The 144,179-nt window shown below is 45.3% G+C and overlaps 1 protein-coding gene across 1 annotated transcript; it reads left to right on the top strand.

Annotated features, from left to right (window-relative positions):
• Window positions 1–69,640: 69,640 nt before the first annotated feature.
• samd13 (sterile alpha motif domain containing 13) lies at window positions 69,641–141,528 on the top strand. The gene is made up of 8 exons (XM_072273290.1): window positions 69,641–70,003; window positions 70,140–70,597; window positions 104,068–104,200; window positions 113,938–114,032; window positions 118,227–118,308; window positions 126,652–126,745; window positions 130,909–131,017; window positions 136,058–141,528. The coding sequence occupies exons 2-8, from the start codon at window positions 70,142–70,144 to the stop codon at window positions 136,205–136,207; spliced, it is 1,119 nt and encodes a 372-aa protein (XP_072129391.1). The 5' UTR covers window positions 69,641–70,003; window positions 70,140–70,141; the 3' UTR covers window positions 136,208–141,528.
• Window positions 141,529–144,179: the final 2,651 nt, after the last annotated feature.

Genomic DNA, 144,179 nt, shown 5'->3' with positions numbered 1-144,179 from the left:
GTGAAGTGCTGTGGAGGTGGCGTCCTCTGTTGACCTGTTGGTGCGATAGGCAAATTGATGGGGGTCCAGGGTAGTAGGCAGACAGGATTTCAGGTGTGACAGAACCAGTCTCTCAAAGCACTTTGCAATGATGGGGGTGAGTGCAACTGGCCAATGTGCAAAAAGCTTTCTTTACGACTCTGTCTACCCGTGACGCATGAATTAAGGACCTATATTCTCAGATTCCTCCATTCTACTGCATTCCTCCGTGCCCTACTCTTCACTGTGTAAGACTTACCCTCATTGGTCCTACACCTCGCACTTGTCTGCATTAATTTCCATTGTCAGCCTGTTTTTCCAGCTGGCCCTATCCTGCTGCAAGCCAAGATAACTTTCCTTGCTGTGCACAACACCACCAATCTTGGTGTCATCTGCAAATTTGCTGATCCAGTTAACCACATTATCATCCAGATCATTGATATAGATGACAAACAATGGACCTAGCACAGATCCCTCTGGCACTCCACTAGTCACAGTCCTCCAGTCAGTAGACAAAGATTCTTCAATACAGTCATCGAGTCCTACAGCACAGAAATGGATCCTTCCAAGACACTGAGGCACTCCATTGGCCAAATTTGACCATGGGTGTTGCGTTCTCGCTGTCTACTTTGTCACTGTCATCAATATGCAAGCCAGTGTACAAGTTATTGCAGTATGACATGGAGAGCAGGCTGTTGCCCAAGTAGCAGGCTCCCCCTCTCCGTGCAAAGACCAATACAGTCCGGCACAGCAGCATCGCAGGAGACTCCAGTCAGTGTTGACCTCAAAATTGGACTGCCACAGGGACTCCAGCTCTGATTTGCTCCCGAAGTCTTCCCCATGAGTGGGTGTGTCTGCAAAGCAACTATCTGCCATCTCCAACGGGATCCCACCACCAAGCACATCTTCCCCCGCCCGCACCCCCCACTTCTGCTTTCCACAGGGATTGCTCCCTATGTGTCTCCCTTGTCCATTTGTCCCTCCCCACTGATCTCCCTCCTGGCACTTATCCTTGCAAGCAGAACAAGTGCTACACCTGCCCCTACACCTCCTCCCTCGCTACCGTTCAGGGCCCCAAACAGTCCTTCCAGGTGAGGTGACAGTTCACCTGTGAGTCTGTTGGGGTCATGTATTCTATCTGGTGTTCCTGGTGTGGCCTCTTGTACATCGATGAGATCCAACGTAGATTGGGAGACTGCTTTGCCGAGCACTTACACTCTGTCCCCCAGAAAAAAATGGGATCTCCTAATGACCACCCATTTTAATTCCACTTCTCATTCCCATTCCAACATGTCCATCCATGGCCTCCACTACTGTCATGATGTGGCAATACTCAGGTTGGAGGAACAACACCTTATATTCCATCTGGGTAGCCTCCAACCTGATGGCATGAACATCGATTTCTCAAACTTCTGGTAATGCCTCCCTCCCCCCGTCCCCACTTTGCCGTTCCTCATCCCCTTTTACCTCCCTCACCTTATCTGCTCATCACTCTCCTCTGGTGCTCCTCCCCACTTTTCTTTCTCCCATGGCCTCTATCCTCTCCTATTAGATTTCTCCTTCTCCAGCCCTGTACCTCTTTCACCCATCAACTTCCCAGCTCCTCACCCCTCCACTCTCACGGTTTCACTTATCATCTTGTATTTCTCCTTCCCCTACACCCCCACCTTTTAAATCTACTCCTCATCTTGTTCTCTCCAGTCCTGCTGAAGGGCCTTGGCCTGAAACATGGATTGCACTTTTTTCCACGGACGCTGCCTGGCCTGCTGAGCTCCTCGAGCGTTTTGAGCGTGCTACTTGGACTTCCAGCATCTGCAGATTCACTCTTGTTTGTGGGAGGTTTCAGATCAGAGCGTTTTTTTTTTCTTTTCCACCCTTCCCTGATGGTTCTATAGATACTTGGCGCAGTCTTGCGGTTCGCTCACAGAACTTTGAACTTTGAACTTGGAACATATCCATGCCAGCCAAGATGCATGGAGATGTTGGTTGAAGGGCCTGTTCTTGTGCTGTAGATAGAGTCACAGAGTCATAGGCTCCCAAAGCAACAACACCATTACTTCTTTATCATTTCCTGTCAGTCACCTTGTGGACAGCATCCGCAGAATCTCTTGTGTCCAGTATCTTTTGTTTGTATCCCATTCAGGCAGGTCATCTCATACAGAAATACATTGACGTAGCACAAGAGGGAAAAAGAACATTGCAAAGTATCATAAACGCGAAAAATCTGCAGACGCTGGAAATCCAGAGTAACACATAAAACGCTGGAGGAACTCAGCAGGTCAGGCAGCACCTATGGAGAGAAATAAACATTTCCAATTGGCGTTTTGGAGAAAGGGAAGGAGGAGGGGACCCATTGCAGAGTAGAGTGTTACAGAACATCAAACAGTAGAGCCACTACAGGCCATTTGGCCCACAATGTTCTGCCGACATTTCAACCTAGTGCAAGATCAATCTAACCCTTCCCTCCCACGTAGCCCTTCTTTCATCCATCTGCCTGTTTAAGGATCTCTTAAATGTCTCTAATGTGTCTGCCTCTACCTTCACCTCTGGACTGCCCTAGCTGGGGACAAGACTGATACTGTTCACTCTTAAATGTCTCTTGTAATTTTAATCATTTCTAAAAGGTCACCCATCATTCTTTGACACTCCAAAGAATAAAGAGGGAGCATGGCCAACCACTCCCTATAGCTCAAGCCCCCTGGTGCAGGCAGCATTTTCATTGATCTTCTCTGCACTCATTCCAGTTTAACCACATCTTTCATAAACCATAAAATGTAGGACAGAACAGCACTTCACACACCCTTCATCTACCTTCTAATTTACTCCAAGATCAAGCAAACCCTTACCTCCTCTTCAGTAATTCAAAAAGTTCCAAATAAATTTATTATCAATATGCATATCTGTCACTATGTGAGAGTCGTTTTCCTTGGGTGTTCACAGTAAATACAAAGACAGAGAGAAAGTAAAGTCTGACATAGCAGTATTTCAGTGGAGTAAGGGAAATTACAGTGGTATGAGAGAGGAGTTGGCCAAAGTAAATTAGAAGGAGCTGCTGGCAGGGATGACAGCAGAGCAGCAATGGTGTGAGTTTCTGGGAAAAATGAGGAAGTTGCAGGATAGATGTATTCCAAAAATGAAGAAATACTCAAATGGCAAAATTGTACACCCGTGGCTGACAACGGAAGTCAAAGCTATTGTAAAAGCAAAAGAAAGGGCATATAACAAAGCAAAGATTAGTGGGAAGATAGAGGATTGGGACGTTTTTAAAAACCTACAGAGAGCAACTAAAAAAATCATTAGAAGGGAAAAGATGAAAAATGAAAGCAAGCTAGCAAATAATATCAAAGTGGATAGTGAATTTTTTTTTTCAAGTATGTTAAAAATAAAGGAGAAACGATAGTGGGTATAGGACCGTTAGAAAATGAGGCAGGAGAAATAATAACGGAGGCAAGGAGATGGCTGATGAACTAAAGGAGTATTTTTCATCAGCCTTCACTGTGGAAGACACCAGCAGTATGCCTGATGATGTAGTGTGTGAAGGAAGAGAAGTGGGTGCAGTTACTGTTACAAGAGAGAAGGTGCTCAAAAAGCTGAAAGACCAAAGGTACATAAGTCACCTGGACCAGAGGAACTGCACCCTAGGGTTCTGAAAGAGGTAGCGATAGAAATAATGGAGGCATTAGAAATAATCTTTCAAAACTCACTGGACTCTGACATGGTGCCAGAGAACTCGAAAATTGCAGAATGTTACTCCACTCTTTAAGAAAGGAGGAAGGCAGCAGAAAGGAAATTATAGACCAGTTAGCCTGACATCAGTGGTTGGGAAGATGTTGGACTCAATTGTTAAGGATGAGATAATGGAGTACTTGGTGACACAGGACAAGATAGTACAAAGTCAGCATGGTTTCCTTCAGGGAAAATCCTGCCTGACGAACCTGTTGGAATTCTTTGAGGGGATTGCAAGTAGGATAGAAAAAGAATATTGTATATTTGGACTTTCAGAAGACCTTTGACAAGCTGCCACACATGAGGTTGCTTACCAAGATAAGAGCCCCTGGTATTACAGGAAAGTTACTAAGGTGGTTAGAGCATTGGCTGATTGGTAGGAGGCAGCGAGTAGGAATAAAAGGATCCTTTCCTGGTGGGCTGACAGTGACTAGTGGTGGTCCACAGGGGTCGGTGTTGGGACCACTTCTTTTTATGCTGTAAATAAATGATTTAGATAATGGAATAGATGGCTTTGTCACCAAGTTTTAGAGTGATATGAAGATTGGTGGAGGGGTGGGTAGTGTTGAGGAAACAAGTAGGCTGCAGAAGGACTTAGACAGGTTAGGAGAATGGGCAAGAAAGTGGCAAATGAAATACAATGTTGGAAAATGCATGGTCATGCAGTTTGGTAGTAGAAGTAAATGTGCAGACTATTTTCTAAATGAGGAGAAAATCCAGGAATCTGAGATGCAGAGGGACTGGGGAGTCCTTGTGCAGAACACTCTGAAGGTTAACTTGCAGGTTGAGTCGGTGGTGAGGAAGGCAAATGCCATGTTAGCATTCATTTCAAGAGGTCCAGAATACAAGTACAAGGATGTGATGCTGGGGCTTTATAAGGCACTGGTGAGGCCTCACCTTGAGTATTGTGAACAGTTTTGGATCCCTCATCTTAGAAAAGATGTGCTGGCATTGGAGAGGGTCCAGAGGAGGTTCACAAGGATGATTCCAGGAATGAAAGGATTATCATACGAGGAACATTTGATGGCTCTGGGTCTGTACTTGCAGAAATTTAGAAGGATGAGGGGGGATCTCATTGAAACCTTTTGAATTATGAAAGACCTCGACAGAGTAGATGTGGAAAGGATATTTCCCATGGTGGAAGAGTCTAGGACAAGAGGGCACAGCCTCAGGATAGAGGGGCGTCCATTCAAAACAGAGATGCGGAGACATTTCTTTAGCCAAAGGGTGGTGAATTTGTGGAATTTGTTGCCACGAGCAGCTGTGGAGGCCAGGTCGTTGGGTGTATTTAAGGCAGAGATTGATAGGTTCTTGACTGGGCACGACATCAAAGGTTACGGAGAGAAGGCCGGGAACTGGGGTTGAGGAGGGGATAGAAAAAAAGGATCAGCCATGATTGAACGGCGGAGTAGACTCGATGGGCCAGATGGCCTGATTCTGCTCCTAAGTCTTATGTCTTATGGCCTAAACACAATAGAATCAACGAAAGGCCACACACAACAAGCCAAGACAAACAACCAATGTGTTAAAGACAATGAACTGCAAATACAAAAAAGGAAACAAGAAGAAAATAATGATAGGAATATATATATAGGCAATAAATATCGAAAACGTAAGACAAAGAGGTTGAGTTGGTGGTGAGGAAGACAACTGCAATGTTAGCATTCATTTCAAGATGACTAGAATATAAAAGCGAGGCATTGGTCAGGCTGCATTTGGAATACTGAGAGCAGTTTTGGGCGCCTCATCTAAGCAAAGGTGTGCTGGCATTGAAAGGGTCCAGAGGAGATTGACTAAAATAATTTGGGAATGAAAGGGTTAATGTATTAGTCCTTACTCAATAATTTTTCCTTTGGCTCCTCCCACTTCCTCCAAACTAAAGGTGTAGCCATGGGCACTCGTATGGGTCCCAACTATGCCTGCCTTTTTGTTGGCTTTGTGGAACAATCTATATTCCAAACCTATTCTGGTATCTGTCCCCCACTTTTCCTTCGACGACTGCATTGGCGCTGCTTCCTGCACGCATGCTGAGCTTGTTGACTTCATTAACTTTGCCTTCAACTTTCACCCTGCCCTCAAGTTTACCTGGTCCATTTCTGACACCTCCCTTCCCTTTCTAGATCTTTCTGTCTCTATCCCTGGAGACAGCTTACCTACTGATGTCTACTATAAGCCTACTGACTCTCACAGCTATCTGGACTATTCCTCTTCTCACCCTGTCTCTTGCAAAAACGCCTTCCCCTTCTCGCAATTCCTCCATCTCCGCCGCATCTGCTCTCAGGATGAGGCTTTTCATTCCAAGACGAAGGAGTTGTCCTCCTTTTTTAAAGAAAGGGGCTTCCCTTCCTCCACCATCAGCTCTGCTCTCAAACGCATCTCCCCCATTTCACGTACATCTGCTCTCACTCCATCCTCCTGCCACCCCACTCGGAATAGGGTTCCCCTTGTCCTCACCTACCACCCCACCAGCCTCCGGGTCCAACATATAATTCTCCGTAACTTCGGCCACCCCCAACGGGATCCCACCCCTAAGCACATCTTTCCCTCCTCGCCTCTGCTTTCCACAGGGATTGCTCCCTACGCGACTCCCTTGTCTATTCGTTCCCCCCCCATCCCTCCCCACTGATCTCCCTCCTGGCACTTATCCTTGTAAGCAGAACAAGTGCTACACATGCCCTTACACTTCCTCCCTCACCGCCATTCAGGGCCCCAGACAGTCCTTCCAGGTGAGGCGACACTTCACCTGTGAGTCGACTGGGGTGATATACTGCGTCCGGTGCTCCTGATGCGGCCTTCTATATATTGGCGAGACCCGACGCAGGCTGGGAGATCGTTTCACTGAACACCTATGCTCTGTCCGCCAGAGAAAGCAGGATCTTCCAGTGGCCACACATTTTAATTCCACATCCCATTCCCATTCTGATGTGTCTATCCACGGCCTCCTCTACTGTAAAGATGAAGCCACACTCAGGTTGGAGGAACAACACCTTATATTTCGTCTGGGTTGCCTCCAATCTGATGGAATGAACATAGGTTTCTCAAACTTCCGCTAATGCCCCACCTCCCCTTCATACCCCATCTGTTATTTATTTATATACACACATTCTTTTTCTCTCTCTCCTTTTTCTCCCTCTGTCCCTCTGACTATACCCCTTGCCCATCCTCTGGGTTTCCCCCCCTCCCCGGGCCTCCTGTCCCATGATCTTCTCATATCCCTTTTGCCAATCACCTGTCCAGCTCTTGGCTCCATCCCTCCCCCTCCTGTCTTCTCCTATCATTTTGGATCTCCCCCTCCCCCTCCCACTTTCAAATCTCTTACTATCACTTCTTTCAGTTAGTCCTGACGAAGGGTCTCGGCCCGAAACGTCGACTGTACCTCTTCCTAGAGATGCTGCCTGGCCTGCTGCGTTCCACCAGCAACTTTGATGTGTGTTGCTTGTAATAAAACATAATTCAAAACGCATCTGGTGCACAGCAGAGGTAAGCAGTAAACAGCTCGCTGTCCCAGTGACGAGACCCCAGTGGTGGCAGAGTATTCTCCTTCCCCATGGTCATGGGATGGGTGGTAAGGATCCTCAACAATGCTTTTGACCCTTCATCTACAACAATCCTGGTAAATGTCACAAATAGAGGGGAGGGAGACCCCAGGGGTCCTCCTGACAGTATTTACTGTCCTAGACCCCAAAGATCGTTTCAGCAATCTTAGATGGAAGGCAATAAGTGCAATAATTTTAGTTACTGAAATGCAAATATCAACTCCTGACGGTTAGCCTGTCAGTTTCCAGTCAGTGAAAAAGACAAGATAAAGCAATCGTTCAGTGACTTGCAAAGGAGGTTTCATTCAGAAGGGAGACCTGTCGGGACATTTATAAATCCCAGAGTGGCCCCTATCAACAAAGGAAAATGGTTACCATAGTTGGGCCCAGCCATGAAGAAAAACCAGCCATGATCGAATGCGAAGCTGACTAACTGAGCCAAAAGGCCTTATTCTGCTCCGACATCTAATACAGCTCAGTCTACCCACAGCCTCTTGTTGCAGGGGCGCACAAGAGCCATGACGTAGTGTTGTAGCTCACTAAAACCCTGGTGAGACCACACTTGGAATATTGTGTTCTGTTCTGATCGTCTCATTATGGAAGCTTCAGAGAGGATGTAGAGGAGATTCACCAGGATGCTGCCTGGATTAAAGAACATGTCTTATGAGGACAAGTTGGGCAAGCTAAGGATTTTCTGTTTAGAGCAAAGGAGGATGGGAAATGACTTCAGAATCAGAGTATGGTTTACTGTCACTGGCATATGTTGTTTTGTGTCAGCAGTACACGGCAATTGTTCATTCGTTTGTTATGTGCAGTGTCGTATGACGTGGGATGTCTTGGTCTTTCCATGACTATGATTGTTCTTGCCACATTTTTCTACAGAAGTGCTTTGCCATTGTCTTCTTCTGGGCAGTGTCTTTATAAGATGGGTGACCCCAGCCATTATCAATGCTCTTCAGGGATTGTCAGCCCGGTGTCAGTGGTTGAATATCCAGGACTTGAGATACGCACCAGCTGCTCATACAACCATCCACCTGTCTTATAAAGATGCTGCTGAGAAGAAGGCAATTGCAAACCGGTTCAGTAGACAAATTTGCCAAGAACAATCATGGTCATGGAAAGACTGTGATCGACCACGGAACAGAATGAATGAAATCCAAGTGCCACTTCCCTTAAGATGGTGGCACAGTTTTCGTTTCAGATTGTGAAGACACGTAGTCCTCTTTTATTGTCATTTAGTAATGCATGCATTAAGAAATGATACAATATTTACTCCGGTGTGATATCGCAAAACACAGGACAGACCGAGACTGAAAAAACTAACAAAACCACATAATTATAACATATAGTTACAACAATGCAACAATACCATAACTTGATGAAGAAGTCCATGAGCACAGTAAAAGTTCAAAGTTTCTCAAATGTCCCACATCTCACACAATCGGGAGAGGGAAGAAAAACTCTCCCTGCCATGCCAACCACAGTCCAACTCTGAGTCATCCGAAAACTTCGAGCTCTGATCAGCTCTCTGACACCGAGTACTGAGCGCCATCTCTGTCCGAACGATTCGACCTCAACCTCGGTCGCCAACAGCAGGTAAAGCCAGGGATTTTGAGGCCTTCCCTCCAAAAGATTCCCGACCACGCAGTAACGACAGCAGCGAATGAGCGCTTCAGAAATTTCTCCAGGTGTTCCTCTGTGCTTTCACGTCCATTCTCCATCAAATCAGAATTGCCCATGGCCCCTATTTAACAGATACGATATCATTTTTCACGGAGGGCTGCGCAGGCGCAGGCGCGCTGCTCTCTCTCCTCTCGCAGTTGGATGCAACAGCCACTTTGAGTCCCTCCGAAAGTGCAGTTGTTTGTCCTTTACCTCTTTTTCACGATTGCAAGACACAGCTTGATATCAAGAACATCGAGTGCTGCAGGTTGAGCCCATCAGCGAGTTGCTGGATAGCGAAGGGGCTGGACTTATTGCGCACCATATTGCAGCCTGCTTCAGCCAACTTGGGAAGAAGGCGTCATTCGCAGTGCGTGATCCAACGGATGGAGTGGAACATTTTTGTTGTGAACACAAGGCCCAGTTGGACAGAGAACATTGCAAGACCGATTCACTGTCCATTAGCATTACCAACAGAGGGGAGCTAGCTGCGAGGCCTCTATTATGGCACAGACTAGCCCTTCATTCATGCCTTTGGGTTTCCTGTTGAGACCGCCGAGGAAGGAGATGCCAGAGCTGCTGTGTGCCGCTAGATTCCAAACTGTGTTGAGGGCTAGCTCCTCCCGTCAGTACTCTTTTCCATAGGCGCTGCCTGGCCTGCTGAGCTCCTCCAGCATTTTGTGTGTGTTCCTCCAGTCAGTGCTGCCCTCTAGTGTTCATTCTGTGAAAGACAAGCTGGATTGTATTTGGATGTGGCTGCACACTGCAATATGGTAAACTGCAGTGGGGTTGTTCTTGGAGAAACGTGGCCTCCAGGGCAACATCCTTTTCACCATCAATCTACAGACCATGACATGTCGAAGGCATTCAACAATTCCCTCTCTTGCGATCCAACACCAACCTAATTTTCCCCATCCCCTTGCATATTGAAGTACCTCATTATAATTGTGTCATTAACCTTATTACATGCCTTTCCCAGCTCCCTTTGCAATCTCAACCCCACGTCTTGGCTACTATTTGGAGGTCTATATATGATTTATATAATTTTCTTTTAACCTTTCAGTTTCTTAAATCCACCCGCATAGATTCAACATTCTCTGACCCTCTGTCTCCTCTTTCTAAAGATGTAATTCCATCTCTTACTAACAGACCCACACCAGTGCCTATGTCTTCCTGCTTGTGCTTTTGATACAGAATATATCCTTTGATGTTAAGCTCTCAACTATGGCCTCTTTCAGCCACGACTCAGTAATCCCCACAACATCAGAGCAATTAATTTCTAATTGTGCTATGAGTTTGTCCACCTTATTCCGCATTCTATGAGTATTTTAATACAACACCTTCAGTCCTGCATTCTTCACCCTTCTGAGTTTTGCCTCTGTGATACCATTTAACTCTTTGGTCTGTCTGCACTTATACCCAATCATTGGCTTGTCCTGCCTTCCGTTCATGTTACACCCCATCATCTACTTGTAAACATGCTGGCTCATCCTCAGCTCTATTATTCTGGCTCCCATCCCCCTACCATATTAGTTTAAGACACTCCCAACAGCTCAAATAAACCTGCCCTCAAGAATATTGGTCCCCCTCGGATTCAAGAGCAACCCATCCCTTTTGTACCGGTCCCACCTGCCCCAGAAGATGTCCCAATTATCCAGAAATCTGAATCCCTGCTCCCTGCTCCAATTCTTCAGCCATACATTTATCTGCCACCTCATTCTGTTCCCATACTCTCTGTCGCATGGCACAGGCAGCAGTCCCGAGGTTACTACCCTTGAGGTCCAGCTTCTCAGCTTCCTTTCTAACTCCCTATATTCTGTTTTTAGGACCTCCTCCCTTTTTCTGCCTATGTCGTTGGGACCAATATGTACCACAACTTCTGGCTGCTCACCCTCCCTTTTCAGGATATTGTGGACACATTCAGAAACATTGCAGAGGGAAAATGGATCAGCCATGATGAAATGGCAGAGTAGATTCAATGGGCCAAATGACCCTTTTCTGCTCCTATATCTTATCTTATCAACTTCATGAACCCTGTGCAGATTACAGAGGAGAAGATGTTTGCTGCCCTGAGGCAAATCAGGGTGGACAAATCCCCAGGACTTGACAAGGTGTTCCTTCAGAGTCTGCGGGAGACAATTGCAGAAATTGCTGGGGTCATAGTGGAGATATTTAAATCATTCTCAGTGACAGGAGAGATACCAGAAAACTGGATAGCCAAATTTGTTCTGCTATTAAAGAAAGGATCTAAATGTAAGCCAAGAAATTATAGGCTGGTGTGCCTGACATCAGTGGTGGGAAAATTATTGGAGGGTAGTCTAAGGGACTGTATGTATACTGCAAGTACTTGGATAGACGTGGACTGATTAAGGATAGTCAGCATGGTACTGTGTGTGATAGGTCATGTCTAACCAATCTTTAGAGCTTTTTGAGGAAGATACTAGGAAAGAGGATGAAGACAAGCCAGTGTATGTTGTCTACATGGACTTTAGTTAGGCATTTGACCAGGTCCTCCATGGGCGGTTGGTCAAGAAGGTTCAGTCTTTCGGCATTCAAGATGAAGTAGTAAATTGGATTAGACATTGGCGTTGTGGGAGAAGTCAGAGTGACAGTAGATGGTTGCCTCTCTGACTGGTAGCCTGTGACTAGCGGTGTGCTGCAGGGATCAGTGCTGGGTCTGTTGTTGTTTGTCATCTTTATCAATGATCTGGATGATAACGTGGTTAAACTGGATCAGCAGATTTGAGGATGATACCAACACTGGTGGTGTAGTGGACAATGAGGAAAGCTATCATGGCTTGGAGAGTGAATTGGATCAGCTGGAAAAATAGGACATTGGCCTTCATAAATCAAAGTATTGAGTGCAGGAGATGAGAAGTTATGTTGAAGTTGTATAGGTCATCAACAAGGCCTAATTTGGAGTATCATTTGCAGTTTTGGTCACCTAACTACAGAAAAGATGTAAATAAGGTTGAAAGAGTACAGAGAAAACTTACAAGGATGTTGCCGGGTCAGGAGCAGCTGAGTTACAAGGAAAGATTGAATAAGTTAGGACTTTATTCCTTAGAATGTAAAAGATTGAGGGGAGATTTGATAGGGGTATTCAAAATGATGAGGGGTATAGAAAGCAAACAGGCTTTATCTACAGAGGTTGGGTGGAACCTCCAAAGATCATGGGTTAAGGTGAAAGGATTGAGGGGAAATGAGGGGAAACTTATTCACTCAGAGGGTTGTGTGAGTGTGGAACGAGCTGCCAGCAGATGTGGTCCATGCAAGCTCAATTTCAACATATAGGAGAAGTTTGGATAGGGACATGGATGGTAGGGGTGTGGAGGCTATGGTCCCGGTGCAGGTCAATCGGAGCAGGCAGCTTAAAAGGTTTCAGCCTGGACTAGATGGGTCAAAAGTCCTGCTTCTGTGCTGTACGTTTCTATGGTGGGAGGGCTTTACCCGTGATGGGCTAGGTCGTATCCACTATTTGTTGGGAGTAGGCTAATGGTGAGAGTAGGAGTGTCAGGCTCTGGCTCAGAAGAGGCTTTGGCTCTGGGTAAGTTTCTGTTAAGGTTTCCTTTTTCTCTCTCTTGCCGTACGCGTGTGGTAAATGGCTGTTGTGTGTTCTTCATGCCGGATGTTAGAGTCCTGGGAGACCCGGAGTCTCCAAGGGAACAACATCTGTGTGAGGTGCATCCGGCAGCAGCTCCTTGAAGACCGTGTTAGAGATCTGGAGCAGCAGCTGGATGACCTTCAGCTTGTACAGGAGAGTGAGGAGAAAATTGATCAGAGTTACAGGGAAAAGACTCCTAGATGGGTACATGGAGCTTAGAAAAACAAAGAGCTGTGGATAAGCCTAGGTAGTTCTGAGGTAAGGACATGTCCAGCATAGCTTTGTGGGCCAAAGGGCCTGTATTGTGCTGTAGGTTTTCTATGTTTCTGCGTAGTCACCCCAAGGTTGCAGGAGGCGAGTTGCTGGGTGACTGTCAGGAGAAATGGAAATATGAATAGGCAAACAACAGGAATTCTGCAGATGCTGGAAATTCAAGCAACACACATCAAAGTTGCTGGTGAAAGCAGCAGGCCAGGCAGCATCTCTAGGAAGAGGTACAGTCGACGTTTCAGGCCGAGACCCTTCGTCAGGACTAACTGAAGGAAGAGTGAGTAAGAGATTTGAAATATGAATAAGCAGTTAGTTTTGGGCTCCTTACTTAAGAAAGGATGTGCTGACGTTGCAGCGGGTTCAGAGAAGATTCACTAGAATGATTCCGGGAGTGAGAGGGTTAACATACGAGGAACGTTTTATCACAATGGGGAGCGTTGACGGCGGACCCAAATGCAAGAGACAGACACTGAAGTACTAGGAACAGGACAAGGATGCAGGACCTGGGATAGGACATGGACAAGAAACAGGGAAACCCGACAAGGAACTATGAACTAGGAGCCTGGGCTTGAACCCTGAGCCAGAGACTGGACAAGGACCCAGAACCTGGGTCTTGCCTCGGGCTCGGGCCCCAGAACTAGGCAAGGACATGACATGACTGCAGGACTAGAGGCTGGGGTCTAGAGGCTTGAGGCTTGCAGACAGGATGGAGGTCTAGAGGCTTGAGGCTTGCAGACAGGCTTGCGGTCTAGAGGCTTAAGGCTTGGAGACAGGCTTGGGGTCTAGAGGCTTGGGTCTAGGGTACTTTGAGGCTTGGGTATGGACTCTGAGCCAGAGACTGGGCAAGGACCCAGAACCTGGGACTTGACTCGGGCTCGGACTCCAGAACTAGGCGAGGACAAGACGAGGCTACAGGACTGGACGTGGCTTGGGTGAGGAACTCCTGGGTAGGGCGAGACACAAGGTCCGGTAAAGGCACATGGACAGGACTCAGATAGGACTGGACTAGTCATGGACTGGACGAGGGCCTTCAGGAGCACGGAGCCTTGGACTAGAAGAGACAGGAGCATGGAACACAGAGCCAGGACACCTCCTTGGGAACAGGACGTAGGGCCAGACTCATACACAGAATGCTGAACATGAACAAACTGATCCCAACACAAGGTGGCGGCAAACAGCCAGACCCACCCAGCGAAGGCGAGGACACAGAGAGACAAATCCACACAACGAAAGACAGTTCCTTACCTTGACCTAACAAGGCTCCAGTCTTGCTCCAGCAGTAAAACTTCGGCGATACAGGTGGTGTATCCAGGCTAGGTGAGCAGGCAGAGAGTCAGGCGAGGGGGGAAAGACAAGGAGGGGAACAGAACAGTCCAGCAGGGAATCCCTGGTTTGCAGAGGTATTTATGTCTCAGCCCCAAAACGAGAATCATATAGGAGTTGGGATGTAATTTTGAAATTGTACAGGGCATTGGTGAGGCCAAATTTGGAGTATTGTGTACAGTTTTGGTCACCGAATTATAGGAAAGATGTCAACAAAATAGAGAGAGTACAGAGAAGGTTTACTAGAATGTTACCTAGGTTTCATCACCTAAGTTACAGAGAAAGGTTGAACAAGTTGGGTCTTTATTCTTTGGAACGTAGAAGGTTGAGGGGGAACTTGATAGAGGTATTTAAAATTATGAGAGGGATAGATAGAGTTGGCGTGGATAGGCTTTTTCCATTGAGAGTGGGGGAGATTCAAACAAGAGGACATGAGTTGAGAGTTAAAGGGCAAAAGTTTAGGGGTAACATGAGGGGGGAGTTTCTTTACTCAGAGAGTGGTAGCTGTGTGGAACGAGCTTCCAGCAGAAGTGGTTGAGGCAGGTTTGATGTTGTCGTTTAAAGTTAAACTGGACAGCTATATGCACAGGAAAGGAATGGAGGGTTATGGGCTGAGTGCAGGTTGGTGGGACTAGGATAGGGTAAGAGTTCGGCATGGACTAGAAGGGCTGAGATGGCCTGTTTCTGTGCTGTAGTTGTTATATGGTTATATGGTTATGTGCCTACAACAGAGACTGGGGAAAACCAGAAACCCTGGAATAACGAACTATGGACCGGACAGTGAACCAGAATACGGACTTCACGGACACGTTTGACCGCTCCTGGACTGTACTCCTTGTAGTTTAGAAGAATGAGGGGGCACCTCATAGAAACATTTTGAATGTTAAAAGGCATGGACAGAGTGGATGTGGCAAAGTTGTTTCCCATAATGGGAGAGTCTAGTACGAGAGGGCATGACTTAAGGATTGAAGGGCATCCATTCAGAACAGAAATACGAAGAAATTTTTTCAGCCAGAGGGTGGTGAATCTGTGGAATTTGTTGCCACGGGCAGCAGTGGAGGCCAAGTCATTGTGTGTATTTAAGGCAGAGATTGATAGGTATCTGAGTAGCCAGGGCATCAAAGGTTATGGTGAGAAGGCGGGGGAGTGGGACTAAATGGGAGAATGGATCAGCTCATGATAAAATGGTGGAGCAGACTTGATGGGCTGAATGGCCGACTTCTGCTCCTTTGTCTTATGGTCTTGTGGTCTCAGTGCAGAACACCCTTGTGGAAATTCCCCTCAATAATAAGTATATATTTTTGGATATTGTTGTGGGGAATGACCTCCCAGGAACGCCATGGAGACCGGGTTACTTGCAGTGAGCATGGGTCCATGGTGCAGAAGGTAAAGTGGGAGAACAGAGGACTTAATAGATAAAGGAACAGACAGGAAATTCTGTGGACAGACAGGAAATTCTGTGGACATGAACAGGACATCCGGATACAACAGGAATTCTGCAGATGCTGGAAATTGTACCTCTTCCTAGAGATGCTGCCTGGCCTGCTGCGTTCACCAGCAACTTTGATGAGGACATCCGGATGGTCTGTTGCCTCCCAGGTGCCAGGGTCAGGGATATCTCAGATCACATTTACAGCATTTTGGAGGGGGAAGGAGAGCAGCCAGATGTCTTACTACATATTGGTACCAATGACATAGGAAGGACATATGATGACATGTGAAGAGAGAATTTAGAGAGCATGCAGAAAGCTGATAAGCAGGATCTCCAGGGTAGTGATTTCTGGATTGCTATTTGTGCCAGTGAGGGTAGAAACAAGATGATTTGGCAGATAAACGCGTGGCTGAGAAACTGGTGCAGGGGCAGGGCTTCAGGTTCTTGGATCATTGGGATCTCTTCTGGCGGAGGGATGACCTGTTCCTGAACCCGAGGGGGACCAATATTCTTGTGGGCAGGTTTGTTAGAGCTGTTGGGGAGGGTTTAAACTAATTTGCTAGGGGGATGGGAACCAGAGAGAAGGAACTCAGGATAGGACGGATGGTATAAAAGCAAAGATAGTGTGCAGTCAGATTGTCAGGAAGGGCAGGCAGATGATAGGACAAAATTGCAGCCAGCAGGGTGACTATGAATGTATTAGGAATGCAAAGTCAAAAAAGGGAGCAAATACAGTACTCAAAGTGTTATATCTCAATGCTTGGAGTGTAAGAAATAAGGTGGATGATCTTGTTGCACTTTTACAGATGGTCAGGTATGATGTTGTGGCCATCACTGAATCGTGGCTGAAGGATGGTTGAAGTTGGGAGCTGAATGTCCAAGGTTACACGTTGTATCAGAGGGATAGGAAAGTAGGCAGAGGGGTTGGTGTGGCTCAGCTGGAAAAAAATGACAACAAATCAATGGAAAGGATTGGAAGATGTTGAATCCTTGTGGGTAGAGCTAAGAAACTGCAAGGGTAAAAACGGACCCTGATAGCAGTTATATACAGGACTCCCAACAGCAGCTGGGATGTGGACCACAGATTACTACAATAAATAGGAAAGGTGTGTCAAAAGGGCAATGTTATGATAGTCATGGCAGATTTTAACATGCAGGTCAATTGGGAAAACCAAGTTCAGGTTGGTAATAGATCTCAAGAGAGTGAGTTTGTTGAATGCCTACCAGATGGCTTTTTAGAGCAATTTTTCACTGACCCTACTGGGGGATCAGCTATACTGGAATGAGTGTTATGTAATGAACTGGAGGCAATTAGAGAGCTTAAAGTGACTCGATGGGCCAATTGGCCTAATCCTGCTCGTATGTCTTATGGTCTTATGGAATCATTCTCATGAACTTCCTTTGAATCCTCTCCAGTTTCAGCACATCCTTTCTAAGACAAGGGGTTCAAACCTGCTCACAATACTCCAAATGGATGATATTCCCAAACTGAACGTGCACATCTGTGGTGAGGAGTGTTGTTAGACCTGAGGAACATCTTCGTGTGCACAGCAAACGGTACCACCAGGGGGAGCAATGGAGGCAGATTCACAAACAGGGCCTCAGAGAGGGCAGGACCAGAGGGAGAGGATAATGGGGAGAAAGAGCCCGTATGTTCTTGACCCCTCCTGTATTAATATGTGATACAGGGGAGGGGGCACAAACTTCATGTTAGCTCCAGTATTCAGCAAAAAACAAGAGACTCTGGTCAAAGAACACTGAGGCTGTCTACAAGAAGGGTCAGAGCCGTCTCTATTTCCTGAGGAGACTGAGGTCCTTTAACATCTGCCAGACGATGCTGAGGATGTTCTACGAGTCTGTGGTGGCCAGTGCTATCATGTTTGCTGTTGTGTGCTGGGGCAGCAGGCTGAGGGTAGCAGACACCAACAGAATCAACAAACTCATTCGTAAGGCCAGTGATGTTGTGGGGATGGAACTGGACTCTCTGACGGTGGTGTCTGAAAAGAGGATACTGTCCAAGTTGCATGCTATCTTAGACAATGTCTCCCATCCACTACATAATGTACTGTGTGGGCACAGGAGTACATTCAGCCAGAGACTCATTCCACCGAGATGCAGCACTGAGCGTCATAGGAAGTCATTCCTGCCTGTGGCCATCAAACTTTACAACCCCTCCCTTGGAGGGTCAGACACCCTGAGCCAATAGGCTGGTCCTGGACTTACTTCCTGACATAATTTATATATTATTATTTAATTATTTATGGTTTTTGTATTGCTACATTTATACTCAATTCCTGGTTGGTGCAACTGTAACGAAACCCAGTTTCCCTCGGGATCAATAAAGTATGACTATGACTATGAAATGCTGGAAATCCAGAGCAACACACACAAAATGCTGGAGGAACTCAGCAGATCAGGCAGCATCTACGGAGAGGAATAAACAGTTTGCGTTTCAGGCAGAGACATTTTGTCAGGACTGGAAAGGAAGGAGGAAGAAGAGCATACAATACTATGCAAATAACATTTTTATTTTCTGTATTTTCACCAAATTCAAGTAGTTCTTCAGGAGTTGGTGCATTTGGTTGATCCATAATTCCTGGTAGGACAGAGGGATCTGGGAATACAGATCCATAATTCCTTGAAAGGAGCGTCACAGGTGGATAAAGCTTTTGGCACATTGGCCTTCGTAAGTCAACAGTTGGAATGTTATGTTGGAATTCTATTGGATGTTGGTGAAGCACCTTCAATAACTCCAAAAGACTGAGGTTTGGTAAAATACTGAAAGGCTTTTATTCGCTGTACAATACGACCTCCACAGTGAGTGTCTGCCCCCGGACTGAGGGGCAGGGGCAAGGCGAAACACCTTTATACAGGATTCTGTGGGAGGAGCCACAGGGGCAGTCAGCAGAGGGGCATGTCCAGACAGTTAACCCAGTTACAACATATATATATGGTTTACTACAGTTGGTGAGGCCCAATTTGGAGTATTGTGTGCAGTTTTAGTCACCTACCTACAGGAAGGCTGTAAATAAGATTGAAGGTTACCAGGACTTGAGGACCTGAGGTGTAGGGGAAGGTTGATTGGGTTCGGTCTTATCGTTTTGTGGTAACGTGTTCTGGTTGCCTCATTCTAGAAAGGATGTGGAAGTGTTCGAGGGGACGCAGAGCATACTGCCTGGATTAGAGAGCACGTCCTTTGAGGAAAGGTTGAACGAGCTGGGGATTTTCTCTTTGGAGAAAGGAGGATGAGAGGTGAGTTGAAGGAGGTGTAGAAGATGATAGATCGAGAGGACAACCAGAGACTTTCCCCGGGTTAATATGAGGGGGCATCATTTTAAGGTAATTGGAAGAAAGCTTGGGGTGAATGTTCTTTACACAGAGAGTGGTGAGTGGTGGGACATGCTGCTGGGGGCGGTGGGAAAGGCAGATACATTAAAGAAACTCTTAGATAGGCATATTGATGACAGAAAATGGAGGACCGTGTGGGAGGGAAGGGTTAGATTGATGTTGGAATAGGCTAAAAGTTCTCCACAACACCGTGGCAATAGGTGAGGACTTGATTCCCTGGAGCGTAGGAGAACGAGAAGAGATTTGATAAAGGTATACAAAATTATGAGGAGTATAGGTAGGGAAAATGCAAGCTGGCATTTTCCACTGAGGTTGAGTGAGATTAGAGTTCATAGGTTAAGGGTGAAAGGTGAATCTAAGGGGAACATGAGGGGGTTCTTCACGCAGAGAGTGGTGAGAGTGTGGAACAAGCTGCCAGTGGAAGTGGTGGGTGTGGGTTTGATTGCAACATTTAAGAGAAATTTGTCTAAGTTCAGTGAATGGATGGAGGGGTAGGGAGAGCTATGGTTCAGATGCAGGTTAATGGGATCAGGCAGAATAATATTTTGGCACAGACTAGATGGGCTGAAGCTGTAAGAATAGGGGAACAAAACTCTCTTACCTGGCTCAGCCTACATCATTCCTCATCTAAGAGCCACGAAACAGGGGGCCCGAGAAGTGTCAAACAACCATTCCAATCAACTTTAAATTATTCACTCTCATATCAGTCATTGTCATCCTAAGAAAGTGTCTGTAGTTGTCCACTCGATCTCTGCCTCTTATCATCTCGTACAGCTCTATCAAGTCACCACTCCTCCTCCTCCACTCGAAAGAGAAAATCCTGAGCTCACTTAACCTATCCGCATAAGACATGCAATCGAGTCCAGGCAGCATCTTGGTACGTCTCCTCTGCACCTTTCTAAAGTTCCCACATCCGACCAGAACTAAACATGTGTGGGCTGACCAGCTGCAATGTTACCTCAGGGCTCCTGAGTTCAATCTCCCAACTAATAAAGGCATCATATGCTTTATTAATCACCATATCAACTTGTGTGGCAACTTTGTTAGATCTACAAACATTGACCCTATGGTGTCTCTGTTCCTCCATGCTGCTAAGAATCCTGTTATTAACCCTGTATTCTGCCTTCAAGTTCGAAGCTTCTGGGTTGAACTCTATCTGCCACTTGGCAGCCCTGCTCTGCATCCTGTCAATATTCCATTGTAACCTATGACAACCATTTCAAAGTTCAAAGTTCGAAGTATGTATAAATTATACATCCTGGAGATTTGTCTGCTGACAGGCAGTCACAAAGCAAGAAACCTGAAAGAACGCAATTTAAAAAAAGATCAACTCCTGATGCGCAGGGAAAGAGAAAAAACACAAATCATGCAGACAATAGAAGTGAGTAACAGCATCCCGAACCAAACTGAGCCCATAGACCCAAGTCCCAGAGCAGCAGGAGTTGAACCCAAAGCCTCGGTCTCAGTTCATCACGTAGCAAATGTCATGAAGCTCATAGACATGGAGCCAGCAAAATCAACCTGACACCCTGCTTTTCCAGTCAATCTGGGCTGGCGCTTAAATTGTCCAAACACTGGGTCATGCCAAGCACTGGGAACCAGACCCTGCCACAGCGATATACTGAGGGCCGTTCTCGACCTTTCCAAGTTGGCTCGGCACTCAGAGTGACCCAATCTCACACCTTGTTTAGGTGGACGGGCATTGAAGCTCCTCTGCCTTGGTTCCCCTTCAAATCACTTGCTCGAACTCTGACACCAACACCATCTCCGTCTCTGACACCATCTCAAACATGTTACGCTCTGATCTTGCAATGCACCAGCACAGCTGAACCCTCGAGTCAGCCTCACCTTCACGTGCCTCTTCATTATTTGCGGTGACAGTTTACCACAACTTACCTCAGCAAAGGTGTTATTAATAATATTTTCAGTCATATTTCTTGCCTTTTGAGCTACCGGTAAGCTGTTGCACAGGAGGAAGTTTTGCTGGCGACTCTGTCTTCACTGATCACATGACCCTGCCTTCCAAGAGTCAAATCCGGCTGGAATCCAGACGAGGTTCACCAAGATGCTGCCTGGCTTACAGAGTAGGTACTATAGTTAGATTATGAGGACAAGCAGTCCTCTTTTATTGTCATTTAGTAATGCATGCATTAAGAAATGATACAATGTTCCTCCAGTGTGATATCACAGAAACACAAGACAAACCAAGACTGAAAAACTGACAAAAACCACATAATTATAACATATAGTTACAACAGTGCAAGCAATACCGTAACTTGATAGAAGAACAGACCATGGGCACAGTAAAAAGTCTCAAAGTCTCTTGAAAGTCCCAACATCTCACGCAGACAGTACAAGGAAGAAAACTCTCCCTGCCATGAGCTTCCAGCGCCGCAAACTTGCCGATGCAGCTTCCTGGAAGCACCCGACCACAGTCCGATCCTCAGTCTGTCCGAAAACTGAGCCTCCGACCAGCCCTCCGACACCGAGCACCGAGCACCATCTCTGCTGAGCGCTTTGACCCCAGCTCTAGCCGCCAGCAACAGGCAAAGCTGAGGATTTGGGGCCTTCCCCTCCAGAGATTCCTGATCGCACAGTAGCAGCGGCAGCGAACCGGGCATTTCAGAAGATTCTCCAGATGTTCCTCCGTGCTTCTCACGTCCATCTCCATCAAATCAGGATTGTGCACGGCCCCCTATTTAACAAATACCATTTCATTTCACTAGAGAGGCCGCGCACGCTGCATCGCGTTGCCATCTTCTCCTCCCTCCTGAGAGGTTGGAGAGACTTGGGTTGTTTTCTCTGGAGTGGAGGAGGCTGAGGGAAAATCTGACAGAGGTTTATAAGATTATGAGAGGCATAGACAGAGTAGACAGGCAGTATCTTTTTCCCAGGGTTGAAATGTATAATACCTGAGGGCATGCAATGAATGTGAAAGGGGATAATTTCAAATGAAACGTGAGCAACAAGTTTTTTTACACAGGGCTCCTAGAATGCACTACTTGGGGTGGTGGTAGAGGCAGATACATTAGAGACTTTTCAGAAACATTTAGATGGACACATGAGTGTGAGGAAAATGGGGGGATATGGACATTGTGTAGGCAGAAGGGATTAGTTTAGTTGGCCATTTGATTACTAATTTAATTGGTTCAGCACAACATTGTGGGCTGAAGGGCCTGTTCCTGTAATGTACTGTTCTATGTTCTATGCTCTAATTATTCCCTGTGCTTAAACTGCAGATAGTGTTATCTGGCAGTATTTTACCACAGAAGCGTGTCGAATTAAAAGACTGAGCCTTGAGACTTATACCTCATTTAGAGATCAAATTGCTGAAAGTGATGGCTCTATTTTTAAGACTTTTATTTTAAAACACCAAGTGCTAATAGCCTTATTTGAGAAGATGTTACAGTATTCTGCCAGATGATATGAGGAGTGTTTGAAGGCTGTGGGCCTATACTCTGGTGTGGAGAGGATGCTTCATTTGGTGGGGGAGTCCAGCACCAGAAGACACAGCCTCAGAATAGAGAGATGTCCCTTTAGAACAGAGATGAGGAGGAACTTCTTTAGCCAGAGAGTGCTGAATCTACAGACCTCATTGCCTCAGACAACTGTGGAGGCCAATTAATTGGGAATATTTAAAGTGAGGGTCGATAGGTTCTTGATTAGTCAGGGCGTCAAAGGTTATGGGGAGAAGGCAGGAGAATAGAGTTGAGAGGGATAACAAATCAGACACGATGAATTGACTCAATTGGCCAAATGGCCTAATCCTTCTATGTCTTATGGTCTGCGGAGAGTGATACTCAGAATTTGGTTTGTTTACACTGGCTAAGATGTCATGAAATCTGTTGTTTTTGCAGTGGTATTACATTGCAAAGACATAACATTATGATGAACTACATACATAAATAAATAAACAGTACAAGTAAAAGACATTACAAGGATTCACTGACTATTCAGAAATCTGATGGTGGAGGGGAAGGAGCTGTTCCTGATGTGTTGAGTGTGTGTCTTCAGGCTCCTGTTCCTCCTCCTCGTTGCTGGAAATGAGAAGAGGGGATGTCCTCGATGGTGAGGGCCCTTCATGATGGACATTGCCTTCTTGACACATTGCCTTTTGAAGGTGTCCTTGATGTTGGAGAGGCTGGTGCCTATGAAGGAGCTGCTTGAGATTACAACACTCTGCAGCTCTTTCCATCCTGTTCTGTGGCCCCTTGTACCAGATGATGATGCAACCAGTTAGAACGCTCTCCATGATAAATCCATAGAAATTTGCCAGAATCTTTGATAGTATCACCTTTAGCCCAGTGGTTTCTTTCTGATGAATATTGTGGGTTCAAGTCCCGCCGCAGAGACTGCAGTGTAAGATTCAGACAGATTCTTCATTGCATTATGATTGACCACTGGGTCTGGCTGCGCCCATGATGGGCTGCTTGGCGAGAGTCCTTAGTGAGGAAGGAAACACGTTGGTGTGCTTTTTGCTTGAACCATCTCGCTTCAGAATTCATAAACACAAGAGATTCTGCAGATGCTGGAAATCCAGAGCAACACACCCAAAATACTGGAGGAACTCAAGAGCATCTGTGGAAATGAATAAACAGTCGACATTTTGGGCTGAGGTTCTTCTGTCAGGATGAAAGGAAAGGGGGAAGATGTCCTTGTTCTTTCTTTAGAAAGGAAGAGTTCTGAAGATTAGTTTTGAACTCACCAATTCTGACGCAAACTGGAACAGCTGTCTATCTGAAAGTGCTGAATCCTATACTGAGTTATGAGGGCTGCCGACACGTGTGGATGGAAGTGAAAAAGTTGCTCCTTCTCTGCAATAAATGCGGAGTCTGGGGACTGAAAGGCGAGAGTGGGTATGGAGCAGAGAGTTACAAGATTCAAGCTTCAAGATTGTTTTATGTCATTTCCAGTACACCGTGTAATGGAGAGTGAAATAATTGTTACTCTGGATCTGATGCAGCACAAAAAACACAATAAGATAAATAACACAATAATAAAAAAAAGCCAATATAAATATAAATGCACAGGATAGCTTCTGTACATAGATTGATTGCATGTCCATAAAGTGACGCTAGGCACAGGAGTGTCTGTACATAAGGTGACGTTGACAGGAAATGATAAAGTAGTGGTGGTCGGGGGTGTGGAGGGGTGGGTTAGTGGGTGGAGGTGTTGATCAGCCTCACTGCTTGGAGAGAGTAACTGTTTTTGAGTTTGGTGCTCCCGGTGAGGATGAAAACAGTCGGCAACTGTTTCAGAGACCGCCTACGGGAACTGAATTTAGGGGCTGTGCAATAGTGATTACCCAAGCTACATTTGGTTTCTCATATGTAGGGACCACATCCCAAACATGGAAGGGAGGAGCAATAGAACATTACGGCACAGCAGAGCTGTCGGCTGGCATGGACCAATTGCGCTGAATGTTCTGTTTCTGTGCTGCGTGGCTACGTCCTTCTGTCAACTCTAACTTACCATGGAGGTGGACCGGATGGAAGGGAGTGACAAGCGCGAGAAGGGAGGTAAATGTTCTTGAACCTGGTAGTGTGGGACTCCTGGTGTCTGTACTTTCTGAATGAGTGACAGTGCAAGAAAATGGCATGGCCCAGATGATGGGGATCTTTGAGGGTGGATGTTGCCTTCTTGAGGTTGTGAGGGATGTATGGGGCAGGGTCCACTACACTGCAGCGTCCTATGTTTCTGTGCATTCGACTTGCCACACCAGACCGTAATACAACCAGTCAGGATACTTTCTTTTTTTTTTTTTAATTTTATTTTTATTTGGATAAGGAATTCACAAATATCATGTACTTTTTTCACACATATAACCTTTTCCATTTTTTTATATGTATAAAACTACAATTATTTATACATTCTTAAGTACACATTGAGCTGATATAAAAGGAAAATAAACATTTAAATAGATAATTATGTACTGTGGTAAATCTAACCTATTAGGCTAAGTAATGGAATTAGTTGTTAAGAAAAATGGTAATAATAGTTTCCATATAACCCTTCTGGACCATTTCCACTGGTCCAAAATGTTGTATATAAGCCTATGTATCAACCATTGTAGGTGTTTATATCCTAATTTGTTCATGCTTGCTCCTGCCCGCAGACATAATTATCCAATCCCTATGTACTTATTTACTTAATTTTTTCATTTTTTTATCCCTTTCCCAAATCTTTCCCTTTACTTGTGTTAATTCTCTATTTTCCAAAAGAAAACAAAAAAAACATTTAGACTAGGGATGCTTACGTTAGCAATATTACTGTGTTGATGAGAAGAGCAGTATAAATCATTAGGAGAGTCATCTAAAGTCTGCTCGCATTGGGGTTATATATTCAATCCATTTATTCCAGATTTGATAAAATTTTTCTTTTTGAGTTCTCAGGGAGTAAGTCAACTTTTCCATTTTAAATATTTCCAAGATAATTTCGTACCAATCTTCTAATGTAGGTGGTATTGGATTTAGCCATTTTCTAGTGATTGATTTCTTACTTGCCGCTAAGAGGGCCTGCAGCAACTTTATATTTTCCTTCTGTTCAAGAAACAATACATGCCCCAAATAGAGCGTCTCAAAGTTCAGAGGTATCTGGGACCTAAGTACCTTAACTAATGTTCTATGAATACCTTCCCAAAATAGACTTAATTTAGGGCAATCCCAAAAAATATGAAAATGATTTGCCTCCTTGGAGCCGCACCTTCTCCAACACATCACATTTGTATCTTTATATTTTTCCTGATATGGGGTCTTGAAGTATCTTATAATGTTTTTCCAACAATGTTCTCTCCAAGTCAAAGAATTAGTCGAGGACCATTGAAAGCCGCAGATTTTCTCCCAAGCCTCCTCTGAAAGTACCAACCCCGCTTCTTTCTCCCACTTCTCTTTAATATACAGTGTATTTACATTTTTAGCATGGGAGAGTGCATTATATAATCGAGAAACTGATTTGCTAGGTATTGAACTGCAAGCTGAATTCAGAATCTTGAAAAATTCTAGTTCTATTGTTGATAGGTCTGTATATCTACAACTCTGGTTAACATAGTTTCGTACTTGAAGGTACCTAAAAAAGTCATTATGTTCTAGGCCATGTTTGTCCTGTAGGATTTGGAAACTTTGTAATACTCTTTTATCTATAAATGCGAGGTAGGTTGTAAGACCTTTCTTTATCCATAGCTCAAATATTTTATCTCCTCTGTTGGGAAGGAATTCGGTATCATATGCACACCATCTAAAGAGTTTAACATGTTATTAATTCCACATGAATTAACCACCTTCTGCCATACTTTTAATGTAAGATTTATCCAAGCGTTTTAAAATTTTTCCAACTGGACCATCAATCCTTTGTCAGCTATTGAGGCCTGAAGAGGAAAACTGTCAACTAATCCAAATTCTATTTCCTTCCATCTAGCCTTATATTCCCTGTTACACCAATATAACAGAGGGGTTATCTGTGAGGCATAAAAATAATTTCTCAGGCAAGGAAGAACCATACCTCCTCCTTCCTTCCCTAACTGTAAGGTGTTATATCGAATTCTAGGTTTCTTTCCCTGCCAAATGAAGCGGGAAATCCATTTGTCCCATTCCCTGAATTGATTATCATCCACCTCCACCGGTAAAGTACGGAAAAGATACAACAACCGAGGAAGAATATTCATTTTTATAGTATTTATCCTTGAATTTAAACTTAAAAAGGGGATAAGATTCCATCTATGCATATCTGCTTTTATCTCTGAGATTAATGGCCCATAATTTACCTGCGACAGTGTTGAAAGATCCTTCGGCAGGGTTATTCCTAAATATTTTAATGATTTAGCTTCCCACTTAAGATCATATGTATCCTGCAATTTTTTGGATGGTGTATAACTTAGGGACATAACCTCCGTTTTCTTTACATTTATTTTATAACCTGATATTTTCCCAAAGTCATCCAACAGTGTAAACAATCCTATAAATGATTTTTCTGGTTCACTCAGATAGACCAAAACATCATCTGCGAATAATGCCACTTTCTGTTCCATCTCTGCCACCTTGATACCTTTTACGATTTCGCTCTGTCTTATTAGTTGGGCAAGCGGTTCAATATATAGCGCAAAAAGGAGAGGAGAAATTGGGCATCCCTGTCTAGTGCCTCTCTCTAAGATGAAGGAGTCAGAGAGGTCCCCATTTATCTTAATTCGGGCTGTAGGGCTGTCATATAGAGTCTGAATTACTTTAATAAACTTTTCTTGAAAGCCGAATCTTCCTAACACTCTGTATAGGAATGCCCAACTAACCGAATCAAAAGCTTTCTCAGCGTCCAATCCTACTACCATTGTCTCTGTCTCATTCTTATTAACCTGTTCTAATATGTGCAGAGTTCTCCTGTGTTTGTCTTTGTTGAATAAATCCAGTCTGGTCTAAGTGGATTAGGCCAGGTAAAAGCTTTTCCAATCTGCGCGCTAATATAGATGTAAATAGTTTGTAATCTAAATTAAGAACATTAATTGGCCGATAATTGCCACATTCTAGTTTATCTTTACCCTCTTTAGGAATAACTGAAATAATTGCTTCTCTCCAGGAAGGTGGAGTTTCTCCTCTCTGCAAGATCCAATTAAAGGTGTTAAGTAGTAATGGGGCTAACTGTGTCTTCAGGGACTTGTACCACTCTGAGGTAAACCCATCAGAACCCGGGGACTTTCCAGCCTTTAACCTAGAGATGGCCACGTTCAGTTCTTTGACAGTTACTGGTTCTAATAAACTTTCATTTTGTAAATCTGTAAGTTTAGGTAGATCTAAAAAATTCAATACACTGTTTATATGGGGCTCATTGGGGGCCCGGGGTTGGGACTACAGCTCTCGATAATATGTTTCAAAACTCTCTTGAATTTTCCCTATTGTACTCTCCACAAGCTTTGTCTTTGGATTCTTTATTTTATGAATTGTATTGTCTGCTTGTTGTTTTCGTAATTTATATGCTAATAATCTAGCTGATTTACCTCCTACTTCATAATTCTTTTGTCTCAGGTAAAGAAAATTTCTTTGAGTCTCCAACGTATAAATATCATCAATTTCACTTTGCAATTTCCTAATTTCCTGTTTTCCATTTGAATTACTTTTGTTGCTATCTACAACTTGAAGTTGTTTTAATTTTCCTTGAAGGTCTGCTAATTTTTGTGCATTGATTTTTTTCATGTGAGTGGTAATGGAAATAATTTTCCCTCTCAGTACAGCTTTCAATGTATCCCATAAGATCACTGGTGATGTTTCTCCCGTGTCATTAAGGTCTAGATATTCTTTGATTTCTCCCCTTAATCTCTCCATTACTTTCGGGTTATTGAGTATATGTGAGTTTAGCCTCCATAGTGTTTTCCTCATTTTCCTTTCCAGGATTAGAGACATAGAGACTGGGCTATGATCCGACAGATCAATTGTTGCAATATTACAGTTTTTTATCCTGAGTCTATCCGTATTAAAGATAAAGAAATAGTCTATCCTTGAATAGGCTGAATGAGGGAAAGAGTAATATGTATAATCTTTACTAGTAGGGTGTAATTCCCTCCAGACATCTATAATTCCCAACTCCTCCATCAATGAATTCACTTTCCGAGTCAGAGGTTTATTCTGAGTAACTATTCTTGAAGAATCTAATATAGGATTTAATCTACTATTAAAATCCCCTCCACAAATTACTACCCCTTGAGAACTGACCATTAGGTCAAAAATGTGTCTATAAAATGACCATTCACAACCTGGAGGAGCATAAACATTCAGCAATGTTATTTCTGTACCTTCTATTCTTCCTGTGATTTTTACGAACCGTCCTTCTTTGTCTCTAGTCTCTGAAATATGTTCATAATTAAGAGTACTTGATATTAAAGTAGCTACCCCTCTTTTGTGACTCAATTTATATGATGAATAAAATACATGCTTAAAGCCCATTCTTTTTAATTTTCCATGTTCAGATTGGCTCATATGTGTTTTCTGGAGGAAAGCTATTTGTGCCCTCTCTTTTTTCAATTTAGACATAATCTTATTTCTTTTAATTGGATTCAAAACCCCATTAACATTATAGGAAATTATTTTTACCAATTCAGTTTGCATTTTTCTCTAGTAGAAAAAAAAACACTCTCCTTTTCTAACCAAACAGTAAGCAATCCCTTCTCAACAGTAAACCAAGACATATAACCACACCCTAGACATTTTTGAACGTGCAACATTTGAAAATTTTTCCCGACTTCCCACAGTGAGGCCTGAGCACCGACCCGCCTCAGTTCGGAGGGATAACCTCTATCTTCACCCTGTGTTAGAGGGCCCTCAGCAGTTTGAATAATCATAGAGAATTTTCTCCTATTTATGTCTCAACCATATTGCTATCATTCAAGTTATTCCGTCTAGTTTATTTTCCGTTACCAGTTTTCATTTTACCTTTAAGTCCGATTTACTCTTTTCAGTCATTTCTCTTAATTAATCTGTGTTCTCTGTACATTCGCGTCTGAATATTTGCAGCTTTTCCTTGTAGTTTGACACTCTGGTTCGTGTGGAGCGTCCTCGCCCCACTATCTGCCACGACTTCTGCTGAATCCTCTCCAGTAGCGACTCCGGTTGGGTGATAACTTTAATAGGTAGTCCCCGGTCCGCCAGGTCCAATGTTGCCTCCTCCACCGTAGCGTAAGTTTTTGTCCCCTTGTCGTAAAAGACTCTCAGCCGAGCTGGATACAGGGTCTGGAATCGGATGTTGTTTTCCTTCAGGACTCTCTGTGTTTCCGTATATTCCTTCTGTCTGGCAAGAATCCCTGGTGCGTAGTCGTGGTCTAAACTGATTTTACAGTTGTTCCACATGAAACCTTTCTTTTGCCATGCCCTTTTAAGCACCTCTTCCTTCGTTCTGTAACTGAGAAATCTGACCAGAATCGAGCTGGGCTGGGCGCCTGCTGGAGGCTGTGGTGCCAACGCGCGGTGAGCTCTTTCTATCTGTAGGTCTTTTGCGGCCGGTATATCAAGGTTCTCTCTAAGTAGCTTCTCCACGAAGGGAATCATCAATCCGGGTTTACCTTCAGTTCCTTCGGGAACTCTGTAGATTCTCACATTTTCCCTTCTCGAGTGGCCTTCTTGATCTATTAGTTTCCACTGGAGCTGGTCTTTCTGCTATCACCTCCTCTGCGTTTTGTAGCTTCTCTTCAATTCCAACAATCCTCGCTTCAGCTTCATCTATCTGCGAGTTAGTTTTTACTATTTCTCCTTTAATATCTTCCAGCTGTTTGCTGTTATCTTGTCGGAACTCGCGAATCTCTCCGAGAATCAAGGACAGAGTCACCGATTCCCCCTCATTATCTCCATCCTGGCTTGCCGTGGGGGAGCTAGGCCCGTCGCCTTGCTGCGTCTCTTTATGTTTATCAGCCTTCGGAGCGGACTTTTTAATCTTGTTCTTAGACATCATCCTTGCCCCTTTTATTAATATAGTTATGCAATATTAAGTATTTGTCTAAATTTGATTATGGGGCAGCTTACCTTCTTTTTTGTCGAGAGACCTTTTCCTTACGCCGCCATTCCCTTGATGACCCGGAACTCCCCCCCCCCCCAGTCAGGATACCTTCAAAAGTACAACTGCAGAAATTTGTTAGAGCGTTCAGTGACAAGTTGGACCTCCATAATCTCCTAAGGAAGTAAAGATGTTGGTGCACCGTCAAGCGATTGTGTTTGTGAGCTGAACCTTGGGATGGGGATCTTCAGGCCCCTGTACCTTCTCAATTTATCTCTGATAGCTTTCTGAATATTTCTTTGGAAAATGTATATCAATCCCAGATTCCTGGGGTCCTGGGGTTGGGTGAGTGAGAGGTCAATGTGGGCGGGTAGAGAAGACTGAGGTGATTCAGCAGGTCTGGATGTCACATTCCAGTGGATGATAACCAGATCAGCGGGTGCTGGGAATGAAGATCTGTGATTCCTGAGGTGAAGATCTGAAGCCAGCTGGTCCCCAAGGAGGAGGGCAGGTGACCACTGAGGTTGGCAAGCCCCAGTTTCCAACGAGGGGCCAGTGATCCCCAATGGGGTTGGGAAGTAAAAAGAGGTTTGTTTTGCTGTTGCTGTGTCTGTCCTGTTGGCTGTTAGCTGTGCGTTGTTCTGCTCCACCTGGTGGGCATGCTGTGTTGGCTCCAGAATGTGAACTACGCTTGTGGGCTGCCCCCAGCACATCCATGGACTGCATGGACTGTGTTGGTTATTAATGCAAGCGGCACTCCTTCCCTTCACCCTTCGCAAGGTGTAGCATCTGCTTAGCCCTCAATCAGGGTCACATGAAGCCAAGGGAACAGGTGGTGGATAGTCGTATGAGCAGTTGGTCCATATCACAAGTCCTGGTTATGCAACCACTGATGCCAGGCAGACAATCTCTGAAGAATATTGATGATGGCTGAGGATCACCAGTCTTGTAAACACCGTAGACACTGCCCAGAAGAAGGCAATGGAAAAACACTTCTGTAGAAAAAATTACCAAGAGCAATGATGGTCATGCATAGAATAAGAACAACAGCATGAAGGGGCTCGTCCCCACAGGCAATAAAGACAGATGGAAGAGTATGATCGCCCACATCACACGACACAGCACATGATGATGATGATGATGATGGTGATGATGATGATGATGGTGGTGGTGGGGATGATGATGATGGTGATGATGATGGTGATGATGGTGATGGTGACACCAGCAGTCACTGATCTCCTGGCATCACATCACCTTCGGAAGGAGGAACAGCCAGCACTGTCTCCACTGTGTTCCTTTGAGAACAACCAGCTGTAGATGTGAAATGAAGTCTGAACCAAGTCATTCAGATGCAGATGGAGAGTATTTGTACAGACCAGGGAGTCGTGGATGACACTTCTTGCTGCCTCAGTGGAACAGCCATCATAATCAAAGAACCCTGCCCCTCAACCCACCCTGGGCATCCTCTCCTCTCCCTTCTCCTATCAGGCGGAGACACAAAAACTTGAAAACGCATACCACCAGACTCTAGGATAGTTTCTATCCAACTGTTATCAGACTCTTGAACAGAGCTCTTGTATGATAAGATGGACTCTTGGCCTCACAGTCTACCTTGTTATGATCTTCTACTTTATTGTTTACCTGCACTGCTCCTTCATTGTACCTGTAGCACTTGATTCTGCACACTGTTATTGTTTTACCTTGGTCTACCTCAATACACTGTGTAATGAATTGATCTGTACGTATAGTGTGCAAGGCAACTTTTTCACTGTATCTTGGTACATGTGACAATAATTAACCAATTCCAACTGGAGTCTCTGGGTCTGAAAAGCAACTTGAAGAAACACTTGAAGAAACACTTTCCTAAGCAGTTAAGGTGGTAGAATTCTTCTCTTCACAGAGAATTTTTTTACCAGGGTCCATGTGAACCGTAAGTTTGAGCCTGAGAGACTTTTACTAAACAATGATGTTTCTAGAGTCAAGGGTTTGCAGGACAGAAGGAGACTAGTTGGTCCATCATATCAGGTTTAATATCACTGACATTTATGATGAAATCTGTTCTATTTATTTATTTATTTATTTATTTATTGGGCTCGAATGTGGAGTAAGGTTGTTTTGTGACAGCAGTATGTTACAATACTATAAATTGCAATGAGAAATACATGAAATGAATAAAGCATAAGAGGAATAACAAGGTGGTGTTCATGGGTTCATGGACCATTTAGAAACGTGATTGTGGAGGTGAAGAAGCTGTTCCTAAAACGCTGAGTGTGTGCCTTCAGGCTCCTGTACCTCCTCCCCGGTGGTAACAATGAGAAGAGAGCGTGTCCTGGATGGTAACGGTGCTGCTTGAGGTATCGCCTTTGGAAGATGTCTTCGATGGCGGGGAGGGACGTGTCCATGGTGGAGATGGTGGGGAGGGATGTGTCAATGGTGGAGATGGTGGGGAGGGATGTGTCCGTGGTGGAGATGGTGGGGAGGGACGTGTCCATGGTGGAGATGGTGGGGAGGGACGCGTCCATGGTGGAGATGGCTGACTCTCTCTCTGCAGCCTCTCGTGATCCTGTGCATTGGAGCCTCCATACCAGACGGTGACGCAACCAGTCACAATGCTCTCCACCGTATACCTGTAGAAATTTGCTGAAGTCTTTGGTGACAGACCAAATCTCCTTAAACTCCTAATGAAATTGAGCCTTCTTAGACCTGGGATAGATTTTAAGAGATGTTGACATCCAGGAACTTGAGGATGCTCATCCTTTCCACTGCCGACCCCTCGATGAGGACAGGTGTGTGTTCCCTCGACTTCCCCTCCTGAAGTGCACAATCAATTCCCTGGTCTTATTGACATTGAGTACAAGGTTTTTGTTGTGGCACCATTCAAGCAGCCATTTTATTTCACTCCTATATACCTCCTCGTCATCATCTGACATTCTGCCAAGAATAGCGAATTTATAGATGGTGCTTGGAGAGTTTATAGCTGGTGTTTGAGCTGTGCCGAGCCACACAATGATGAGTGTAGAGAGGAGAACACTGGGCTAAGCATGAATCCTTGAGGTGAGGCAGTGTTGACTGTCAGCGAAGAGGATCTCTCCATTCCCTACATATTTATGTGTCCGTCTAACAGTTTCTATTGCCACTATTGTATCTGCTTCTAACACAGTCCGTTCCAGGAACCTACCACTCTCCCTGTAAAAACCTATCCCACACATCTTGCCCCTCTCACCTTATATGGATGTCCTCTGGTGTTTGACATTTTTTACCCTGTGAAAAGCACTCTCTGTTGCAAGGAACGGGGCGAACCCAAACGCAGGACACTGGCTCGAAGATTGAGTTAGGATGCAGACGAGGGTATGAGAGTGGCTGGAGCTGAACAGCAAACAGGAGGGAGTGCAGGAAAGCAGGAGGCAGGCTGAACTTATCTTAACATGGAGCGTAGAAAGGCAAACGGCAGACAATACTTTTCTTCACACGGAGAGACGGAGTTACACGGGTAAACCTCGGTACTGAAGTAAAACTTAGAATCCTTATCTTGACATGGAGAGACAGAGCTTCACAGGTAAACCTCGGTATTGAAATAAACTTAGAATTCACAATGCTAAGCGGTCGGGAACATTAATCACCACACTGGCTAAAACAACGATCTGGCAACGAGTGGATGCAAAGCCGGGGTTTTTATGCTGCAGGTCTTGATGAGAACCAGGTGTGCTGCCATCAAAGGGAATTAGGAGAAAATGGGGAATTAACGGTCGGGACCGTGACACTATCTCTGCCTCTCACAATTTTATAACACCTCTATCAGATCTCCAGAGAAAACAACCCAAGTTTGTCCAATCTCTCCTTATAGCTCCTGCCCTCTAATCCAGGCAGTATGAACTCATTGGGCCAAAGGACCTGTTTAAGACCATAAGATCATAAGATATAGGAGCAGAATTAGGCCCTTTGACCCATTGAGTCTACTCTGCCATTTCATCATGGCTGGTCCATTTCCCCCTCAACCCCACTCTCCTGCCTTCTCCTCAAAACGTTTCATGCCCTGACTAATCAAGAATCTATCAACTTCTGCCTTAAATATACCCAGTGACTTGGCCTCCACAGCTGTCTGTGGCAATGAATTCTACAGGTTCACCACCCTTGGGATAAAGAAATTCCTCCTCATCTCCCTTCTAAATAGATGTCCCTCTATTCTGAGGGTGTGCCCTCTGGCCCTAGACTCCCCCACTATAGTAAGCATCCTCTACCTTTCAAAATATTATAGGTTTCAATGAAAAACCTATCTGAATTTTGAATTCTAGTGACTAGAGGACCTCAAACGCTCCTCATAAGATAAGCTTTTCAGTCTGGAATCACCGATGTGAACCTCCTTTTAAGAGTTGTATGACTCATGATTCCATCCTCAGTCCTGGCTGCTCCCTCTCTCGTTGATTTGGATGTTGATTTGGCCATGGTCTCAATGAACGCTGGAAGAAACTTGATGGACTGATTGGCCTCTTCCCCTGTCACTAGAAAGTGAAATTTCAGGTTAATATTGAATAATGAACAATATAGTCTGTGTGTACCTCAACAGAATCCTGTCCTCTGATAGTAAGGTTACAATTTTTGATTAATGATTATAAGGACACACCTTAGAATATAGAACAAAGAGACAATACAGACCCTTTGGCTCATAATGTTGTGCTGACATTTTGACCTACTCTAAGATCGATCTAACCCTTCCTGTTCACGTTTTTTTTATTATACATCAAGCTCAAGTTCAATTATGTCATTCAAACATACACATGATTACCCATCAATACAGCCAAACTAAACAGTGTTACTCTGGGGCCAAAGTGCAAAACACAGTACCAACAGTCACACACAGCACAAAGCATGCATGACATATATATATATACAAGCACATCTAAGATATTGTTGAGATAGTCACACAAAAAAATATATAGTCCAAGTCCATAAGTCCACAAACGTTGCAGAAGTCTGTAAAGGAAACAGGAGCACTCGGCTATAATGGAAACGCTGGGTCTCCTAATCACAGGACAATTTACAGTGACCAATTAACCTTTCAACCGGAACGTCTCTGGAATGTGGGAGGAAACTGGAGCACTCAGTGGAAATCCACCTGGTCACAGGGAGAATGTATAATCTCCTTACAGGCAGTGGTAGGAATTGGATCCGGTTCGCGGGTGCTCACCTCTACATTACCATGCCGACTCAGTATAGATAGATAGATAGATAGACAGGCATACTTTATTGATCCTGAGGGAAATTGGATAAATATGCTGCTGTGCTGTCCCTTTTGTTTTTGTTGTGGCTGGCCACCCGTGATTGTATGGCTCAAATGCCATCTATAAATTTGCTGACAGCACAATTATTGTTGGAAGAATTTCAGATGGTGACGAGAGAGCATATAGGAGCGAGATACAGTATATCAGCTAGCTGAATGGTGTCACAGCAACATTTCATAGAACATAGAACATAAAACATAGGCATTTATTTTAGATTATGAGGACACGCAGTTCTCTTTTATTGTCATTTAGAAATGCATGCATTAAGAAATGATACAATGTTTTTCCAGAATGGTATCACAGAAACACATGACAAACCGACTTAAAAACTAACAAAAACCACATAATTACAATGTATACTTACAACAGTGCAAAGCAATACTGTAATTTGATAAGAACAGAATGGCACGGTAAAAGTCTCAAAGTCTCTCGAAAGTCCCATCATCTCACGCAGGCAGTGAACCTCCAGCGCCGCAAACTTGCCGATGCAGCATCCTGGAAGCATTCGACCACAGTCCGGCTCTGAGTCTGTCCGAAAACTCCAAGCCTCCGACCAGCTCTCCGACACCGAGCACCATCTCTGCCGAGCGCTTCGACCCTGGCCCCGGCAACAAGCAATAGGCAAAGCCGAGGATTTGGGGCCTTCCCCTCTGGAGATTCTCGATCACACAGTAGCAGCGGCAGCGAAGCGGGCATTTCAGAAGTTTCTCCAGGTGTTCCTCCGTGCTTCTCACGTCCGTCTCCATCAAATCTGGATTGTGCACGGCCCCCTAGTTAACACATACGATATTCATTCGGAACGGCCACGCACACTGCATCGCACCACCATCTTCTCCTCCCTCCTTTAATTTACAGCACATTACAGGCCCTTCGGCCCACAATATTGTGCCGACCACGCAACCTACTCTAGAAACTGTCTACCGCATAGCCCTCTATTTTTCCAAGCTCCATGTACCTATCTAAGAGGCTCTTAAAAGACCACATTGTACCTGCTTTCACCACTTCCGTCGACAGTGCATTCCACTCACCCACCACTCTCTGTGTGAAAAACTTACCCCTGACATCTCCTCGGTACCCATTTCCAAGCACCTTAAAACTATGCCCCCTTGTGTTAGCCATTTCAGCCCTGGGAAAAAACCTCTGACTATCCACATGATCAATGCCTCTCATCATCTTTTACACCTCTATCAGGTCAGTTCTCATCCTCCATCACTCCAAGGAGAAAAAGCCAAGTCCACTCAACCTATTCTCATAAGGTATGGCCTCCAATCCAGCCAACATCCTTGTAAATCTCCCCTGCACTCTCTCTATAGCATCCACATCCTTCCACTAGTGAGATGACCAGAACTGAGCACAGTACTCCAAGTGGGGTCTGACCAAGGTCTTAAGTAACCGTAACATTACCTCACGGCTCTCGAACTCATTCCCAGGGTTGATGAAGGCCAACAGACCATATGCCTTCTTAACCACACTGTCAACCTGCACAGCAGCTTTGAGTGTCCTATGGACACGGACCCCAAGATGCCTCTGATCCTTCACACTGCCAAGAGTCTTACCATTAATATTATACTCTGTCGTCAAATTTGACCTATCAAAATGAACCACTTCACACCTATCTGGATTTAACTCCATCTGCCACTTCTCAGCCCAGTTCTGCATCCTATCGATGTCCCACTGTAACCTCTGACAGCCCTCCAGACCATCCACAACACTCCCAACTTTTGTGATATCAGCAGACTTACTAAACCACCCTTCAACTTCCTCATCCAAGTCATTTATAAAAAAAATCACAAAGAGGAGGGGTCCCAGAACAGATCCCTGTGGAACATCACCGGTCACCATCCTCCATGTAAAATAAGAACCACAAATTCTGGATGCACAATGCAAGATCTCCTTGGATCCCAAGCCTCATTACTTTCTGAATGATCTTCCCATGGGGAACCTTACCAAATTCTTTACTGAAATCCATATACACTACATCCACTTCTCTACCTTCATCAATGTGTTTTGTTACATCCTCAGGGAATTCAATCAGGATCGTAAGGCATGACCTGCCCTTGACAAAGCCATGCTGACTATCCCTAATCAGATTGTCTCTCCAAATGCTTATAAATCCTGCCTCTCAGGATCTTCTCCAACAACTTGCCCACCACTGAAGTCAGACTCACTGGTCTATAATTTCCTGGGTTATCTCTACTCCCTTTCTTGAACAAGGGAACAACATCTGCAGCAATTCAATCCTCTGGTACTTCTCCCATCCCTATTGATGATGGAAAAATCATTGCCAGAGGCTCAGTAATCTCCTCCCTCACTTACACTTTATGCTTTATTGTCGCCAAACAATTGATACTAGAACATACAATCATCACAGCAATATTTAATTCTGCACTTCCCACTCCCTGGATTACAAATATTAAATATTTAAAATAGTAAAAATTAGTAAATATTAAAATTTTAAATTATAAATCATAAATAGAAAATAGAAAAAATGGAAAGTAAGGTAGTGCAAAAAAAACCGAGAGGCAGGTCCGGATATTTGGAGGGTACGGCCCAGATCCGGGTCAGGATCCGTTCAGCAGTCTTATCACAGTTGGAAAGAAGCTGTTCCCAAATTTGGCCGTACGCGTCTTCAAGCTCCTGAACCTTCTCCCGGAGGGAAGAGAGATGAAAAGTGTGTTGGCTGGGTGGGTCGTGTCCTTGATTATCCTGGCAGCACTGCTCTGACAGTGTGCGGTGTAAAGAGAGTCCAAGGACAGAAGATTGGTTTGTGTGATGTGCAGTGCTGTGTTCATGATCTTCTGCAGCTTCTTTCGGTCTTGGACAGGACAACTTCCGTACCAGGTTGTGATACACCCTAGAAGAATGCTTTCTATGCTGCATCTACGAAAATTAGCGAGGGTTTTAGGGGACAGGCCAAATTTCTTTAGTTTTCTCAGGAAGTAAAGGTGCTGGTGGGCCTTCTTGGCAGTGAACTCTTCCCAAAGTAGCTTGGTGTATACTTTATCCAGTCCCAGTGACTTACCTGACTTAATGCTTTTCAAAACTCCAGCACATCCTCTTTCTTAATGTCTATATGCTCAAGCATTTCAGTCTGCTGTAAGTCATCCCCGCAATTCCCAAGGTCCTTTTCCCCTCATGAATACTGAAGCAAAGCACTCATTGAGTACCTCTGCTACCTCCTTTGGCTCCATGCACACATTTCCACAATCACTCCTGATTGGTCCTATTCTCACACGGCTCATCTTCTTGTTTTTCACGTAGAATGCCTTGGGGTTTTCCTTAATCCTGCTCACCAAGACCTTCTCATGGCCCCTTCTGGCCTTGCTAATTCCATTCTTAAGCTCCTTCCTGGCAACCCTGTAATTTCCTAGAGCTCTAACAGTACCTAGTTTCTCAAACCTTTTATAAGCTTTTCTTTTCTTCTTAACTAGATTTTCTACATCCTCAATTTCACTCAATGTCAGTGAGATGAAAGAACTGATTGTGTACTTCAGGAAGTTTCCAATATATCGATGCAGCTACAAAGAAGTTGTGACAGTGGCTATATTTCATTCAGAGTTTGAGGAGATTTGGTATGTCACCAAAGACACTCGCAAATTTTTACAGGTGTACCGTGGAGAGCATTCTAACTGGTATCATGGTGGGGGGAGTCTACTGCACAGGATTGGAAGAAGCTGCAAAGAGCTGTAAACTTAGTCAGCTCCCTTCTGGGCACCAGCCTCCGTAGTATCAGGGCATCTTCAAAGGGAGGTGTCTCAAACAGGCAGCATCCATCATTAAGGACCCTCATCATCCAGAACATGCACCCTTCTCATTGCTAACATTAGGAAGGAGCTGCTGGAGCCTGAAGGCACACACACAACGTAGGTAAGCTATGTTATGCATTTAGTGCATATTTATTGTGTTCATTTTATTATTGTTGTACTCTTTATCTTAGTTTGTTTTTGTGCTGGATCGGATCTGGAGTGACAGTTATTTCATTCTCCTTACACCTGTGTACCGGAAGTGAATCACACAGGGTTGAACAACAGAACGGTACAGACTACAAACACAAGTGCTGAGGTGACAATAATGGAAGGGGTGGAATTAAGGGTCCAAGAACATGTCCGCCCCACCGGGAGAGATGATTGGTTCAGCAATCTGACAGCAGTGGGGAAGAAGCTGCTCTTGAGGTTGGTCACCTGGGCTTTCAATCTCCCGTATCTTCTCCCAGAAGGTGAAAGAGAGAAGAGGGAATGGTCAGGGGGGCACACAATAGACAATAGGTGCAGGAGTAGGCCATTCGGCCCTTCGAGCCAGCACCGCCATTCACTGTGATCATGGCTGATCGTCTGCAATCAGTACCCCCTTCCTGCCTTCTCCCCATATCCCTTGATTCCACTACCTTTAAGAGCTCTATCTAACTCTTTCCTGAAAGCATCCAGAGAATTGGCCTCTACTGCCTTCTGAGGCAGAGCATTCCACAGAACCACAACCCTCTGTCTGAAAAAGTTTTTCCTCAACTCCGTTCTAAATGGTCTACCCCTTATTCTTAAACTGTGGCCTCTGGCTCTGGACCCCCCCAACATCGGGAACATATTTCCTGCCTCTAGCCTGCCCAATCCCTTAATAATCTTATATGTTCCAATCAGATCCCCTCTCATCCTTCAAAATTCCAGTACATACAAGCCCAGTCACGCCAATCTTTCAACATATGACAGTCCTGCCATCCCGGGAATTAACCTCGCTGCACTCCCTCAATAGCAAGAATGTCCTTCCTCAAATTTGGAGACCAAAACTGCACACAATACTCCAAGTGTGGTCTCACCAGGGCCCTGTACAGCTGCAGAAGGACCTCTTTGCTCCTATACTGAACTCCCCTTGTTATGAAGGCCAACATGCCATTAGCTTTCTTCACTGCCTGCTGTACCTGCATGCTTACTTTCAGTGACTGATGAACATGGACACCAAGATCTCGTTGTACTTCCCCTTTTCCGAACTTGACACCATTCAGATAGTAATCTGCCTTCCTGTTCTTGCCACCAAAGTGGATAACCTCACATTTATCCACATTAAACTGCATCTGCCATGCATCTGCCCACTCACCCAACCTGTCCAAGTCACCCTGCATTCTCATAACACCCTCCTCACACTTCACACGGCCACCCCAGCTTTGTGTCATCTGCAAATTTGCTAATGTTACTTTTAATCCCTTCACCTAAATCATTAATATATATTGTAAATAGCTGCGGTCCCAGCACCGAGCCTTGCGGTACCCCACTAGTCACTGCCTGCCATTCTGAAAGGGACCCGTTAATCCCTACTCTTTGTTGCCTGTCTGCCAACCAATTTTCTATCCATGTCAGTACCCTACCCCCAATACAATGTGCTCTAATTTGCCCACTAATCTCCTATGTGGGGCCTTATCAAAGGCTTTCTGAAAGTCCGGGTACACTACATCCACTGGCTCTCCCTTGTCCATTTTCATAGTTACATCCTCAAAAAATTCCAGATTAGTCAAGCATGCTTTCCCCTTCATAAAACCACGCTGACTTGGACCGATCCTGTTACTGTTATCCAAATGTGCTGCTATTTCATCTTTTCTAATTGACTCCAGCTTCTTCCCCACCACTGATGTCAGACTAAATGGTCTATAATTCCCTGGGGCGGTTATTAGCTTTAGGTAGAAACAGTTCCCATGACTGGATGTCTCTGTACCTCATATGTTCTCCTGTCACTGCACTCTCCTCTGCTCTGTCTGAGGGCACCACGGTAATGTAGTGGTTAGCGTGACACTATTACAGCTCGGGCCGTCGGAGTTCGGAGATGAGTTCCGGCATCGTCTGTAAGAAAGTCTGTACAGCCTTCCCATGTGTGGCGACTTTCCTCCGGGTGCTCTGGTTTCCTCCCACAGTCCAAAGATGTACCGGTTAGTAGGTTAATTGTCCTGTGATTAGGCTAGGGTTAAATCGGTGGGTTGCTGGGCAACATGGTTCGTTAGGCTGAAATGGCCTGTTCCGCACTGTTTCCCTAAATAAATAGATAGATAGATAGATAGACAGATAGATAGATAGATAAATGAATAAAGTTGCCTGTACTGATCCGGGTTCCCACACTTCCTTCAACATTTTCACTGTTCTCATATTTCCAACTCACTTGCCAGGGATTCCTTCCAGAGGAGGCAGGGACTGACGGGAAAAAGATCAGAAGATGCCAAACAGTTTTGTAATCATAAACACAAGGATTCTGCAGATGCTGGAAATCCAGAACAACACACACAAAATACTGGAGGAACTCAGCAGGTCAGGCAGCATATGGAGAGGAATAAACAGTTGATGTTTCGGGCATTTCTCAAGCCTCCTATTGTGGGTTTTCTAAGATGGGAGTTCAGTGAGACCTTCCCTTGCTGCTGCCCCTCTGTGATCTCCAACTCTTCGACCATGTGCTCATCCAGAATTGCTCCTTCCTTTCCAGTCCTGATGCAGGGACTCGGCCCAAAATATCAGCTGATACACTCCGCGCTCTGAAATGATGAAATGGTCTGTATAGATCGACTTACCTCAGTCAATGTGACAATAATAGTGCAAATTACCAATTTAACAATTCCCTGTAGAGGCCCAACTTCCATTCATCTACCCCCAAATCTTACACTGGTCCATTCTTCTCCATGTGTTGACGGAAGTTCAAAGAACCGGTCAGTCACTTGCCTCACACATAAACGTTTTGTTGACTCATATGGCACAGAAACAGCTCACCGAGTCCATGATGATGACCAACCACTCATCCACTCTAATCCCATTCCATTGTCCTCTCTTTCCCATCACCTCCCCTAGTTCCCACCATCCACCAAACAGAGTACAATGTAAAACAACAGAAGAATGCAGAATGAAGTGTTACAGCTACAGAGAGAGAGCAGGACAATATGGCGGAAGGCTGTAACAAAGTAGATTGTGAGGTCAAGGGTCTATCTTATCGTACTAGGGGTTGTTAAAACAGTGGGATAGAAGCTCTCCTTGAGCCTGGTTGTAGGTGCTTTCAAGGTTTTACGTCTTCTACCTGATGGGAAAGGGCGGGGGGAGAGAATGTCCAGGGTGGGAGGGGTTTTTGATTATGTTGGCTGCTTTATTAAGTGTAGGCACAGAGGGGAGACTGGTTTTCATGATGTGCTGAGCTGTGTCCACGATTTTCTGCAGTTTCTTGTGCAGAGCAGTTACTGTACCAGGCCGTGATATACCTGATAGAATGCTTTCTGTGGTGCATTGATAAAACTGGGGAGGGTCAAAGGGGACATGCCAAATTTCTTTGGCCTCTAGGAAGTAGAGGCTTTGGTGAGTTTTCCTGGCCGTGACGTCTACGTGATTGGACCAGGACAGTCTATTGGTGGTATTCACTCCAAGGAACTTGAAGCTCCCAACCCTCCCAACCTCAGTGTCGTTGATGTAGACAGGAGCATGTGTCCCTCCCATCTTTCCGAGGTGAATGTCCAGCTCTTTTGTTGACACTGATGGAAAGGTTGTTGTCATGACAACATGTCACTGGGCTCTCTATCTCCTTCCTGTACTCTGACTCATCATCTGAGATGTGGCCTGGTACAGTGGCATTATCCACAAGCTTGGAGATAGAGACATAGAGCAGAATCTGGCCACACAGTCATGACTCTAGCGGGGTTTCCCAAACTGGGGTCCACGCACCCTTTGGTCCATGGCATAAAAAAGGCTGGAAACCCCTGCTCTACAGAGAGTAGAGTAGAGGACAATGCAACCTTGACAAGCACCAGTGTTTAGAATAATTTTGCAAGAGGTGTTGCTGCTGATTGTGGTCCATTGGTTAGGAGGTCAAGGATCCATTTGAAAAGGAAGGTGTTAGGTCCCAGATCTAGGAGTCTGGAGATGAGTTTGCTTGGCTGTATGATATTGAAGGCTCCAATAAAGAATCTGATTCAGATCAAGATATTTATGACTAACATGGGTTGTGAAATTTGGTGCCTTGTGCTAGCAGTACAGTGCAATGCAAAAAACATGACTCCACACTCAGTTGTCACTTTATTGTGAACCTTCTGTACCTAATAAAGTGGCCAGCCACTGAGTCTATGTTCATGGTTGGCTGTTGCTGCAGCCCATCCACTTCAAGTTTCAACATGTTGTGCGTTTGGAGATGCTTTTTCGAGATTCAAGTTTATTTAATGTTATTTCCAGTGCACAAGTGTAAAGGAAAACAAAATCATTGTTACTCTGGATCCTAAGCAGCATAAAAAGAACACAATAAGATAAAGAACACACATCAAATATAAATACATAAGATAGCTTATGTACATAGATTGCCATAAAACGTCAGGAAGACTAAAGAGCTGATTATGGATTTCAGGAAGGATAAGACAAGAGAGTACAAACCAATCCTCATAGAGGGATCAGAAGTGGAGAAAGAGAGCAAGTTCAAGTTCCTGGGTGTCAAGATCTCTGAGGACCTGACCTGGTCCCAACATATTGATAGAAAGGCAGTGGCTATATTTCATTAGGAGTTCGAGCAGATTTGGTTTGTCAACTAAAACACTAGAAAACTTCTACAAATGTACTGTGAAGAGCGTTATGACTGGCTGCATCACTGTCTGCTATGTGGCAGCTACTGAACAAGATCGAAGCAAGTTGCAGAAACTCGAAAAAATTCGTCGGCCCTATCATGAGTCCTAGCTTGCGTAGTATCCAAGACACCTTCAAGGAGTGGTGCCTTAGGAAGGTAGCGTTCATTATTAAATACCCCCATCAGCCAGGACATACCCTCTTCTCATTGTTACCATTAGGAAGGAGGTACAGAAGCCTGAAGGCACACACTCAGTGATTTTTTTTATTAAATGCAATTGTGAACAATAGCCAGATCAGAAATGCTGATCAAGTCAACTAGTTCCCAAAGAGACTCTGATAGGCCAATCAGATAGTTCACTGCTGCTCAGCGATAGAACACAAAAAAATCCTATGTACAATTAAAAAATAGTAGAAATACTGGGGTCACGATGATCATGATGAAGTCTGCTGGAGAGAGACATTTATACACATGCTGTCCTCCATAATTCAAAGAGATTGAAGGATAAAGTTGCAGGGTGACAACCCGTGGCAGGAGCACTTGAAACTAAAAACTAATCCCTACCGGGAGAAAACAGCTTCAGGAACAGCTTCTTCCCCTTTGCCATCCAACTTCTAAATGAAGACCACCTCAATACATTTTTATTTGGGTTTTTTTGCATGACTTATTCTAACTTAACTAGTTAATAGACATATGTATATATATTTACTGTAATTCAATTTTTTCCTTGTATTTATTTATCACATATTTTATTGTACTGCTACGTAAAGATAACAAGTTTCACGATATATGCCAATGATATTAGACCTGATCCTGATTTTGATTGTCTGTCCATAAACTGACGCTAGACACAGGAGTGTCTGTACATAAGGTGACCCTGACAGGAAATGATAAAGTAGTGGTGTTGGGGGTGTGGAGGGGTGAGTTAGTGATGAAGGTGTTAATCAGCCTTATTGCTTGGGGAAAGTAACTGTTTTTGTACCTGGTGGTCCTGGTGTGGATGCTCTGTAGCCTGCTCCCTGATGGGAGTGGGACAAACAGTCCATGAGCGGGGTGGGTGGGATCCTTCATGATGTAACTGGCACATTACCGGCATAGAAACATTGAAATCTACAGCACATTACAGGCCCTTCGGCCCACAATGTTGTGCCGACCATGTAACCCACTCTAGAAACTGCCTAGAATTTCCCTACCACATAGCCCTCAATTTTTCTAAGCTCCATGTATCTATCTAAGAGTCTCTTAAAAGACCCTATTGTATCCACTTTTTGAATACACTGTATGTCCCTGATGGAAGGTCGGCTGGTTCTGGTGATCTGTTGGGCAGCCTTGACTACCCGTCAGCCATAGTGCAGTTTCTGAATGATGCAGCCTGTGAGGGTTCTCTGTACTGCGCATCTGTAGAATGACGTGAGTATAGACGTGGCTAGTCCAACTGTTCTCAGCCTCCTCAGAAGGTAGAGGTGTTGGTGAACTTTCCTGATGTGTAGGATGTATGAGACGTGCACTCGCAGGAGTTTGAAATGGCCCACGGTTGCCGCTGCTGTGCTGCTGATGTAACGTGGGGTCTGAGTGGTGGGAGTTCTCCTGAAGTCGATAACCATCTCCTTTATCTTGATTGAGGAAGAGGTTAGTTGCCTGGCACCAGGGCTTGAGCTCTTCCACCTCCTCACTGTAGGCTGTCAGATTGCAGTTGAAGAGCCCCACCAGTGTTGTGTCATTGGTGAGCCTGACAGCGTGATTTCTCGGGTGTTTGTCCATGCAGTCATGTGTGAGCAAAGTGTACACACAGCCCCGGGGGACACCATGCTGAGGATGATCGGTAGGGAGGAGTGGTCATGCATCCTGACTGTCTGAGATCTGTTGGTTGGAAGACCAACACCCAGTTGCACAGTGACGTATTTGGGCTGAGGAGTGGGTCTGCGAGACAATAGTGTTGAATGCTGAACTAAAATCTAGAAACAGCATTCTGACATAAGTGTCCTTGTTGTCTACGTGTGTCAGGGCCAGGTACATGGCAGATGCTATAGCATCTGTCGTCGAGTGATTCTGTCGGCAAGCGTATTGGCAGGAATGGAGTTTTTGATACGTGCATTACTTCTGCACACCACTGTTGTAACATGTGTTTATTTGTGTTACTGTCACCTTCCTGTCAGCTTGAACCAGTGTGGCCATTCTCCTCTGACCTCTCAGCAACAAGGTGTTTTCACCCACAGTACTGCTGCTCACTAAATGTTTTTTACACCATTTTCTGTAAACTCTAGAGAATATTGTGCATTAAAATCCCAGGAGATTAGCAGTCTCTGAGACACTCAATCCACTGTTTGGCATCAACAATCATTCCACAGGCAAAGTCACTTAGATCACATTTCTTCCTCATTCTGATGTTTGGTCTGAACAACAACTGAACCTCTTGACCATGTCTGCGTGCTTTTATGCATTGAGTTGCTGCCACATGATTGGCTGATTAGATATTTGCATTAATGAGCAGGTGTACAGCTGTACCTAATAAAGTGGCCAGTGTGTATGCTATAATAATTACTGTAAATCAGTAGATAGATAGATAGATAGATAGATAGATAGATAGTTAGAAAGAAAGATAAATAGATAGATAGTTGGATGGATAGATAGACAGATAGATGGATGGATGGATAGAGGGATGGATGGATGGATGGATGGATAGATGCATAGATGGATAGATAGATAGATGGCTGGATAGATAGATAGATAGACAGATAGATAGATGGATAGAAACATAGAAACCTACAGCACAATACAGGCCTTTCAGCCCACAAAGCTGTGCTGTACATGTCCCTACCTTAGAACTACCTAGGCTTTACCCAAAGGCTCCATGTGGCCATCCAGGAGTCTCTTAAAAGACCCTATCGTATCCGCCTCCACCACCACCGGCAGCCCATTCCACGCACTCACCACTCTCTGCGTAAAAAACTTACCCCTGACATCTCCTCTGTACCTGCTTCCAAGCACCTTAAATCTATGCCCTCTCATGTTAGCCATTTCAGCCTTGGGGAAAAGCCTCTGACTATCCACACGATCAATGCCTCTCATTATCTTGTACACCTCTATCAGGTCACCTCTCATCCTCCGTTGCTCCAAGGAGAAAAGGCCGAGTTCGCTCAACCTATTCTCATAAGCCATGCTCCCCAATCCAGGCAACATCCTTGTAAATCTCCTCTGCACCCTTTCCATGGTTTCCACGCCCTTCCTGTAGTGAGGCGACCAGAATTGAGCACAGTATTCCAAGTGGGGTCTGACCAGGATCCTATATAGTTGCAACATTACCTCTCGACTCTTAAACTCAATCCCATGATTGATGAAGGCCAATGCACCGTTTGCCTTCTTAACCACAGAGTCAACCTGTGCAGCTGCTTTGAGTGTCCGATGGACTCGACCCCAAGATCCCTCTGATCCTCCACACTGCCAAGGGTCTTACCATTAATACTATATTCTGCCATCATATTTGACCTACCAAAATGAACCATCTCACACTTACTTGGGTTGAACTCCATCTGCCACTTCTCAGCCCAGTTTTGCATCCTATCAATGTCCCGTTGTAACCTCTGACAGCCCTCCACACTATCCACAACACCCCCAACTTTTGTGTCATCAGCAAATTTACGAACCCATCCCTCCACTTCCTCATCCAGATCATTTATAAAAATCACAAAGACTAGGGGTTCCAGAACAGATCCCTGAGGCACACCACTGGCCACCGGCCTCCATGCAGAATATGACCCGTCTACAACCACTCTTTGCCTTCTGTGGGCAAGCCACTTCTGGATCCACAAAGCAATGTCCCCTTGGATCCCATGCCTCCTTACTTTCTCAATAAGCCTTGCATGGGATACCTTGTCAAATGCCTTGCTGAAATGTATATACACTACATAGATAGATAGATAGAAAGACAAATAAGAAATAGTGCATAAGAGGAATAGTGAGGTACCTTTCATGGGTTCACTGTGTATTCAGAAACCTGATGGCAGAGGGGAAGAAGCTGGCCCTAAACCCCCATTGGGGAAAAGACCATGTGACCATAAGTTATAGGAACAGAAATGGACCATTTGGCCCATTGAGTCTGCTCCGCTATTTCCATCATGACTGATCTATTTTCCGTCTTACCCCCAATTTTATGCTCCCCCCCATCCCTTCATGCCCTGACTAATTAAGGATCTATCAACCTCTGCCTTAAATATACCCAATTACTTGGTCTCCACAACTGCCTGTGGCAATGAATTCCACAGATTCACCATTCTCTTCCTAAAGAAATTCCTTCTCATCTCTATTCTAAAAGGACGCCCCTCTGTTCTGAGGCTGTGTCCTCTGGTCCTAGACTCTCCTACCATAGGAAACCTCCTCTCCACACCTGCTCTATTGAGGCTCTTTGATAGAAGGGAAGGTCTGTGGGAACATGGTCATGTCAATGGGTGTGCCCCCCCTCACCCCCTCCTCTCACTTGCTCTCCTCAGCCCATCCTGCATGTGGCCAATGGGGGAGGGGTACATTTATAGACTGAGGCATTTGGAGCCTCGTCCTTGGTGTTCACTGTGCAGTTGTTTCCCCTTTATTGTTCATCATTGTCTTTGTGCAAGGTAACCGCTGGGTAATTTAGATGACTGAATGGTTAGGCAGTCAACTGTGTCCTGCCTGTAGCTGAGAGCCTGCAAGTTCCCTCTTTCTAGAACAATAAATGTTCCTTTCCTGGGACAGGCAGGACAAGTCAAGGATTCTACATTGCTAGTCTCTCTGGGATCTGATGGACTTTAGTAGGCCCAAGGCTAATAGCAGCTTGTTTCTCCCTGTAACTTTCAAATGACATTGGATGCTGGAAGAACAACAACAGGGAGGAATCAGAAAGGGACTGCTTTAGTTTTAAAATTCAGGTGTTCTGCAACAGAGACTGAGGATTTAAAGGATCTGTCCCAGCCTCCACACCTTGATGCAATCACAAAGAGCCAAGCCATCTGTTTGGAATTTGAGGAGATTCAGTTTATCACCAAAGCCTCTTGCAAATTTCTGTAAGTATTTGGTGGAGAGCATTTGGACTGATTACACCATGGCCTGGTATGGAGACTGGATCCACAGGACTAAAAGGGGCTTCAAAGGGTTGGAACTCAGCCAGCTGATAGCGTGGGCACCACTATCGAGGACATCTTCAAGGGGCGGTGAGTCCATCACTAACTGGGACAAGCCACTTCTCATTATTACCATCGTGGAGGAGGTGCAGGAGCATGAAAAGACATAGTAAGACTATTCTTGACTCCGATAACTACGTGTACAGCAGGTCCTTCGCGTCAGTGAGCTGCTCAATGTTTGGAGTAGCCGGTCGGGGTGTCAAAAGAGGCGGCCGGCGGTTCAGAGAAGGTGAGTTGGGCCGGGGAGGTTGAATCGGGCCGGGGAGGGCAAGTCAGGCTGTCGGACTGCAGGAGATGCCAGACTGGGTTCGGAAGAGCTGAACTGGGTGGAGACCATGCTGCTGCCTTCTACTCGGAGGCACTCGAGTTGGTGCAAAGGCAGTGTGCAGTGAAACCATGAGTCATTTGGATGGTTCTTTTGCGATCATAAGACCCTGTTGGACATTGATTGCCGCAGGCCTGGTGGAAAGACAGGCTGCAAGGTCACAGTGCCACCTCGGTTGTAGCGATGACTAGGCCACAACCCTTGGGCTTGCATTGTTGCATGGCGACCAGGCTCAGTTAGGGGTGGCGGCTCATGTTGGTGCTGCCCTCCAGTGGTTGATCAGTGGAATTACAGGCTGGTCTGCTGGGAACCATCAATTTGTGGGACTTGTCACTCAGGGTTCTGACTAAAAATGTGTTTTCGCATGTGACTATGTTACTTTTTTTTGCCTTTCTCATTATTTCGAATGCGTGTGTATGTTTTTGCATCTTGGCCCCAGAGGAACAGTGTCTCATCTGGCTGTATCCAAGTCTGGTTTGAATGACAATTAAACTTGATTTGACTTGGAACTGATTTGAAAAAATCTACACTGAAAGACTCAGGAACTGCAAATGCTGGAAGTCCAGAGTAGTACACACAAAATACTGGAGGAACTTGGCAGGCCAGGCAGCATCTACGGAGGGAAATAAACAGCTGGCATTTTAGGCCAAGGCTTCTTGTCCTGAAAAATGGACAAGATTGGTACTGGTATTGGAATTGGTTCAGTTTTGTCACATGTACCAAGATACAGTGAAAAGCTTGTCTTACATACAGTTCATACAGACCAAATCATTACACAGTACATTGAGGTAGAAAAAGGTAAAACAATAACAATGTAGAATAAAGTGCAACAGCTACAGGAAACGAGCCTTTGAAGATAGACAATAAGGTGCAAGATCATAACGAGGTAGATAATGTGGTCAAGAGTCCAGCTTATTGTACCAGTGTACATTTAATGGTCCTCTAACAATGAGATAGAAACTGTCCTTCAGCCTGGTGGTGTGTGCTATCAGGCTTTCGTATCTTCTGCCTGATGGGGGGGTGGGGGGAGAAGAGAGAATGTCTGGGGTGGGCGGGATGTCTTTGATTGTGCTGGCTGCTTTACTGAGGCAGTGAGTAGTGTAGACAGAGTCCGTGGAGGGGAGGCTGGGTTCTGTGATGTCCTGAATGTGTCCACAACCCTCTGCAGTTTCTTTTGGTTGCGGGAAGAGCAGTTACCACGCCAAGCTGTCATGCATCTCGACAGGATGCTTTCTGTGGTGCATCGATAAGAACTGGTAAGAGTGAACGGAGGTGTCTCAAATTTCTTTTGTGTCCTGGGGAAGTAGAGGCTTTGGTAAGGTTTCTTATCTATGACATCAATGTGGTTGGACTAGGTCAGGCTACTGGTGAACTTGAAGCTTTGACCCCTCTGAACCTCAACACCGTCGATGTAGACAGGAGCATGAGCACTGTTCCTTCTACCAGAGCTTTTTTGTTGACATTGAAATACTGCCTGTGCTCCTCCAGTATTTTGTGTGCGTTGCTCAAGATTCCCAGCATCTGTAGAATTTCTTGCGTTTGTAGTCAAATACCCAAAATCTTTGGGTCCTGGGTCCTGATGAAGGGTCCCGGCCCGAAACGTCGACCAATCTTTTCCACGGATGCTGCCCGACCTGCTGAGTTCCTCCAGTGTGTTGTGAGTGTTACATTGACCCCAGCACCTGCAGATTATTTTGTGTTCCCAAAATCTTTCCCATTTATTGATAGGGCTGGGTGTTGTTAGCAATACTGGCATTTCTGACCCACCCTCTCATTCTCCTGAGAAGCTGGTGGGAAGCCTCTCAGGGGAATTATGCACGGTGGTTTGCTTGTTGGACTAGTATTTGGACTCAGTCACTCCAACACTGCTGAACTGATTCTACAACCTCTAGTCTCATTTTTATTATTTATTTATTGAGGTGCAGCACAGTACAGTCCCTTCCGGCCACGCAGCAAACCCTGATTTAAACCTGGTCTAATCACAGGGCAATTTACAATGACCAGTCAACCTACCAACCAGTACATCTCTTTGGAATGTGTGAGGAAACCAGAGCACCCGGAGGAAATTTACGCATTCTCAGTGAGAACGTACAAAGTTCTTACGCACAGCAGGGGGAGACTTTAAAGACCCTACAACCCATGTTCTCAATACCGTTATGGGTAATGCCCTCCCCACCATTGAGTACATCTACTCAGACAGCTGTCACAGGACAGCAGTATCCATCATCGGGGAACCCCGCCACCAGGTTCAGGAACAGTTGTTACCCCTCAACCATCAGGCTCTTGAACCAAAGGAGATACTGTAGCTTCACTTGCCCCATCATTGAAATGTTCCCATAACCAATGGACTCACTTTCAAGGACTCTTCGCCTCATGTTCTCAATATTTATTGCTTATTTATTATCATTATTATTTCCCTTTTCTCTTTTGTATTTACACAGTTGGTTGTCTTTTGTGCATTGATTGTCCGTCCTATTTGTATGGTCTTTCATTAGTTCTACTGTGGTTCATGGAGTTACTGTGAATGTCTGTAAGAAAATGAATCTCAGGGCTGTAAATGGTGACATATGTGTACTTTGATAATCAACTTACTTTGAACTTTGTACTTTTTTCTTTTCTTTTTGTATTTGCACAGTTTTTTGTCTTTTGCGTATTTGTTGTTTGTCCGTCTCTGTCGTGACTGGTTTTTCATTGATCCCATAGTGTTTCTTCCTATCTAATCTGAATGCCTGCAAGAAAATCTCAGGGCAGTATACGATGACATATATGCACTTTGATAATAAATTGACTTTGAACTTTGAACTCTGAATTGACCCTATGCCATGAGTTCACTTTGCTGTCGGAGTTCTATGCTTTATGCCTTGCACGAATTTCATGGTGATAATAAACCTGATTCAATCTGTTCCAATTGCTTCCCCACTTGTAATGTAAGGTAAATTGGTACATAGGAAAAATAGTAAATTGGTTTACTATCGTCACGTAGAACATAGAACATTTACAGTACAGGCCCTTCACCCACAATGTTATGCCAACATTTTAAACCACTCAAAGATCAATCTAACTCCTACATAATCCTCCATTTTTCTATCATTCATGTGCCTATCTAAGAGTCTCTAAATGTTCCTAATGTATCTGCCTCCCCTCAGCAACAAGTATACCTCTTTGGATACTGCTGGAGGGGTGACCCATCAGATCACAGCAGCAGCGGCCAGGCTGGTGGCACTGGGGCTCAGCGGGGAAGGGTAAAGTCGGGCAATGCAGTAGTTATAGGGGACTCGATAGTTAGGGGGGGCAGAAAGGAGATTCTGTGGCCACAAAAGAGACTCCACGATAGTGTTTTACCTCCCTGGTGCTAGGGCCCAGGATGTATCAGAGTGGCTGCAAGATAGTACTGGGGCGGTGGTGGCCATTCTGTTAGTAAGAGATGGAATAGCATCTTTAGAAAGAGGTGACATAGGGTCACAGAATGTTGAATCTTTGTGGGTGCAGTTAAGAAACTGCAACGGTACAAAGGGAGCTGGAAAAGGCAAATAACAAGGGTAATGTCACAATTGTAATGGGGACTTCAATATGCAAGTGGATTGGGAAAATTAGGTTGGTGTTGGATCACAAGAGAGGGAAATTGCTGAATGCCAATGAGATGGCTTTTTAGAGCAGCTTGTGCATGAGCCTACTGGAGGAAAGGCTATCTTAGATTGGATGTTGTGTAATAACTTAGACCTTATTAGGGAGCTTAATGTAAAGGAATCCTTAGGAGACAGTGATCATAATATGATTGAATTCATGCTGCAATTTGAGAGGGAGAAGTATAAGTCACATGTATCAGTATCGCAATGGAATAAAGGGAATTACAGAGGCATGAGAGAGGAGCTTGACCAGATGGATTGGAGGAGGATACTGGCAGGGATGACAGCAGAGCAATGATGTCTGAAGTTTCTGGGAATAGTTCACAAGGCGCAGGATAGATATGTTCCACAGAATAAGTTCTCAAATGGCAGGGGGATAGAAAATAAAAACAAGGAGATAATGCTGAGCCTTTATAAGACACTACTCTGGCCACACTTAGAACATAGAAATCTACAGCACCTTACAGGCCCTTCGGTCCACAATGTCGTGCTGCCCATGAAACCTACTTTAGAAACTGTCTAGAATTTCCCTGTCGCATAGCCCTCTATTTTTCTAAGCTCCTTGTACCTATCTAAGAATATCTTAAAAGACCCTGTTGTATCCACCTCTACCATTGTTGGTGGCAGTGCCTTCCACACACTGTCTGTGTGAAAAGTGCACTCTCTGCGCTTAGAGTATTGTCAACAGTTTTGGGCCCCACGTCTCAGAAAGGATGTGTTGTCATTGGAGAGTCCAGAGGAGGTTCACGAGGATGATTCTGGGAATGAAGGGGTTAACATCCAAGGATCCTTTGGCAGCTTTGGGCCTGTACTCACTGGAATTTAGAAGAATGCGGGTGGATCTCACTGAGACCTACCAAATGTTGAAAGGACTAGGTAGCGTGGACGTGGAGAAGATGTTTCCTCTGGTGAGAGTATCCAGAACTAGAGGGCACAGCCTCAAAACTGAGGGGTGACCCATTTAGAACAGAGGTAAGGAGGAATTTTTTTAGCCAGGGAGTAGTGAATCTGTGGAATGCTCTGCCACAGACTGCAGTGGAAGCCAAGTCCGTGGGTATATTTAAGGCAGAAGTTGATAGTTTCCTGATCGGTCAGAGCATCAAAGGATGTGGCGAGAAGGCAGGTGCATGGGGTAGAGTGGGATTCTGGGATCGGTCATGATGGAGCGGACTCGATGGGCTGAATAGCCTAATTCTGCTCCTCTGGCTTATGGTTTTATATTCTCAAGCCGGGGGGGGCGGGGAACAGCCAGAGGTCATGGCGCATATTGGCTCCAAAGATATAGGCAGAAAAGGGGGAGAGATGCCACGAGTGAGTATATGGCGTTAGGAAAGGGGCTGAAGAGAAGGACTTCCAGGGCATTAATCCTGGTGCCATGGGCTACGGCATTAAAAGGCAAAATAAAATCGCAGTTTTGTTGGGTTGGATAGTTTAGTGTGCATATTGTAATGCAAGGATTAATATGAGTAAGGATGGTGAACCGAGAGCACAGATCGGTACATGGAAGTGCGGTGCTGGTGAACAATGAGGTAGATGCTATCCATGATGGTGCACTGGTAATTGGGCTATTTGCCATCACAGGCACTGACACCTGGAAATTCCACCATGCTGCTAGTGTCTTCCACCGTGAAGACTGATGCAAAATACTTATTCAGTTCATCCGCCATTTTGTTGTCCCGCATCACTACCTCTCCAGCATTGTTTCCCAGCGGTCCGATATCCACTCTCACCTCTCTTTTACACTCTATGTATTTGAAGAAACTTTTGGTATCCTCTTTAATATTATTGGCTAGCTTACTTCCATTTTCCATCTTTACCTTCTTAATGACTTTTTTAGTTGCTTTCTGTTGGTTTTTAAAAGCTTCCCAATCCTCCTACTTTCCACTAGTTTTTGCTCTATTATATACCTTCTCTTCGGCTTTTATGTTGGCTTTGACTTCTCTTGTTAGTCATGGTTGTGTCATCTTTCCTTTAGAATACTTCTTCCTCTTTGGGATGTATATATCCTGTGCCTTCCAAATTGCTTCCAGAAATTCCAGCCACTGCTGCTCTGCCATCATCCCTGCCAGTGTTCTTTTCCAATCAATTCTGGCCAACTCCTCTCTCATGCCTCTGTAATTCCCTTTACTCCACTGTAATACTGATACATCTGACTGATAATAAGGTAGACTGCGAGGTCTCGAGTCCATCTTATTGTACAAGAGAGAAACAAACAGAGGGTCGGGTTAGATTGATCTCTGAGTAGGTTAGAAGGTCGACACAATATCATGGGCCAAAAAACCTGTACTGTGTTATTATAGGTTTTCACAAATAACATGATGCGAGGTATTTGAAGTTTAAGAAAACCATAACAACACATTTATTGAACTCCAAAACCAGAACAAAATGCGTGATAGAAGTACTCTAATGTAATTACGTCATCACATCAGATCAGCCTCTTAAAGTGAACCCCAACTCAATGTTGGTGGCTGCAAATTATGTACGTTTCCACCAACTATACTACAGGCCTTCCCCCCACCCCCACCCCCAGAATTTATGAAAACCGGCATTGTGAGCCCGTCTGGCTCAGGTCCTATGTTCCATGAGTGGAGGAACAGCAGGTACTTGACTTGTCCAGAGGTGTGTTGGCAAGCTCATGGTCATGTTTTGATGGCAGGGGCATGGTAGTGGAATCCTCCAAATCTTGGTGAGCAGTTGTAAGGTGATCTACTGAAATACATTCAGGTTTACCTCTCTTATCTATGATAAAGTTCTTTTCTCTTCATTCCAAAATGCAGAACGGGCCATAAGGGGGGCATCATGGTGGACAAGAACAAACGAGGCGGTCTATAGACAGGAACCTAAAAGTGCTGTAGGCCATAATAGAATAGGTGCAGAGGAATTGAATTTACTGAGGAGGGTGGAAAGGTGTTGACAGGCCAACCAGGTGGTTCCGAGCTACGTCTGCGGCTGTCGTCGACGCTAGAGGGGTGACCTCTGGCCACCTGGAGGTGTGTGAAACCGCGAGGGGTGGGGGGAAGAGGACCAACAAGGTCCACATTGACATGGTCAAACTGTCGCTCAGGTAGCCAATGGTGCCCTGACCTTCCTAAGGCTGTGCCACACAAACTTTAGTGCAACCATTTTCCGTGAGGCCTTCCGGCCCGGATGCAAGAGGGCATGTATGGAGTCACAAACAGTCCGCCTCCAGTTTGCGGGCACTGCGGGGCCAGGGCGACCGGTTGAGACATTGCACAGGAGAGAAACTCTAACTTCCCTGTGCTTAATATTCCCCATGGTCATATTACGATCAAGGAATGTGTTTGTAGACCAGATATTGAACTTTTTACTGTTTTACTGTTGGACTTCGGCCATATTCCACCAAGATACAACACTGGGCGGCACGGGAGGTTGTTCCTGCCTGTGGCCATCGAACGTGCAGCTTCTCCCGTGGAGGGTCAGACACCCTGAGCCAATAGACTGGTCCCGGACTTATTTTCCATCTGGCATAGTTTGCATTTTGGTGTTTGATTGTTTGTGGTTTTTGTATTGCTACATTTATGCTCTATTCTTGGTTGATGCAGCTGTAACGAAACCCAATTTCCCTGGGGATCAATAAAGTATATCTATCTATCTATCTATCTAGCTCAATGTCAGCCAACTGCAGGCCAGTGACTGTACAGTGAGCCTGCACCTCTGGGTCAGTAGCTTGGTCGGCTGTCATGCTGGCATAGTCAACCCCTGTGTGTATGGCCTCACTGGCTGGCCGTGAGAGGTAATCAGCCATGGCATTGTTTTTCCCCTTGATACGTTGTATATCAGTTGTGAGCTCCGATATGTAGGCCAGACGGCATTGCTGCTGTGCAGACCAGAGGTCTGATATTTTGGTCATCGCATGCACCTGGGGCTTGTGGTCAACAAACGCTGTGAAATGGCAGCCCTCTAGAATAAAATAAAAATGGTGAGCAGCCAGATAGAAATTGAGAAGCTCATGGACAAATGTGCTGTACTGCCTTTCCGGGGGACGGAGCTGCCTGGTGAAGCAGGTGAGCAGGTGCCACTTGCCTCTGACGTGCATAGCACTCACAGAATAGTCTGAAGTGTCAGGGGTGATGGCTAATAGGTGTACTGGGGAGCGGGTGCACCATTGGGTCATGTTGGAAAGAGCTTGTCTGGTGTCATCAAATGCCCCGGTCATGTACGCTGACCAGTCAAGCCTGTGATTAGGAGTATTGCCTTTAAGCGCTTTATACAAGGGAGCTTAAGCTCAGCTGCTCGTGGAATGAAGCGGTGATAGAAATTCACCATGCCTAAAAGCCCCCTTAGTTTTTTAGTAGTGCGGGGTGGTGGGAAATCCATGACAGCGGCTACTTTTGTTGGGAGGGGTTGCACACCTTCTGCAGAGATGCAATGGCTGAGAAAGTGCACATGGTGGAGGATTACAAATACCTGTGGATATGAATTGACAATAAACTGGACTGGTCAAAGAACACTGAGGCTGTCTACAAGAAGGGTCAGAGCCGTCTCTATTTCCTGAGGAGACTGAGGTCATTTAACATCTGCCGGATGATGCTGAGGATGTTCTACAAGTCTGTGGTGGCCTGTGCGATCATGTTTGCTGTTGCGTGCTGGGGCAGCAGGCTGAGGGCAGCAGACACCAACAGAATCAACAAACTCATTCATAAGGCCAGTGATGTTGTGGGGATGGAACTGGACTCTCTGACAGTGGTGTCTGAAAAGAGGATGCTGTCCAAGTTGCATGTCATCTTGGACAATGTCTCCCATCTACTACACAATGTACTGGGTGGGCACAGGAGTACATTCAGCCAGAGACTCATTCCACCGAGAGCAAACACAGAGCGTCATAGGAAGTCATTCCTGCCTGTGGCCATCAAACTTTACAACTCCTCCCTTAGAGGGTCAGACACCCTGAGCCAATAGGCTGGTCCTGGACTTATTTCCTGGCATAATTTACATATTACTATTTAACTATTTATGGTTTTATTACTATTTATTATTTATGGTGCAACTGTAATGAAAACCAATTTCCGCCCGGGATCAATAAAGTATGACTATGACTATAAGTCAATGGTTGACAACCCAAATTGGCATTTAGCGGGATTAACAATCAACATTTGTTGGCATAAGCGCTCGAAAAGTGTGCAAAGATGAGATACGTGTTCAGATTTAGACACACTGGTGAAAAGTATGTCATCCAGGAAAACAAAAGGAAAATCTAAGTCCTTTAATACAGAGTCCATTAGCCATTGGAAAGTTTGTGCTGCATTTTTCCGCCCAAACAGCATGTGCAAAAACTCAAAGAGGCCAAACGGGGTTATCACAGCTGTTTTGGGAATGTCCTCTGAGCACACAGACACCTGATGGTAGTTCCTAACCAGAACAATTTTGGAAAAAAGAAACTTTCAATCTAAAAGTGCTGGAAAGTCGTGGATGTGTGGGGCCGGGTAATGATTGGGAGCAATGGCCTCGTTGAGGTGTCAGTAATCGCCACATGGGCAGCAATCACCTCGGCCTTAGGGACCATATGGAGGAGTGAAGCCCAGGGGCCACTCGACAGGAGTACAATGCCAAGTCTTTCACGTTGGCAAACTCAGCCTTTGCAGTTTCCAGCTTTTCCCAGTCCAGTCTACGCACACAGGCATGGACCGGTGGGCAAGTTGTAGAAATGTGGTGCTTCACCCCATGTTTTGTGACTGCAGTGGAGAATGTGGGCTTGGAGAGATCTGGGAATTTGTTCAGCAGTCGAGTAGGTGGTGCATGCACTTTGACATCCACAAGCCGGCAGTTCTTACGATTGACCTTTTAGTCTTTGGGCACACAGGAAATCTGCACCAAGCAGAGGTCTAGCCACTTCAGTCGGGACGAAATTCCATGTGTAATGTTGCGCACTGAAGGACAGCATCATTGCCTGGCTGAGTGTAGACTATCAGCCACTTTAGCAAGCTCCCTATAGTCCATTACAGGTGCATTAGTGAGGGCTATGTGAACTTGATCAGGCATTTACTGCACGACCAGCTCTTCAAAAATAAGGCAAGGATGGTGATTTCCCAGGGAGGCAGCATGTGGTCCATTAGCTCTGGTGGTTTAGCCTCGCTAAGGCTTGACAAGAAGAGCAGCTGTTTGGTGTGCTCAGACTCCGATAGTCCAGAAGCCTGTGAAAGGTGAGTTTTCAGCGATTGGTATTTATCGTGTTCAGCCGGGTGCTCTAGTAGACTCACCACTCTCGTAGCCGTGAGGTTTCCGAGTGACACTACCACAGAGTAGAACTTGGTGTCATTGACAGTGATTTCTTGCAGTGGAACTGGGCCTCAGCTTGTACAAGCCGAGCGATGGCATCTTAATCCCAATGCTCCTGCAGTTTCAGAGCCACTGCATTGGCCAACTTGTTCAATAACTCTAGAATTGCCCTAGAGCGTCGGGGTCACCAATGTAGGTTTTCGCAATAACACAGAAGAGGGATTTTAAGCTTAAGAAAACCATAACAACATATACATTGAACTCCAAAACCTGAACACAAAGTGTGCTCAAAGTCCTTTACCTGATTACGTCATGAAGTCAGACCAGCCTCTTAAAGTGAACCCCAACCCAACGTCAGTGGTTGTGAATTCTGTAATGTACCAACTACATCACCCTACACTGTAATGTTGTATGTTGTACATTCATTCAGTAATCTGATAACAGTGGGGTAGAAGCTGTCCTTGAGCCTGGTGGTACGTGCTTTCAGGCTTTTGTAACTTCTGCCCAATGGGAGAGGGGAGAAGAGAGAGACTGTCCGATGTAGGTGGGAAGGGTCTTCATGTTGGCTGCCTTTCCAAAGGTGTGGACAGAGTCTGTGGAGGGGGGGATTGTTTCTGTGCTGTGTTGTGCTGTGTCCACAACTGTCTGCAGTTTCTTGCATTCACCGGCAGAGCAGTTGCTGTACCAAGCTGAGATACATCTGGACGGGATGCTTTCTGTGGTACATTGGTAAAAATTGGTGAGGGTCAACAGGGACATGCTGAATTTCTCCAGCCTCCTGAGAAAGTAAAGGCATTGGTGAGCTTTCTTGGCCATAGCAAATCCTGTGATTTGACCAGGACAGGATATTGGTGATGTTGACTCCAAAGAACTTAAAACTCTCGCCTACCTTGACCTCAGCATCTCTTAAATGTCCTTAATGTCTCTATGGAACCGGAGGAGATAGCAGAGGTACTTAATGAATACTTTGCTTCAGTATTCACTTTGGAAAAGGATCTTGGCAATTGTAGGGATGACTTGCAGCAGACTGAAAAGCTTGAGCATATAGATATTAAGAAAAAGGATGTGCTGGAGCTTTGGGAAAGCATCAAGTTGGATAATTCTCTGGGACCGGATGAGATGTACCCCAGGCTACTGTGGGAGGTGAGGGAGGAGATTGCTGAGCCTCTGGCAATGATCTTCACATCATCAATGGGGATGGGAGAGGTTCCGGAGGATTGGAGGGTTGCAGATATTGTTCCCTTATTCAAGAAAGGGAGTAGAGATAGCCCAAGAAACTAAAGAACAGTGAGTCTTACTTTAGTGGTTGGTAACTTGATGGAAAAGATCCAGAGAGGCAGGATTTATGAACATTTGGAGAGGCATTATATGATTAGGAATAGTCAGCATGGCTTTGTCAAGGGCAGGTCGTGCCTTACGAGCCTGATTGAATTTTTTTGAGGATGTGACTAAACACATTGATGAAGGAAGAGCAGTAGATGTAATGTATATGGATTTCATCATGGCATTTGATAAGGTACCCCATGCAAGGCTTATTGAGAAAGTAAGGAGGCATGGGATCCAAGGGGACATTGCTTTGTGGATCCAGAACTGGCTTGCCCACAGAAGGCAAAGAGTGGTTGTAGATGGGTCATATTCTGCATGGAGGTTGGTGACCAGTGGTGTGCCTCAGGGATCTGTTCTGGGACCCCTTCTCTTCATGATTTTTATAAATAACCTGGATGAGGAAGTGGAGGGATCGGTTAGTAAGTTTGCTGATGACACAAAAGTTGGAGGTGTTGTGGATAGTGTGGAGGGCTGTCAGAGGTTATAGCAGGACATTGATAGGATATAAAACTGGGCTGAAAAGTGGCAGATGCAGTTCAATCCAGATAAGTGTGAGTTGGTTCATTTTGGTAGGTCAAATATGATGGCAGAATATAGTATTAATGGTAAGACTCTTGGCAGTGTGGAGGATCAGAGGGATCTTGGAGTCCAAGTCCATAGGACACTCAAAGCTGCTGCACAGGTTGACTCTGTGGTTAAGAGGCATACGGTGCATTGGCCTTCATCAATCATGGGATTGAGTTTAAGAGTCGAGAGGTAATGTTGCAACTATATAGGACCCTGGTCAGACCCCACTTGGAATACCGTGCTCAATTCTGGTCGCCTCACTACAAGAAGGATGTGGAAACCATAGAAAGGGTGCAGAGGAGACTTGCGAGGATGTTGCCTGGATTGGGGAGCATGCCTTATGAGAATAGGTTGAGTACACTCGGCCATTTCTCCTTGGAGCAACGGAGGATGAGAGATGACCTGATAGAGGTGTACAAGATGATAAGAGGCATTGATCATGTGGATAGTCAGAGGCTTTTTCCCAGGGCTGGAATGGCTAACATGAAAGGGCACAGTTTTAAGGTGCTTGGAAGTAGGTGCAGAGGAGATGTCATGGGTAAGTTTTTTTAAACAGAGAGTGGCGAGTGCATGGAATGGGCTGCTGGCAACGGTGGTGGAGGCGGATACGATAGGGTATAGAGGGCTATGGGTATCCCTAGGTAATTTCTAAAGTAAGTACATGTTCAGCACAGCTTTGTGGGCTGAAAGGCCTGTATTGTGCTGTAGGTTATTCTATGTTTCTAATGTATCTGCCTTTCACAATCACCCCTTGCAGGGTGTTCCACGCACCCACCACTCTCACATATACTAAGTCCTGATGAAGGGCCTCGGCTCGAAACATTGACTCTTCATTCCCCTCCATAGACGCTGCCTGACCTGCTGAGTTCCTCCAATTACATATGTACCACCCCTCTTTCCGAGGTCAATGACCAGCTCTTTTGTTTGGTTGACATAGAGGGAAAGGTTGTTGTCATGACAACACGTCACTGGGCTCTCTATCTCCTTCCTGTACTCCGACTCATTGTTACTTGAGTGTGGCCTGGTACAGTGGTGTCATCTGCCAACTTGTAGACAGAGTCAGGGCAGGATCTGAGCGTGCAGCCATGAGTGTGCAGGGAGTAGAGTAGGGGCTGAGGACACAACCCTGTGGGACACAAGTGGAAGAGTTGTGGCCTGTCCTTACTGATTGTTCATCAGGAAATCTATGATACATCTCTAAAATATTGGTGAGGGTCATCGGGGACATACTGAATTTCCTTTGCTTCTTGAGGACGTAGAGGCACTGTCGTGCTTTGTGTCCCAGGAAACAACAAAAGATTGTGGAGATGGAGGATGAACAGAGAGGATGATGTCGGAGAAACAGGAAGTGGGCCCGTTAACCCCTGCAAACATTAACCAACACAAACAGCTGAATTCACACAGAGTCACAGAATCGTATAGCACGGAAACAGGCTATTCCGCTCACTAAATCTCTACACACCACAATCCTTACCTAAACAAATCCTGCTTCCCTATAGTAATTCGCTTTTCATCTGTGCCCTACTCAGTCAGAATCTAAGCCAGCATCAGATTCATTATCACTGACATATGTTGTGAAATTTGATGTTTGCTGGCAGCAGTAGAGGGCAATATATTAAAAAATATAATTACTATAATTTCAACAAGTAATATAAAATAAGTAGCAAAAAAGAGAACAAATATAGTGAAGTAGTGTTCAAGGGTTCATTGGGCATTTGGTAATCTGATGGTGGAGGGGAAGAAGCTGTTCCTAAAGTGTTGCGTGTGTGTCTTCAGGCTCCTGTACCTCTTCCCGGATGGTAGCAATGAAAAGAGGGCATGTCTTGGGTGATGGAGATCCTCAATGATTGATGCTGCCTTCTTGAGGCAACACCTTTTGAAGATGCGCTTGATGGTGGGGCAGCTGGTGCCCATGGTGGAGCTAGCTGAGTTTACAATCTTCTGCAGTTGTTTCCAATCCTGTGCATTGGCACCTGTATACCGGTCAGAACGTTCCCCGCGGTACCTCAAGTCCAGGTGTCTCTTAAAAGTTGTTACAGTTCCTGCTTCCATCACCTCCTCTGGCAGTTCATTCCAGATGCCAACAGCTCTGTGTGAAAAATTTAGCCCTCTGATCCACTAGGACATGCCTGTCCTCGAAATGAGTAGTCAGCTCTGGTGGGACTGGGTGGATGAGATCTACCATGAGATCCAACCTCCAGGAGGGTGGTTTTTCATCACTCTGCGAAGAGCGAAGAGTGTGATGAAGCACAGAAGTAGTCATGGTGATTCCACAGACAATATGAAGATTGGTGGTGTTGTGGATAGTGTACAGGACTGTCAATGGATACAGCGGGTTATAGGTCATTAGCAGATACGGGCAGAGAAACAGCAAAGGGAGTTTAACCAATGCACATTGGGAATTAAAGCGTAAATGTAAAAATGCAAGAATCGAATGTAAAACAACAGTATATAGCAGGATACTTAAGGTACAAAAAGGTTCAAGGGTTCACTTATTATCAAAGTTGGCAACTTTGAAATTCTTCTTTTCCAGATAGCCATGAAACCAAGAAAGAAAAGAACAGCAGGATGATCATCAGTGCCATTGGTAGCCAATCATTGATAGCAGTATTGATGTAGTAAAGGAGGTGTACGAGGAGTCTAGGGAGGGGTAGCACCTCTGGTGAATGGGCTTGTCATGTCCATTCCAGGGCAGCTCACTCTCCTTTGGTCCCCGACGGACACTCAGCTCTCACCTATGGGTGTCTGCACCCCAGTTCACCACTTTTACAGGGGGGCTAAACCAGGTGAGGGCAGCCGGTGGGTGTCATACTCTGGTGACCTAAGACCATGAGACATAGGAGCAGAATTAGGCCAGTCAACCCATCAAGTCTGCTCTGCCATTCCATCATGGCTGATTCCGGATCCAACTCAACCCCATACACCTGCCTTCTCGCCATATCCTTTGATGCCCTGCCCGATAAAGAAACGATCAACTTCTGCCTTGAGTATAAGCACAGACTTAGCCTCCACCACAGCCTGTGGCAGAGCATTGCACAGGTTTACTACTCTCTGGCTAAAATAATTCCTCCTTGCCTCTGTTCTAAAAGGTCGCCCCTCAAATTTGAGGCTGTGCCCTCTAGTTCTGGATACCCCCCCAATAGGAAACGTATGTATGTATGTTATGTATTTATTTATTTATTGTTATTTATTGCGATGCAGCATGGAATAGGTCTCTGCCCTTTGAGCCACGGCGCCCAGCAATTTTCTGATTTGACCCTCGTCTAACCACAGAACAATTTACAATGACCAATGACCCTACCAACCGGTATGTCTTTGAACTGTGGGAGGAAACCAGAGCACCTGGAGGAAACCTACATGGTCATGGGGAGAACCTACAAACTCCTTTCAGGCAGTGCGGGTCGACTGTACTGTAAAGTGTTGTGCTAACCACTACACTGCCGTTCCGCCCCTCTAGAACACCTAGAAGGTACCTCTAGAGGGTAAATTGATAAATTGAGTTATTGTCACACGTACCAAGGTACATTGCAAAAGCTGCCTTGCATACAGTTTATAGAGATCAATTCAAGTACTGAGAATGCAGAATAAGCTGTTACAGTTACTGAGAAAGTGCAGTGCAGGCAGACGATGAAGTGCAAGGTTGTAGCAAGATAAATCGTGAGGTCAAGAGCCCATCTTCAAGTTCAAATTTAGGGTCACCTGACTGTACATATATACAACCAAATGAAACAATGTTCTTCCAGACTGTGGGGCACCCACAAAACATATACACATACAACATATAAAACATAATATTTCCACAAATAAGTTAATAAAATACAATTCGAATTGCATGTGGGTAAATGGTAAACAGCTCGCTGTCCTAGTGACGAGATCTCAGTGGTGGCAGGGTATTCATTAAGTCTCGTAGTCTGAGGGAAGAAGCTGTTACCCAGTCTGACAGTCCTAGTCCTGGTGCTCCTGTACCTCCTTCCTGACAGTGGTGTGTCAAAGATATTGTGGAATGCCAGGCAGGGATCCTCAACAATGCTTCCGGTCCATTGTCTGCGACACTCCCGGTAAATGTCACAAATAGGGGAAGGGAGACCCCGGTGATCTTCTCACAGTTTTTACTGTCATCTGCAGGGTTTTCCGGTCTGATGCCTTGCAGCTTCTGTACCACACAATGATGCAGACAGATGGGACACTCTCAACGGTGCTCCTTTAGAAAGTTGTTCGAATGGGGGTGGGGAGCCTTGTACCCCTCAGTCTCCTCAGGACTGGAAAGGAAGGAGGTAAAAGCCAAAATAAGGAGGTGGGGAACTATGTACTTGTACCCCAAGTTCTCTGTGTTCCACAAACCCCAGTGCTCCGCAATTCAATATGTTTCTCCTGAGCCTGCTTAACTTTCCAAAATGCATCACTTCATACTTGTATGAGTTAAATTCCCTCCCTGCCGTTCCTTACCCCAATTTCCTCTTGTTTCCACAGATCCTGTTGTAACCTTAGACAACCTCTTTGTTGTCCACCCCCACCAGATCAGTTGTCATCTGCAAACCTTCCAATCGTGACACCAACCTTCTCTTCCAAATCATTAACATCCAATTAACAGAGGATCAGTGCTGATCCCCTATGCACACCACCGATCACAGTTCCCTAATCTTAGACAGCATAGCTCAGAAACAGGCCCTTCAGCCCACAATACCAGTCCCTTTGGTTCAGCACCTTAAAACAACCCTGTACCACCATCCTCTGCTTCAATTTGGCTCACCATGGATCCCATGTGTTCTTACCTGCCAATCCGGCCTACCATATGACCTTGTCAAAGGGTGCCACGGTAGAGCTGCGGTTAGTGTGATGCTAGTACAACTCGGGGCATTGGAGTTTCGAGTACAATTCTGACGTCCTCTGTAAGAAAGTTTGCACGTTCTTCCCATGCGTGCATGGATTTCCTCTGGATGCTCTGGTTTTCTCCCACAGTTCAAAGGTGTACCAGTTAGTAGGTCGTAAATTGTCCTGTGATTAGGCTAGGGTTAAACAGGTAAGTTGCTGTGTGGTGCAGCTTGGTGGGCTGGAAGGGACTATTCCATGCAGTATCTCTAAATAACAAAAAAGTAAAAGTCCATGTAGATAACATCTACCACCCTGCCCTTGTCAATCCTCTTGGTCACGACCGTCCAAAAACCTCGCAATTAAAAATTGGTAGAACTGGTAATTCCACGGTGTTGCATTTTGTGGGATCATGCTCTGTACAAATCCAACATAAGGAAGAGGAACAGGCCTTAGCCAATTGGCCCTGTGAGGCTGTTACGTCACTGAAGAAGAAGATAATCAACACTTCTTACACGACGTGAAAATTGCATGGCAGTTTGATTTTTTTTAATAATATGCAAATAATAAATATTTAGAATAAAATTTGAAAAATCACACATACTTTTGATTTTATTTTTTAATTGAAGGGTATAATGAAATACAGTACAACAAACAAAATCTTTCATGTTTCATAAACTTTTTCTAGCTGTGTCCAATTCCAGCTGCATGGCCATAAAGGCTATGCGCGTGGGGGCATTTCAGTTCCAGCACGGCTGTGCACCTGCACAGCTTAGAGGGAAAAGTAATGATAACTGATCTAATCTTGGCCTAGATCAAAGTTCAAAGTAAATTCATTATCAAAGTACTTATATATCACCACATACAACCCTGAGATTCAATTTCTTGCAGGTAATACAATGAACACAAGAGAATTAGTGAAATACCACAGCCAACAAGACAGACAACAACCAATGCACTAAAGACAACAAATTGCAAATACAAGAAAAAAAGAAATAATGATAATAATAATAAACAATAAATATTGATAACATGAGATGAAGAGTCCTTGAAAGTGAGTCCATAGGTTGTGGGAACAGTTACAACTGGACCCTCGACTTCCTGGCCAAACGACCACAATCAATAAGGATGGGACACAACACCTCTGCCAGAATTATCCCTGACGCTGGTGCCCCACAGGCTGATTCCTCAACCCCCTATCTCTGTACACTTAGGAGTTTATTCCCTGAAATGTAGGAGATTGAGGGGAGATTTGATGGAGGGGTATAGATAGGGTTAATGCAAGCAGGCTTTTTCCACTGAGGTTGGGTGAGACTAGAACTAGAGGTCATGGGTTAAGGGTGAAAGCTGAAAAGTTTAAGGTGAACCTGAGACGGAACTTCTTCAGAGGGTGAGTGTGGTGCGAGTGGGGAATGAGCTGCCAGAGGGAGCAGTGGATGTGGGTGCAATTGAATAATTTCCGAATAGTTTGGATGGGTACATGGGCGGGAGGGATATTGGGGGCTATGGTCTGAGTGCAGGTAGAAGAGAAGAGGCAGAAGGTCAGATCGGCATGGATTAGATAGGCCGAAGGGCCCGTTTCTGTGCTGTAGTGCGGGATGACTCGAGGAAAGGCACATGGAGGGGAGGGACTCTGAGGGTTGTTGGCCGAACGTGGGTTGAGAAATAGCAGGGGCATGGCATAGACCAGAGGGGCCGAGGGGCCTTGCTTCCGTGCTGTTTAACACGATGACTCTGCGGCTAACAGGCAGGTAGAATGATATCCCATCTAAACAGGCAGAGCCGACGCCGAGTGTATTGGCGCTCGCTCTCCACGCCCGGGGTGCCATAGTTCCTCGGTCACACCGTGACCACACGCTGGAACTGTGGAAGGCACACTGCATAAATGCAAGCGGCATTGACAACAATAAAACATCAAGTTCTTTCACATCTTGTCCCAGGGATTTTCTCTTAATGCGGGGACTCGGCCCGTTGTAAATAAAATCGAGGCAGGGGCTATTGTTCGGTGCCCGTGACCCGGTCAGAGTTAATGGTGAGGATTTTTACCCCGTGGGCTATTGTAGGCGATAATGGGGCGCCGTGACTCGGGGATACGCGAGGCGCAGGTCCCTTTCCGGAGGGTGGGGAGAGGCGCTGATTTTTTTTTCGCTCTTGAATGTGGAGCGGGCTGGTGAAGACGGTGTTTTTTTTGTCTATCAGCGGCTGTCCCTCTCTGCACTCCCCCGTGCTTTGCAATCCGCCCGCCGGCACCGAGATAGCAACGGCATTGAGCGTGAAAATAATAAAAAAAAGATTTTGAACAAAAACTAGGCAAAAAAAGGGGGGCAGGTTGTAGGCGACAGGCGGGCTGTTAAAGTCAACAAGCAACAGGAGTATGGAGAGAGGGGTAGGGGGATTCTGTATGTGTGTGAGAGAACGGGGTGTTGCAGAGGTACACAAGAGATGCAAATACCCAGAGGAGGAGAGGGTGGTGGGGCGGGATTTACTGGCTCAGGTGCATCGCTCTCGGGGCCGGGCACTAAACCCCCGCGGGAGTTGGCCCTGGTTCCGCGGCCGAGACTGCCGCTGCCGCACGCTGTCCCGGTGATCGCGCCGCGCTTTGTGCGGGCGCGGAGTGATCGTGTGCGGGCGTGCGTGTGTATATGCAAGTGTGGGGTGTTGGTATGCGGATTATTAAGACACAGGAGTGTGGTGTATCGAGGGCGTGGTGATTGTGTCAGAGTACACGAGTATCAGGGCTGGTGTGTGAGTGTGCAAGATCAGACGTGCGTGTGTGTGAATATAAGTATGAGCGCGCAAGATCAGACGAGCGTTTGAGTGTGGAAAAGCAGATTGTATGGACGCGAGTGTATGAAATGAGCGCGCGCGATTGTGACGACGCGGGAGAGTGTTGATTAAGTGTGCAAGACCGTGTGCGTGGATTTCGGCGTGTGAACGTGTGTGTAGGGAAGTTGGTGTGTGTGAACGCGCGCCTCTGAGTGTGTGTGGGAATGAGAATTGCGAGTGGTACCATTGTGCGAATGTGTGCGTGTAAGTTATGGGTGAGTATGTGTTTAAGTGCGTGTTTGTGTAAGTATGCGCTCGTGTGTTTGTGAGATTATGTGAGTGCACTGATCAATATGTGTGCGCTGGGTTTTGTGAGTGAGTACGCGTGTGTTTGAATGGGCTATGTTTTATGGCTTTGTGTGTAAGTGTGCGCCGGCCTTTGTGTGAGTGTGAGTCTGCGTGTGAGTGTGCACTGGGTTTTGTATGTGCGTGTGAGTGTGCGCGCCGGCTTTGTGTGTGTGTTGGAGCGTGTGCACCGGGCTTTGTGTGCGTGTTTGCACGGGGCTTTGTGTGTCGGTGTGTGCGCGCCGGGCTTTGTGTGTGAGTGTGAGTGCGCGTGAGCACACACCGCTGTCGGGACCCCGCGCCGTCCGATCATTCTCCGCAAACAGACCTTCCTCAGCGAGTCCGTCCGCACCTTATGCGGGGACATTTGTTTCTGCTAAGTTTTATTCTGCGGCCGCATTGCAAAACCCAGGCGCAGTTACCAGCGCCGGGCGCTCTTTTCCCAGACATGGGCGCAGTTGGTTGCAATGAAGGATTCTTTTGCCAGGAGAGCCGGTTTGGAATTTTCTCCGCTTTCGGCCGAAGATTTTGCCTAGTGCGCTAGACGGGGGTCGGATACGCAGGCGTACAACTCATCTTCCGCCTTTCTTTATTTTTTTGAGACAGTTATTTTTGAAGAAGAAGAAAAAAAGGCAAAAATTATAACCCATTCATTTGATTCTTTTTTAATTCGAGAAGCGGCAGATTTATAAATAGATGCCTGCGTGTCTTTTTGTTTAAAGTTGTGTGTAATTACCTTTTTTTTTTGCTTTTCTTCTCTTGCTGTAGGAATGGAGATTAAATACAAAGAGTGGATTCTGGAAACCATCGACTCTTTGCGGTCCCGCAAAGCCCGGCCCGATGTGGAGCGGATTTGCCGGATGATCGAGCGCAGGCACGGGCTCTCGCCGGCCGAGACGGAGCAGCAACTGGACAAGCTAGTGCGGGCCGAGCTGGTGGTCAAAGTGGCGTACAAGGGATCCAACAGTTACCGCAACGCTGCCAAGTGGTACAAGAGCAAAGCGAGGAAGGGGCCGGAGAGCGGCGGCGGGCTCCCGCAGCAACCCCCGGACACGGGTCGACGGGCGCTGGCCAGCCGGAAAGTCGGCAACGGGAGGCTGCAGCTCGCCCTGAAGCGGGAGCTGAGCCGCGGCAGGCTCCCGCACGCCGGCTCCCCGCAGCCGCAAGTCAGGGCGGACGGTACAAAAGTCTCAAGCGCGTCCTGCCGGGCTTTTCCCACGAACAAGGTCGGTGAAATTATTTATTTCCCTTCCCGTGTGCATGCCCCTGCGCGCGTATTGTATTTATTTCCAAAGCCACCCTACACACACATACAGCTGCATTTCTTTCTCCGCCACTCTTCTCTCTCCCCCCTCCTCTCTGTACATTGCAGCCTAGTGACCCATGCCCCCGGCGCTGAGGCGGCAGCCAGATTTTAAGCGGGGGGGGGGGGGGGAACGGCAATTCTGCACTCGCGGGGCTCCGGATCTGTTATTTCTACTAGAAAGAAGGTGCATATTTGCATTGCATTCAGACCAGTTGCAATAATAACATAGGCACCACGGGTACGCAAATTTTCCCGTGTCCGGCGTAGCCTTGGGAAAGGGAGGGAGGGACGGGGTGCGTGTTGGCTCGCAACCTGGACCACACGTTTGTCTTCTTAGCGCCCTATTAGCATGCAGATAAACTATCCATCATATTATAAAACTTTTTTTTGAGGGGTGTTTGGAGGGACAGGTTGACTAAACTTAAATACAATTGTATTAAGAGATAGCAAACGGTGTCCTTGCACAGGAAACACCACCTTCGAAGCACGGTGGTCTCCTTTCACTAGCTTTAAGCCCCCCACCCTCTTACTAATTGAGTTCCATTACTACCTAGAGCTTCGTAACTACATCTCCCAGAAACGCTTGCGTACCGGGTTTCTGATATTGCGGGACCATTGAAGATTCAAATATGCATTGAATTGGGTGCAGCCGGCTAATTTATATAACTCTAGGTTAGCGGTTTGTAGATTTATTTTCAACGGGAATGCCTCGGGGTTGTTGTTCTGTTTTATATTTGCAACCAAACGTCACCCGGGCAGTGGGAATACGTTTGAAGCCGTTGCTGTTGCGGTCTCGCCGCCTGCGGCGCTGGGCAGGCTGGGAGTTGTCGTCCTCGGTGACGCCCGCGCCGTTGCGCCGAACGGGGATTGGACTACAACTCCCACGCTGCAGTGCGCCCGCACAGGTGCTCTTGATTGACGGCTGGCTTGGCGTGAGGAGCGAGAGGAAAGACCGGAGAAAGATCTGTGGCAGTGGGAGAAGGTAGGTATGAGGAGACGGAGGTAGAGGGGCTCCCTGGTAGCGTGGAAGCCGCTACTTCAGTGCAATTCTGTGCATCATAAAAATTGTGCTCGCGTTTTTATAGGTTGCAATTATAGGTCAAAGTTTGTTTAAATCTAATATTTTAACAAGATAACTAACAGTAATTGGGCAGACGCTTCTGCATTGCATCAAATTCTGACATCCAGGTCATGCATAGGTTGCGAAATATTACAGACAGACAAGGCCTAGGAGCGGGAGTTGTATTTTTGCTGTATTTTGTGTTGTGTGTACCTGCTTCTAGCATTAACTGCTGTCAGTCTTGTCTTAAACCCATGTTCCTTCTGTGTTCTTTACCTGTCAAGTTCCAATTGTTTCTTGTTGAATGCCTGTGGACCATCTGAAGTTCTTGGATGCACGATGCAGAACCTGGCACTGCATTTTCCATCCATAATATTGCCCTTAAAGGTTGGATAAGTCAGTGTTTTGTGATGCAGATATATTCTGCACAACCTACGTTTCTAGTGTAGATGTTTGTTTGTTATGTGTGTGTCTCATGATCTGAGCATGGTCTTTCCAGGACCATGATTGTTCTTGGCAAAGGTTTCTACACAAGTGGTTTGCCAGTTGCCTCCTTCTGGGTAGTGACTTTACAAGACGGGTGACCCCAGCCATTATCAATACTCTTCAGAGGTTGTCTGCCTGGTGTCAGTGGTCGCATAACCAGGACTTGTGACGTGTACCAGCCGCTCATACGACCATCCGCCGCCCACTCCCATGGCTTCACATGACCCTGATTGGGGGTGTTGCTAGGCAGGTGCTACACCTTGCCCAAGGGTGACCTGCAGGCTAGCGGAGAGAAGGGGCATTTCAAATCTCTTTGGGTAGAGAGCTACCTCCACCCCGTCACCGCATCTAGTGTTGATGAGCCCCTGTTATTCCAAAATGGAAGAACCACTCTCCCCTGCTTTTTTGTGAATAATTTTTTAATTTTTTAATTTATTTAGAGATACAACGCAGAATAAGTCCTTCTGGCCCTTCGAGCTGCGCCAAGTAGCAACCCCTGATTTAACTGTAATCATGGGGCAATTTATAATGACAAATTAACCTACTCACTGGTCTGTCTTTGGACTGTGAGAGGAAACTGGAGCACCCGGAGGAAACCCACGCATTCCACAGGGAAGACATATAGAGATTCCTTACAGATACCGTGGGGACTGAACTTCAAACTTCACTCTGAGCTGTAAGATTGTGGTAGCTGCCATGCTGCCGTGGGTTGCTGTGGGATGTTGAAATATAGAGAGACTCTTTGCACTTACTGAGACTGACTCATCTCTCCAGTCAGTGTTGTGAAAGAAAGCATGGATAATTTTAAACTTCCCCGTGGTGTGGGAGTTGTCAGACATCCAGGGCATTTTGAAATGATTTCTCTTCACAGTTCTATTTTTCTGGTCCTGGATATCACTGGAAGAGTTCAGCTCTGCTGGTGCATTGTTACAGAGTTGCACGTATGAAGTATGGTAGTGAGGTCACTCAAGTTGAGTGTGATGATCTCCTTAGTGGAAAATGCCTGTGCGTGACTTTGTTCAACACTGGGGGGGGGGTCTGATGCACAGGCAGCCACCACAAGACCCTTGACAGGTCAGGATCAGGGTCCAGTGACATGGAATGCAAGACAACTAGGAACTCTTCATTGCTTCAGCCTTCAGCCACCTTCACTGCCATTGTATTGTGTCTTCATCTTCCACCAGCTTCACCATTGAGGTCTTGGTTAGATCGCTCTTTGTCTGGAATTCCAACCCCCCCCCCCCCAACCTTATTACGATGGATAACCCTACCATGAGTTAAATTCTAGATGGCTAAACTCCAGATGGTATTCCTATCGAGATCTCAGGAACTCACAAGACTCTTCACCTAGACATTTTGAGGGGCCTAGAACAGAAGAGCAAGAATGTAATGCTGAAGCTTTATAAGGCATTGGTCAGATGACGTTTGGAGTATTGTGAGCAGTTTTGGGCCCCTTATTGAAGAAATGATGTGCTGGCATTGGTGAGAGCCCAAAGGAGGTTCACGAGAGTGATTCCGGGGTGAGGAATGTGTGATGGCTCTGGGCCTTTACTTGCTGGAATGTAGAAGAATGATGGGAGATCGTATTGAAAGGCCTAGATGGAGTGGATGTGGAGAGGATGTTTCCTACAGTCGAGAGTCTAGGACCAGAGAGTACAGCCTCAGAATAGAAGGATGTCCACTAAGGTCAGAGATGAGGAGGAATTTCTTTAGCCAGAGGGTGGTGAATCTGTGGAATTTATTGCTATGGGTGGCTGTGGAGGCCAAGTCATTGAATATATTCAGAGTTTGATAGGTTCTTGCTTAGTCAAGGTGTCAAAGGTTACAGGGAGAAGACAGGAGAATGGTGGATCAGACTTGATGGGCTGAATGGCCCAATTCTGCTCCTATGTCTTATGGGCAAGGTGACAATACCTGTAAACTCAGTTATATGGTCGTAGAGGAGTACAGTATGAAAACAGCCCTTTGGCCCAGCTTGCCCATGCCAGCCAACACCCATTTCAGCTAACCTGTTTAGTGAGCTTGGCAAAGTTCGGAAACAGTGTAAACAATATCCATCTTTCCTTGAACCATTCAAGAAATTTCAGAATCAGGTTTATTATCACTGACATACAGTATGTTGTGAAATTTGTTCTGTGGTAGCAGTACAGTGAAATACAAGTTACAATAACTAATACTGTATATAACCATGGATTCCCTTCATTTATTTGGGATATTATGCTGCTCAATTGGGACAGGAGACTGTTGCTGACGTTCCGAGTTAGCTTCAATTGCATGCACTTTGTGTGGCTATTAGACACTACACTGTGCTTTGAGCGAACAATTTTTAGATAGTGTCTGTTGCGTGTATTTGTGTTCAGAAACTATTTGTCACAATAGTTGGCAAGAAATGAGCAGTAAGACAATACAAAACTGTTCTACTCATTGTGATTTCAACTACTGAACCTCGGAGATGCCAGAAATGACCGGGAGTGAAAATGAAACAATTTCACTACTTCAACAGATTAGGACCTATGAAGAATTTGAAGGTTTCGACAATCGCCTTGAATGTTACAATAAAAATGAAGGTTTGAAGGATGCAATTGTTGAAAGCATTGTATGAAGGCAGTCCATCTTCTGCACCAGGTGTCTGTGCTGGTTTTGTTCATTTCCTGTCAAACAAGAGAACGTGGCAGTGTACACGGGATAATTTCCTCTGTTGATAACTATTAGGAACTAATACAGTTCTACAGTAGTAGTATTAATAGTGTTCTAATTTGTTCTGTATTTTATTTAAATACATAATTTATTGCTCAGTTAAACAGTATCTTGCCTTTAACAATTAGAAACATAGAAAACCTACAGCACAATACAGGCCCTTCGGCCCACAGTGCTGTGCTGAACATGTACTTACTTTAGAAAATACCTAGAGTTGCCCATAACCCTCTATTTTTCTGAGCTCCATGTACCTATCCAGGAGCCCCTTAAAAGACCCTATTGTTTCTGTATTCCCATGAAGCTTTGGCTAATTGTGACATTCACTTAATTGGACCAAAATGTACTGGTCCTGAAGTGTCCCAACTAATTGGAATCCACTGTGAATAAAAAATAAATTTAGTGCAAAAAGAGTGAAGGAGTGAGATAGTGTTCATGGTTCAATGTGCATTCAGAAATCTGATGGTGGAAGGGAAGAAGCTGTTCCTGAGACATTGAGTGTGTGTCTTCAGGCTCCTGTACCACCACCTTGATGGTAGCAATGAGAAGAGGACATGTCCTGAGTGATGGGGGTCCTTCATGATAGAGGCCATGTTCTTAAGGCAGTAATTTTTGAAGATGCCCGTGATGTTGGGGAGGTTAATGCCCGTGATGGGGCTGACTCAGTTTACGACTCTCTGCAGCTTTTTCTGGTCCTGGTCAGTGACCCCTCCATACCAGATGGTGATGCATCCAATCAGAATGCTGTCCATGGTACGACTGTAGAAACTTGCTGGTATCTTTGGGACAAACCAAACTGCACAATGTTCTGTTTCATGCAAAGAGCAATGATGCTCTTTCACTTTGGCTTTTTATATTTGCAGTTGCTTACTTGGCCAGTGAAGTACAGTTTCACAGAGCTATACGACATGGAGAAGCCCCTTATCTGCCCTAATCCTACCTGCCTTCATTATTTCCATATCCCTCAGTGTTAGTCAACTACCTATCATAGTCACAGAGCACTACAGCACAGATACAGGCCCTTCAGCCCATCTAGTCCCTACCAGCCTGGTCTTCTCCCCAGACACGTTTACCTACTCTGAGACTGTATCTTTCCAAACCCATCCGTATTTATGTGCTTATCCAGACTTATCTTAAATGTTACAATTGAACCCATATCTACCATTTCTGCTGGCAACTTCTGAATGAAGAAGTGCCTCCTCAGGTACCCCTTAAATATTTCACTTTTCACCTGTGACCTCTAGTTCTGGTCTCACCCACCCGCTGTGGAAAAAGCCTGTTTGCACTAACCCTACCTGTACCCCTCAGAATTTTCTATACCTCTATCAAATCACCCCTCAATCTGTTATGCTCCAAGTCCTAACCGATTTAACCTTTCCTTATATCACAGGTCCTCCACTCCCAGTAACATCCTTGTAAGTTTTCAGTCTTATGGATATCTTTTCCTGTAGTTAAATTCAGAGTAAATTTATTATCGAGGTACATATATGTCACCATGTGCAACCATGAGGTTCATTGGCTTGCTGGCATACTTAGTAAAACAATAGCTGTAGCAGAATCAGTGAGATACCACACTCATCAGGGCTGACAACCAGTGTGCAAACGGCAACAAACTGCAAATACAAAAGGAAAAAAGGAGCAGCAGTAATAATAAATAAGCAATAAATATTGAGAACATGAGACCAAGAGACCTTAAAGGTGAGTCCATAGGTTGTAGGAACAGTTCAGCGATGGAGTGAGTGAAGTTATCCCCTCCTGATTCAAGGGGCTGATGGTTGAGGGATAATAGCTGTTTCTGAACCTGCTGGTGTGAGTCTGGAGACTTTTGTACCTTCTTCCTGATGGCAGCAGTGAGAAGTGAGCATGTCCTGGGTGGCGGGAGGCCCTGATGATGGGTGCTGGTTTCCTATGACAACACTCCACGTAGATGTGCTCAATGTGGGGAGGGCTCTACCCGTGATGAACTGGGCTGTACCCACTACTTTTTAGTAGGATTTTCCATTCAAAGGCATCGTTGTTTCCCGACATGCTGTGATGCAGCCAGTCAGCATGCTGTCCACTGCATCTACAGAAGTTTATAGCAGATCTATAGAATTGCATAAAGAACCAGAATCTCCACAACCCAAACTGCAAACAATACTCCAAACTTTGGCCTCATCAACATCTTGTACAACTTCAACATAATATACCATTCCCTGTACTCAGCTCTTTGATTTGTGGTCAATTAAAAGCTTTCTTTATAACTCCCTCCACCAGTGATGCTGCTTTCAAGAACTCATTTACCTGTATTCCCTATTCCCTTTGTTCTATTGCATTCCTCAGTGCCCTGCCGTTCACCGTGTAAATCCTACCCTGGTTTGTCCTCCCAAAGTGCAACACCTCACACTTGTCTGCATTAAATTCCATCTCCCATTTTCCAGCCCATGTTTCCAGCTGGTCCAGATCCCACTGCCAGCTTTGATAGTCTTCCTCGCTGTCCACTGCACCCCCAATCTTGGTGCCTGTTTGCACAATTTGTCTTTCTTTGTACATCGGTTGTTTGTTAGGTTTTGCATTGTTTTCTTTATTTTCTTCTGAATGCTCACGAGAAAATGAATTTTGGAGCAGTATATGGCAATGTATATGTACTTTGATAATAAATTTACTTTGAACTTTGAAGTATGCTGATGCAGTTTTCACATTATCATTCAAATTATTATGTTCAGTGCCTCTTAAATTGGGTGGTGGGGGGGGAGATGCGTCTCTACCAAAGGAGATGGAAGGTGCTTCTTCCCTCTGCTAGTCTGCAGGTCACCTTTGGGCGAGGTGTAGCACCTGCTTAGCCCCCCTGATCAGGGTCACGTGAAGCCTTGGGAGCAGGTGGTGGATATCTCAGGTCCTGGTTATGTGACCACTGACGCCAGGCAATCTCTGAAGAGTATTGATAATGGCTGTGGTCAATCCACCTTGTAAAGACACTGCCCAGAAGGCAATGGCAAACCCCTTCTGCAGAAAGGTTTGCCAAGACCGATCATGGTCAGGAGACCACAGTCACCTACGTTGTACAACGTGGCCCAGAATGATAATGCCTCTAAAATGTTGTTCCTGTTCCTGCTTCCGCCATCACTTCTGGCAGCTCATTCTAACTATTCCGTGTGGAAATATTTATCCCCGAGATTCCCTTTAAACCTCCTCCCCTTAGAACCACGTCCTTTAGTTTTAGACCACCCTCCCAGGGGAAGCAGGCTGTAACCGTCTCCTCTATTTATGCCTCTAGAGCAGGGGTTCCCAAACTTTTTTTATACCATGGGTACCCCTTCTTTAATAGAATATAGAACGGTACAATACAGGGCCAGTCCCCTCTGTCCACAATGCTGTGCCGAGCCAATTAAATTAGTAATCAAATGGCCAACTTAACTAATCCCTTCTGCCTGCACGATGTCCCCATCCTTCCGTTTTCCTCACATTCATGTGCCCAGCTAAGCATCTCTTAAAAGTCTGTAATGTATCTGTCTCTACCACCACCCCAGGCAGCACATTCCAGGCCCCCACCATATCTGTGTTTTTTTAAAAAAAATTAAACAAACAAACAGGTCCTTCACATCTCCTGAAATTACCTCCTCACCTCAAATGCATGCCCTCCGGTATTAGACATTTCAGCCGTGGGAGAAAGATGCTGCCTGTCTATGCCTCTCATAACCTTCTAAATCTCTACTAGATCTCCCTTAGCCTCTGCTGCTTCAGAGAAGGTCGACCCATTCTATTCCGTCCAGCCTCTCCTGATAACTGAAACCGTCCTGCCCAGTGGGGGAAGTGTCTGATTATTTGAACTGCCGTAAGGTGATGAGCTCTCTCTGGGACGATGCTCCACCCCATCAGGGAGAGAAGGTGCTGTCATAAAACACGGAACAGCACAGTACAGGCCCTTCAGCCCTGTTATTTTGTGCTGACCCTTTACCTGCTGGCTACTGAAACAAAATCTTTACGCTGCCTTAAAAGATTCTTCCCCTGGGCGGTTAATCTGATCAACCATTCTGGTTATCTCCTCCACCCCCTCTATGTAATGCCCCCATCACTGCACTGTAAACAATTTAAACCACTCATTATGATACTGTTTATACTGTAAATACATGCTAGTATTTATTCTCATTTCACTTTCACTTCCAATGTGTTTTTGTATCATTTTTTAATTGTTTTTTGTTGCATGTCTCATCCTGACCAGCACACCACAGCAAGTTCCTAATCTATGTAATTGTGTATGGGGAATGAAGTTGATCCTTGATCTTTAACCTGCTCTGAGGACAAGCTAATCCTTCCTCCCACGTGCGAGGCCTCTGTCAGTCAGGGTCGATAATGGATGCTGCATCCCAGCTGTCTGGATACACAAGCCAGGGCAGTACAATATGGACTGCAAGCTGTTCCCCATGTAGCAAGCTCTCCTTCTCCACGCGTCCGATGAATCCAAGGGAACGACAGTTTGGCACCAGCAGCATTGTTGGGAGTTGCCAGTCTGTGTGTACTCAAAGCAGGATTGGCTTAAGGGACACCAGCTCTGGATTTTTCCCTCGGGGTTTAGTCCCCAAAGCCTTGCCCGTGAGTGGGTATAGCTGCAAGGCAGCAGAGGTTTGAGATCAGAGTTTTCCTTCTCAATGATGAGCTACCAACCACGGCTGACGAGCCCCATCAGCCCCGAGTGACTGGTTTTAAAGCGCCAGTAACCGGCATTTGCCCCTTCTCCTGTCGGTAGAAACGGTTTTGCCAGGCTTAGTAGCTAAACCACACATGAAGGCCAGGAGCTGGACGGGTTGTCAGAGGCTATTTGAGATGCATGCTTTTGGAACCATTTAATAAGTAGTAAGAGCTTGTCTCTTTTACCACCCCTGGCTACAACAGTCTTATGGAGCATCCTCCCACAACCCACTGTTTTTCTATCATGCAAGTGTCTACCTAATAATCACTTATGTGTCCATAATGTGCACAAACCTGGCAGCGCGTTCAATCATAAACCAACTCTGATTTATTTTAAGCTTGCAATCTTTGACATCACATCAAGAGCTGTCTTTATTCCACTGTAGTCGGACTCTTGGATAGGTCGGCATGATAAGATGGACTCTTGACCTCACAATCTACCTTGTTGTGGGGAGAAGGCAGGAGGATGGAGTTGAGAGGGAAACTAAGTCAGCCGTGATTGAATGGCAGTGTGGACTGGGCCAAATTGCCTAAGTCTGCTCCTGATTCTTGATGTCTGGGTGGGAGCTTATCTACTCATCCTAGTCCCAGCGGGTCACAGTAGAGTTGCAATCACCACGTCAGGTTGGCTGCGTACTATGACCGGGCATTGGGGCGCCACAGTAACGACACTATTACAGTGCGGGGTGTTCCAGAACTTGGAGCTCAGTTCTAGTGCTGTCTGTAAGGAGTTTGCACATTCTCCCTGTGACCGCGTGGGTTTCCTCTCAAGGTCCGAAGACGTGCCGGTCAGTAGGTTAATTGGTCAATGTAAATTGTCCTGTGATTAGGCCAGGGTTAAATAGATGGGTTGCTGGTCAGTGTTGCCCGTTGGATGGAAGGGCCTGGTTCACACTTTCGCTAAATAAAAATAAAAAGTCATACAGTCGGCCCTCCTTATCTGCGAGGGATTGGTTCCGAGACCCCTCACGGATACCAAAAAACGTGGATGCTCAAGTCCCTTATTCAACCTGTCTCAATGAAGTGGACCTTAGGACCCAGCGGAATCCCGGACCTTATTTAACCTGTCTCAGTGTGGTGGACATTAGGACCTGGCGGTGGAGCTCTGAATCTGCAGTGTTTCTGTTCACGAAAATAATCATGATCACGATTTAAAATAAAGTGGAAATAATAAAACGATCGGAAAGAGATGAAATGCCATCGGTCACTGGAAAAGCGTTAGGCTACAGTCGGTCAACGATTGGAACAATTTTAAACGATAAAATGAGAAAGGCCCTGCCCCGATTAAAGCTACAATTATCACTAAGCAACACAGTGGTTTAATTATTGGGTTTTGGGGTTTTGGGTTTTTGATCCTTCACATCAACCCGGCACGGATGGAGAGCGCACTCGGGAGCGGTCTGTCACTGGATCGAACTTGGGAATTTCCGTTCCCGAGCCTGGCATTGAAACATACGTTTCTTAAGTGTTTTATATGCATAGAAAGGTATAATATATACTATATACTAAGACAAACGTTTGACTAACTGACACTAAATAATATTGGATGTACCTGTTCCGATTTAGTAAGATAACTGATGTTTTTTTTTGATCCCGATCTACGATAACCTACGCACATCCTCCCCTGTACTTTAAATCATCTCTAGATTACTTATAATACGTAACACAATGTAAATGCCATGTAAAATAGTTGTTATACTGCATTGTTTGGGGAATAATGACAAGAAAAACAGGCCTGTACATGTTTGATCAACAGGTGCTGGAAGAGCGCTTCCGGGTTTTCTCGATTCACGATTGGTTGAATTTGCGCATGCGGAACCCGCGGATAAGGAGAGCCAACTGTATTTAAGGTAGAGAGGAGGGGCTTAAGGTTACAGGGAGAAAGGGGTTAAAAAGAATTCAGCCATGATCGAATGGCAGATCAGATTCTGGGCGGAATGGCCTCGTTCTGCTCCTATCTATTATGTTCTTATCTGATGGGTAACCTGGGGAAAATAAGATTGGTCTGGGTAGAATTAGAGTAAAATTGGAAGCTTCATGGTCAGCATAGACTCTTGGCTGAAGGGCTTGCTTTCTTGTCTGACTTGCCCGTCCTTCAATTGCATGCTTTCTCCATTGGCGCATTTATCCAGAAACACAGACTTGACAGGGTAAGAGAGAGTCGTGCATAATAATTTTGAATAAATCTGATTGATGCACGATTTAGCACTTTGCGGCTTGTCACTTTCTTCAAAACACAACAATTCTGGCTGGAAATTTTAACTATAAACACGGGATTCTGCAGACGCTGGAAATCCCAAGTAGTGCACACAAGATGCTGGAGGACCCCAGCAGGACATGCAGCGTCTATGGAGAGGAATAAATGAAGGGCCTTGGCCCAAAACATCGACTCATTATTCCACACCATGGAGACCGCCTGACCTGCTGAGTTCCTCAGCATTTTTGCATTTATCTACTACCCTTCTGAGATTACCAGTAAAACCTGCTCTCACCAGATATCGGCCTTCATTCCAGATGATAATCTTCCTCACTTCCGACTTAAACATAGATAATGCGACTACAGGTCATGGGTTAAGGGTGAGAGATGAAAAGTTTAAGAGGAACATGAGGGGAAACTTCACTCAGAGGGTGGTGAGAGTGTGGAATGACCTGCCAGCACACGTGGTGTGTGAGAGCTTGATTTCAACATTTAAGAGAAGCTTAGATCAGTACATAGGGGTATGAAGGGCTGTGATCCCAGGACAGGTGGATGGAAATAGGCAGTTAAATTGTTTGGCATAGACTAGATGGGCCAAAGGACCTTTTTCTGTGCTGTACTTTTCTATGACTCGAATTTCCTCAAACCCATAACATCTAGTTAAATGTTTCAGAGCAATCCCTCTTATTTATATGGTTTTGTATTTTCGCCAGGAGTTTCACTTGTGTTCTTGTCTGGAATGTAAAAAAGCAGAGAGATTTCCTTGGTGTCCTGCCAAGCATTACACCTGTGCCAGAGTCTGATATAGATTATGAAGACACGTAGTCCTCTTTTATTGTCATTTAGTAATGCATGCATTAAGAAATGATACATTATTTCCTCCAGTGTGATATCACAAAACACAGGACAAACCAAGGCTGAAAAAACTGGCAAAACCACATAATTATAACATATAGTTACAACAGTGCACAATACCATAACTTGATGAAGAAGTCCGTGAGCACAGTAAAGTTCAAAGTTTCTCAAATGTCCCACATCTCACACAGACGGGAGAAGGAAGAAAGACTCTCCCTGCCATGCCGACCACAATCCGACTCTGAGTCATCCGAAAACTTCAAGCTCTGATCAGCTCTCCGACACCGAGTACTGAGCGCCATCTCTGTCCGAGCGATTCGACCTCTTTCTCGGTCGCCAAAAGCAGGCAAAGCCGGGGATTTTGAGGCCTACCCTCCGAAAGATTCCCGGCCGCACAGTAACGACAGCAGCGAACGAGCATTTCAGAAATTTCTCCAGATGTTCCTCTGTGCTTTCCAGTCCATTCTCCATCAAATCAGAATTGTCCACGGCCCCTATTTAACAGATACAACATCGTTTTTCACCGGACAGCTGCGCATGGTTTCACGGTATGATCAGCCATGATCACAGTGAATGGCGGTGCTGGCTCGAGGGGTCGAATGGCCTACTCCTGCACCTATTGTCTATTGTTTTTTGTTGAATCTTGCTATGTGATATGCTGAGGCTTTATAAGTCATTGGTCAGACTGCCTTTGTAGTATTGTGAGCAGTTTTGGGGGCCTTGTTTAAGAAAGGATGTGCTGGAATTGGAGAGGCCCTAGAAGAGGTTCACGAGGGTAAAAGAGTTAATGTACGAGGAGCATTTGATGGCTTTGGGCCTGTCCTTGCTGGAGTTTAGAATGAAGAGGGATCTCATTGAAACCTATTGAATGTTGAAAGGCCTCGATAGAGTGAACGTGGAGAGGATGTTTCCTGTGGTGGGGGAGTCTCGAAGACCGGATGGCACCTCAGAATACAAGGACATCCCTTTAAAACAGAAATGAGGAGGTATTTCCTTAGCCAGAGGGTGATGAATCTCAAAACTCATTGCCATAGATGACCGTGGAGGCCAAGTCATTGGGTACATTTAAGGTGGAGGTTGATAGGTTCTCGATTAGTAAAGGCATCAAAGGTTACAGGGAGAAGGCAGGAGAATGGGGTTAAGTGGGATAATAAATCAGCCATGATGGAATGGTGGCAGCAAACTCGAAGGGACAAATGGCTGCTTTCTCTTATGATGAATTTATGATGGTGTCCTTGCTTTGCAGCTTGGTGTAACACATGGGCCTGCGAAAAATGAAGGTGTCTGTAACTATGTACTTGGTGCTGAAAAGATGTAATCATTTCAATAAATTTATCAATAGGTCAGTAGGTACATTTAATGTTAGAGAAATGTATACAATATACATCCTGAAATTCTTTTTCTTTGCAGACATCCATGAAAACTGAGGAGTGCCCCAAAGAATGAATGTTAAATGTTAGGACCCCAAAGCCCCCCCCCCCGCTCCCCCTCCCACACACAAGCAGCAGCAAGGCAATGACACGCACCCCCCCACAGCAAAAATGCGTCAGCACCCTCCTTCGAGCACTCAACCGTGCAGCAAAGCATCAATACCCCAAAAACTACTTGTTCACCCGGTAATTCGACACACCACAGGCTCTCTCTCTCCCCCTAATGAGAAAAAGAGATGTCCCCGGGGAAACATCACAAACAGCTCACTGATTTACGACGTTAAAAGCCTGTTGCATCGCTTTTTCCGAGCTCTGCACCCAGAGAGTTGGCACCAGAAAGGCGCATCTCTCCAGCCACACAACCCTCGGCGGCTAGCCTGCTGCTCCCAGTGTTCTGTGTTTTATCATATCTGCAGTATTAGAAAACGTGCAATTAAGGTGAGAAGGGGGTACGTTCAAAGGAGATTTGCGGAACAGGTGTTTTTTTTTAAACGCAGAGATACATAAAGTGTAAAAGAGAGGTGAGAGTGGATATCAGACCACTGGAAAACAATGCTGGAGAGGTAATAATGGGGGATAAGGAAATGGCAGGTGAACTGAATGCAACACACATCAAAGTTGCTGGAGAACGCAGCAGGCCAGGCAGCATCTCTAGGAAGAGGTACAGTCAACATTTCGGGCTGAGACCCTTCGTCAGGACTAACTGAGGTCTTGGCCCGAAACGTCGACTGTACCTCTTCCTAGAGATGCTGCTTGGCCTGCTGCGTTCCACCAGCAACTTTTATGTGTGTTGCTTGAAATTCCAGCATCTGCAGATTTTCTCGTGTTCCAGGTGGACTGGTATTTTGCATCAGTCTTCACTGTGGAAGACACTAGCAGTATGGTGGAAGTTCCAGGAATCAGGGGTCATGAAGTGTGTGAAGTTACCATAACTAGATAGAATGTTCTTGGGAAACTGAAAAGTCTGAAGGTAGATAAGTCACCTGGACCAAATAGTGTACACTCCAGAGTTCTGAAAGAGGTGGCTAAAGAGATTATAGAGGCATCAGTAATGATCTTTCAAGAATCACTAGATTCTGGAATGGTTCCGGAAAACTGGAAAATTGCAAATGTCACTCCACTCTTCAAAGAGGGAGAGAGGCAGAAGAAAGGAAACTATAGGCAGTTAGTCTGTCCTCAATGGTTGGGACAATGTTGGAGTTGATTATTAAGGATGAGGTCTCAGGGTACTTGGGGAGCACATGATAAAATAGGCCATAGTCAGTATGGGTTTCCTCACGGTAAAATCTTGTCTGACAAATCTTTTGGAATTCTTTGAAGAAATAATAAGCAGGATAGACGAAGGGAAACCGGTTGATGTTACGTGCTTGGATTTTCAGAAGGCCTTTGATAAGGTGCCACACATGAAATTGCTTAACGAGCTACAAGCCCATGGTATTACAGAAATATTCTAGCATGGATAAAGCAGTGGCTGATTGGCAGGAGGCGAAGAGTGGGAATAAAGGGAGCCTTTTCTGACTGACTGCCGGTTATTAGTGGTGCTCGACAGGGGTCTGTGTTGGGACCGATTCTTGTTATGTTATACGTCAGTGATTTGGATGATGGAACTGATGTTTTTCTTGCAAGGTTTGCAGATGATATGATAATAGGTGGAGGGGCAGGTAATTTTGGGGAAGTAGAGAGGCCACAGAAGGACTTAAGACAGTTTAGGAGAATGGAAAAAGAAATAGATGGAATACAGTGTTGGGAAGTGTATGGTTATGCACTTTGGCAGAAGAAATAAAAGGGTTGACTATTTTCTAAATGGAGGAAAAAAAAAGCAAAAAAACTGAGGCATAAAAGGTCTTGGGAGTCCTTGTGCAGAATTCCCCAAAGGTTAATTTGCAGGTTGAGTCAGTGATGAGGAAGGCAATGCAATGTTGGCATTAATTTCAAGAGGATGAGAATACAAAAGCAAGGATGTAGTGTTGAGACTTTATAAAGCATTGGTGAGGCCTCGTTTGAAGTATTATGAGCAGATTTGGGTCCCTTGTCTTAGGAAGGATGTGCTGAATCTGCAGAGGGTTCAAAGGAGGTTCACGGAAATGATTTCAGGGTCGAATGGCTTGTCATATGAAGAGCATTTGATGGCTCTGGGCCTGTATTCACTAGAATTCAAAAGAATGAAGGGTGACCGAATTAAAACATTTCAAATGGTGAAAGGCCTTGATAGAGTGGATGTGGAGGGGATGTTTCCTGTGGTGGAAGTTTAAAACCCTAGAACACAACCTCAGAACAGGAGGGAGTTTTTTAAGAATGGAGATGAGGAGGAATTTATTTAGCCAGACAGTGGTGAATCTGTGGAAATCTTTGCTACAGATAGCTGTTGAGGCCAACTTTGTGTTTAAGGCAAAGGTTGGTAGATTTTTGATTGGTCAGGGCATGAAGGGAATGGTCAGATTGGTTCAAACTGACAGGAAGATAACAGAAACTCAAATATCCACGCGTTGACAACAGCGGTGTGCGGAAGAGCTTCTCTGAGCACACAACACATCGAACCTTGAAGTGGATGGGTTCCAGCAGCAGGAGACCACAAACATACGCTGGGTGGTGAGTTTATCAGGTACAGGAGCTACCACACCATGGTTAGTGCGACACTATTACAGCTTGGGGCATCGGAGTTCAGAGTTCGGTTCCAGCGTCCTCTGTCGGCAGGTTTGTATGTTCCTATCCGTGAACACATAGGTTAAAGAGGGGTAACTTTGAAGGTATGAGACGTGAATTAGCTAAGATAGACTGGCAAATGACACTTAAAGGATTGATGGTGGATATGCAATGGCAAGCATTTAAAGGTTGCATGGATGAACTGCAACAAATGTTCATCCCAGTTTGGCAAAAGAATAAATCAAGGAAGGTAGTGCACCCATGGCTGACAAGAGAAATTAGGGATAGTATCAATTCCAAAGAAGAAGCATACAAATTAGCCAGAGAAAGTGGCTCACCTGAGGACTGGGAGAAATTCAGAGTTCAGCAGAGGAGGACAAAGGGCTTAATTAGGAAGGGGAAAAAAGATTATGAGAGAAAACTGGCAGGCAACATAAAAACGGACTGTAAAAGCTTTTATAGATATGTAAAAAGGAAAAGACTGGTAAAGACAAATGTAGGTCCCCTGCAGACAGAAACAGGTGAATTGATTATGGGGAGCAAGGACATGGCAGACCAATTGAATAATTACTTTGGTTCTGTCTTCACTAAGGAGGACATAAATAATCTTCCAGAAATAGTAGGGGACAGAGGGTCCAGTGAGATGGAGGAACTGAGCGAAATACATGTTAGTAGGGAAGTGGTGTTAGGTAAATTAAAGGGATTGAAGGCAGATAAATCCCCAGGGCCAGATGGTCTGCATCCCAGGGTGCTTAAGGAAGTAGCCCAAGAAATAGTGGATGCATTAGTGATAATTTTTCAAAACTCGTTAGATTCTGGACTAGTTCCTGAGGATTGGAGGGTGGCTAATGTAACTCCACTTTTTAAAAAAGGAGGGAGAGAGAAACCGGGGAATTATAGACCGGTTAGCCTAACGTCGGTGGTGGGGAAACTGCTGGAGTCAGTTATCAAGGATGTGATAACAGCACATTTGGAAAGCGGTGAAATGATCGGACAAAGTCAGCATGGATTTGTGAAAGGAAAATCATGTCTGACGAATCTCATAGAATTTTTTAAGGATGTAACTAGTAGAGTGGATAGGGGAGAACCAGTGGATGTGGTATATTTGGATTTTCAGAAGGCTTTTGACAAGGTCCCACACAGGAGATTAGTGTGCAAACTTAAAGCACACGGTATTGCAGGTAAGGTATTGGTGTGGGTGGAGAGTTGGTTAGCAGACAGGAAGCAAAGAGTGGGAATAAACGGGACCTTTTCAGAATGGCAGGCGGTGACTAGTGGGGTACCGCAAGGCTCAGTGCTGGGACCCCAGTTGTTTACAATATATATTAATGACTTGGATGAGGGAATTAAATGCAGCATCTCCAAGTTTGCGGATGACACGAAGCTGGGTGGCAGTGTTAGCTGTGAGGAGGATGCTAAGAGGATGCAGGGTGACTTGGATAGGTTGGGTGAGTGGGCAAATTCATGACAGATGCAATTTAATGTGGATAAATGTGAAGTTATCCACTTTGGTGGCAAAAATAGGAAAACAGATTATTATCTGAATGGTGGCCGATTAGGAAAAGGGGAGGTGCAACGAGACCTGGGTGTCATTATACACCAGTCATTGAAAGTGGGCATGCAGGTACAGCAGGCGGTGAAAAAGGCGAATGGTATGCTGGCATTTATAGCGAGAGGATTTGAGTACAGGAGCAGGGAGGTACTACTGCAGTTGTACAAGGCCTTGGTGAGACCACACCTGGAGTATTGTGTGCAGTTTTGGTCCTCTAATCTGAGGAAAGACACCCTTGCCATAGAGGGAGTACAGAGAAGATTCACCAGATTGATTCCTGGGATGGCAGGACTTTCATATGAAGAAAGATTGGATGAACTGGGCTTGTACTCGTTGGAATTTAGAAGATTGAGGGGGGATCTGATTGAAACGTATAAGATCCTAAAGGGATTGGACAGGCTAGATGCAGGAAGATTGTTCCCAATGTTGGGGAAGTCCAGAACGAGGGGTCACAGTTTGAGGATAGAGGGGAAGCCTTTTAGGACCGAGGTTAGGAAAAACTTCTTCACACAGAGAGTGGTGAATCTGTGGAATTCTCTGCCACAGGAAACAGTTGAGGCCAGTTCATTGGTTATACTTAAGAGGAAGTTAGATATGGCCCTTGTGGCTACGGGGATCAGGGGGTATGGAGGGAAGGCTGGGGCGGTGTTCTGAGTTGGATGATCAGCCATGATCATAATAAATGGCGGTGCAGGCTCGAAGGGCCGAATGGCCTACTCCTACACCTATTTTCTATGTTTCTATGTTTCTGTGTTTCCTCCGGGTGCTCCAGTTTCTTCCCATAGTTCAAAGATGTTGCGATTGATAGGGCAGTTTACAGTGACCAGTGATTGGGCTACGGTTAAATAGGTGCGTTGCCAGTTGGTGCAGTTCGAAGGTCTGGAAGGCCCTGTCGCACACCGTTAGTCTTGTGAGACCATGGATCTGTGCCTGGAAAGTCTTCACTCTCCAGGGCGCAGGCCTAGGCAAGGTTGTATGGAAGACCAGCAGTTGCCCATGCTGCAAGTCTCCCCTCTCCAGGACACCAATGTTGGTGGCTTTGTGGTAAAGTTTGCGATGATACGAAGATAAGTGGAGGGTTAGGTGGTGCTGAGGAAGCAATGCGATTGCAGCAGGACTTTATTGGAAGAATGGGCAGAATAGTGGCAGATGGAATACAGTGTTGGGAAATGTATGATGATGCATTTTGGTAAAAGGAACAATAGTGCAGACTATTATCTAAATGGGGAGAAGGTTCAAACATCAGAGGTGCAGAGGGACTTGGGAGTCCTCATGCAAGGCTCCCAGAAGGTCAATTTACAGGTTGAGTCTGTGGGAAAGAAGGCAAATGCAATGTTGGCATTTATTTCAAGGGGAATAGAATATAAAAGCAAAGAGATAATGCTGAGTCTTTATAAGACAGTAGTCAGACCGCACTTGGAGTATTGTCAACGGTTTTGGACCCTATGTCTGAGAAAGAATGTGTTGTCATTGGAGAGAGTCCAGAAGAGGTTCACAGGATGATTCTGGGAATGAAGGGGTTAACCTATGAGGAGTGTTTGGCAGTTTTGTGAGAATCCAAGAGCAGGCAAACCAAGCTAAGCGCAGTGACTGTCTGCAAATGTACAACTCAATGCTCCACGTATGGATCCTGCAATGCCTGTCTCTGTCCAAGGTCAGCAAGACATTAAAGACAGTGCAGGCCAAGTTCATGGGTATACTTAAAGTGGAAATTAATAGTTTTCTAATTGGTCAGGGCATCAAAGGGTATGGCAAGAAGACAGGTGTATGGAGTTGAGTGGGATCTGGGATCAGCCATGCTGGAATGGTGGAACAGACTTGATGGGCTGGATGGCCTAATTCTGCTCCTGTGTCTTATGGTCTTATGGATCTTCATCAAGAACTCAATGGACCATTGGAGGACAATGCTAGAAGTTAACTCAAAGCCAATAGCACAAGTGGCCATCAGCTGTGGAATACACCAGGGTGATGCACTATCCCCACAGCTGTTCTGCATAGGTGTGAACCCCCTCAGCTAGATCATCTCAAAGAGTGGATATGGGTACAGGTTCAAGAGTGGAGTGACCATCAGGATAGGATGCAAAACTGAGCTGAGAATTGGCAGATGGAGTTCAACCCAGATAATTGTGAGATGGTTCATTTTGGTAGGTCGAATATGATGGCAGGATAAAACTCTTGGCAGTGTGGAGGATCAGAGGGATCTTAGGGTCAGAGTCCATAAGACACCCAAAGCTGCTGTGCAGGTTGACTCTCTGGTTAAGAAGGCATACAGTGTATTGGCCATGGGATTGAGTTTAAGATTCGAGAGGTAATGTTACAGCTTAAAGAACCTTGGTCAGACCCCACTTGGAGTACTGTGCTCTGTTCTGGTCGCCTCACTACAGGAAGGGCGTGGAAACCATAGAAAGGGTGCAGAGGAGATTTACAAGGATGTTGCCTGGATTGGGGAGTATGCCTTATGAGAACAGGTTGAGTGAACTCGGCCATTTCTCCTTGGAGCGACGGAGGATGAAAGGTGACCTGATTAGATGTGTATAAGGCGATGAGAGGCATTGATCGTGTGGATAGTCAGAGGCTTTTTCCCAGGGCTGAAATGGTTGCCACAAGAGAACACAGGTTTAAGGTGCTGGGGAATGATACAGAGGAGATGTCAAGGGTAAGTTTTTTACGCAGAGAGTGGTGAGAGCTTGGAATGGGCTGCCAGTGACGGTGGTGGAGGCAGATACGATAAAGTCTTTTAAGACGGGTCCCCAACCTTTTTTGCACTGCGGACCGGTTTAATATTGACAATATTCTTGCGGACCGGCCGACCGGGGTGGTTGTTCAAATAGGGTGAAACTCACCTCAGCATGTCTTTTACAGTTAGGGGTGCCAACTTTCTCACTTCCAAATAAGGGACAAAAGTAGCAGTCAAATCGTGGGACACTTTACCTGGGAAAAGACTACCATGACCATGAAGCCTTGCGTGGGCGCCTGTGTGCGCATGCATGACGTGCGCATGTGATGTGCACATGTGTGTGCCGATTCCCCCCCCCACACACACACACACACACACAAGAATTGGTTTTGCCTTAATCTTCCGGACTACACTGTACATACATTATTTCTACTTTATATAGGCTGTGTATTTATCACATCATCCCTCCTTTTACTATATATATATGTTAGTGTTATTTATTTTTGGTTTTATGTGTTATTTGGTATGATTTGTTAGATTGTCTTTTGGGTCTGGGAACGCTTAAAAATTTTTCCGGTATAAATTAATGGTAATTGCTTCTTCGCTTTACTCCATTTCGGCACGAAAGGTTTCATAGGAACGCTCTACCTTAGCGGGGGAAATACGGGAGAAGGGCGGTCCTGTATGGGACAAATCAATTTAGCCCAATGTACGGGATGTCCCGGCAAATACGGGACAGTCGGCAACCCTATGTTCAAGTTCAACAGTGCGTGACAGGAAATGAGGAAAGGTGCAGCGGACTCGTATTGTTTCCTCGCGGCCCGGTTGCACATGCTTTGCGGCCTGGTACCGGTCCGTGGCCCGGTGGTTGGGGACCACTTTTTTAAGAGACTCCTGGGTAGGTACGTGGAGCTTAGAAAAATGGAGGGCTATAGGCAACGCTAGGTAATTTCTAAAGTAAGTATGTGTTGGACACAGCATTGTGGGGCGGAAGGTCTATATTGTGCTATAGGGTTTCTGTGTTCTGTGTACGGGACAGCTACAAATACGCGGGGATCCTGAAGGTGCATGGAAGCTGCAGAGGACACAAGGAAAGCTGCAACATCCAGGTATCTCCAAAGAGTGAGACAGGTCCTAAAAAGCAGCTGAATGGGAAGAACAAAATCAGAACCATTCGCTCTATCTGTCATCAGATTACCCAGCCACAGAAGCATGCTGGCCACGGAACGAACTTGAAGCCACTCACATCAAGACCCGGAAACTACCCAAAGTTCAATGTCGAGTGACTGTACACCCGCCGGAATAAAGGAGGACGGGAACTTGGAAGCGTCAAAGCCACAGTCCTGGGAGAAATGTGGAACATCCGTGAGTATGTCAGGAAGATGGCCCCTTAGGGTGACCTCCTAAGAGAATTCCTCAGACACAGGCATGGGACATGGAAATGGAAGTGGGTGAAGCAGAGCCAAACGACCCGAGGCCATGGCAGAACAAGCCACTGCACGGGATGTCCCTTCTTGAGGGATTCGCCAAAGGTTAATTTGCAGGTTGAGTCTGTGGTGAGGAAGGCAAATGCAGTGTTAGCATCCATTTCAAGAGGACTAGAGTGTAAATGCAAGGATGTTATGTTGAGACTTTATAAAGCACTATTGAGGCCTCACTTGGAGTATCGTGAGCAGTTTTGGGTCCTTAGAAGGGATGTGCTGAAACTGGAGGCGATATAAAGGAGGTTCACGAAAATATTCCAGGATTGAAAGGCTTGTCAGATGAAGAGCGCTTGATGGCTCTGGGCCTGTATTCACTAGAATTTGGAGTATGTGGGATGACCTAATTGAAACCTATTGAATGGTGAAAGGCCTTGATAGAGTGGATGTGGAGAGGATGTTTCCTATAGTGGGAGTGTCGAAGACCAGAGGACACAGCCTCAGAATAGAGGGGTATCCTTTTAGAACGGAGTTGAGGAATTTCTTCAGCCAGAGAGTGGTGAATCTGTGGAATTCTTTGCCACAGGCAGCTGTGGAGGCCAAATCTTTCTGTATATTTAAGACAGAGGTTGATAGATTCTTGATTGGTCAGGGCATGAAGGTATCTGGGGAGAAACTAGAAGATTAGGGCTGAGAGGAAAATTGGATCAGACGTGATGAAATGACAGTGCAGACTTGATGGGTGAAATGGCCTAGTTCTGCTTCTATATCTTACGGTCTTAAGTATAGCAACTACGAAGAATTTGATGGTATCCGCAATTATTTTGAAATATGCAACGAAAATGAAGATTTGGAGGGTGCAATCATTGATGGCACTGTATGAAGGCAGTGTATTATCTGTGCTGCACTGGCTTTGCTCATTTACAGTCAATCAAAAGAACACAGCAGGATGAATTCCAATGCCAATAACCGTTAGGAACTAATATAGAGTTTTATAGAACTCTAGTAGTATTTGTAGCATCCTTATTTGTTCTGTACTTCATTTATATAGGTAATTTAACCAATTTCCTCCAGGATCAATAAAGTATGACTATGACTGTGTAATTTGTTACTCAGCTAAACATAGTTGGTCTTTTTTATATTTTTTAAACTATTCTCATGAAACTTTGGGTAGCTGCTTAATTGGGCCAAAATGTACTGGGTCCTGTTGTGTCTCAATTTACTGGAATCCATTGTAATTTATTATGAATAAAGTTTTTTTTTTGAAATTATAAAAGCGTTACCAATTTGCGGAGTAGATGGGTGAGCCAGATACGGAGTCCTTGCCCACCACTGGCTGGTGCCAGGACCAGGTTTTGCAGAGCATCTCCAAGGAGGAACAATGCAGAGAGATGGGCAAGGGAAACCCAGATCTGGATTGTTGCCTTGGAGATGGATGGAGGCAAGGCCATGATGTGGCAGGAAATGGAATGGTTCAGCCTTCCCACTGTTTGGTTAGAGTAGCTTTCTGCGTTATCAGGTCAGCAGTAAAGGTCATTGGCTGCAGCCTACTATGATGCACATGTTCCCCAGCCTGCAAACTACCTTTCCCAACAGCTCCCTTCATGAAAGCACTACTGTTCGTTTATTTGTTCACTGCTGTGTGGTATGATGTGGGTAATCATGGTCTGTCCATGACCATGATTGTTCTTGGCAAATTTTTCTGGGCAGTGCCTTTACAAGATGGGTGACCCCAGCCATGATCAGTACTCCAGAGATTGTCTGCCTGGCGTCAGTGGTCACATAACTGGGACTTGTGATACACACCAGCTGCTCTTACGACCATCCACCACCTGTTCCCATGGCTTCATGTGACCCTGATTGGGGGGGCTAAGTAAATGCTACACCTTGCCCAAGGTGTATCCCTACCCTATCCCCCCCCCACCCAGGAAAGCACTAGATTGCTATTAAAACAGCAGCCACACCATTTTAAAAGTTTCTTCCCCCAGTTAATCTGGTTAATTCTAGTTAGCCCCCCACACCCCTCTGTCTATCGCCCCCATCACTGTACTGCACTGTAGGCACTTTAAACTAGTTTTCATAATGCTGTTTACACTGCAGCGACGGTACTATGCAAAAGTCTTGGGAACATATATATGGCTGGGAATGCCTGAGACATTTGCACAGTAGTGTATTATATCTTTGCAGTTACCAAATAATATTAATACTACTGAGCCAGTACAATGCTAAGTACTCTTATTTCTGTTTCCCAACCACCTTCCTATGTTAACCATTAAGCAGTACTGTGCAAAAGTCTGTGAAATTGCAGCTACCACTGTTGTATCTGCTTCTACCACCACCACCAGCAGTTAATTCCTGGCACCCCACACTTCCTTTGTAATTAAAAAAAAACAACTTGCCCCTCACATTTACTTTGAACTTGCCCTCTCTCACCTTAATCCATGCCCCCTAGTATTAGACATGTCCAATGGGAAATTTTAGCATTTCTTGGGGGAAAAGTAAATACAGTTAAAAAATTACAGTGGATTCCGGTTGGACACTACCGTGTGCTTAGAGCAAACAGTTTTTAAATAGTGTCAGCTGTATGTGCTTGTTTTCAAAAAGCAATGTTTTTTGTCACTGATAGTTGGTGAGAAGTAAGCAGTAGGAAACGTTTTGTTCATGTGGTTTCAAGCGTTCAGTCTTGGAACTGCCAGAAACCGCTGGGAGTGAAAATGAAACTATTTCACTACTACAAGAAGTTAGGAACTATGAAGAATCTGAAGGTATCAACAATCATCTTGAATATTACAATGGACAGTATTAGAAAGCATTGTATGAAGGCAGTCCATTATCTTCTCTAGGTGTCTGCATTGATTTTGTTCTTTTACAGTTAATCAAAAGAGCATGGCAGTGTACACTCGATGAATTGCTCCGTCGTTAACTATTGGGAACTAATTCACAATTTTAAAGAACTGTAATTTGTTCTCTCTTTCATTTAAAGACATAATTTGTTATTCAGCTAATCGGTAATTTGTCTTTTTAATACCTTTTTAACTACTTCCATGACACTTCAGCTAATTTGGTTGTGACTTATTTGGGCCAAAATATATTGATCCCAATGAACCAGATTCCACTGTGTGTAAGAGTCCTTCCTCTCCTATTTAGGGTAGAAATGTTAAATACTGGAAGGCCTAGGTTTAAGGTGAGAGGGGACAAATCTAAAGGAAATTCATAAGGCAGGCATTTCTTTCTAAGTACACAGAGAGTGGTGGATGCCTGGGACATGCTGACTTGGTGGTGGTGGAGGCAGATATATTCATAGCCATAGTCATACTTTATTGATCTTGGGGGAAATTGGTTTTCGTTACAGTTCACCATAAATAATTAAATAGTAATATGTAAATTATGCTAAGAAATAAGTCCAGGACCAGCCTATTGGCTCAGGGTGTCTGACCCTCCAAGGGAGGAGCTGTAAAGTTTGATGGCCACAGGCAGGAATGACTTCCTATGACGCTCTGTGTTGCATCTCGGTGGAATGAGTCTCTGGCTGAATGTACTCCTGTGCCCAACCAGTACGTTATGTAGTGGATGGGAGACATTGACCAAGATGGCATGCAACTTGGACAGCATCCTCTTTTCAGACACCACCGTCAGAGAGTCCAGTTCCATCCCCACAACATCACTGGCCTTACGAATGAGTTTGTTGATTCTGTTAGTGTCTGCTACCCTCTTTTAACATAACATTTAAGAGACCTTTAGACAGGTGCATGAAACATGTAACCAATGGAGGAATATGCATCACATACAGGCTGAAGAGGTTAGTTTAATATGGCATTGTGGTCAGCACAAACATGATGGGTCGAAGGGCCTGTTTCTGTGCTATACTGTTGGGCCTTTCTGGCTCAACAAGTTGCACTGCCCAACACCAGACCAATCCCAGGACAATTTACAATGACTGATTAACCAACTAGTGTGGTGGGCTGGAGATACAAATCTACGAGCTATCTGCACTGATTTTGTTCATTTACAGTCTGTCAAAGGAGCACTGCATTATTTATCTCACGGGAACTAATACACAATTTTAAAGTACTGTAATTTGTTCTCGTTTTCATTTAAATAAATAATTTGGATGTGTAAGGCACTCCTCCCCTCTGCTAGCCTGCAGGTCACCCTTGGGTGAGGTGTGGCACCTGCTTAGCCCCTGGATAAGGATCACGTGAAGCCATGGGAGCCGGTGGTGGATGGTCGTATGAGCAGCCGGTGCATATGACAAGTCCTTGTTTGTGACCACTGACACCAGGCGGACAATCTCTGAAGAGCATTGATAATGGCTGGGGTCACCCATCTTGTAAAGACACTGCCCAGAAGAAGGCAATGGCAGACCCCTTGTGTAGAAAAATTGCCAAGAACAATCATGGTCATGGAAAGACAAGGATTGCCCACTTCATATGACAAGGCATGTAATGAAGTAACAAATTAAGGTCCTGACTGGAACCTCTTTGGGATGTGAGAGGAATCCCGTGCACCCGGAAGAAGCCTAGGCACTGACTGAAAAGATGTACAAACTTCTTGTAGAGGACACGGGACTTGAACTCTGAACTCCATCACCCCAAGCTGTCATGCCAGCCATCGAGCGACTGTGTTCTGTGTTTTACTGAGCTGACATGGTATGCTGTCTGGGTCTGAAACCCATTAAACTTTAATTTAAATATCACAAGTATGGGGAAAAGAAATCTACAGAGTTTGACAGAGAGAAAGCCTTTGCTTTCTGCCTTGTTCTCACTGATCTGCGGAGGGAATGAGTAAGTACAATTACTGCAGAGTGCAGCAGCCAGCCTCACAGGGCAAATCCAAAGCACTCAGGCCAGGGCGAATGCTGCCGCAGTCGGGGCTTGCCTGGATGTTTGCAACGGGCTCTGGAAGTCACAACCTCTGTACGCTGCTTGCTGAATCTCACCGAACCCTCAGAGAAAGCCGGCGATTAATCTGCTGTGTTTGAACAGAACCTGAAGCTCCTGGCGAGACGAGCACTCTGTTTTTAGTCAACTCGCTGCCAGCAACCTCAACCTCAGCTGTTGAGCCAATGGCAATAAATGCTTCTGGGTCAATGTGGCAGGTTTATTGGAATCAGTTTATTATCGGTAAGGAGGGACAGGAGCCTCAGAGTTCACACCACCAGGTTCAAGAACAGTATTTCCCCTCAACCATCAGGCCCCTGCACCGGAGGGGGATAACTTCACTCAACCCATCATTGAAATGTTCCCACAATCTATGGACTCACTTTCAAGGGCTCTTCATCTCATGTTCTTGATGTTTATTGCTTATTTGTTCTTTTTTCTTTTTGTATTTACAGTTTGTTGTCTTGTGCACATTGGTTGCTTGTCCGTATTGTGTGGTCTTTTTGATAACAAATTTACTTTGACTTTATCACATACAGTAGTTTAAAGATTAGATTTATATGGCACAAGTGCATCAAATTATAACCATATAACAATTACAGCACGGAAACAGGCCATCTTGGCCCTTCTAGTCCGTGCTGAATGCTTACTCTCACCTAGTCCAAATTGTCCTAGGACATCCCAAGGATGAGGCAGGAGCCATACCAGTTCAGTTTTGCCACCTTGAATTTGTAAGAAATAGGAAGGGTAAGAGATAAACGACTCGGCCACTCAAACGCTGTCCTCTCACTCAGTAAGGTTGTGGTTTCAGCCTGTCCTTTCCTCTTCTCCAGAACCCTGGGCATTGGTTTAAAGTGAGATTAAAGGTTAGCTTTCTGTGTGTCACATGTACATTGAGACATACAGTGAAATACGTTGTTTGTGTAATCGACTCGCGCAGTCCAAGGATATGCTGGGGCCAGCCCACCAGTGTTGCCATGCCTCTGACGCCAACGTAGCATGCCCACTGCTTATTGATCCTAACCCGTACACCGTTGGACTTTAGGAGGAAACCAGAGCACCTGGAGGAAATACTCGGGGAGAACGGACAGAGGTGGGAATTGGAATGGCAGTCCTTGGCCCTGTAAGGTGTTGTGCCAGCCAATATGCTGCCGTGCCGCCCCAAACAATTGCTAGTACTTAGATACAGTGGAAAGGCTTTGTTTGTGCAAGGGCCACGACCAGTAGGTTGGGAGATCAACCGTATCACCACCCTGCCACCCCTACAGTAAGTATACGTGGATAGAGCCCACGTAAGTATGTAGAGACAGCCCATGGTGGGGAGGTTATAAAAAAGGCAAATCTCACAAACCAGGTACGTCTCACTGCAGTGGTCACCATGGACACGGTGGGCAAATGGCCTCTCTCTCTGCCATAGGAGCCTACTACGATTATTACCCAGTCAGCATATACCAATGTCCCTTTGTAGAACTTCGGACACTACAACACAGTACTGGCCCTTCGGCCCACAATGTTGTACTGCCCTTTTAACCTACTCTAAGCTTGATTGGTGAGGATTGCCCAGGACATGCCAAATTTCTTTAACCTCCTGAGGAAGTAAGAGGCATTGATGGGCTTCCTTGGCTGTGACATCTGGCTGATTGGACCAGGACAGGCTACTGGTCTTGTGCAGGAGGGTCTTGGTTTAGTTCAGCCCTGTGTTCGGCACAGACACTGTGGGCCAAAGTACCCATTCCTGTTCGCTCTGCACAGCGGTTAGCATAATGCATTGCAATGCCTGCCATCGGGTTCATTCCTGCTGCTGCCTGTGAAGAGTTGGTATGTTCTCGCCATGTCCGCGTGGGTCTCTGGGTGCTTCATTTGGAACATAGGAGGAAACCACGTACGGGTTAGGGTTAGTGAGTTGTGGGCCTGGTGTGTTGGTGTCGGAAGCAAGGTGACATTGATGTGCTGCCCCCAGCACGTCCTCGGACTGTGTTGGTCTTTGACACAAACAACACATTTCGCTGTATGTTTCAATGTACTTGTGACAAATAAAGCTAATCTTTCAGGACGTAAACACGAGGAATTCTGCAGATGCTGGAAATTCAAGCAACACACATCAAATTTGCTGGTGAACGCAGCAGGCCCTCCCCTCCCCCCTCCCTCCTGGCACTTATCCGTGTAAGCGGAACAAGTGCTACACATGCCCTTACACTTCCTCCCTCACCACCATTCAGGGCCCCAAACAGTCCTTCCAGGTGAGGCAACACTTCACCTGTGAGTTGGCTGGGGTGATATACTGCGTCCGGTGCTCCCGATGTGGCCCTCTATATATTGGCGAGACCCGACGCAGACTGGGAGATCGTTTTGCTGAACACCTACGCTCTGTACACCAGAGAAAGCAGGATCTCCCAGTGGCCACACATTTTAATTCCACATCCCATTCCCATTCTGATATGTCTATCCACGGTCTCCTCTACTGTAAAGATGAAGCCACACTCAGGTTGGAGGAACAACACCTTATATTCCGTCTGGGTAGCCTCCAACCTGATGGCATGAACATTGACTTCTCTAACTTCTGCTAATGCCCCACCTCCCCCTTGTACCCCATCTGTTATTTATTTATATACACACATTCTTTCTTTCTTTCTCTCTCCTCCTCTCCTCCTCTCCTCCTCCCCTCCTCCCCTCCTCCCCTCCTCCCCTCCTCCCCTCCTCCCCTCCTCCCCCCCTCCCTCTGAGTATACCCCTTGCCCATCCTCTGCGTTTTTCCCCCCTCCCCCTTTTCCTTCTCCCTGGGCTCCTGTTCCATGATCCTCTCATATCCCTTTTGCCAATCACCTGTCCAGCTCTTGGCTCCATCCCTCCCCCTCCTGTCTTCTCCTATCATTTTGGATCTCCCCCTCCCCCACCCCCTCCCACTTTCAAATCTCGTTACTAGCTCTTCTTTTAGTTAGTCCCGACACTGTACCTGCTAATCTTTCAGGAGTCTTTTTCCATAAACACAAAGAGATTCTCATATTCTTTAGGAGTTTGGATGTTAAGATAGCAACCATTTTAATTCCCATTCCGATGTGTTGGACATCTGCTACGATGAGGACAACCTCAGTTTTGAGGAGCAACACCTCATATTCCACCTCAGTAGCCTCCAACCTGATGGGCATAAACATTGATTTCTCCAGCTTCTGTAACATTCCCCCCCCTTCCCTCTTCAATTCCCCACTACTTCTCCTTACCTGCCTATCACCTCCCCCCGGTGCCTCTCCTCCTTCCCTTTCTCTCATGGTCCACTCTCCTCTCCAATCAGATTCTTTCTTCTCCAGCCCTTTGCCTTGTCTTCCTGTCATCTCCCAGTTTCTTACTTCATCCCCTCCTCCCCCACCCACCTAGCTTCACCTCTCATCTTCTAGCGTGTCCTCCTTCCCCCTGCCCCCACCTTTTTATTCTGGCATCTTCCCCCTTGCTTTCCAGTCCTGAAGAATGGACTTGGCACAAACGTTGACCCTTTATTCCTCTCCATAGGTGCTGCCTGACCACCTGAGTTCCTCCAGCATTTTGTGTGTGTCTGCAGAATCTCTTGTGTTTATCGTTGGTTAGTATCGTGTGCTGGCTGTTTCCAGCACATCCTTTTGAACTCTGTTGGTTATTGACACAAATGATGCCTTTACTGTGTGTTTTGATGTGCATGTAACAAATAAAGTTAATCTTTGACAAACTTCTATAGACGTGCAGTAAAGAGTATATTGACTGGTTGGGTCATGAACTGGTATGGAAGCACCAGTGCCCTTGGACAGAAATACTTACAAAACAAAATAGTAGATATGGTTGGGTTGAGTTGTTCTCTGATCTTGGCAATCCACCTGCAAATATTTCATCACCACGCGAGAAGACATCATCAGTGTGCTCTTCACTTGTCCGTCCTCTTAATAGTTGGCTTTTATACACTTTTCAATCAGTTACAAACAAGAGAAAATCTGCAGATGCTGGAAATCCAGAGCAACACACACAAAATGCTGGAGGAACTCGGCAGGCCAGGAAGCATCTGTGGAAAAGAGTACAGTCGATGTTTCAGGCTTAGACTCTTCATTGGGACTGGAGGGAAAAAAAGTTGAGCGGGGGGGTCAGAGTAAGAAAGTGGGGGGAAGGGAGGGAGAAACACAAGGTGATAGGTGAAATTAGGAGGGGGAGGGGTGATGTAAAGAGCTGGGAAGTTGATTGGTGAAAGGTACAGGGCTGGAGAAGGGGGAATATGATGGGAGAGGACGGAAGGCCATGGAAGAAGGAAAAGGGGGAGTTTCTGATCAATCGATTGGTCGTCATTACAGGAACTCAATCATGATGAATGAAGGGAGCTTCATCGCTGATTGGTTGCGTAGCAAACTCTACATTGTCTGGAATTTTGCCTACATTTACTTATTAAAGGGAATGAAGTTTACATGTCTGTTTACAGAACTGTTTGTGAAAAGCCATACTCCTAGGAATTCTCTTGCATGTCATGAGTTTGCTTCCACTGTGACTTTCGCTGATGCCTGTCTGAATTTGTGACCCTCTCGATCTTCATGGGTAGAGATCAGGGAGAGCTGGTCAGAAATGAATATGGCCAAGATTATCAGAGGTAAAGCCCTCCCCACCATTGAGCGCATCTGCAAGGAGCGCTGTTGCAGGAAAGCAGCATCCATCATCAAAGAGACCTTCACCATCCAGATCTTGCCCTTTTCTCGATGCTGCCATTAGGAAGGAGGTACAGGAGCCTCAGGACCCACACTACCAGGTTCAGAAACACTTAACCATCAAGCTCTTGAACCAGAGGGGATAGCTTGACTCAACACCACTTCTCTCATCTCTAAACTGTTCCCAAAACTGATGGATTCATTTACAAGGACTATCTCATGTTCTCTATTGCCTTAATATTATTATTTCATTGACTACAGCTCTGCCTTTAATACCATCATTCCAAATAAACTGATTCCTAAGCTCTGAAACCTGGGCCTTAGCACTCAGATCTGCAGCTGGATCTTCAACTTCCTCACAGACAGGACCCAGGCTGTAAAAATAGGGGGCAAGCTCTCCTCTACAATCACTCTGAGCACTGGTGTCCTACAAGGCTGTGTACTCAGCCCCCTGCTGTACTCACTGTACACCCATGATTGTGTAGCCAAGTTTCCATCAAACTCAATATATAAGTTTGTTGATGACACAACAATTGTAGGCCGTATCTCGGGTAATGTTGAATTTGAGTACAGAGAGGAAATGAAGAACCTGGTAGCGTGGTGCGAAGACAATAACCTATCCCTCAACGTCAACAAGACGAAGGAATTGGTTGTTGACTTCAGAAGGAGTAGCGGACCGCATGACCCAATTTACATCGGTGGTGTGCAAGTGGAACAGGTCAAAAGCTTTAAGTTCCTCGGGGTCAATATCACAAATGACCTGACTTGGTCCAACCAAGCAGAGTTCACTGCCAAGAAGGCCCACCAGCGCCTTTGCTTCCTGAGAAAACTAAAGAAATTTGGCCTGTTCCTTAAAGCCCTCACTAATTTTTATAGATGCACTGTAGAAAACATTCTTCTAGGGTGCATCACAACCTGGTATGGAAGTTGTCCTGTCCAAGACCAAAAGAAGCTGCAGAAGATCGTGAACGTGGCACAGCACATCACACAAACCAATCTTCCGTCCGTGGACTCACTTTACACCGCACGCTGTCAGAGCAGTGCTGCCGGGATAATCAAGGACACGACCCACCCAGCCAACACACTTTTTGTCCCTCTTCCCTCCGAGAGAAGGCTCAGGAGCTTGAAGACTCGTACGACCAGATTTGGGAACAGCTTCTTTCCGACTGTGATAAGACTGCTGAATGGATCCTGACCCGGATCTGGGCCGTACCCTCCAAATATCCGGACCTGCCTCTCGGTATTTTTTCACTACCTTACTTCCCATTTTTCTGTTTTCTATTTATGATTTATAATTTAAATTTTTAATATTTACTAATTTTAACTATTTTTAATATTTGTAATCCAGGGAGTGTGAAGCGCAGAATCAAATATCGCAGTGATGATTGTACGCCCTAGCATCAATTATTTGGCGACTATAAAGTATCTAATTTCTTTTTTTTCTTTCTTTTTGTATTTGCACAGTGTATTGCCTTTTGCACTTCAGTTATTTGTCTGTCTTGTGCGTGGCCTTTCATTAATTCTGTTGTGGTTTGTTGAATTTACTGTGATTGCCCGCAAGAAAGTGGTGACATACAGTATACGTATTTTGATAATAAATTTATTTTGAACTTTGAACTTTAAAAGTTGGGTAGCGGGGTGGAGACGCGTCTGTAGCACAGGATGTGTAAAACTGCTCCTTCCTTCCTTCCACTACTCTAAAGATCCCTCTTGGACAAGGTGTAGCATCTGCTTGGCCCCCTCTATCAGGGTCAGGTGAAGCCATGGGAGCAGGTGGTGGATGGTTGTACGAGCAGCCACTGCATGTCACAAGTCCCGGTTATGCGACCACTGACACCAGGCAGACAACCTCTGAAGAGAATTGACAATGGCCGGGGTCACCTGTCTTGTAAAGACACTGCCCAGAAGAAGACAAAGACAAATCACTTCTGCAGAAGATCATGATCACCAACATCATATAACATGATACATAATGTGATGATAACCTTTAAAAGTGCCTCTTGTCCTTGTAGATTCGGGATAGCTTGAGAACTGTAAAACATCGGATGTTTTTACAGACGGTTTAGTCAGTGTGTGGGGTGTGGTTGGGACCTGGTGGAGTTGAGTCCTCACGCAGCACCTGCACGGGCTCAGAGTCTGCTCTCCTGACGTTGTCTCTGTGGCTCCTGTCCCTAGGGCTATGCCAGGATTCGCAAGGAGCGAGCTTTCGACGCGGATGCTCGTTTAACGGACACGACAGCAGGTGACGACGCTCCGGACGAGTGTATGGAACCAGAACTGACAGAGATCGAAGAACGCACCAGTCTAGGTGAGGCTTGTCGCTTGTGTCCCAGTCGTTTGGGGGCTCATAGAATCATACAGCAGGAACAAACTCTTCACCCCTCCAAATCTCTGCTGATCCATTTACATGAATCCAATTTAACACAGTTACCCTCTCCAAGTAGTAAGGCTGGTCCACGCCTTCACCCACTAACCCACCCCTCCACACCCCCCACCACCACTACTTTATCATTTCTTGTCAGAGCCACCTTATGTACAGACACTCCTGTGTCTAGTGTCACCTTATGGACATCCAATCAATCTATGCATACAAGCTATCTTACATATTTATATTATTGTGTTCTTTATCTTATTGTGTTTTGTTTGTGCTGCATTGGATCCAGAGTAACAATTATTTTGTTCTGCTTGACTGCTGGAAATAACACTGAACCAGGAGTTCCCAACCTGAGTCCGCCTATCCCTTGGTTACTGGTAGGGGTCCATGGCATAAAAAAGGTTGAGGACCCCTGCATTAAACAATCTTGAACCTTAGTCCAAAGCCTAACCTGTGCAGATTTTTGGACCAAAAGATAGAGGAATAGAATTAGGCCATTTGGCCCATTAAAGTTTGCTCCACCATTTGATCATAGTCAGTCATGATTAAGGGTCCTAGCCTGAAACATTGACTACCCACTTCCCTCCACAGATGCTGCCTGACCTTATGAAATCTTCCAGCAGTTCAATTTCTGCTCCAGATTCCAGCATCTGCACTCTTGTTGGATTTTTGTTTCCCAACCCCACTTTTCCCCTTACTCCCCCAACCCTTACTCCCCCTCACTGATCAAACACGTATAGGTCTTTCCTTTTCAACCTATCTTTATGGCTGACTCAGCTTGCAAGTATGCAAGATCAGCTTGTCACTCTTCCTCGGTACATGTGACAATAATAAACCAGTTCCATTTCCAGCATAAGATATAGGAGCAGAATTAGGCCATTTTAATCATAGCTCATTTACTGTCCCTCTCACCCCCATGCTCCTGCCTTCTCCCCGTAACTTTTCACACCCTAATCAAGAACCTATCAACCTTCATAGGTATGGGGCCCAAAGCTATTCTTAATACTCCAAATGTGGTGTGACCAACACTTTATAATGCCTCACTGTTATATGCTTGCCAGGACTTCAGGACCTGAGTTATAGACGAAGGTTGAATAGGTTAGGACTTTACTCCCTGGAGTGTAGAAGAATGAGGAGAGGTGTGACTTTCGCTTCGGCTAACAGCTTAATCTAGGGGATGATAGTCCCCAGCCCGGCCAAACTTAAAAAATCTCGTTTGGGTGGATGCTGCGCGATGTGTCCCCTGTTACAAATCAGTACCCTGAAATAACAAACCATACACAATATGCGATTAAATGATTGAGCTTCATAATTCTTAATTTGACTATATGGTTAGTAAAGAAACAAAAAAAAGGAAAAGGGCCCATTCTCATGAAACAGTCTGTTGCACAAAGTTGGAGCTCGCTGATAAGCTGTTTGTCCACCATCGACCTCCTCCGATTGTCACTGACCTTCGGACCCTCGCTCCAAGTCCATCCTGTCCGGTGGTCTCCCAACTCTCTCCATTCCCGTCTTCTCTCCTCATCTCTCCCCGGCCAAAGACCATGAAAATCTCTCTTCCAGACTCACAAGAAAGAACATCTCTAGTCATAACCCAAACATCGCTGCTACAGAGAAACCATTACATTAGCAGTGAAATATTACAGCATGTTACAGAGGTTTGATGGAGAGATATAAAATTTGGGGTGGTAAATTTAAATTGGCTTTTTCTATTGAGGTTGAGTGAATCTAGAACTAGAGGTTATAGGTTAAGGGTGAAAGGTGAGATGTTTAAGGGGGACTTACATAGAACATACAGCACAGTACAGGCCCTTCGGCCCACAATGTTGTGCCAACCCTCAAACCCTGCCTCCCATATAACCTCCCCACCTTAAATTCCTCCATATACCTGCCTAGTAGTCTCTTAAATTTCACTAGTGTATCTGCCTCCACCACTGACTCAGGCAGTGCATTCCACGCACCAACCACTCTCCGAGTAAAAAACCTTCCTCTAATATCCCCTTTGAACTTCCCACCCCTTACCTTAAAGCCATGTCCTCGTATTGAGCAGTGGTGCCCTCCGGAAGAGGCGCTGGCTGTCCACTCTATCTTTTCCTCTTAATATCTTGTATACCTCTATCATGTCTCCTCTCATCCTCCTTCTCTCCAAAGAGTAAAGCCCTACCTCCCTTAATCTCTGATCATAATGCATACTCTCTAAACCAGGCAGCATCCTGGTAAATCTCCTCTGTACCCTTTCCAATGCTTCCACATCCTTCCTATAGTGAGGTGACCAGAACTGGACACAGTACTCCAAGTGTGGCCTAACCAGAGTTTTATAGAGCTGCATCATTACCTCTTCTTCATTCAGAGGGTGGTGAGTGTGTGGGATGAGCTGCCAGTGGAGGTGGTGGATGCAGGTTTGATTACAACATTCAAGAGAAGTTTGGATAGGTATGTGGATGGGAGAGGTATGGAGGGCTGTGGTTTGGGTGCAGGTCGATAGGACTAGGCAGAATACAAGTTTGGTCTGAGGGGCTCATTTCTGTGCTGTAGTGTTCTATGACTAGTCATAGTCATACTTTATTGATCCCGGGGGAAATACAGTTGCACCATAAATAATAAATAGTAATAGAACCATAAATAGTTAGATAGTAATATGTAAATTATGCCAGTAAATTATGAAATAAGTCCAGGACCAGCCTATCGGCTCAGGGTGTCTGACCCTCCAAGGGAGGAGTTGTAAAGTTTGATGGCTACAGGCAGGAATGACTTCCTATGACGCTCTGTGCTGCATCTCGAAGGAATGAGTCTCTGGCTGAATGTACTCCTGTGCCCACCCAGTACATTATGTAGTGATATAGTGGATGGGAGACATTGACCAAGATGGCATGCAACTTAGGCAGCATCCTCTTTTCAGACACCACCGTGAGAGAGTCCAGTTCCATCCCCACAAAATCACTGGCCTTACGAATGAGTTTGTTGATTCTGTTGGTGTCTGCTACCCTCAGCCTGCTGCCCCAGCACACAACAGCAAACATGATAGCACTGGCCACCACAGACTCGTAGAACATCCTCAGCATCATCCGGCAGATGTTAAAGGACCTCAGTCTCCTCAGGAAATAGGGACGCCTCTGACCCTTCTTGTAGACAGCCTCAGTGTTCTTAGACCAGTCCAGTTTATTATGAATTCGTATCCCTAGGTATTTGTAATCCTCCACCATGTCCACACTGACCCCCTGGATGGAAACAGGGGTCGCTGGTACCTTAGCTCTCCTCAGGTCTACCACCAGCTCCTTAGTCTTTTTCACATTAAGCTGCAGATAATTCTGCTCACACCTTGTGACAAAGTTTCCTGCCGTAGCCCTGTACTCTCGTATATTCCAGTCCTCTTGACATGAACGCTAACATTGCATTTGCTTTCCTTACAAACAAATAACCTGCAAGCTAACCTTTAGGGAAACCTGTACTAGGTCTCCCAAGTCCCTTTGCACCTTTGATCTCTGAAACCTCATTGCATTTAAAAAAAATAGTCTACGTCTTTATTCTTCCTGAAACTCCTTTTTACCAAGTGTTGCTATAAACACTGCTGGTTATCCCTTTGCTAACACGCCAATGGACTCTGGGGTGAGAAAACCACCTTTCTCGAATTCCCAATCTGAACGAATACTATTTAAGCGCTGCCCACTGTCAGCAAGAAATAACAGATCGTCCACCACGTACAATTTGAAAAAAATGTATGTTTACAAATTTTCAGCTTTATCGAATAGTTAGTAGGAAAAAGAAAAAAGACAAATAAAAAAGGGCCCGTTACAGTTAACTCAGTCCAAATGTGCACACAAGTTGGAGCTCATCTTGACGTTGTCTTTAACTTGCGCGTTGAACCCACGATCTGTGTGAGAGCATGCGTGACTTTCCGATGTCCCTTGAAATTCATCTTGAACAGACTCTGCCCCCATAGCAGTAACTGTTCCTTCCTTGAAACTATTCATCTGCACAAAGCACCTTGTGCAACAGCGATGGCATCCTCAGCCATCTTTGCTCCTGTCTTCTCCCAGCTCCCGCCAAAAAAAAACCTCAACCCACACCAGTGTCCGTCACCAAAAACTCTGCCCAGCTTTCTCTCGAACCTTCTCCTAATTCCACCATCCTGATTGGCTGACAGAATATTCCTAAGTTGACCAACATAGCTCCTTATATTTAGCTGAAACCCAAACATGCTAAAAGCAGAACAGACTGCTCTTATAGAACTGCTAAAATGAAATGCCTACAGCATAAGCAGTAGAAATGTTAACCAGGATGTTACACTATCTTGCCCCCCCCCGCCCCCAACCAAAACATAGTCATGTTCTCGTGACTTTGAAATTTATCAACCCATCATTAATAACACAGTTTTTAAACGAGTTCTGTGATGTCAGGATCTCCAATCCATTTGTAAATGGTAGTGACATATCTCACTAGGGGGATAGACACAACACTCTGTTCCCCTGGTGTGTCACAGACCAGCCTCTCTGGGGGTTTCCTTTGAGATCTCCTTATCCCACCTTTGGCTCTTCTAGCTTCAATCACCTCTTGTGACCCTTCTGGTCGTTCAGAGGGTGGCTCCCTCATCTATCACTCGTGTCTTTGGTGGCTCAGGTACCCCTGCTCCATGACTGAACTTAACTTCCTTCAGTTTAAGCAGGTGCTGCCAAACATCTTCAACCTCTGGTGCTAACTGGTGAGATCTCTCTCCGAAAGGGGTGTCCTCAGTCACTCTAATAGTGTGGCAAGTACTCCTGGAGTAATCAACATCAGACTTGTCAGTAGAAAACTCATCTTCACATCTCAACATCTTCTCAGTTAATCTCCTTTTCCATGCCTCGGATATTCTGGTAAATTTGGGTGTTCCTGTCACTCTAGTTACTCCTCCAGGATGTAACATGACAGGCTTAGACTGTGTGTACCATACAGTTCCTCGTTTCTGCTCACCATCCTGCTCAAGGGGAACTTGCACCTTCTCAAAAGCAGCTTTGAACATGGTGAATGGACAAGGTTTTCAAAATGTTCTCTCCATTCCTCTCCTTGCATGCTTCCAGGAGCCTTCTCACAACGGCAGTATTTGTCCCCACAAGAATGGAAGCTCCACCCTTTGTAACTGGATCTGGGCAGACGAGCACTGGTGTGTCAATAGTCTCAGTTACTCCAACATCTGCTTCTGAAAACTCCAGCTTCAATGACGAGTCATCATCGTACGAGTATTCATCAGTACTAAGCCCCCAAATCTCAAGGGCACTAAGTGGACTCGTGTTTAGCAGCTTCATGTGTAGCATCTTGTTAAAAGCCTTCTAAAAATATGGTAGTAGCCTCATCTTCACTGTTGCCCTTAAAACATCTTTTGAGTGTGTCCGCACCTGAAACTTTAGCAGCAGTTCAGAGCGAATCAGACAAGGAGCTTGGGATCCTTCTTGCTTATGGGGGGGTTAATCAAAACGAACATGACAGGAGAGTTCTTCCCATTTTCAGGCCAAGATCTCTTGCTCAAGTTGTACCTTCCCTGGTTTGTTCATGTTTGTTGCCGATGCTGTCCAAGTTCGTTAGCGCTGTGTTTCTCATATCACTGGGTACTTGCCCCAAAGCTTCCAATCAATTCACCCAAAATTGTCCTGGGACATCCCAAGAATGAGGCAGGTACCAAACAACTTCAGGGGTTTGACCTTGTAAGAAATGAGAAGTGAAGGTGTTAATTATTCAGCTCCTCGAACTCTGGACGCATTTGTAAGATTGTGGGTACTCCCCTGTTTTTTTTCTCCCCCAGAAACCTCGACATTGGTTTAAGGCAGGATTCCCAACCTTTTTTATGCCACAGGCCCCTCCAGTTAACCGAGGAGTCCATGGAGTCCAGGTTGGGAACCCCTGGTTTAAGGAGATTAAAGATTTAGCTTTATTTATCACATGTACATGAAAACATACGGTGAAATGTGGCATCTGCTCCACGATCAACGCAGTCCGAGGATGTTTCTGGGGCAGCTTGCAGGTGTCGCCACGTTTCTAGTACCAACATAGATTGCCCACAACTTACTACCCCCAACCCAGACGCCTTGGGAATGTGGGAGGAAACAAGAGCACCCTAAACGGACACGAGGAGAATGTACAAACTCCTTACAGAATTGAACCCCGATCTTCCAGTCGTTGGCTTTATGCTAACCACTGCACTACTGTGCCGCCCCAGAAATAGGGAACACTTCACAAATTTGAGTGGAGAGAGATTTAGTAGGAAATAGCATTTTCACCCAGAGTGTTGTCAGTATATGGAATGAGCTGCCAGAGGAAGTGGTTGAGTCTCTGAAAACTACGTCACAGAAACAGGCCCTATGGCCCATCAAGTCCATGCTGAACAAGTTAAGCTGCCTACTCCCTTCGGCATTCACCGGGACCATACCCCTACCATCATGTACCTGTCCAAACTTCCCTGGAATGTTGAAATCAAGCTCCAGAGCACCACCTGTGCTTGCAGCTCATTCCCCACACTCATCACCCTCTGAGTGAAGAAGGTTCTCCTAAAATATTTCACCTTGCACCCTTAACCCATGACCTCTGGCTGTAGTCGCCCCCAAAATCAGTGGAAAAAGCCTGCTTGTATTTACTCTGTCTAAAACCCTTTATAATTTTTGATAAAACTTCTATCAAATCTCCTTTCAGTCTTCTACATTCTAAAGAATACAGTCCTAACCCATTCAGTCCCATAACTCAGGTCCCCTAGACCCGGCAGCACCGTGGGAACTTCCTCCGTACTCTTTCAACCTTGTTTACATCCTTCCTCCATGCCCTGCATATTCATGTGTCTGCCTAACAGCCTTTCAACCACCACTGTCGTATCTGGGTCTACATCACCACAACTAATAGCACATTTCCGGCACCCACCCCTCACCATGAAGAAAAAAAATAACTTCTCCCTCACCGCCCTCACCTTAAATCCATGTTCCCAGGTTTCAGACACTTCCACCCTGGGAAAAAGTACATACAGTAAATAAGACAGCTGTTCTTAAAATGTTGGTTGTGTGTCTTCAGGCCCCTGTACCTCCTCCCTTGATGGTCGTAACAAGTTGATGTCCTGGTGCCGGGACTCCCATAGTGGTATTCTGGGCGGTGGGGGGTGCGGAGCCTCTGGATTTAAACCCAGTGATGCTGGAGAAGTGATGATGTTTCCAGGTCGGGCGGATGTGTGGTTTAGAGGGGGAACCTGTGGGCAGAGATGACCCTGTGCATCTGCTGACTTCACTAGTTCCAAAGCGCAGGCCCGCAGGCTGCTGGCAGAAGTGAAAGTGAAAGTTCAGCGTGGTTGATGTTCAGTTGTCAGCACAGATTTCGTTGGCTTGTTCTTATGGGGTGGGGGGGTGCGGAGGAAAGATGCTTCCTCCTCCCCCCCCCCCCCACTGTAAGCTTTTTGGTTTTTAGAACATAAAACATGACAGCATAGAACAGACCTTCGGCCTACAATGTTGCGATGACCTTTTTAGCTACTGGAAGATGAATCTAACCCCTCCCTTCTATATAATCCTTCATATAAGTGCTTAGCAAAACCTCTTAAATGTCCCTAATGTGTCGGCCTCTAACACCACCTTTGGTAGAACATTGAACAGCACAGGGCCTTTTGCCTATAAACCTACTCCATGATCTGACCCTTCCTTTCTACTTAACCCATAACCCTCTGTACTGCCCTCACTGAGGTATTGGAACATTAACTAGACAATCAGCCCAACTCTATTCAGAAATGACATGAGGGTTGGGGTGTAGCCTCCTGGCTCCGTAGTTTTATTGCAGACACAATGGCATGAATAAGGAGCTAGAGGCCTATTTTCCGACTCGTGTTATTTTTAAGTGGAGTTTGGCTGACTGTCGAGTTGATATTACAACACTTCTGCGAGGGGTAGTACAGTGAAAGAACAATGCTTCTGCTGGGGAAATAACAGAATGGATTTAGATAGAAGCTTTTGTTCCTAATGTAAACCTCTGGCCTCCTGCCAGCCAATGTGCTTTCCTACCTACTACTTCCTGGCTGCACAGGAAGTGCGTAATACAGCTCTGAAACTGCTCATCAAAATAAAAGCTGAATGTGCTTAACATAAATCAATTGCTTGAAAGGCAGAACACTCTCTTCTTTTTTACATCTGTGTGCCCATCGAAGAACACTTACACCAACAACTGGCCACTCCTGAGTCTCACAGCTTATTTCCCAGAACTCAGAGTGGATTCAAACCTCCATAATCAATTCAGATTCAGGTTTATTGGAGAAGATCCTGAGAGGCAGGATTTATGAGGATTTGGAGAGACATAATCTGATTAGGGACAGTCAGCGTGACTTTGTCAAGGGCAGGTCATGCCTTACGAACCTGATTGAATTCTTTGAAGATGTAGCAAAACACACTGATGAATATAGAGCAGTGGGTGTAGTGTGTATGGCATTTGATAAGGTTCCCCATGCAATGCTTATTTAGAAAGTAATGAGGCATGGGATCGAAGGAGACCTTGCTTTGTCGATCCAGAATTAGCTTGCCCACAGAAAGCAAAGGGTGGTTGTGGATGGTTTGTATTCTGCATTGAGGTTGGTGACCAGTGCTGTTCTGCAGGGATCTGTTCTGGGTCCCCTCCTCTTTGTGATTTTTATAAAAGACCTTAATGAAGTAGAAAGGTGGGTTAGTTAGTTTGCTGATGACACAAGAGTTGGGGGTGTTGTGGATAGTCTGGAGGGTTGTCAGTGGGACATCGATAGGATGTGGAAATATGCTGAGAAGTGGCAAATGGAGTTCAACCCAGATAAGTGTGAAGTGGTTCATTTTGGTAGGTCAAATTTAATAACAGTATATAATATTAATGGTAAGGCTCTTGGCAGTGTGGAGGATCAGGGAGATCTTGGGGTCCGTGTTCATAGGACACTCAAAGCTGCTGTGCAGGTTGACAGTATTGTTAAGAAGGCGTATGATGTGTTGACCTTCATCAACCATGGGATTCAGTTCAAGAGCCGTGAGGTAATGTTACAGCTGTATAAGACTTTGGTCAGACCCCGCTTGGAGTACTTTGTTCAGTTCTGGTCACCTCACTACAGGAAGGATGTGGATACTATAGAGAGAGTGCAGAGGAGATTTACAAGGATGTTGCCTGGATCGGAGAGCACACCTTATGAGGATAGGTTGGGTGAACATTTCTCCTTGGAGCAATGGCGGATGAGAGGTGACCTGATAGAGATGACTAGATGATGAGAGGCATTGATCGTGCGGATAGGCAGAAGCTTTTCCCAGGGCTGAAACGGGTAACACAATGGGGCATAGTTTTAAGGTGCCTGGAAATTGGTACTGAGGGGATGTTTTTTCCCACACAGAGAGTAGTGGGTCCGTGGAATACACTGCCAGTGGTGGTGGTGGAAGCAGATACAATAGGGTCTTTTAAGAGACTCTTAGATAAGTTCATAGAGGTTAAAAATAGAGGGCAATGCAGTAGGCAAATTCTAGGCAGTTTCTAGAGTAGGTTACATGGTCGGTACAACGTTGTGGGCTGAAGGGCCTGTAATGTGCTGTAGATTTCTATGTTTCTGTTTTCTCTGTTTTATTATAGACCATAGAGCACCACAGCACAGTACAGTCTCTTCAGCCCACGGTTAAATGCGATCTTGTGGACACTTTTTAAAATATTCAAACTGTGTAACTCTCCCCCAGATTTGGAGCAAGATGCCTCTGAGATGGAATTGGTGGGACACTCCTCCGTGGACAACTTTCCCAAGGTTCCTGAATCCACACGCACCTCTGAGACGGTAAGGGCAATGCCGAGATGGTGAATTTTCCACTTGTGATGACGGCTAGGTAATATAAATTCAAGCAGTCAGTTCAAGGTTGGGCAAGCCTGGGTTGTTGTCATCCAGTGTACACTCAGTGGCCACATTATTAGGCACGGGAGTGGAACCTAGTGTGGTTGGCTGCTACTGTAGTCTATCCACTTCGAGCTTCAACGTCTTGTGCATTCAGAGATGCTCTTCTGCACACTACTGCTTATTTGCTTTCATTATCGTGGTCCACAAGCAGGGCCTGGGTCGGGTTGACTGGACGAGAGAGCCTAGTGATTAAAATCCGTAACACCCAAAGACCCCAGGTTATGTTACTGATTATGTGACCCGGTGCACGCCCGGATAACTAAGCCAAGTGATGTCAGACCAAGTTAACGAAAGGCATGGGCCAGATTAAAGTGGCTTCGCAACCCTAGCCTTAACCCTCATCCTAATGTCCAAGGGCCTACACACACCCACTAACCCTGGTCATGCCCCCACAGATGAGCTGACTTGTTTCAGGAGGAGGAAGATCCCAGTGAAGGCAAGTGTTGGACACGATTAATGAAGACCTGGGCCAGATCAAAGAGGCAGGGTTGCGTGACACTGAATCTGGAGTGACAAGATCAAGAAGCACAAGGGGGTTATTTTCCCATTGCCCACATAATCACATCCCCTCCTTATACTTTCCTCTAATCAACTTAAAATTATGCCCCTCTCATAATAGCTATTTCCACCCAGGGAAAAGTCTCTGGCTGTTCACTCTGTGCATCTTATCTTGTACACATTGATCAAGTTAAGTTCTCCCTCCTAAAGCGTTTGGAGGCTGAAAGGAGACACGCCGTCCATACAGATTGATTCATTACAACAGTGTATTGAGGTAGAACACAGTAAAACAATAACAGAATGCAGAATAAACCCTGTTACAGTTACAGAGAGAGTGTAAGAGAAAGCAGGCAGAAAATAAGGTGCCAAGTCATTATGGTGGTAGATTGTCAGGTTATTGTACTGGGGGAACGTTTTGCAATCTTACAACAGTGGGACAGGACCTGTCTGAGCCCGGTGGTCAAGCTTTCTGGCTTTTCTATCTTCAGTTTTCTACCCAATGACAAGGGGTTCGTCTTGGGTGGGTGGAGTCTTTGATTATGTTGGCTGTTTTACTGAGACAGCGAGAAGTGTAGACGGTCTGTACTGGCTTGTGTAATATCCGTTGGTGACCCCGACCAACTGTGTATAGATGCGACAGACAAAGTCTTTTTGGGTGATAATGTCAAATACAGGAGAGCATAGTTTTTTTTAGATTGTGAAGACATGCAGTCCTCTTTTATTGTCATTTAGTAATGCATGCATTAAGAAATGATACAATATTTCCTCCAGTGTGATATCACAAAACACAGGACAGACCAAGACTGAAAAAACTGACAAAACCACATAATTATAACATATAGTTACAAACAGTGTAACAATACCATAACTTGATGAAGAAGTCCATGTGCACAGTAAAGTTCAAAGTCTCTCAAATGTCCCACATCTCACGCAGGCGGAGAGAAGGAAGAAAAACTCTCCCTGCCATACCGACCACAATCCGACTCTGAGTCATCCGAAAACTTCGAGCTCTGATCAGCTCTCCGACACCGAGTACTGAGCACCATCACTATCTGAACGATTCAACCTCCTTCTCGGTTGCCAACAGCAGGCAAAGCCGGGGATTTTGAGGCCTTCCCTCCGAAAAATTCCCGACTGCGCAGTAACGATAGCAGCGAACGAGTGTTTGAGAAATTTCTCCAGATGTTCCTCTGTGCTTTCACGTCCATTCTCCATCAAATCAGAATTGTCCATGGCCCCTATTTAACAGATACGATATCATTTTTCATCGGAGGGCTGTGTATGCTTCTCTTCTTCTCCCGCCTTTATTTATTTATTGAGATACAGCGAGGAATAGGCCCTTCGTTCCCTTTGAACCGTGTTGCCCAGTGATCCCCCAATTTAACCCTAGCTGAATCACGTGACAATTTACAATGACCAGTTAACCAAGCATCCGGTACATCTTTTGACTGTGGAAGGAAACTGGAGCGCCCGGAGGAAACGCCCATGGCCATAGGGCAAATGTACAGACTCCTTCCAGATTGCAGTGGGAATTGAACCCAGATCACCGCTTGCCGCTCGCTGCTACTGACCACAAAGCCTTGTGCTAACCACTACGCCACCGTGCCACCCTGCAGTTTGAGGTGAGAGGGAAGAAATTTGACTGAGATGTGCAGGATAAGTTTCCTTGCGCAGAGAATCTGCGTGCCTGGAACATGTTGCCAGAGGCAGAGACGATGGGGCCACATGGTGTGGGGTAGAGGTCAGCCCAACGGTTTATGGTGCTGGCGACCCTGGTTCAGTTCTATCGCTGTCTGTAAGGAGTTTGTACCGTCTCTGTGTGACGACATGAGTTTCCTGCAGCTGCTCTCGTTTCTTCCCATAGTCCAAAGTTGTGCGTTGGGCCAGAAAGGCCGTCATTGTGCTGTATCACTAAATAAATTGGGGTGGTGGGGTAAAGATATCTCTACCAAAGGAGAAAAAGGTGCTTCTTCCCTCTGCTAGTGTGCAGGTCACCCTTGGACAAGGTGTAGCACGTACTTAACCCCCCGACCAGGGTCACATGAAGCCATGGGAGCAGGTAGTGGGTGGTCATAGGAGCAGCTGGTGCATATCACAAGTCCTGGTTATGCGACCACTGACGCCAGGCAGATAATCTCTGAAAAGTATTGATAATGGCTGGGGTCACCCGTCTTGTAAAGACGCTGCCCAGAAGAAGGCAATGACAAACCACTTCTGTAGGAAAATTTCCCACGAACAATCAGGGTTATAGAAAGACCTTGATTGCCGTCGTCATACGAAACAGCACGTAGTGATGGTGAAATACAATATCCGTGTTTATGTGGTGTTTAGGCATGTGAACGTGCAGACAGCAGGTGGGCACAGATCATGTTCAGGCAGATAGGATTAGCTTAATCTGACAGTATAGACGTAGTGGGCCGAAGGGCCTGTTTCTCTGCTGTACTTGTGTGTTCTAACATTCCAGATCCCTTCATTAGAACTGCCACTTTCCTCAGCATCTGTACCTACTTCCTTATCAGAAGATTCCCCTCCCTTCCCCAGGACTGTAGACCCTTCCTCCTCTGACTGGAGTTTGCAATTCATCCAATGGAATAAAAGCATACATTTCTAAAGAATGATCTGGCCCGGGGGGGGGGGCGGGGGGGGAACGTTTTCCTCTCTTCCCCACAGTTGCTTCCTGACCTGCCAAGTGTTTCCAGCAATGTTTGTTGTTTGGGTAAACAAAATGGCTATTTGTGTGTCGGTCTTGAATTCTGTTGATTGGCTGTTTTACTCTGTGGTAAAGGCCGCTCTTTTGCCAGCTCTCTCTAGACCATGGGTTCCCAACTTTCTTTAAACCATGGACCCCTGTTCTAACAGAAATCAATTCTGTATGTTTAGGCTTCTAAAACAGTGACCACATCTATATTTCCCTGGAAGAAGGGTCTTGTTGACTTTTAATTCCCCTTCATACATCAATGTTCCAAGTAAATTTATTTTCAAAGTATGTGTGTATCATCATTTCTACCTTGAGATTCATTTTCTTGCAGGCATTTACAGAAAAAATACAATATAATTCTATGAAAACTATGTATAAACAGGCAAAGAGTGACAAACAACCAGTGTGTGCAAAAGAAGATAAACAAGTAAAAATAATACTGAGAATATGAGTTGTAGAGTTCTTGACAGTTAATCGATGTGTTGTGGAATCAGTTCAGAGTTGTAGTGAGTGAAGTTATCCATGCTAGTTCAGGAGTCTGATGGTTGAGGGGTAATGAATGATCCTGAAACTGGTGGTGTGGGAATTGAGGATTCTCTGCTTCCTGCCTGATGGTGGTAGTGAGAAGAGAGCATGGCCTGGGATGTTTGAGAGTCTTTGATGGATGCTGCTTTCTTGTAGCATTGCTCCTTGTCGATGTGTTCAATGGTGGGTGGGCTTTGCCTGAGATAGCTTTGGCTGTGTCCACAACTTTCTGTGGTCTGTTTTTGTTCCTGAGCATTGGCGTTTTCATACCTGGCTGTGTGCTGTCTGACTTGCTGATTTCCTCCAGCGTTTTGTGCATGTCACTCTAATTTCTCCCCGTCCCCTTTCTGTTCCAGTCAGAACTCTTGAATTGTGAAGACTACAAGAAGTCTCGTAGCTTGAATGGTCATGCCCAAGACCTGTCGGGAAACTCTGCAGGTAAAGCTCCCCCCTTGTCGCTGAACTTGGCTGATGAGTCGCACAGCGGGTAGTGCAGCTATATGACACCTTCAGGGACCCGAGTTTGATACTGATCTCAGGCACTGTCTGTGTGAGTTTTGCACATTCTCACTGTAACTGTGCCCATAATGTCGTGCTGAACCAATTCAGTTAGTAATCAAATGGCCACCTAAACTAATCTCTTCTGCCTACACAATGTCCATATCCTTCCATTTTCCTCACATTCATGTGTCTATGTAAACATCTCTTTACTTTTCAATATTTTTATTTGTTTCTACATAAAAGAATACAGAGTACAAGAAAGTATATATAAAAGGTCGAGAAAAAACATCTACCAATTACATTGTTATTATGAATAGATATAATCTCATTACCCTGTATTCATGTAGGTTAGTCAAAGTTATATTGAAATATACTAATTTATTACAGAAAAGAGTCTAACCCCTACCAAGACCGAAGCTGTTTATTAAGGAGAAAAAAAAGGTAAAATACCTTCTCGTATAATAAAAATTAATAATAGCCAACATCTAAATTTAAACAACGAATTGAGGGTTTGAAAGTTTTGAAAATAGTTCAGAAAGGGTCCCCACAATGTTTGCAAGTCTTGACGAGATTCAGAAATTGAACAACGAATCTTCTCTAAATCTAAGCGTGAAGTAACATCGCACAACCGTTGAGCATGAGTAGGAGGAGAAACATCTTTCCATTTAAACAAAAGCGCCCTCCTAGCTATAAGAGAGCTAACAGCCAAAATATGTAAATCGGATGTCTTCAGCTTGATATCTTGTCCTGCAACAATACTGAATAGGGCCGTCAGAGGATTAGGCTTGAAATTGACTTTGAAAAGTAAAGAACAAGTTTGAAAAACTTCCTTCCAATATTTTTCAAAACATGGACAAGTCCAGAACATCTGAATTAATGAAGCTTCTCCATTATTGCATCTGTTACAGTAGGGAGATATATTCAAATAAAAACGAGATAGCTTATCTTTAGTCATATGGACTCTATGTACCATCTTAAATTGTATGAAGGAATGGCGAGCACATAGCGATGACGTATTAACCAGTTGAAAAATTTCATTCCAAGTTTTCTCAGATACTGATGTCCGTAAGTCTTGTTCCCGGAGGTTCTTAATTTTGTCTAAAGGAACTCCAGTAACATACCATAAATATTAGATATTGAGCCATTATAAAAAGGTGTCAAATTAAAAATTACACCTAGTAAGTTCTTATCTGAGCTTATAGGAAATGTGCATAATTGAGATCTTAGAAAGTCTCTAATTTGTAGATATCTAAGAAAGTGAGTTTTGAGTAGGCTATATTTAGATAGATAGACATACTTTATTGATCCCGAGGGAAATTGGGTTTTGTAACAGTTGCACCAACCAAGAATAGAGCATAAATATAGCAATACAAAAACCACAAACAATCAAACAACAAAATGCAAACTATGCCAGATGGAAAATAAGTCCAGGACCAGCCTATTGGCTCAGGGTGTCTGACCCTCCAAGGGAGGAGTTTTAAAGTTTGATGGCCACAGGCAGGAATGACTTCGTATGACGCTCTGTGTTGCATCTCAGTGGAATGAGTTTCTGGCTGAATGTACTCCTGTGCCCAACCAGTACATTATGTAGTGGATGGGAGACATTGTCCAAGATGGCATGCAACTTGGACAGCATCCTCTTTTCAGACACCACCATCTGAAATTTAGCTGACAATTGCTCAAATGAAAAAAGATTTCGTCCAACAAACAGATCCCAAAAATATTTAATACCCAACCTGTCGCATTCTTTAAAAACTAAATCAGTCATGGAGGGTTTTAAAAAAAATTAGAATAAATGGGACTAGAAAGGGAAAATTTAAATAAACCAAAATGTTTTCTAAATTGTATCCAGATCATCAGAGTATGTTTAACTATTAAATTATCAGTTAGTTTACTTACAAATAAAGGAAACGAGGATCTAAGAAGAGAAATTATAGAAAATTTATTAACAGAAATAGCTTCTAAAGAAACCCATACCGGACAGGCTACACGATTAGTATAATATATCCAAAACATAAGATATCATATAGTAACTGCCCAGTAATAAAACTTAAAATTAGGTAAGGCTTTTTAGGTTTTCCAGACTTTTTAGGTTTTTGAAGATGAACTTTATTTAAATGAGGATGTTTATTTTTCCATATATAGGAGGATAAAATAGATTCAAGAGAGTCAAAAAAGGATTTAGGAATAAAAACAGGTAAAGCCTGAAGAAGATATATAAATTTAGGTAGAATATTAATTTTAATAGAATTAATTCGTCCAATCAATGAAATTGAAAGAGGTGACCAATTTAATGATATCTTTTGTACTGTCGTGGTTCGGTCCGTGAAGTCCGCATTCCGGTTCACAGTCCAGTCCATCGACCCTTGTTCCAAGTTTTCCTGTCTACCCTGTTTCTGTTCCTGTTGAGCACTATTTGAGACAGCTGATTCTCGTTGGGGCTGGCTGCATAAATACCTCCAGAGACCAGGGCGTGGTGGTTGGATTGTTCTTGTCCTTACTCCTTGTATCCCTTCCCCTGCCTTCTGTTTCCTCACCTGAAGCCCTGCCTTGTCTTGCCGGTAACTCTCGCCTCGCTTCGCCTGTAGTCTTGTCTTGGAGCCACCCTGTACCTAGCTCCCTTCTTGTCCCTTGCCTCCGCTGGGTAAGTCAGACTGTCTTGCCGTTACCCTGCGGTTGGTTCTGTCCCTTGCCTCCGTCGGGTAAGCCAGGCTGTCTTGCTGTTACCTACGGTTGGTTCTGTCCCTTCCTGTCCCTTGCCTCCGCCAGGTGAGTCAGGCCGTCTTGCCGTTACCCTGCGGTTGGTTCTGTCCTTTCCTGTCCCTTGCCTCCGTCGGGTAAGCCAGGCCGTATTGCCATTACCCTGCGGTTGGTTCTGTCCCTTCCTGTCCCTTGCCTCTGTCGGGTGGAGTACCGCACCCTGCCCAGGTGATCCACGCCCTGCCCAGGAGTACTGCGCCCTGCCCAGGAGGAGCTTCAAGACCCCAAGCCTTGAGCCTCGCCCCAAGCCAAGCTTCAAGACCCCAAGTCTCAAGTCTCTGGTCTCCAACCTGAAGACTCCAGCTTCGTCCTGCCTGCCAGCCAAGTCACGTCCTTGCCTAGTTCTGGGGTCCGAGACAGAGGCAAGGCCCAGGTTCTGGGCCCTTGTCCAGTCTCTGGCTCGGAGTCCAAGCCCTGGTTCCTAGCTCTCTTGTCCAGTCCTGTTCTGGGTTCCCAGTTTTCTTGTCCATGTCCCAACCCTTGCCCTGTATCCTAGTCCTGTCCCTAGTGCTTCGGTGTCTGTGTCTTGCACTTGGGCCTGTTTCCAGCCACCTCCTTATGACATGTACATGGTTCAATAAAGTATTCTTTAAACGGGTGTTTGTAATTCTTAGTGATTGTTACACCCAAATAAGTAAATTGATTCCTTACAATTTTAAATTTATACCAAATTAGTTAAAGGAAATAACTCACTCTTATGTAGGTTCAATTTATATCCTGAAAACTGGCTAAAACGGGAGAGTAAAGAAAGTACGCAAGGTAACAAAATCTCAACATTGGAGATAAAAAGTGATATATCATCAGCGTAAAGCGAGATTTTATGGGTGATACCTCTCCTTGAAATAGCACAGATATCATTAGATTCTCGAAAAGCAATAGCAAGGGGTTCTAAAGCTAAATCAAAAAGCAAAAGACTTAACGGACAACCTTGTCTAGTTCCGGGGTGAAGTTTAAATGGTTTGGAATTTTGAAAATTAGTAAGAACTCGAGCAGAAGGAGATAAATAAAGTAATTTAATCCATTGAGTAAAATCTGGTCCGAAATTGAATTTTTCTAAGGTTTTAAATACATAATTCCATTCAACCCGATTGAAGGCCTTCTCAGCATCTAAGGATATCACACATTCCGATATCTCCCGAGAAGGAGAGTAAGTAACATTTAATACACGACGTATATTAAAATGGGAATGTGGGTTTTTAATAAATCCCGTCTGATCATCAGAAATAATACAAGGTAAAATATTTTCAATCCTACGAGCCAGAACTTTAGAAAGAATTTTAGTGTCTACATTAAGTAATGAAATTGGACTATATGAAGAACATTCAGTTGGATCCTTGTCCTTTTTTAGGATGAGCGAAATAGAAGCTTCATAAAAAGATAGAGGCAAACGACCCAATTTGAAAGAATCCAAAAAGACTAAGTATAACTGCAGTATAATTAATGAAGAAAAAGCCTTATAAAATTCTCCAGAAAATCCATCTGGACCTGGATCCTTCCCTGAGTGTAAAGAACGTATAGCCTCGGCTATTTCCTCATAAGAAATGGGTTGATCCATCTGTTTGCAGAAAGTGCCGGGATACTTTTGATCTAAAAAATTGTTCATTACAGTATTATCTTTAGGGGAGTCAGAACTGTAAAGTTTAGAATAGAATTCTGTAAATGTATCATTTATTTCAGAGTAATCATTTGTCCTATCACCATTAGTTTTGCAAATTTCTTTAATTTGTCATTTAATTATAGAAGTTTTTAATTGGTTGGCCAACACTTTGCCTGATTTATCTCCATGAATGTAAAATTGAGTTTTATCTTTAAGAAGTTAAGTTTCAATTGGATATGTTAACAGAAGATTATATTTAGTTTTAACTTCAACACGTCTTTTATATAAAACAGGATCTGGAGCTATAGCATAATTTTGATCTAATTGTTTTAGTTGATTGGCTAATTCAATTCTTCCTTTATTAGCCTTATTCATAACACTCGCAGTATAAGAAATAATTTGTCCTCCAATATAGGCCTTGAAAGTATCCCATACAATAAGATTAGAAGTCTCTTCCTTTTTATTCTCTTCAAAAAACAAAATAATATGCTGCTCTAAAAATTTTAAAAATTCCTTATCAGATAACAAAATTGTATAACAACGCCAGAATCTGTTGGTTTGAAGAAGACCAGGGAATTATAAAGATAAAAATATAGGAGCATGATCTGAAACAGCAATCTCTTTATATTCACACTAACGAACTGATGAGGTCATTTGACTATCGATTTCAAAAAAAAATCAATCCTGGAATATGTGTGATGAACATGGGGGGGAAAAAACAAATATTCCCTATCTAAGGGATGTAAGAAACGTCAAACATCAACTATACCACACTTCAATAAAAAGGATTGAATAAACAAAGCTGATTTATTAAGAGAAGCTGGTCTAGAAGATGGTCGGTCTAAGATTGGGTCTAGCCAACAGTTAAAATCTCCTCCCATCACCAAAGAATAAAGATTCAGATCTGGTAAAAATGAAAAAACATTCAAAGAATCCTGGGTCATCTACATTTGGGACATACACATTGGCAAATACTATTAACTTATTATCTAGTTTTCCTGAGACTATAACAAAATGTCCATTAGTATCAGACCCTACTTTATGTTGGACAAAGGAAAGTGTATTATCTATAAGAATCGAAACTCCTCTAGATTTGGCCTGAAAAGAAGAGTGAAAACAAAGTCCATTCCAACGGCTAAACAACCATAGATTATCACATTTGCGATCTCTGGCACTGTCTGTGTGAAGTTTGCACGTTCTCACTGTAACTGCATCCATAATGTCATGCTGAACTAATTCAGTTAGTAATCAAATGGCCACCTAAACTAATCTCTTCTGCCTATGCAGTGTCCATATCCTTCCATTTTCCTCACATTCATGTGTCCATCTAAACATCTCTTAAAAATCTCTAATGCATCTGTCTCTGCCACCACCCAGGCAGTGTGCTCCAGGCACCCACCACTCTGTGTGGGGGGAAAAACAAAAAAGAACTTGCCCCTCACACCTCCTTTGAAATTACCCCCTCACCTTAAATACACACCCTCTGGTATTTGACATTTCAACCCTGGGAAAAATATACTGTCTGTCTGCACTATCTATGCCTCTCATAATCTTTAAACCTCTATCAGCCGCTCCAGAGTAAACAACCCAAGATTGTCCAAACTCTCATTATAGCACATGTCGCCTAATCCAGGCAGCATCCTGGTAAACAACTTCTGCACCCTCTCCAAAGCCTTCACATGCTCCCTATAGTGGAGCGACCAGAACTGTATGCAAAAAGCTTTTGTATGTTAAAGTATGTCGGTACAGTTTTTGGAATTTTTAATTACATAATCCTGTGATTGAATTTAGAGGCTTAATTTGTTCCGAGATTCTGTATGTTTTAAATGAGCTATTTCATTAATTGTTAAATGTTCTCTGTATTGTTGGTGCTATAGTTAATTTTAGTTAAAAGGTACCTGCCATCAATATCCCGGGAGTCACCAACAGCCAGAAACTTAACTAGATCAACCACATAAATAACATGACTGTACAAACTGGACAGAGGCTAGGCATCCTGAGGTAAATGACCTGTCTTCTGGCTCTCAAAGCCTTTCCACCATCTACAAGATTTACATCATGTTTATGATTTGCTCTCTATGTTTTTAGATGTACATAGAATATACTGTATATACTGTTCAGTATATAAAAACATCATGAAGGATCCCACACACCCTGCTCATGGACTGCTTGTCCCACTCCCATCGGGGAGGAGGCTACATAACATCCACACCAGGAACACCAGACACAAAAACAGTTACTTTCTTCCCAAAGCAGTGAGGTTGATCAACACCTCCGCCCTCTAACCCACCCCTCCACACCCCCAACCACCAGGACTTTATCATTTCCTGTCAGTCACCTTGTGTACAGACACTCCTGTGCCCAATGTCACTTTATGGACAATCTATGTATATAAGCTATCTTATGTATTCATATTTATTGTGTCCTTTTTGTGCTGCGTCAGATCTGGAGTAACCATTATTTTGTTTTCCTTTGCATTAAGTATACTGGAAATGTCATTAAACAATCTTGAATCTTGCACAGTACTATAGTAATTTTATGTATTGCACTGTACTGTTGCCACAAAAAGAAACAAATTTCATGACACATATGAGTGATGATAAACCTGATTCTGATATGGGTCTCTGTTGTGGACTGAGAGTGGGAAGGGGGCAGGGAGAGGGGAGTCATGGTTAGGGAAAAGGGAAGGGAGAGGGGAGGGAGTGGGAAGCACCAGAGAGATGGTCCCTAATGATCAATAAACCAATTGTTTGGAATCAAATGATCTTGCCTGGCATCTCAGGGCTGGGTGTGTCTGCACTCACACCACCCCACCCTTGGCACTCCTCCTCTGCCACCTGTCCCACACCCTTCCTGTGGTGCTCCACCTTCATCCTTTGCTCCTGCCATATTCACAAGCTCACTCTCCGATTCATGTTGAGAAACACAGTACAATGCGAAAGTCTCAGGCAGCCTAGCTATATACTGTATGTGTCTGAGACTTGCACGGGACTGTATGTGTTAATGTAGTGTCTTCACGTTAATGTGTAAGAGCCACAAGAACGTTTCCAGACAGTGACACTGGTATTGTGTTGTTCTTTAAAGACACCGTGAGTACTGTGTCCTTTGTCAATTTCCCACCACCACCTCTGGTGTCCGTGTGTACGCACGTGTGTGTGTGTGTGTGTGTGTGTGTGTGTGTGTGTGCGCGTGTGTGTGCGCGCGTGTGTGTGCGCGCGTGTGTGTGCGCGCGTGTGTGTGTGCGCGTGTGCGCGCGCGTGTGTGTGTGCGCGTGTGCGTGTGTGTGTGTGCGCGCGCGTGTGTGTGCGCGTGTGTGTGTATGCATGTTTCTGAATCAGGTTCAATATCACCAGCATAGGTTGTAAAATTTGTCTTTGTGGCAGTAGTGCAGTGAAATACATAATAAAGAAACTGAATTAAAGTGAAAAGTTGAATGACTAGTGTAAAAAGAATAGGTAGTGTTCACGGGTTCAATGTCCATTCAGAAGTCGGATGGCAGAGGGGAAGAAGCGGCTTCTGAAACATTGAGTGTGTGCCTTCAGGCTTCTGTATCTCCTCCTTGGTAGCAATGAGAAGAGGGCATGTTCTGGGTGATGGGGGTCCGTAATGATGGATACCACCTTTCTGAGGCATTGTGCCTTGAAGATGTCCTGGATACTGGGGAGGCCAGTGCCCATGATGGGGCCAACCCAGTTTACAACGTTCTGCAGCTCATTTTGATCCTGTGCAATGGCCCACTCCAAACCAGGCAGTGATGCAGCCAGTTAGAAAGCTCTCTGTGATACATCTGTAAAAATTTGCAAGTGTCTTTGCTGACACACCAAATATCCTGAAACTGCTAATGAAATGCAGCCGCTGTCATTCCTTCTCTGTGATTGTACTGTTCTGTCCTTTGATTGCTTGTACCTCTTCCCTTCTCCCAGTTCTGGAAGTCCGAGGTGCCTCATGCCTCCCGACACCGTCAGCGTCTCCCGTCGAGATGAAGACCTTTGAGACCAGCTCCTTGGGCACTGAGAGGTGCGTGTCAATTTTCCCTTCTTGCACGGGAGCTCTTGTCTAATCGTTCCTGACCTCTGCTGTCCGGTGTCCACCTAGCGCTCACTGAGGAAAATACTTTGAGGATGCGGGTGATGACGTAGAGTGGGTGGCGCAGTACCTGAGCGGTTAGCGCATCGTTTCGCAGCAGCAGTGGTCGGTGATCGGGTTCAATTCATGCCGCCGTCTGTAAGGAGTTTGTACGTTCTCCCCATGACTGTGTGGGTTTCCTCCGGGTGTTCCAGTTTCCTCCCACAGTCCAAAGACGGAGGGCTAGTGTGTTGTGGGCGTGCTATTTTGATGCCAGAAGCATAGTGACGCTTGTGTGCTGCCCCCCAGCTCATCCTTGGGCCGTGTTGGTTGTTGACAAAAGCAACTCATTTCTCTGTGTTTTGGTGTACACGTGACAAATAAAGCTCTACTGTATCTAAGAGTCTCAAATACGGAAGTGTCAGTCTTCACAGTGGAGGACATGTCTAACATGCCAAAGAGAGATGTTATAGATGCAATAGGAAGTAAGGACCTCAATACAATAGCTATTACTGAAGAGGTAGTGCTGAGCAAACTTGTGGGCCTGAAGATAGATAGTCCCCTAGTCCTGATGGAATGCATCCCAGGGTACTCAAAGAAATGGCAGAAGTTATGTATAGGCTTTGGTGATAATTTACCAAAATTCTCCGGACTCTGGGCAGGTCCCAGTGGATTGGAAGACGATGAATGTCACACCACTGTTTAAAACAGTTTGTAGGCAAAAGGCAGGTAACTATAGGCCAGTTAGTTTAACATCTGTAGCTGGGAAAATGCTTGAAGCTATCATTAAAGAAGAAATAGTGAAGCATCTGGAAAGAAATGGATCCATCAGGCAGACGCAGCATGGATTCAGCAAAGGCAGATCCTATTTGACAGACTTACTGGAGTTCTTTGAGGATATAATGAGCACAGTGGATAGAGGGGAACAGATGGACATTATTTACTTGGCTTTCCAGAAGGCGTTCATAAAAGACTTATCCACAAGAAAAGTATAAAGGTAAGGGATAATGTATTAGCATGACTAGAGGATTGGTTAACCAATAGAAAGCAGGGAGTTGGGATACATGGATATTACCCTGGTTGACGATCAGTGGTGAGCGGTGTGCCGCAGGGGTCAGTGCTGGGCTTGCAACTGTTCACGATATACATTAATGATCTGGAAGAGGGGGCTGAATGTAGTGTATCTAAGTTTGCTGATGATACTAAATTGAGTGGAAAAGCAAATTGTGCAGAAGATGCAGAGAGATATAGGTAGGTTAAGTGAGTTGGCAGGGGTCTTGCAGATGGAGTACAATGTTAGTAAATGCAAGGTCATCCACTTTGGAAAGAAAAATGAAAGAGCAAGTTATTATTTAAAGATAAAGGCATCTGTTAGTCTTGCAAGACCATGGATCTGCACCTGGAAAGTCTTCACTCTCCAGGGCACAGGCCTGGGCAAGGTTGTATGGAAGACCAGCATTTGCCCATGCTGCAAGTCTCCTCTCTCCACGACACTGATGTTGTCCAAGGGCAGGGCATTAGGACCCATACAGCTTGGCACCGGTGTCATCACAGAGCAATATATGATTAAGTGCCTTGCTCAAGGACACAACACGCTGCCTCGGCTGGGGCTTGAACTCACGACCTTCAGGTCGCTAGTCGAGTGCTTTAACCACTTGGCCATGTTTGTTTACTATTATTTAAATAGTAAAAAATTGCAGCATGCTGCTGTGCAGAGGGATTTGGGAGTTCATGTGCACGAATCACAAAATGTTGGTTTGCAGGTGCAGCAGACTATCAGGAAGGCAAATGAAATGTTGGCCTTCGTTGCTAGAGGGATTGAATTTAACAGCAGGGAGGTTATGCTGCAACTGTACAGGGTACTGGTGAGGCCGCACATGGAGTACTGCATACAGTCCTGGTCTCCTTACTTGAAAAAGGATATACTGGCTTTGGAGGCAGTGCAGAGGAGGTTCACCAGGTTGATTCCAGAGATGATGGGGTTAGACTATGAGGAGATATTGAGTCGCCTGGGACAGTACTCACTGGAATTCAGAAGAATGAGAGGAGATCTTATAGAAACAAATACAATTACGAAAGGATAGATAAGATAGAGGCAGCAAAGATGTTTCTGATGGTAGGCGAGACTGGAACTAGGGGACTTAGACTCAAGATTTAGGGGAGTAGATTTAGGATGGAAATGAGGAGGAACTGCTTTTCCCAGCCCGGTGATCTGTGGAATTCTCTGCCCAATGAAGCAGTGGAGGCTACCTCAGTAAATATATTTAAGATAAGGTTGGACAGATTTTTGCATAGTAGGGGAATTAATGGGAGAAAGCCAGTTAGGTGGAGATGAGTCCATGGTCAGATCAGCCATGGTTTTATTGAATGGCGGAGCAGGCTTGTCAAGCCAGATGGCCGACTCCTGCTCCTATTTCTTATGTTCTTTTGTAAGTGGGTGAGGAAATTCCGTAAGGCATTGAACACCATGGCCTTTCAAGGGAGGAAGGAGGTCTCCCACACCTGTGTATTGTCCAGCCCAGAGTCCCAGCCCATAACCCTGCACCACTGTTCTTCCCAAATAGAGACGCCATTTCCTTCTGAAAATAGCACTCGGATGATTGTCAAAAATCCATGCTCTCTGTTTAAGTTCAAGTTTAATGCTGTAGGCTGACACTTGACCTCTGAAGCTGAACAGGTTAGTGTCGGTAAGTTGAGGGCATGCTGTGTTGGTGCCGGAAACATGGTGACACTTGTGGGCTGCCCCCAGCACATCCCCGGGCTGTGTTGGTTGTTGACGCAAAGAATGCATTTCACTGTATGTGTGCTTCAATGTACATAAGACACAGGTACATTATTAGGCCAATCGTCCATTGAATTTGTTCTACAATCCATCATTTTTGGTCAAAGGGCTTGTCTCTGCATTCCTCTGACTGTATAACTTAGTACACCGCTATCGTCACCTTGTGCAGAAGGCATGAGAGTAGAATTGGGCCACTCGGCCCGTCGAGTCTGCTCTGCCATTCCACCATGGTCGATTTATTATCCATCTCACTCCATTCTCCTGTCTTCTCCCCATAACCTTTGATGCCCTTGCTAAACAAGAACCGATCAAACTCCACTTTAAATACGTCCAGTGACTCGGCCTCCACAGCCGCCCATGGGAGCAAATTCCACAGATTCACCACCCTCTTGCTAAAGAAATTCTTCATCTCTGATCTGAGTGAATGTCCTTCTTTTCTGAGTCTGTACCCTCTGGTCCTAGGTTCCCCTATCAGATGATGCTTCTTGTGATGTGTAGCGCAGTTTTGACTACCTGTCTGTTGCTGCGTAGTTTCCATACCTCGGTTTTATGGTCTTTGCTAATGTGTGTATACCGATGGCTGAAAGATTGTCCCAGTGTCACTTTCCTTCAGCCGGTATGTCCTTTTTCTTTATGTATCAAAACTATAAAAGTTTATTTACAACACATAGACACAAGATAATCAATGTTTACAAGACGGTAGTTACAATACGTTTACTACCATCTATAAAACAGTCTATACCGCGGTGGGACCTCCGCTCACCTTCCGCCGCCTAGACCCATGGACGGCCATCTTGGCCAGGCCCAGGACCAAGCCCACCAGGAGATCCTTCTCATGCCCCACCCCCTTCCGAACTGGGTGCCCGTAGATGAGGAGCGCGGGACTAAAGTGCAGCCAGAACCCCAGCAGCAGCCTCTGAGAAACTGAAAGGCCCTCGCATTCCGTGTACGCGTGGCAGACCGACTCTTCCCGCCCGCAGAATGGACAGCTGGATGCGGAGTCAGTGAACCTGCTCAGCTATCTGTTATATGGGACTGTCCAATGCAACACCTTCCACCCCAGGTCCTCAGTGTACAGGGGAAGCTCCCCTGCATAAAGAGACTTCCACTGGGGAGGGGGACACACCTAACTGAAGCTCTTGAGCAAAAGGCTGATCTTTCTTTGTTACCTTCCTGTAAATCACCTTTTGAAAACGTCCATGATGGTAGTTAGAGGCCTCGCCTTGGAGTTCACCTCTCTCTCATTCATCGTCATGTTCCGATTCACTTTTTACGGGTGGTTTAACAGTTGAGAGATCCACGCTGATTGTTTGAATTGTGTCTGTCTCCCTAGTCCAACGGAAAACACTCGGCTAGATCCGGTGGAGTGGACAATCCTAGACGTTTTCAACTACTTCAAGAAAGCTGGCTTCGAGGACCAGGCTGGAGCATTTCAGGAACAGGTGGGTCCGTGGAGGTGGTTGGTGCCTTCAGAACCTCAGCTGCTCTTCCTCCTACTGTAGAGTGAAGTGTCCTCTCTTCTTTCCACAAGATGGCCCCTCCGCATCATTTTAGTTTTCGGCAAACCCCATCTCCATCTGCTAATCCCATTATTCCAGTTCCGAAGTGGTTTGGAATTCGACAGGAAGCTGGTTCCTGTGCTTCCTTTATATTCACCAGGACACAATTTCCCGCTCCCTTTAAACCCACTGGGACCCCATTCCCTGCTCCCTTTAAACCCACTGGGACCCCATTCCCTGCTCCCTTTAAACCATGGGGATCCAATTTCCAAAATCCGTTTAAAACCCACCAGGACCCTGTCTCCTGCTCCCTTTAAACCCTCCGGGACCCCGTCTCCCGCTCCCTTTAAACCCTCCGGGACCCTGTCTCCCGCTCCCTTTAAACCCTCCGGGACCCCGTCTCCCGCTCCCTTTAAACCCTCCGGGACCCCGTCTCCCGCTCCCTTTAAACCCTCCGGGACCCCGTCTCCCGCTCCCTTTAAACCCTCCGGGACCCCGTCTCCCGCTCCCCTTAAACCCTCCGGGACCCCGTCTCCCGCTCCCTTTAAACCCTCCGGGACCCCGTCTCCTGCTCCCTTTAAACCCTCCGGGACCCCGTCTCCCGCTCCCTCTAAACCTCCGGGACCCTGTCTCCCGCTCCCTTTAAATCCTCCGGGACCCTGTCTCCCGCTCCCTGTAAACCCTCCGGGACCCTGTCTCCCGCTCCCTTTAAACCTAGCAGGAGCTTGATTCCTGTAAACCTGATAAACTCACCATATTCTCTGGAAAGGTTATTCCACCCCTACGTAACAGCTTTGCAAAAGAAATGAACTGAATTTCAGATGGGAAGAACATCCAGGATTCTGGGAAATCTAGAGCAACACATACAAGAAGAAAGACGGAAGAAGGGATGTTGGGCCAGTTAGCCTGACTTCAGTGGTTGGGAAGATGTTGGGAGTCTACTGTTGAGGATGAGTTTTTGGGGTACTTGGGGACACAAGGTAAAATCGGCAATAGCGTGGGTTCCTCAAGTGGAAGTGGCAGATGGAATACAGTATGGGGAGATGTATGTTCATGAACTTTGGAAGAAGGAATAAAAGCATAGGCTATTTTCTAATACGGGAGAAAACTGAAAACCCAGAAGTGCAAAGGGTCTTGGGATTCCTCGTGTAGGATTCCCTAAAGGTTAACTTCCAGGTTTAGTTGGTGGTAAGGAATGCAAATACAATGTTAGCTTTCATTTCAAGAGGACTAAAATATAAAAGTAAGATTATAATGTTGAGGCTTTATGAGGCATTGGTGAGATTGCAGTCGGAATATTGTGAGCAGTTTTGGGTTCCTTATCTAAGAAAGGATGTGCTCACGTCGGAGAGAGTCCAGGGGAAGTTCACGAGAATGATCCCGGGAATGGAAGGGTTAACATATGAGCATTTGATGGCTCTGGGCCTTACTTACTGGAGTTCAGAAGAATGAGGGGCATCTCATTGAAACCTATTGAATGGTGAAAGGCCTTGATAATGGATGTGGAAAGGATGTTTCCTATGATGGGAGAGTCTAGGACCAGAGGGCACAGCCTCAGACTAGAGGGACATCCATTTAGAACAGAGATGAGAAACAATTTCTTTAACCAGAGGATGGTGAATCTGTGGAATTCATTGGCATAGACGGCTTTGCAGGCCAAATGATTGGAAATATTTTAAGTGGAGGTTGATAAGTTCTTGATTAGTCAGGGTGTCACAGGTTACAAGGACAAGGCAGGAGAATGGGGTTGAAAGGGATAATAAATCAGCCATAATGGAACGGTGGAGAGGACTTGATTGACCAAATGGGCTAATTCTGCTCCTGTGTGTTATTGTCTAAAGCACACTGGAGGAGCTCAGCGTGTCAGGCAGCAGACCAGCGTCAGAGGGCAGGTCTGAGTTTTATCCGAACTTCACTGTAGATCAGGGCCGCGTGGGTGACTTTCCGTTAAAGCTGGTCAGTTGTTAAGGCTTCCACAGGTCACGTACCCAGTCTCACCGTGTGCCAGTGGCACTGGTTCTCTATTCACTCAAAGATGTGCAGATATGTCTAACAACGCCAGCTTTTATTACACATCCGTAATTACTCCGGAGCTGAGCAGATTGGGAGGAATGAGCCACATTGGGGGCGTAGTGGACAGCAATGAGAAGTATCAGAGCTTGCAGCAGGATCTGGAGCTGCTGGAAAAACAGGCCAAAAAATGGCAAATGGAATTTAATGCAGACTAGTGCAAGGTATTGCAATTGCACTTCAGTAGGACCATCTAGGGTAGATCCTACATGGTGAACGGTAGGGCACTGAGGAGTGTCGTAGAACAGGGGGATCTGGCATTACAAGTCCATAATTCATTGAAGGTGGCGTCAGAGGTAGATATGGCCATTCTGCCACTTTGGCTTTCATTAATCAGTGTATTGAGTGTAGGAGTTGGGATGTTATGAAATTGAAACACAAGACGGTGAGGTCTGTTGTGTGCAGTTTTGTCACCTGCCTACAGGAACGATGCAGAGAAAATTTACAAGGATGTTACCAGGACTTGAGGACCTGAGTTATAGGGAAAGGTTCAAAGGTTCATTTGTTATCAAAGTATACAACTTGAAATTCTTCAATTCTCTGCCGTGAGACCAAGAAAGAAAAGAAAGGCAGCACAATCATCAACCCCCAAATCCCACCTCCCCGCAAAAAAAAATGAACAAAAACGGAACAGACATATCAACCTCCAGATCCCTCCTCCCTCACAAAAAAAAACAATGAAACAGATCAGACACATCGAACCCAAAGTCCGTCCCCCCGCCCACATAAAAAAAATGAAACAGGTACATGAACCCCTCCCCCCCCCCAATCCTCCTTCCTGCACAAAATAAATGAGAAGATTGGGTGAAAAACACAATATAAAAACTGTAAGACTGAAAAATAGAGTCTATAGTCCAAGTCCACATCCAAAACACTGAAAAAACCTGGGTAACACTCTCCGGGTTCAGCGGCAGGCTCTCCCCTCTCTGGTGTAGAGCAACTTCCCAAGACTTAACCAGCCAGCTCTCGCCCTCCGCACTCACTTCGATGCTTCAATCTCATCGCTCGGCAATCAATGGAAAGTATAATCAGTGAACTGGAGCCAAGCATCGGCTCGCTGCCTTCTCGCCACGACGTTCGCACACACTGCCTCTCCCTCCCGGGATCTTCGGTGAGACTGCAGTGCACTTGAACACCCAAAAGATCTCCAAGCTTCTACAATTGGCTTGAGGTTTCAATCTCCCTTGTAACTTTACTCTGTGAAATGGGGGTCAAACATCAGTTCGTGCGTCGTCCTGAAACCACCTCGCCACGAAGTTTACTCATGCTGCCTCTGCCACCCAGAACCGTCTGGGAGACTGCAGATTGCTAAAGCACCCAAGCGATCTCCAAATTGCAAAACGCAGGCTCCAACAGTTCCGGATCGTGTTCAAGATGAGAAACAGACGTAAAGGAGGTAAAAGAAGTGGAAAAGATGGTTTCATGACCCAGCCAGAAAAAGTTACCCAGAGGAATGTTGTACACAAGCGCCATCTTGACCGGAAGCCATGCTCTTTTCTCAAAGGTTGGTTGGAACTTTATTCCCTGGAGCGTGGGAGAACGAGAGGAGATTCGATTGGGATAGACACGGTCAATGCAAGTAGGTTTTTCCTGTTGAGGATGGGTGAGACTAGAACGAGAGGTCATGGGTTAAGGGTGAAAAGTGAGATGTTTAAGGGGAACATGAGTGGGAACTGCATTCAGGGTGGTGAGAGTGTGGAATGAGCTGCCAGTGGAAGTGGTGGGTACGGCTTCGAATTCAACATCTAACAGAAGTTTTGATAGTTACATGGAGTTTAGGGGCTGCAGCCGGTGTGCGAGTATATGGGTCTAGACAGAATAATAGTTCAGCATGGACTAAATGGGCTGAAGGGCCTGTTTCTGTGCAGTAGTGCTCTGTGACTCTGATATAAAACTTAGAACACAGAATGTAGAACATTACAGCAACTTTTTCACTCAGAAGGTGAATCCATATCAAATGAGCTGCCAGAGGAAGTGGTTGAGGCAGGTACATTAGCGACATTTAAAAGGTATTTGGACAGGTACGTGGATAGGAAAGGTTTAAGCAGCAGGGGATCCCAACCTTTTTTTAATACCATTAAACAAGGGGTCCTTGGAACCCAGAGTAGGAACCCCTGGTGTCAAGGGATGTGGGTGAAACTAGCTTAGATGGGAATGTTGGAAAAGTTGAGTCGAAGGGCCTGTCGCTTTGAAAGGTTTGTGGATTGGCTCGGTATGGCAGAAAGTCACGGGTTCCAGTTTTGCGCTGACAGTAACAATACTTCGTTTATTTGGACAGAATAGGAAGCGTAAAAATACTTACCTAGGTATGCACGAGCCCTCTCACCACGGCGTACTTCCAACTCGAACCACAGCAGTGTTCACAAACCGGTCCGCCAGTGCACCCCCAGACCGCTCATATCTTTGTACCCTCTCCACTGATGTAAAATACTGCAGAAACTGGACCAATCCATTAACACAAGCTCGGGTGCCACGTTACGGTAGTAGTTAGCGAGACACTGTTAACTGGGTGCTCTGGAATCCAGGGTTAAGTTCCAGTGCTGTTCTATGCCCTCTTCGTGGAATATGTGGGTTTCCCCTCTCGGTCCAAAGCCTCACTGGGTAGGTTAATTAGTTACTGTCAAGTCAGATTTGTCAGGGGTAGCTTGAAGGGCCTATTAGCTCTATCGCTAAATAAATAATCCACCCAACCAGAACCAATCACCACTCGTCATGCATCCCTCTGTCTGTTCACCTGAGTTTCATGTTCTGATGGTTGTAGTGCACTCTCACGGTCCCAGTCTCACACGCTCAAGGCCACAGTGGTGAAGACATTGAAGCACAACAATTCCCCCTTCACAATACAATCACTCAGCATTCCTGTTACGGCTAGCACTGATTTGTACGCGATCTCTTCTTCCCACAAACCTGCAGGAAATCGACGGCAAGTCCCTGCTCCTCATGAAGCGGAGCGACGTTCTAACAGGACTGTCGATCAAGCTGGGCCCCGCCCTGAAGATCTACGAGTTCCACGTGAAGGCCTTGCAAATGAGTCACTTGAAGGGCAGTTCCTCGGAGTGTTAGAGGAGGCCGGTGGCTTCTGTGCTGGAGATGGTGCGTTGGGGTCAATACCTCCTTTCTTCCTGTTTGCATGTAGGATATTGGATGTTCAGTAGTGTGGATTGTGTGTTTGTAGAAACTTGTCAGTCTCCTCTTTTAAGTTCGAGGCGTTGTCGAAGCCCCTTGAGATGTCAGCCTGGACCCTTGCCTCGGATTTTGTGAGCAGTTGTGTTTTGCGCCTCCCCCCGCTAAGTAAGCATATTTACTTTGTGTACATAACTCCTGTCTGAGGTGTTGCATCGTGGGAAGCTGTAACCATGGGAACACACGTACAGCAGTAACGTGTTACATAACTGTGGATGTCTTCGGAAAGACGTGACTGTATTTGTAACAGAAATATATATTCTATTGATTTGATGGAAGTGGATGGTTGCGGGGTTTCTCAGCGTCCCGTTTAGCTGTCAGTGTCGCAGTTGGGAGGTCTTCAGCCTGACAGTGCCCATCCGAAAGGAATCTGGTTGGGTGACGAGGGGAACCACATGAATTTTGGAATGAGGTGGGGGCACCATGGTAGTTTAGCAGTTAGCGCGATGCTATTGCAGCTCTGGGCTTATGATTTCAATTCCCGTGCCGTCCGTAAGGAGTTTGTACATCCTCCCTGTGAACCATGTGTATTTCCTCCGGGTGCTCTGGTTTCCTCCCACACTCCAAAGACATACCGGTTAGTAGGTTAATTGGTTGCTGTAAATTGTCCTGTGCTTAGGTTAGGGTTGAACAGGTGGGTTGCTGGGCGACGCGACACGTTGGGATGGAACTATTGTTCTGTGCTGTCTCTCTAAATTAAATAATATCCTGGGGCTCCTGACACCGCGTCCCTCACGGAGAGCCCCAGGGAGGGAGTGTGCAGACTTGCCAGATATTCCTGATGTGTCCCCCCGCCCTGATCTGATCAGCTGGAAGGTGATCACACACAGATGCAGGAAGCCTTGCTGTGGTGTGGTTGCCGGGAACGCCTCAGCAAATTGCTTTGAGGTTTGTGAAAAGTTGTGAGGTATTAAGGCCCAGCATCAGTTTTAATATCACTGGCATATGTGGTGAAATTTGTTTTGCGGCAGCAGTGCATAATAAAACTGTGGATTATAGTAAGAAGTGTATATATATGAAAATTAAGTTAAATGAGTAGCACAGAAAGAGAGGAAAAGAGATAGTGAAGTGTACGGTGGGGTCCTTGTCCAGTCAGAAATCTGATGGTGGAGGGGAGGAAGCTGTTCCTGAAATGTTGAGTGTGTTCAGGCTCCTGTACTCCTCCTCGATGCAGATCGGCACGTGAGTAGGGTGTTAACGCAAAAGGCATAATGCTAATAGTATCTGTCTTGTCAGCCAGTGAGATGGGCTTGAGCTGAGGCCTATGGTCAATTTACAAAGATTCAAGTTTGTTTATTGCGTGTGCATTGAAACATACGGTGAAATGTGTCTCTTTACGTTAACATCCCACACCCAACAATGTGCTGGGGACAAGCCCGCAAGAATCACCACACAATCCGGCACCAACGTAGCCCTCAATGAACGCAGACAACAACAGAGGCGGCACGGCAGCATAATGGTTAGCACAACAGTTTCCAGTGTTCAATTCCTGCCACTGCCTGTAAGAAATCTGTACCTTCTCCCCATGACCGGTTGGGTTTCCTCCCAGTGCTCTGGTTTCCTCCTTGGTCACTGTAAATGATCCTGTTACTAGGCTAGGATTTAATCGGGGGGTGCTGGGTTCATAGACTTGACTCCGTTCAGTGGGCCTTGGCTTCCAGACTTCCGACTCAACCCTTGGGCCTCGATCCCAGGACAGAAACTGGCAATGCCCATGCCGTGCTGGAGTAACTGGCAATGCCCATGCCGTGCTGGAGTAACTGGGCACATCAGGCAGCATCTGTGGAGAGTAATAAACAGTCAACGTTTCGGGCCAAGAGCTTTTGTCAAGCCGGAATAAAGATGGGGGAAGGGAAGGAGAACTACCTAGAAGATGATAGGTGAAGCCAGGTGGGTGGGGGAGGACAAAGTAAGAAGCTGGGAGGTGGTAGGTGGAAAGGGTAATGGGCTGAAGAAGGAGGAGTTTGATAGGACAGGAGAGTAGACACTGGGAGAGCGGGAGAAAGGGAAGAAGGAGGGTCCGTGATAGATTGCTGAGGAGAAGAGGTGAGAGGCCAGAGTGGGGAATTGAAGAGGAGGGAGAAATTAATTATTAGGAGAAATCAATTTCCAGTCCTAATGATGGGTCTTGACCTGAAATGTTGACTGTTTATTCATTTCCATAGATGGTGCCAGGCATGCTGAGTTCCTCCAGCATATTGTGTGTGTTGCTCTCGATCTTTAGCATCTGCAGAGTCTCAAACAAGAGATGGATAGAGCTCTTAAAGACAGCAGAATCAAAGGTTATGGGGATAAGGCAGGAACTGGATACTGATTGTGGATGAGCAGTCATGATCGAAGTGAATGGCGGTGCTGGCTCGATGGGCCGAATGGCCTGTTCCTGCACCTATTATTTATTGTCTGAAATCTGGAGATGCTGGAAACCCAGAGGAACGCAACAAAATGCTGGAGGAACTCAGCAGGCCAGGCAGCGTCAATGGAAAAAAGTACAGTCGATGTTTTGGGCTGAGACCCTTCTGCAGAATTTCTTGTGTTTAACAGAAACTGCAGCAACCCCTCTCAGTAAAAGCAGGATAATCCCAGCAGGAAGGCTGGTGTTGTTTTCAGATAATGTGAAGCTGTTGCACTTCCATCAGTATTGTAGGGATTGACTAGCAGGGGAAATTATCCAATCATCCGTCCGTTCCACATACAACTTTACAACCAGATGTGGCTGGAATTTAAACAGTTCTTGTGTCTGGATACATGAAAGGTGTCTTGACTTGACAGAGGTCAATGTAACGCTGTTACAGCAACTTTTGATCCCGCCGCTCTCTGCAAGAAGGTTGTACGTTCTCTCCGTGAGCGCGTGGGTTTCCTCCGCGTGCTCTGCTTTCCTCCCACGGTCCACACACAGGCTTACAGGTTAGTAGGTAATCGGGAACATGGGTGTAATTGACAGTGTGGGCTCATTGGACCAGAAGGGTCTGTTACTGTAATGTATCTCTGAATAATTAAAAAATAGAGTGAGTCGACAGCCAGCACCTTCTCCCGTGGCAGAAATGGCTAATATGGGGGGCATAATTTTAAGATGATTGGAGGGATATCAGAGGCAGGTTTTTTTACACAGAGTGGTGGGTGTGTGGAATACCCTGCCAGGCCTGGTGATGGTGGTGGAGGCAGATACATTTGGGACAATTAAGAGACTCTTGGATTGGCACGTGGATGATAGGAAAAGAAAGGTTAGGATGATTTTAGAGTAGGTTTAAAAGGTCAGCATAACATTGTGGGCCGAAGGGCCTGTACTGTGCTGTATGTTCTGTGTTCTATGATACATAGGTTCTGTAGATGTTCTGCCACTTTAATTGTCCGCTGTAAATTGCCTCTAGTGTGGGTGAGGAGTGGAATCTGGGGCGGGAGGAGTTGATGGAAATGAGGGGGCACGAATAAAATGGGACAGGGGTAGGATTGGTGTTGATGATCGGCACAAACTCGATGGGCTGAAGGGCTTGTTTCAGTCCGAATATTGTGCTGGGGGCAGCTCGCAAGTGTCACCGTGCTAGCCAAGAGGAACAACCATTGGATCAGCTCCCAGCTCAGAAAGAAGGCAGTCACACAGCTTTGGGCTGTGCCTTCCTGCTCCACAGTCAGCTGTAGTTCCTCCCCTGCTGTTTGCCTGTCTTCTGCCCTCCAGCTTCCGTCGTGTCCGAGTTAGTACCGGATGCAGCGGAGGGCAGCGTACAGGTGGTATCGTACCAGACCCCACAGTGCAGTGTGCCAACTACAGTTAGTGCACAGCCAGCAAGTGAGTGTTCTCCCCACTGCCGACAGTCTGCTCTTACACAGAGACCTGTCTGATCAAATTAATTGGGGGAGATCTGTAGCCAGCCCTGAACCCATGCTAGACCAGTTCAAAGTTGAAAGTGAATTTATTACCAAAGTATACGAGGGGTGATTGATAAGTTTGTGGCCTAAGGTAGAAGGAGTCAATTTTAGAAAACCTTGCACATTTACTTTTCAACATAGTGCCCTCTTAACATGTACACACTTAGTCCAGAGGTCGTGGAGCATACAGATCCCTTCTTTGTAGAAGTTGGCGTCTTGGACCTCCAGAAAGTGGTCCACAGCAGGGGTCATGGATAAGTTCGTGGCCTAAGGTAGAAGGAGGTGAGTTATACAGCTCTTGTTACATGCACGTGCAGTTCAACTCTTTGAGTGATCATGCAGAAAGTTTGAAGTTAATAACTCATCTCCTTCTACCTTAGGCCATGAAGTTATCAATCACCCCTCGTATATATGTCTCTATATACAACCCGGAGATTCTGTTGCTTGCAAGCTTTCACAGCGAATACAAAGAAACAAAGTAAAATAGTAATATACTAAGATGACAAAGAAGAAAATAAGCAGTAAACATCAAGGACATGAGATGAAGAGTCTTTGAAAGGGAATCCATAGATTGTGGGAAAATGTCACTGCTGGGGCAAGTGAAGTTATCCCCTCTGATTGAGGAGCCTGATGGTTGAGGGGTAATAACTGTTTCTGAACCTGGTGGTGTGGGTCCTGAGGCTCCTGTACCTCCTTCCTGATGGCAGCAGTGAGAAGAGAGCATGGCCTGGGTGGTGGGGGTCCCTGATGATGGATGCTGCTTTCCTGTGACAGTGCTCCCTGTAGACATGCTCAGTGGCATGGGAGGGCTTTACACGTGATTATCGAGGAATCTGAAGTTGCAGACCAACTCACGGTGACACTGACACCATTTGCAATTTGCAAAAGGGGGAAAAGATCGAATGTTTAAAATCTGTATTGATAGCTGAAGAAATACTGTACTGAAGTCCCTCTGTACAACCCAAGCCTTCCTGTCTTGCTTGTACTTTGTAGCTCATAACTTGCACAGTGTCTATAAGTGTTTTTTTTGGACTAGTACACCTTTTATTTCAGTTGGAACAAATGATCCTCTGTCTCCCCTCATGGGCTCTTTCTGTGCTCTTTGGAAGAGTTGACTACAACTCCTATGAGAGAGACCTTGCAGTAAAGAGCTGATGACCTCTGCCCTCGTGCTTTGTACGTGTGAGGAATGTTAAGTTATGATTTTTTGTGTGTATATTGCAGACTTTATCGACATATTGTAACCAGTCATCTCAAAATACAGATGTACATTCAAAGTATTTATACTTCTTGCTTAAGAGAGAAAATGTTATATTGATTTTTTTTTAATAATAAGTGCTGGTGAAATATGTGTCCTGCCTGGTCTTTTGAGAACTGCAAGTGTACACCATGGAGGGTGGTCATGCATTCGTTCTACCTCCTGGTTTCAGGCAGATGGGGGTTGTCAGCCATGGAGACAGCAAATTCTGATCGCAAACCTCCGCTGCCTTGTGTCTATACCTGCACTTGAGGAAGGCTTCGGGAGTAAACCCCGAGGAAGAATCTGGAGCTAAGGCAGTCCAACGTTGACCTCAAGGGTGACTGGCAGCTCCTGCGATGCTGCTGGTGCCAAACTGTATCAGGCTCTGCGGTTCCTTTGGGTTCATCAGCTGTGTGGAGAGCGGGAGCCCGCTGCACGGGCAACAGCTTGCTCTGCATATCATATTGCCCTGGCTTGCATATTATGTAGACAGCTGGGACCGAGCAACGATGGTCGATGTGGACCAACAGAGGCCTCAAGTTCCCTCCTGGTCGACTTGGCCCATATTCCCTTCGTGTGATTCCGATTTATCACCTGTACATCGAAACATACAGTGACCAACCAACACAACCCAAGGATGACCCCGGGACAGTGTGCAAGTGTACAGTACAGCACAGTAAAGGTCCTTCAGCCCACACTGTCGTCCTGACCCATTCACCTACTCTAAGGTCAATCTAACCCTTCCCTCCCGCAGAGCTCTCCATTTTTCTATCATCCATGTGCTTATCTAGGAGTCACATAATTGTCTCCAGTGTATCTGCTCTACCACTACCCTGGGCAGTGCGTTCCATGCACCCACTGGTGTTTGTGTTTTTTAAAAAAAAGACCTATCTCTGACCCCTTCCCCCGCCCCCCCATACTTCCCTCTAATCACCTTAAATGATGCCCCGGTTAAAGCCATTTTGTTCTGGGAAAAGTCTCTGGCTGTCCACCCAATCAATGCCTCTTATCCTTGTGTACACCTCTATCAAGTCACCTCTCATCCTCCTCCGTTTCAAAGAGAAAAGCCCTAATTGACTCAACCCCTCTACATAAGACATGCTCCATAATCCAAGCAGCATTCTGGTAAATCTCTGCACCCTCTCGAAAGCTTCCACAACCCTCCTATAATGAGGCGAACAGAATGTGAAAAATTCCCAACAAGAACGTACCACGAGACTCAAGACGGCTTTTATCCCACTGTGACATGACTGTTTAACGATCTCTTCACACAATAAAGATGACTTCTTCATCTCTCAATCTCCCTTGTGACCCTTGTTTCTTATTGTCTACCTGCACTGCACTTTCTCTGAAACTCTTAACACCGTTCTGCATCCTGATTTTTGTTTTGACTGCTTCGATGTATATGCAATGATCTGTCTGGATTGCATGCAAACAAAAGCTTTTCATTGTATCTGGATGTATGGTGGCCATTTCGGTATTGCAAATATCTAATGTGGCAGCAACTCGATGCATAAAAGCATGCGAACATGGTCAAGAGGGTCAGTTATTGTTCAGACCAAACATCAGAATGGGGGAAGAAATATGATCTAAGTGACCTTTGACCGTGGAATGATTGTTGGTGTCAGACGGGGTAGTTTGAGTATCTCAGAAACTGCTGATCTCCTGGGATTTTCACGCAGGACAGTGGCTAGAGCCCACAGAGAATGGTGCAGAAAAAAAATCCACTGAGTGACAAAAATCTGTGGGTGAAAATGTCTTGTTAATACTCAGAGGAGAATGGCAAGACTGGTTCAAGGTGACAGTAATTCAAATATCCACATGTTACAGCACTGGTGTGCAGAAGAGCATCATACGTTGAAGACACATCAACAGAAGACCGCAAATGTGTGCTCAGCGGCAACTTTATTTGGTACAGGAGACAAGTTTTAGAGTAATTTCTCAGTCTTACAGATCTATTCCTGGGGGAGGGGGGTTGTTGTATAGAGAGGGATTAATCTTGCTCCATAATTCATTGAAACTAATTGAAATGTACAAACTTCGAGTTCAAAATGTAATGGGACCTTGTAAACTCTTGCTATTTTTGCACATTTTATGGTCTCTTTATACATCTTGTTAGATTACTGTTGTATTCTGTTTTAATCAATTTTGTGGTGCTCTTTTGTGAATGATTCACAGACAAAATATTTTTACTGTACCTAGGTCCACATTACAATTGTAGATTCATTTCCATCTACCCCAGTTACCTGTCACGTTTTCTAAACAATAATATTCCTCTCTCAGCTCCTGTATACACTTCCTTTTAACGAGGTAAAGGAATCAGAATCAGGATTTACTCCATAAACCAGGGGTTTCCAAACTTTTTTTTTTGTGCCACGGACGCCTACCATTAACCAAAGGGTCAGTACACCTCAGGCTGGGAGCCCCTCATCGGAACATTCTGCAGGTGAGATCTGTGCAAATAGGTGATCCGCAGTTTTCAATTCTGCCACTAGAGGGAGAACCCTTCTGCGAAGACCATTCATGATCTTAGGTGTTTCAGAATCGGGTTTATTATCAGCGGCATGTGCTGTGGAATTTGTTTTGCGGCAGCAGTACATTGTAATGCATAATTTAAAAAAAAAATTACAGTTATTTTTATTTGGAAAAATCAAATAAATCGTGCAAAAAGAGGGAAGAAAAGATTGTGAGGTAGTGTCATGGGTTCATTGTCCATTCACAAATCTGATGGCGAAGGGTAAGAGGCTG

This window comes from Mobula birostris, chromosome 12 (genome assembly GCF_030028105.1).
Source record: "Mobula birostris isolate sMobBir1 chromosome 12, sMobBir1.hap1, whole genome shotgun sequence".
In the NCBI taxonomy this organism is placed as follows: domain Eukaryota; kingdom Metazoa; phylum Chordata; class Chondrichthyes; order Myliobatiformes; family Myliobatidae; genus Mobula; species Mobula birostris.
The sequence above is the reverse complement of the archived record's forward strand: the minus strand, read 5'-3'. Positions and strand labels throughout refer to the sequence as shown.

Coding starts and splice junctions, on each gene's coding strand:
- samd13 (XM_072273290.1), top strand. CDS start 70,142: ATGGAGATTAAATACAAAGAGTGGATTCTGGAAACCATCGACTCTTTG. Junction 70,598..104,067: donor GGGCTTTTCCCACGAACAAG/GTCGGTGAAATT, acceptor TCCTGTCCCTAG/GGCTATGCCAGGATTCGCAA. Junction 104,201..113,937: donor CGAAGAACGCACCAGTCTAG/GTGAGGCTTGTC, acceptor ACTCTCCCCCAG/ATTTGGAGCAAGATGCCTCT.